At 51.7% G+C, this 121,896-nt stretch overlaps 1 protein-coding gene across 1 annotated transcript; it reads left to right on the top strand.

Annotated features, from left to right (window-relative positions):
* The first annotated feature begins 2,090 nt into the window (after nucleotides 1-2,090).
* PSMB9 (proteasome 20S subunit beta 9) lies at nucleotides 2,091-86,071 on the top strand. Its single transcript, XM_069241926.1, has 6 exons — nucleotides 2,091-2,238; nucleotides 12,554-12,621; nucleotides 38,535-38,666; nucleotides 40,244-40,373; nucleotides 72,786-72,927; nucleotides 85,877-86,071. Exons 1-6 carry the CDS (start codon nucleotides 2,188-2,190, stop codon nucleotides 86,002-86,004), a joined length of 651 nt encoding a protein of 216 aa, XP_069098027.1. The 5' UTR covers nucleotides 2,091-2,187; the 3' UTR covers nucleotides 86,005-86,071.
* Nucleotides 86,072-121,896: the final 35,825 nt, after the last annotated feature.

The following is a 121,896-nucleotide window of genomic DNA, read 5'->3' as shown; positions in this document are numbered from 1 at the left end:
CAGGATCCCAGTGAGACAGTGAAAACACCCTGACATACACTCACAAAAAGGCCTAAAGTGGGGGTAACAAGGCTAGAAAGATGCTGCTTTCTCACACCTTGTCTTACAGGTACTCAGGTCTGGAAATCCACCGTTGTTGCATTGCTGGTGTTTGTTCTTCCTGCAGAATCCCCCTATCACGACTTCTGTGCTCTCTGGGGGTAGTAGGTGCACTTTACACCTACCTTTCAGGGTATTGGGGTGGGCTATTTTTCTAACACTCACTGTTTTCTTACAGTCCCAACGACCCTCTACAAGCTCACATAGGTCTGGGGTCCATTCGTGGTTCGCATTCCACTTTTGGAGTATATGGTTTGTGTTGCCCGTATACCTATGAGCTCCTATTGGAATCTACAGTAATTTTACACTGCTTGCATTACTTACCTAATTTTGGTTTGTGTACATATATCTTGTATATATAACTTATCCTCATACTGAGGGTACTCACTGAGATACTTTGGCATATTGTCATAAAAATAAAGTACCTTTATTTTTAGTACATCTGTGTATTGTGTTTTTCTTATGGTATTGTGCAAGTGACACCAGTGGTATAGTAGGAACTTTGCATGTCTCCTAGTTCAGCCTAAGCTGCTCTGCTATAGCTACCTTCTATCAGCCTAAGCTGCTAGAAGCACCTCTTCTACACTAATAAGGGATAACTGGACCTGGTGCAGAGTGTAAGTACCCCTTGGTACCACCACAAGCCAGGCCAGCCTCCTACACCTGTTACTTACCTTGGGATGTCTCACGGCAGGGTAAGGTGGTCAGAGAGGGGAAGGGGCACAGGACACCACTCTCAGCCCGACCTGCTGGTCGGTGGAGCACACCTATAACCAGGGTAAGGAGCTCGGCCTACAATAAAGAGATGGTGGAATACCCCTCCCCCACCCAAACACAGGCTGTATTAGGACTCTTCATGCAGCATAAAACTGTCTACACGTTTGATCTTTGGCTTAACTAACCTGATGGAGTGAGGTGTGACGCAATTCTTGAGCAGGTTTCAGTACAGAATTTGATAGATGGCTACTTACCTGTTTTGAGTGGTTATGGCCTGGTTTACGACGGTTGGCATCTTGATTTACGTCAGCGTGAAGGGTTTGATTGGTGATTTATAGGAGGCAAGGCTTCCACACGTTTACTGTGGTTATGACTTGATTAAAGCTGGCCCCCATGTTCTTGGGTAGAATGGTGCTTTAGAGTGGGCGTGGCCGCCTGCGAGGTTCTTCTCGCGTCATCTGTTGCCAGGGAGATTTGCATCTCTGAACTCTCTACGTAGACAGGCAGAATCCTTAGAGGCAGCCAATGGCGTCAGCGGGCTTTCCGTGTCAACGGTTGGCAGGAAGAAGTGCCACCGTGGTGCACGGTTTGGAGCGCCTGGATGAAGGCACCAATGGAGTTTGAGACTGTCTGAAGCGTCACTAGTTGCCTGGCAGACATTCTAGCATATAGCACCTTTTGGAGCGCCTCGTACTGCGAAGTCATCCAATAGCGTGAGAGTGCGTCCGACGCGTCACTAGTTTCCTGGCAGTTATTTTAGCATACAGGACCGTTTGGAGCTCTTTGTATGTTAAAGTCAGCCAATGGAGTGTGAGTGCGTCCGAAGCGTCACTAGTTGTCAGGCAGATATTTCAGAGTTCAGCACCGTTTGGAGCTCAGAAGTCAGCCAATGGGGTGTGAGTGCGTCCGGAGCGTCACTACTTGTGAGGCAGACTTTCTAGCTTGGAGCCCGTTTGGAGCTCAGAAGTCAGCCATTGGAGTGTGAGTGCGTCCGGAGCGTCACTAGTTGTCAGGCAGACTTTCTAGCTTGGCGCCCGTTTGGAGCTCCTAGTTCGATGAAGTCAGCCAATGGAGTGTGAGTGCGTCCGACGCGTCACCAGTCTCTGGACAGAGCAGCGCGCGGGTGGTGCGGTTCAGAGAAGGGAGATTCAAGGGCTGACATGCGTAGAAGGGCGCAGCGAGCCGAGCGCAGCACGTGATAAGCACGCCTGCGGCGCCCTCTGCCGGGAGCCGCTAGTACTGCACCGTGAACTGTAATGGATCCGGCTGCAACAGTTTCACTTTCACTTTCGATGCTGCGCTCCTCCTGCAGGAGCTCACCAGGAAGCGCGAGGTACGTGCAGGAGCAGCGCAGGGAACGAGAGCACAGACATGGAGGGCACGGCCGACCCCTGGAGCAACTCTTGCGAGATCAAGACTGGGGTAAGAGGTCTGGGCTGGGGGCTGTTTTATAAAGTAACTCTTCTCCGGTGGCAGCACCGGGGGGGGGGTACTGCTGACAGTAATAAGAGGCATCAGGTGCATCACGTGCATCCATCACCCGCACTCTCTAAACATTAAAAAAAAACTCTAGACCTGCCGTTCTGTACGGAAACCCCCCACCTTCAAAATACACATCCAACCTCAGCTTTCCATGGACGTGCTTTGTTCTACATGATTTTTTAACCAAGTGGGCGTCAGATTCGGGTGACCACCTGGCATTGAGGTAAATTCTGGACAGGACTGTAAAAAATTCAGGCCAAACGGTCAAAATTCAGGACAAAAATTCAGGACAAAGCGTCAAAATTCAGGACAAATATTCAAGAACAAACGCCAGTTTTACAGACACACCCAACAGAGGCCATGCCTCACTATGTTGTCAGTGCATTTATTTCCTCTTTTTTAACATAGCACTATTTATTCACTGTGGGCCTTTTGTGATTGCCTCCTGGTGTGCTACATTCAGGTGTCACATTACGTCCTTTTTCAGTAGTAAATTAATGCCCTTCACGGCAAGGCCATCACCCCTACCCAAATCTACCCGATCTTTCCTGAAGAGAAAGTAACAGCAACATTTTGATTATGTTTCTGAACATTTCAAAACCCCTGGTAAACAGTTTGGGAAACATTAAGGTAATTAACCTTATGCTAGTTTAAACAAATTGAACAAAAACATCTGGCTTACCCCAACCGCCCATGGACTTTCAACCTAATTTTTTTAAAAGAGGCAAATGGTGTGGGTGACAGTCTCACACCTAATGACATGATGTGACGTACCCATAACTTGTCTGTAGTCTCACTGCACTAGAGTGTATGTCTGGGACTCTACATTTATCTCAGAAATGGGAACCTGGACTACCAATCAAAGATAATAAAAGAGTAGGATGAAATCGAGATCAAATGGGAGATCCACGGCAAGTAATTCAAAGGGTTGTTGCTAACAACTGGATAAATAAAGAAGAGAAGGACAAGGTGGGACAATTCCTAAAATCAGACAAGATGGGTCCACAAAGACTATTTGAAGGTATTGGGTACCTGGGGAGTTGTCTGCAAACAGGAGCGAAACAGAAGGGGCACTGTCAAGAGGTTGAACAATCAACACCCATCCAGCTTGCAAACTCTTCTGGTGCAATGGTTCGCTGTTAGTACTTGTGAAGGGTGAGCAGGGGCCAGACCCCTTGTAAGGTTGTGCAAGGCAATTGCCCGCTTAGTCCATGTCTTTATATGGTTTTGAAATTGAGCAAAAGCCAAACTAGAGATCTGGGTTATCCCTAAGTGTCAAGTACACATAGAATCTTCAAAATATTTGGGATGTAAATTGCACAAACAAAATTTACAAATTTAAAAATTTAATTAGTGTTTCTTTAACATATGGCACTGTTTTTGCCTTCATACACAATTAGATCTCAGATTGAACTGGGAACCAGTTACCTTTTGATACCTAGTGATTAATATCTACCATTCTTACACTGATTTCCAGGATGAAAATCTTGGCAGAGCGAACGGTCCCTCCAAGCCCAGTTTGCTTTTTGATCTTCTCTTCTGCTTTCTGTAGAGGCCACGTGGCACTAGCGAAGATGGTGTGCTACCCAATGATAGTATTATTTTGCAAACCTTCCCCTGCTCATCCTTCATTCCTTCTTCAGACAGGCCACACATCTGATTTGGTCGCTGCGGCGCCATCGGGAGCTCTTTCCACTCTAAAGCTACCTGTGACTGCCGGTGGATTAGGTCTTCTGGACTTAGAATGCTTTTATTCAGCTGCAGATGTCCAATGGGTGGCCCACTGGCTTTCTGCCCACCTCCCTGCATGAGATGGGGTTTACCAGTAAAGACTTTTAAGGAAGGCTTAATGCACTGCTCATCGTTTCCTACTGACCATTCTATGGATCACCATCCGGGGTTATCATGCATGGCTTTCTCTTGCCTTGCCAGAAGCTGTAAACTCACTGACACGAAGAAACCCTATGCTCCCGCACTAACTTTTGCTAAGCCTTCCCACTCACACAGGATGGCTGTGCTCAGAGGAACTCCATCAGTGGCATGTTGCAAGTGTCTTAAAATTGGGGACTTTGTTTCTGAACAGTGAGCTACTAAATTTCCAAACCCTTGTGGCAGACTACCATCTTCACCCCGGTCAACTCCTTACTTACAACCACCTTAAATAATCATTAAATGCCCTATTTCATGTCTGCTACCTAGCACTAACCCTAAAAGAGGTGTGCCAGAAGCTCTGTACCATAGGAAATGGTGGCAAACTGATAGAATGGGTGTACAGACCTATCCTGCAACATGGAAACCACTCCAGGTCTTCTTGTCATACTACCTGGGTAATTGATGTACCAAACCTCTGCAAGATATGGACTAAAATACTGGACTTTCCCCACAAAGTATCCCACAGCTGTCACTTTAAGTAAATTCATAGTGCTTCCTTGTGAATGCATTCTGCCCGTTGCTTGCCATTGGCCTTGTGGTTTGTAACTCACAATTTGTTGCTTTCAATTTGCTGGCTTTATTTGTTTTAGGCTATGCAGCTTGAATTCGTTCCTTCCCTTGCCAAAACCTTATTTACAGTATCCTGCCGAGTGCTCCCTTTCTGTAAACAGTCCTGTAAATCTTGTTCTTATCTTATCATATTTGCTGTGCATTCAAAGAACAAAGTCAAATGTCAGGCTCTGTCTTCGGTGGGAACTTAGTGTTTACTTTCCTTTCTCTGACTTCAAAGTGAGAGGATTTATGCAACAATCTTGCTGGACACTGGGGTTAGGAAAGAGTTTTTTCTATCACATGACAACATTTAAATAGACTTCAGAATATATCAGAATTGCACCCTACTCTGTATCACTCCACTTTACGCCTCTCCATGCCACTGTTCTCTTCTCCATTCGGAACCACTCCACATTATGCCACTGCTCTCTATGCTACTTCACACTATGCCTCTCTACTCTACTCTGTACTACTCTACTCTAAGCCACTGCACTTTGCGCCTCTCTACACCACTGCGTTCTGCTCGTCTGCACGCCATACCACTCCAGTCTAGGCAACACCAATCTAATCCGCACAACTCCACTCTCTGCCACTCTGCAACGCTGCACTGTACGCCACTGCACTCTAAGCTAATACACTCTATGCTAATGCACTTTACTCTGTAACACTCAACTCTATGCCCCTGCACTCTACATCAATACACTGTACATCATTCTAATCTACTCTGCACCTCTGCACTCTATGCCACGGCACTCTACACTACTTACTCTATGCCATCACACTCTATGCCACTTTATGCAACTCCACTCTAAGCCACCTCACTCTACTGTGAAATAATCTACTTTATGCCACTGCACTCTGTGCCACTGCAATCTATGCCACTGCACTCTACCCTGCACCTCTCCACTCTATGCAACTGCACTCTACTCTGAAACAATCTATTCTACGCCACTGTACTCTATACCACTCTGACCACTGCAGTCTAGTTCAATGCACTCTACACCACTGCAAGCTGACACTCTGCAACACTGCTCTGGCCGCCACTATACTCTACACCACTCTGCCCTGTACTACTGCATTTTGCACCAATATACTCTATTCCACTGCATTCTTTGCCACTCTACTCTGCCCAATGCCACTCTATGCAACTGCACTCTACACCAGTTGTAGGAGGCTGGACTGGCTTGTAGTGAGTACCAAGGGGTACTTGCACCTTGCACCAGGCCCAGTTATCCCTTATTAGTGTATAGGGTGTCTAGCAGCTTAGGCTGATAGATAATGGTAGCTTAGCAGAGCAGCTTAGGCTGAACTAGGAGACGTGTGAAGCTACTACAGTACCACTAGTGTCACTTGCACAATATCATAAGAAAACACAATACACAGTTATACTAAAAATAAAGGTACGTTATTTTTATGACAATATGCCAAAGTATCTTAGAGTGTACCCTCAGTGAGAGGATAGGAAATATACACAAGATATATGTACACAATACCAAAAATATGCAGTATAGTCTTAGAAAACAGTGCAAACAATGTATAGTTACAATAGGATGCAATGGGGACACATAGGGATAGGGGCAACACAAACCATATACTCCAAAAGTGGAATGCGAACCACGAATGGACCCCAAACCTATGTGACCTTGTAGAGGGTCGCTGGGACTATTAGAAAATACTGAGAGTTAGAAAAATAACCCTCCCCAAGACCCTGAAAAGTGAGTGCAAAGTGCACTAAAGTTCCCCCAAAGACAAAGAAGTCGTGATAGAGGAATAATGCAGGAAAGACACAAACCAACTATGCAACAACAGTGGATTTCCAATCTAGGGTACCTGTGGAACAAGGGGACCAAGTCCAAAAGTCACAAGCAAGTCGGAGATGGGCATATGCCCAGGAAATGCCAGCTGCGGGGGCAAAGAAGCTTCTACTGGACAGAAGAAGCTGAGGTCTCTGCAGGAACGAAAAGGGCTAGAGACTTCCCCTTTGGTGGACGGATCCCTCTCGCCGTGGAGAGTCGTGCAGAAGTGTTTTCCTGCCGAAAGAACGCCGACAAGCCTTGCTAGCTGCAAATCTTGCGGTTAGCGTTTTTGGATGCTGCTGTGGCCCAGGAGGGACCAGGAGGTCGCAAATTGGACCAGGAGGTAGAGGGGACGTCGAGCAAGACAAGGAGCCCTCTTAGCAGCAGGTAGCACCCGGAGAAGTGCCAGAAACAGGCACTACGAGGATGCGTGAAACGGTGCTCACCCGAAGTTACACAAAGGAGTCCCACGTCGCCGGAGACCAACTTAGAAAGTCGTGCAGTGCAGGTTAGAGTGCCGTGGACCCAGGCTTGGCTGTGCACGAAGGATTTCCGCCGGAAGTGCACAGGGGCCGGAGTAGCTGCAAAAGTCGCGGTTCCCAGCAATGCAGTCTAGCGAGGTGAGGCAAGGACTTACCTCCACCAAACTTGGACTGAAGAGTCACTGGACTGTGGGGGTCACTTGGACAGAGTTGGTGGATTCGAGGGACCTCGCTCGTCGTGCTGAGAGGAGACCCAAGGGACCGGTAATGCAGCTTTTTGGTGCCTGCGGTTGCAGGGGGAAGATTCCGTCGACCCACGGGAGATTTCTTCGGAGCTTCTAGTGCAGAGAGGAGGCAGACTACCCCCACAGCATGCACCACCAGAAAAACAGTCGAGAAGGCGGCAGGATCAGCGTTACAGAGTTGCAGTAGTCGTCTTAGCCACTTTATTGCAGTTTTGCAGGCTTCCAGCGCGGTCAGCAGTCGATTCCTTGGCAGAAGGTGAAGAGAGAGATGCAGAGGAACTCTGATGAGCTCTTGCATTCGTTATCTGAAGTTTTCCCAGAGACAGAGACCCTAAATAGCCAGAAAAGAGGGTTTGGCTACTTAGGAGAGAGGATAGGCTACTAACACCTGAAGGAGCCTATCAGAAGGAGTCTCTGACGTCACCTGCTGGCCCTGGCCACTCAGAGCAGTCCAGTGTGCCAGCAGCACCTCTGTTTCCAAGATGGCAGAGGTCTGGAGCACACTGGAGGAGCTCTGGACACCTCCCAGGGGAGGTGCAGGTCAGGGGAGTGGTCACTCCCCTTTCCTTCGTCCAGTTTCGCGCCAGAGCAGGGCTAAGGGGTCCCTGAACCGGTGTAGACTGGCTTATGCAGAACTGGGCACATCTGTGCCCAAGAAAGCATTTCCAGAGGCTGGGGGAGGCTACCCCTCCCCTGCCTTCACACCATTTTCCAAAGGGAGAGGGTGTAACACCCTCTCTCAGAGGAAGTCCTTTGTTCTGCCATCCTGGGACAAGCCTGGCTTGACCCCAGGGGGGCAGAAACCTGTCTGAGGGGTTGGCAGCAGCAGCAGCTGCAGTGAAACCCCTGAAAAGGCAGTTTGGCAGTACCAGGGTCTGTGCTACAGACCACTGGGATCATGGGATTGTGCCAACTATGCCAGGATGACATAGAGGGGGCAATTCCATGATCATAGACATGTTACATGGCCATATTCGGAGTTACACGCGTAACGCGTGTAATGGTGTTCTCCGCACTCACAAAGTCCGGGGAATTGGCCCTGAACAATGTGGGGGCACCTTGGCTAGTGCCAGGGTGCCCTCACACTAAGTAACTTTGCACCTAACCTTTACCAGGTAAAGGTTAGACATATAGGTGACTTATAAGTTACTTAAGTGCAGTGAAAAATGGCTGTGAAATAACGTGGACGTTATTTCACTCAGGCTGCAGTGGCAGGCCTGTGTAAGAATTGTCAGAGCTCCCTATTGGTGGCAAAAGAAATGCTGCAGCCCATAGGGATCTCCTGGAACCCCAATACCCTGGGTACCTTAGTACCATATACTAGGGAATTATAAGGGTGTTCCAGTAAGCCAATGTAAATTGGTGAAATTGGTCACTAGCCTGTTAGTGACAATTTGGAAAGAAATGAGAGAGCATAACCACTGAGGTTCTGGTTAGCAGAGCCTCAGTGAGACAGTTAGGCACCACACAGGGAACACATACATATAGGCCACAAACTTATGAGCACGTGTGTCCTGGCTAGCCGGGTCCCAGTGACACATAACAAACATACTGAAAACATAGGGTTTTCACTATGAGCACTGGGCCCTGGCTAGCAGGATCCCAGTGAGACAGTGAAAACACCCTGACATACACTCACAAACAGGCCCAAAGTGGGGGTAACAAGGCTAGAAAGAGGCTACTTTCTCACACCAGTGCACTCTAAACTGCACTGCCCTTTACTCTGCACCACTGTACTCTATGCCACTGTTCTCTGTACCACTCTACACCACTGCACTGACACTCTACGCCACTCTACTCTATGCCACTGCACTCTAGGCACTATATTCTACTCTACACCACTCTACAATACTCCACTCTACACCACTACACTCTATGCCACACCAGTCTACTCTGCACTCTATGACACTGCACCACTCTGCATTACTGCACTCTCTGCTACTCTATTGTATGCCACTCTAATCCACTGCACTCTAAGTAACTCTACTCCATGCCACTCTGTGCCACTGCACTCTGTGCCAATGCACTCTAAACAACTGCACTGTACGCCACTGCCCTCTACTCTGTACCACTGTACTCTACACCACTGCTCTGTGCCACTCTACTCCACTCTACATCACTGCACTGACACTCTACTCTGCAGCTTTTGCACTCTCCACCACCGTACTATACTCCAGTGTACTATGCCACTGCACTCTATGCCACTCTACTCTGCATCACTCCACTCTACAGCACGTTGCCCTACTCTGCACCACTCTACACTACACCACTGCACTCCCTGCAATGTGAGTCTACTCTGCAATCTATGCCACTGCACCACACTACACTACTGCTCTCTCTGCTACTCTATTGTATGCCACTCTACTCCACTGCTCTCTATGCCACTATACTCTGTCCCATGCCACTCCATGCCACTGCACTCTAAACCACTGCACTCTACGCTAACACACTCTAAACAACTGCACTGTATCCCTCTGCACTGTACTTTGCACCACTGGGCTCTACACCACTGCTCCTATGCTACTCTACTCCACTCCACACCACTATGCACTAGGTTTAAGCCATGCTGAACAGCAGCTACTCTGGTGATTAACATGGCTAATGGCTAAAACACATTAGCAAAGCCAATAACTCTTTTGTGGATGAGATCTATTGGCTTTGCCAATGTTTGTTAGTACTATGAGGTACTGAGGTACCTGAAAGAACTGTGAAAAATACAATTACATCATAATAAATGCTGCTACAAAATGCGCAAATACATTTTGGTTAAATAAAAAAAAAAGTGCTTCTCAAATACAGATTTGAATAATATACAGTTTATACCTAGTGATAAAAAAAATATAACACTCCATTAAAACCACACACTCCACAGCTCACCTTGGAACACCATTACAATACCTCTCTGAAAGAAATATCTTTGCCACCAGAAAACTTCAAGTGACTCCTTTTAGTAAAGTCAGTGCAGGTTTTCAAGCCCCTTTGTATTTGCAGATTTACCAGTTGTGCACATTTGCATGTCTTTAGGGAAGGAGACACCCTCACAAGCAGGCATTTTCTTATCTGTCTGCCCCTCCCTCAGAGCACAGGAGACCCCCTGCCTTCCAGCCCAGCTGGGGAAACTCCTCTGCCAGTAATTTCGCCCTGCCTCCGTTGCCCTTTACGTGAAAGGCTAAAATTACAGACAAATGCCGTCCGTTAAAGCTTTCATCATGGACAACGGACAGCAGGGCGAAATTACGGACAGTCCGTGAAATTTACGGACGGGTGGTCACCCTACGTCAGATGCATGTTAAATAATCTGTGCATTGCAGCATTTGTAACTTTGCATCTGTTTCTTCTCGTCCTGCTTTCATTTCCAATCTATATAATGTTATCAGTGAGGAGTTCGATCCTCCCTTCACCTGAAAGCTAATGGCCCTCAGAATGCCATCCCGTTTCATTGCGAACAGCAAGTGAGCTTTTGATGATTCCTGGGGGACTGGCTGGTGTCTCAGATTTGCTTGCGAGTCTGGGTCAAATACATCTGCTAGGACACATCGATGGATATAAAGACACCTGTAGCAAGTTCCTTTTCTAACTCAAGCAAGATTGCAGACATCCATGACAGCTTCAGCACTCAGACCCCCGTCAACCACCGACACCACAGACTCACCACCCACCAGCCTCCTGCTCTCCTGAGCAGGCGTTAAAAGTGCAGAAAAAAATGTCGCAAGGAAAACCAAGCACAGAGCTGCTGTCAAAGTAGCTCCGTGCTTGCTGAAGCAAAAGCGTTAAATACATAAATAGGGACCACAGGGGAGCCCTTGAGGGTTCCCTGATGGTCCCAGATAACACATAAAGGGCTGATTTATTATTATTTTTTAAAACTCATAGCTCAGTGGGCAGGTCACAGTCCTTCACACTGAGCATTGGGGGTTCCAGTCCAGCTGAACTCTTTGTTTTAAAAAAAAAACAAATTATTCTTTTTTTAAAATAAACATTTTAGATTTTTAATTGTACAGAAATATCACATTCTAAGTATTTCAGACATCAAACCCTAAAGAAACTCTATCTGTATCTCTCTCCCTCACTTTCTTTATCTCTTTCTGTCTGTCTTTCAATCAATTTCTCCCTCTCACACCCCCACTCAGACACTCATGAGCCCACTCACAGACCCACTCAGTCACACACCCACTCACAGACCCACTCAGACACTCGCACACCCACTCACAGACCCACTCAGACCCTCATGGACTCACTTACAGCTCCAGTCAGACCCTCACGCACTCATTAATAGACACACTTAGATAGTTATGCACTCTATCACAGACCCACTGACACCCTCATGCATCAACTCACATACCCATGCACACACAGACGCATCCACTAAAACACAGATGTACGCACTCTCACACCCAGACAGACAATCTGACAGCCACTCTTATCCCCAGATACACACTCTCATGCCTATTCTCACACCCAGAGAGGCCACGGACAACTCCTGCCACACACAGCCAAAGGTCAATGCGCAGCATGGGGCTGGGTGTTTAGGGAGGTTGGCTGCAGGGTTTGGCTGCACATGGTTGAAGGCCGTGCATGGTGTAAGGTTGGGTGCTTATAGGGGGTTGGCGGCCAGGCCCTGTGGCCAATCACCTTACTATAAGTTAAAAAACATAGAAATTCACTGAAAAAAGAAAAGATACATGGACATTAAGTTAGAAAATAGAATTACAAAAAAAAAAAATTCATTGAAAAAACAAAGGTTACAGGGATGTTATAGTTAGGAAATAGAATAAAAAATAGAAATTCACTGGAAAAAATGAACGGTTAAAGGGACGTTATAGTTAGGCTCACATTTTAAACTTACAAAAACTTAGAAATTTGCCAGTTTAGTTAGAGTTACCTCAAGTAACTATAACTCGTGCCGTGAGGTAACTATAACTCACACCCTCTCCATGCACTGCTAATTACCCACACATTTTGGCATTCATGACATCTTTGATAACAACACTGATAATAACAACGTAATATTTGAAGTAAAACTTTTGATGAAAAAACTGTGCCTGGCAGGGGCATGTTGACCATTTACTTCAATGGGGCAGATTCCATTGGGTCCTCATTCCCCAGTGGAAATCTCACTGTCTCACTCAATACAGTTCTGCTGCCACGTGGGATTACTACACTCTAAAGGTGAACTGTATTCCTTGCTTTACTGAGTTTTATGCTACTTTTCAGAGTTGCAATGTTTATTTGTGTCCTCTCTTTGCAGACGACCATCCTCGCCGTGGAATTTGATGGTGGTGTTGTGGTGGCCTCAGATTCCAGGGTGTCTGGAGGGTAAGTCATAGTTGCTACTCATATAGAAGTCATAGATTTACACAATAGCTGCTTAGAAGCTAAAACATGGTGTGAAATGTTATACAACAAACCTTCAGAAGCTGTTTGGAACAGATCTACCCCTTCTGCTAGTCAGCGAAAGCCAGCACCTGAAGGCTGGCAGCAGAAGACATGTCAAAATAAGGATGAGGTGAGATATTCTATTATACTATAATTGAACCCCATATGATACAGACCTCTAGGGAAACCTCCGGTGGTTCTACAAAGTTGGTGACATAACAGACATCAACCTCAACAGCCCCCTGGGGAATCTCCATGGATTAAGTGTCAATCTGAATTTTGCCAGAGATGTGCTTAACAGCCGTCTGTAAACTACACTGAGCCGTGACACTTTCCTCACTGATCATGTTCCACTGTGAGCTATGACAGACACCTCCCTTACCCCTCTGTAAGTTACAGCTGAAGAGCCACTGATTGAATCTTTGAGCTATGACAGACTTCACCAGCCCTGAGCCGGGGGAGGCACCCTCCTCACTGATAATGTCCCGCCCTGGGCGTTGACGGACAACCTACTGTAAAAAACACACTGACCTGTGACAGACACCCACCACACCAGCCCTCAGTAAGCCACGCTCAGGGCTTTATCAGACACCCTCGAAGATCAGCTGATTGAGGGCCTCATTACGGGCTTGGCGGTCCTCGGACCACCACACTCCTAGCAGTCCAACCACTAGATTACAATCCTGCTGGTCGGACTGCCAGGAAACCGCCACCACCGCCAGGATAACTGATCCTGACAGGTTGGCAGAGGTCACAACTTCACTTTACACCAGATTCATGATCACAACTTCACTTTCTGCCAGCCTTTTCATGGCGGTTAGTTAGCTAGTGCTGGGGGCCATGGGGGGGGGCGCGCTAGGTGGGCACTTCACTGCCCACGACCATGTTGTGGGCAGCACAGGGACCACGCTGCTGCCCGCACCCACGGAATGCATTCCAAGGGTGCTGGTGTGCAATGGATTGGCCTCGGCTTGGCTCCGGCTGCACGGTTTCCACCGGGCTGACTGGCACAAACGTCATAATACGATGTGTCTGCCAGTCAGCCTGGTGGAAACATTGTAATATGACAGGGGGTGAGGCCGCCGGCTTGACGTCGGCCTCCTCCCTGCGGCTTTGGTGGTTCAACGGTCGGACCACCAAAGTCGGAATCAGGCCCTAAGTGTCACTCTGAGCTGTGGCAGGCACCCTCCTCACCAGCTCTCTGTAAGCCTCAGCTGAAGATCCAGTGAACAAGTCTCCATCTGAGCTGCGACAGACACCCTCCTCACCAGCTCTCTGTAAACCACACTCTGGGCTGTGACAGACACCCTGCTAACCCGCCTTCTGAATCCACTCTCTGAGCTGTGACAGATACCGTGCTAACCCGCCTTCTGAATCCACTCTCTGAGCTGTGACAGACACCCTGCTAACCAGCCTTCTGAATCCACTCTCTGAGCTGTGACAGACACCCTGCTCACAAGCCCTCTGTAAACCACACTCTGGGCTGTGACAGACACCCTGCTAACCAGCCTTCTGAATCCACTCTCTGAGCTGTGACAGACACCCTCCTCACCAGCTCTCTGTAAACCACAATCTAGGCTGTGACAGACACCCTGCTAACATGCCCTCTGAATCCAGTCTCTGAGCTGTGACAGACACCCTGCTAACCTGCCCTCTGAATCTACTCTCTGAGCTGTGACAGACATCCTGCTCACAAGCCCTCTGAAGCCACTCTCAGAGCTGTGAGAGACACCCTGCTAACCCGCCCTCTGAATCAACTCTCTGAGCTGTGACAGACACCCTGCTAACCCGCCCTCTGAAGCCACTCTCTGAGCTGTGAGAGACACTCTGCTAATCCACTCTCTGATCTGCGATAGACACCCTGCTAACCAGCCTTCTGAATCCACTCTCTGAGCTGTGACAGACACCCTGCTAACCCGCCTTCTGAATTCACCCTCTGAGCTGTGAGAGACACCCTGCTAACCCACCCTCTGAATCCACTCTGTGGGCTGCAATAGGCACCCTGCTAACCCACCCTCTGAATCCACTCTCTCAGCTGTGACAGACAACCTGCTAACCCGCCCTCTGAAGCCACTCTCTGAGCTGTGAGAGACACCCTGCTAACCCGCCCTCCAAAGCCACTCTGAGCTGTGAGAGACACCCTGCTAATCCACTCTTTGATCTGCGATAGACACCCTGATAACCAGCCTTCTGAATCCACTCTCTGAGCTGTGACAGACACCCTGCTAACCCGCCTTCTGAATTCAACCTCTGAGCTGCGATAGACACCCTGCTAACCAGCCTTCTGAATCCACTCTCTGAGCTGTGACAGACACCCTGCTAACCTGCTTTCTGAATCCTCTCTCTGAGCTGTGACAGACACCCTGCTAACCCGCCTTCTGAATTCATTCTCGGAGCTGTGACAGACACCCTGCTAACCTGCCCTCTGAATCCACCCTCAGAGCTGCGATAGCCACCCTGCTCAGCAGCCCTTTAAATGCAGTCTCTGAGCTGTGACAGACACCCTGCTAACTCTCCCTCTGAATCCACTCTGTGAGCTGCGATAGACACCCTGCTAACCTGCCCTCTGAATCCACTCTCTGATCTGCGATAGACACCCTGCTAACCCGCCCTCTGAATCCAGTCTCTGAGCTGCGACAGACACCCTGCTAACCTGCCCACTGAACCTACTCTCTGAGCTGTGACAGACATCCTGCTCACAAGCCCTCTGAAGCCACTCTCTGAGCTGTGACAGACACCCTGCTCACCCGCCATCTGAATCCACTCTCGGAGCTGTGAGAAACACTCTGCTCACCCGCCCTCTGAAGCCACTCCCTGAGCTGTGACAGACACCCTGCTACCCTGCCCTCTGGATCCACTATCTGAGCTGTGACAGACACCCTGCTAACCCGCCCTCTGAATCAACTCTCTGAGCTGTGACAGACACCCTGTTAACCCGCCCTCTGAAGCTACTCTCTGAGCTGCGATAGACAACCTGCTAACCAGCCTTCTGAATCCACTCTCTGAGCTGTGACAGACACCCTGCTAACCCACCTTCTGAATCCACCCTCTGAGCTGCGACAGACACCCTGCTAACCCGCCTTCTGAATCCACTCTCTGAGCTATGACAGACACTCTGCTAACCCGCCTTCTGAATCCTCTCTCTGAGCTGTGACAGACACCCTGCTAACCCGCCTTCTGAATCCTCTCTCTGAGCTGTGACAGACACTCTGCTCACTAGCCTTCTGAATCCACTCTCTGAGGTGTGAGAGACAACCTGCTAACCCGCCCTTTAAATCCCCTCTCCGAGCTGTGAGAGACACCCTGCTCACCCGCCCTCTGAAGCCACTCCCTGAGCTGTGACAGACACCCTGCTAACCAGCCCTCTGAATCCACTCTCTGAGCTGTGACAGACAGTCTGCTCACTAGCCTTCTGAATCCACTCTCTGAGCTGTGAGAGACAACCTGCTAACCCACCCTCTGAATCCACTCTCTGAGCTGTGACAGACACCCTGCTAACCCACCCTCTGAATCCACTCTCTGAGCTGCGATAGACACCCTGCTCAACAGCCCTTTGAATCCACTCTCTGATCTGCGATAGACACCCTGCTAACCCGCCCTCTGAATCCAGTCTCTGAGCTGCGACAGACACCCTGCTAACCTGCCCTCTGAACCTACTCTCTGAGCTGTGACAGACATCCTGCTCACAAGCCCTCTGAAGCCACTCTCTGAGCTGTGACAGACACCCTGCTCACCCGCCATCTGAATCCACTCTCGGAGCTGTGAGAGACACTCTGCTCACCCGCCCTCTGAAGCCACTCCCTGAGCTGTGACAGACACCCTGCCCTCTGGATCCACTATCTGAGCTGTGCCAGACACCCTGCTACCCTGCCCTCTGGATCCACTATCTGAGCTGTGACAGACACCCTGCTAACCCGCCCTCTGAATCAACTCTCTGAGCTGTGACAGACACCCTGTTAACCCGCCCTCTGAAGCTACTCTCTGAGCTGTGAGAGACACCCTGCTAATCGACTCTCTGAGCTGTGACAGACACCCTGCTAACTTACCTTCTGAATCCAGTCTCTGAGCTGCGATAGACAACCTGCTAACCAGCCTTCTGAATCCACTCTCTGAGCTGTGACAGACACCCTGCTAACCCACCTTCTGAATCCACCCTCTGATCTGCGACAGACACCCTGCTAACCCGCCTTCTGAATCCACTCTCTGAGCTATGACAGACACTCTGCTAACCTGCCTTCTGAATCCTCTCTCTGAGCTGTGACAGACACCCTGCTAACCCGCCTTCTGAATCCTCTCTCTGAGCTGTGACAGACACCCTGCTAACCCGCCTTCTGAATCCTCTCTCTGAGCTGTGACAGATACCCTGCTAACCTGCCCTCTGAATCCACCCTCTGAGCTGCAATAGACTCCCTGCTCAGCAGCCCTTTGAATTCACTCTCTGAGCTGGGACAGACACCCTGCTAACTCGCCCTCTGAATCCATTCTCTGAGCTGCAATAGACACCCTGCTAACCCACGCTCTGAATCCACTCTCTAATCTGCGATAGACACCCTGCTAACCCGCCTTCTGAATCCACTCTCTGAGCTGTGCCAGACACCCTGCTAACTCGCCCTCTGAATCCACTCTCTGAGCTGCGATAGACACCCTGCTAACCCGCCCTCCGAATCCACTCTCTGAGCTGTGACAGGCACTCTGCTCACTAGCCTTCTGAATCCACTCTCTGAGCTGTGAGAGACAACCTGCTAACCCGCCCTTTGAATCCACTCTCCGAGCTGTGAGAGACACCCTGCTCACCCGCCCTCTGAAGCCACTCCCTGAGCTGTGACAGACACCCTGCTAACCCGCCCTCCGAATCCACTCTCTGAGCTGTGACAGACACCCTGCTAACCTGCCCTCTGAATCCACCCTCAGAGCTGCGATAGCCACCCTGCTCAGCAGCCCTTTAAATGCAGTCTCTGAGCTGTGACAGACACCCTGCTAACTCTCCCTCTGAATCCACTCTGTGAGCTGCGATAGACACCCTGCTAACCTGCCCTCTGAATCCACTCTCTGATCTGCGATAGACACCCTGCTAACCCGCCCTCTGAATCCAGTCTCTGAGCTGCGACAGACACCCTGCTAACCTGCCCACTGAACCTACTCTCTGAGCTGTGACAGACATCCTGCTCACAAGCCCTCTGAAGCCACTCTCTGAGCTGTGACAGACACCCTGCTCACCCGCCATCTGAATCCACTCTCGGAGCTGTGAGAGACACTCTGCTCACCCGCCCTCTGAAGCCACTCCCTGAGCTGTGACAGACACCCTGCTACCCTGCCCTCTGGATCCACTATCTGAGCTGTGACAGACACCCTGCTAACCCGCCCTCTGAATCAACTCTCTGAGCTGTGACAGACACCCTGTTAACCCGCCCTCTGAAGCTACTCTCTGAGCTGCGATAGACAACCTGCTAACCAGCCTTCTGAATCCACTCTCTGAGCTGTGACAGACACCCTGCTAACCCACCTTCTGAATCCACCCTCTGAGCTGCGACAGACACCCTGCTAACCCGCCTTCTGAATCCACTCTCTGAGCTATGACAGACACTCTGCTAACCCGCCTTCTGAATCCTCTCTCTGAGCTGTGACAGACACCCTGCTAACCCGCCTTCTGAATCCTCTCTCTGAGCTGTGACAGACACTCTGCTCACTAGCCTTCTGAATCCACTCTCTGAGGTGTGAGAGACAACCTGCTAACCCGCCCTTTAAATCCCCTCTCCGAGCTGTGAGAGACACCCTGCTCACCCGCCCTCTGAAGCCACTCCCTGAGCTGTGACAGACACCCTGCTAACCAGCCCTCTGAATCCACTCTCTGAGCTGTGACAGACAGTCTGCTCACTAGCCTTCTGAATCCACTCTCTGAGCTGTGAGAGACAACCTGCTAACCCACCCTCTGAATCCACTCTCTGAGCTGTGACAGACACCCTGCTAACCCACCCTCTGAATCCACTCTCTGAGCTGCGATAGACACCCTGCTCAGCAGCCCTTTGAATCCACTCTCTGATCTGCGATAGACACCCTGCTAACCCGCCCTCTGAATCCAGTCTCTGAGCTGCGACAGACACCCTGCTAACCTGCCCTCTGAACCTACTCTCTGAGCTGTGACAGACATCCTGCTCACAAGCCCTCTGAAGCCACTCTCTGAGCTGTGACAGACACCCTGCTCACCCGCCATCTGAATCCACTCTCGGAGCTGTGAGAGACACTCTGCTCACCCGCCCTCTGAAGCCACTCCCTGAGCTGTGACAGACACCCTGCCCTCTGGATCCACTATCTGAGCTGTGTCAGACACCCTGCTACCCTGCCCTCTGGATCCACTATCTGAGCTGTGACAGACACCCTGCTAACCCGCCCTCTGAATCAACTCTCTGAGCTGTGACAGACACCCTGTTAACCCGCCCTCTGAAGCTACTCTCTGAGCTGTGAGAGACACCCTGCTAATCGACTCTCTGAGCTGTGACAGACACCCTGCTAACTTACCTTCTGAATCCAGTCTCTGAGCTGCGATAGACAACCTGCTAACCAGCCTTCTGAATCCACTCTCTGAGCTGTGACAGACACCCTGCTAACCCACCTTCTGAATCCACCCTCTGATCTGCGACAGACACCCTGCTAACCCGCCTTCTGAATCCACTCTCTGAGCTATGACAGACACTCTGCTAACCTGCCTTCTGAATCCTCTCTCTGAGCTGTGACAGACACCCTGCTAACCCGCCTTCTGAATCCTCTCTCTGAGCTGTGACAGACACCCTGCTAACCCGCCTTCTGAATCCTCTCTCTGAGCTGTGACAGATACCCTGCTAACCTGCCCTCTGAATCCACCCTCTGAGCTGCAATAGACTCCCTGCTCAGCAGCCCTTTGAATTCACTCTCTGAGCTGGGACAGACACCCTGCTAACTCGCCCTCTGAATCCATTCTCTGAGCTGCAATAGACACCCTGCTAACCCACGCTCTGAATCCACTCTCTAATCTGCGATAGACACCCTGCTAACCCGCCTTCTGAATCCACTCTCTGAGCTGTGCCAGACACCCTGCTAACTCGCCCTCTGAATCCACTCTCTGAGCTGCGATAGACACCCTGCTAACCCGCCCTCCGAATCCACTCTCTGAGCTGTGACAGGCACTCTGCTCACTAGCCTTCTGAATCCACTCTCTGAGCTGTGAGAGACAACCTGCTAACCCGCCCTTTGAATCCACTCTCCGAGCTGTGAGAGACACCCTGCTCACCCGCCCTCTGAAGCCACTCCCTGAGCTGTGACAGACACCCTGCTAACCCGCCCTCCGAATCCACTCTCTGAGCTATAACAGACACTCTGCTCACTAGCCTTCTGAATCCACTCTCTGAGCTGTGAGAGACAACCTGCTAACCCACCCTCTGAATCCACTCTCTGAGCTGTGACAGACACCCTGCTAACCCATCCTCTGAATCCACTCTCTGAGCTGCGATAGACACCCTGCTCAGCAGCCCTTTGAATCCACTCTCTGAGCTGTGACAAACACCCTGCTCACTCGCCCTCTGAAGCCACTCTCTGAGCTGTGACAGACACCCTGCTCACACGCCCTCTGAATCCACTCTCTGAGCTGTGAGAGACACCCTGCTCACCCGTCCTCTGAAGCCACTCTCTGAGCTGTGACAGACACTCTGCTAACCCGCCCTCTGAATCCACCCTCTGAGCTGCGATAGACACCCTGCTAACCCACCCTCTAAAGCCACTCTCCAAGCTGTGAGAGAAACCCTGCTAACCAGCCCTCTGAATCCACTCTCTGAGCTCTGACAGACACCCTGCTAACCCGCCTTCTGAATCCACTCTCTGAGCTGTGAGAGATACCCTGCTCAACTGCTCTCTGAATCCACTCTCTGAGCTGCGATAGATACCCTGCTAACCCGCCTTCTGAATCCCCTCTCTGAGCTGTGACAGACACCCTGCTCACAAGCCCTCTGAATCCACTCTCTGAGCTGTGAGAGACAACCTGCTAACCCGCCCTCTGAATCCACTCTCCGAGCTGTGAGAGACACCCTGCTCACCCGACCCCTCTGAAGCCACTCCCTGAGCTGTGAGAGACACCCTGCTAACCCACCCTCTGAAGCCACTCTGAGCTGTGACAGACACCCTGCTAATCCACTCTTTGATCTGCGATAGACACCCTGATAACCAGCCTTCTGAATCCACTCTCTGAGCTGTGACAGACACCCTGCTAACCCACCTTCTGAATTCACCCTCTGAGCTGCGATAGACACCCTGCTAACCAGCCTTCTGAATTTATTCTCGGAGCTGTGTCAGACACCCTGCTAACCTGCCCTCTGAATCCACCCTCAGAGCTGCGATAGACACCCTGCTCAGCAGCCCTTTAAATTCAGTCTCTGAGCTGTGACAGACACCCTGCTAACTCGCCCTCTGAATCCATTCTGTGAGCTGCGATAGACACCCTGCTAACCTGCCCTCTGAATCCATTCTCTGATCTGCGATAGACACCCTGCTAACCCGCCCTCTGAATCCAGTCTCTGAGCTGCGACAGACACCCTGCTAACCTGCCCTCTGAACCTACTCTCTGAGCTGTGACAGACATCCTGCTCACAAGCCCTCTGAAGCCACTCTCTGAGCTGTGACAGACACCCTGCTCACCCGCCATCTGAATCCACTCTCGGAGCTGTGAGAGACACTCTGCTCACCCGCCCTCTGAAGCCACTCCCTGAGCTGTGACAGACACCCTGCTACCCTGCCCTCTGGATCCACTATCTGAGCTGTGACAGACACCCTGCTAACCCGCCCTCTGAATCAACTCTCTGAGCTGTGACAGACACCCTGTTAACCCGCCCTCTGAAGCTACTCTCTGAGCTGTGAGACACCCTGCTAATCCACTCTCTGAGCTGTGACAGACACCCTGCTAACTTGCCTTCTGAATCCACTCTCTGATCTGCGATAGACACCCTGCTAACCCGCCCTCTGAATCCAGTCTCTGAGCTGCGACAGACACCCTGCTAACCTGCCCTCTGAACCTACTCTCTGAGCTGTGACAGACATCCTGCTCACAAGCCCTCTGAAGCCACTCTCTGAGCTGTGACAGACACCCTGCTCACCCGCCATCTGAATCCACTCTCGGAGCTGTGAGAGACACTCTGCTCACCCGCCCTCTGAAGCCACTCCCTGAGCTGTGACAGACACCCTGCTACCCTGCCCTCTGGATCCACTATCTGAGCTGTGACAGACACCCTGCTAACCCGCCCTCTGAATCAACTCTCTAAACTGTGACAGACACCCTGTTAACCCGCCCTCTGAAGCTACTCTCTGAGCTGTGAGACACCCTGCTAATCCACTCTCTGAGCTGTGACAGACACCCTGCTAACTTGCCTTCTGAATCCAGTCTCTGAGCTGCGATAGACAACCTGCTAACCAGCCTTCTGAATCCACTCTCTGAGCTGTGACAGACACCCTGCTAACCCACCATCTGAATCCACCCTCTGAGCTGCGACAGACACCCTGCTAACCCGCCTTCTGAATCCACTCTCTGAGCTATGACAGACACTCTGCTAACCCGCCTTCTGAATCCTCTCTCTGAGCTGTGACAGACACCCTGCTAACCCGCCTTCTGAATCCTCTCTCTGAGCTGTGACAGACACCCTGCTAACCCGCCTTCTGAATCCTCTCTCTGAGCTGCGACAGATACCCTGCTAACCTGCCCTCTGAATCCACCCTCTGAGCTGCAATAGACACCCTGCTCAGCAGCCCTTTGAATTCACTCTCTGAGCTTTGACAGACACCCTGCTAACTCGCCCTCTGAATCCATTCTCTCAGCTGGGATAGACACCCTGCTAACCCACCCTCTGAATCCTCTCTCTGATCTGCGATAGACACCCTGCTAACCCGCCTTCTGAATCCACTCTCTGAGCTGTGCCAGACACCCTGCTAACTCGCCCTCTGAATCCACTCTCTGAGCTGCGATAGACACCCTGCTAACCCGCCCTCCGAATCCACTCTCTGAGCTGTGACAGACACTCTGCTCACTAGCCTTCTGAATCCACTCTCTGAGCTGTGAGAGACAACCTGCTAACCCGCCCTTTGAATCCACTCTCCGAGCTGTGAGAGACACCCTGCTCACCCGCCCTCTGAAGCCACTCCCTGAGCTGTGACAGACACCCTGCTAACCCGCCCTCCGAATCCACTCTCTGAGCTGTGACAGACACTCTGCTCACTAGCCTTCTGAATCCACTCTCTGAGCTGTGAGAGACAACCTGCTAACCCACCCTCTGAATCCACTCTCTGAGCTGTGACAGGCACCCTGCTAACCCACCCTCTGAATCCACTCTCTGAGCTGCGATAGACACCCTGCTCAGCAGCCCTTTGAATCCACTCTCTGAGCTGTGACAGACACCCTGCTAACCCACCCTCTGAATCCACTCTCTGATCTGCGATAGACACCCTTCTAACCCGCCCTCTGAATCCAGTCTCTGAGCTGCGACAGACACCCTGCTAACCTGCCCTCTGAACCTACTCTCTGAGCTGTGACAGACATCCTGCTCACAAGCCCTCTGAAGCCACTCTCTGAGCTGTGACAGACACCCTGCTCACCCGCCATCTGAATCCACTCTCCGAGCTGTGAGAGACACTCTGCTCACCCGCCCTCTGAAGCCACTCCCTGAGTTGTGACAGACACCCTGCCCTGTGGATCCACTATCTGAGCTGTGCCAGACACCCTGCTACCCTGCCCTCTGGATCCACTATCTGAGCTGTGACAGACACCCTGCTAACCCGCCCTCTGAATCAACTCTCTGATCTGTGACAGACACCCTGTTAACCCGCCTTCTGAATCCACTCTCTGAGCTATGACAGACACTCTGCTAACCCGCCTTCTGAATCCTCTCTCAGAGCTGTGAGAGACACCCTGCTATTCGACTCTCTGAGCTGTGACAGACACCCTGCTAACTTTCCTTCTGAATCCAGTCTCTGAGCTGCGATAGACAACCTGCTAACCAGCCTTCTGAATCCACTCTCTGAGCTGTGACAGACACCCTGCTAACCCACCTTCTGAATCCACCCTCTGAGCTGCGACAGACACCCTGATAATCCGCCTTCTGAATCCACTCTCTGAGCTATGACAGACACTCTGCTAACCCGCCTTCTGAATCCTCTCTCTGAGCTGTGACAGACACCCTGCTAACCCGCCTTCTGAATCCTCTCTCTGAGCTGTGACAGACATCTGCTAACCCGCCTTCTGAATTCTCTCTCTGAGCTGTGACAGATACCCTGCTAACCTGCCCTCTGAATCCACCCTCTGAGCTGCAATAGACACCCTGCTCAGCAGCCCTTTGAATTCACTCTCTGAGCTGTGCCAGACACCCTGCTAACCCGCCCTCCGAATCCACTCTCTGAGCTGTGACAGACACTCTGCTCACTAGCCTTCTGAATCCACTCTCTGAGCTGTGAGAGACAACCTGCTAACCCGCCCTTTGAATCCACTCTCCGAGCTGTGAGAGACACCCTGCTCACCCGCCCTCTGAAGCCACTCCCTGAGCTGTGACAGACACCCTGCTAACCCGCCCTCCGAATCCACTCTCTGAGCTGTGACAGACACTCTGCTCACTAGCCTTCTGAATCCACTCTCTGAGCTGTGAGAGACAACCTGCTAACCCACCCTCTGAATCCACTCTCTGAGCTGTGACAGACACCCTGCTAACCCACCCTCTGAATCCACTCTCTGAGCTGCGATAGACACCCTGCTCAGCAGCCCTTTGAATCCACACTCTGAGCTGTGACAGACACCCTGCTCACCCGCCCTCTGAAGCCACTCTCTGAGCTGTGACAGACACCCTGCTCACCCGCCCTCTGAATCCACTCTCTGAGCTGTGAGAGACACCCTGCTCACCCGTCCTCTGAAGCCACTCTCTGAGCTGTGACAGACACTCTGCTAACCCGCCCTCTGAATCCACCCTCTGAGCTGCAATAGACACCCTGCTAACCCACACTCTAAAGCCACTCTCCAAGCTGTGCGAGACACCCTGCTAACCAGCCCTCTGAATCCACTCTCTGAGCTGTGAGAGATACCTTGCTAACCCGCCTTCTGAATCCCCTCTCTGAGCTGTGACAGACACCCTGCTCACAAGCCCTCTGAATCCACCCTCTGAGCTGCAATAGACACCCTGCTAACCCACACTCTAAAGCCACTCTCCAATCTGTGCGAGACACCCTGCTAACCAGCCCTCTGAATCCACTCTCTGAGCTCTGACAGACACCCTGCTAACCCGCCTTCTGAATCCACTCTCTGAGCTGTGAGAGATACCTTGCTCAACTGCTCTCTGAATCCACTCTCTGAGCTGCGATAGACACCCTGCTAACCCGCCTTCTGAATCCCCTCTCTGAGCTGTGACAGACACCCTGCTCACAAGCCCTCTGAATCCACTCTCTGAGCTGTGAGAGCCAACCTGCTAACCCGCCCTCTGAATCCACTCTCCGAGCTGTGAGAGACACCCTGCTCACCCGACCCCTCTGAAGCCACTCCCTGAGCTGTGACAGACACCCTGCTAACCCACCCTCTGAAGCCACTCTCTGAGCTGTGACAGACACCCTGCTCACCCGCCCTCTGAATGCTCTCTCTGAGCTGTGACAGACACCATGTTCATCAGTACTCAGTATTATCCATCATCAACTTCCACTCAACGCTGTGACAGACATCCTCACAAATGAATTGTGTCCCACTCTGTGCTGTGACAGGCACTTTGCTCACGAGCCCACCATAAGCCCTACTCTCAGATGTGCAAGACACCTATTCACCAGCCGTCTGTAAGATCTATTCATCAAGTCTCTCTCCGAGCTGCGACAAACACCCTTATCAATGATCGCATAGCACTCATTGATACAAGCATGAAAGGTGGCGGGCACACATTATCTAGGCAGGGGTGACAATCATTTGGGACGACTCCTGGTGGCCCACCGCCCTAGGCCCCGCACCCACCCCCGCAAACCACGCACGCAACCTCAGCATCTGTGAGAAAGTAGCCTCTTTCTGGTCTTGTTACCCCCACTTTTGGCCTGTTTGTGAGTGTATGTCAGGGTGTTTTCACTGTCTCACTGGGATCCTGCCAGCCAGGGCCCAGTGCTCATAGTGAAAACCCTATGTTTTCAGTATGTTTGTTATGTGTCACTGGGATCCTGCTAGCCAGGACCCCAGTGCTCATAAGTTTGTGGCCTATATGTATGTGTTCCCTGTGTGGTGCCTAACTGTCTCACTGAGGCTCTGCTAACCAGAACCTCAGTGGTTATGCTCTCTCATTTTCTTTCCAAATTGTCACTAACAGGCTAGTGACCAATTTCACCAATTTACATTGGCATACTGGAACACCCTTATAATTCCCTAGTTTATGGTACTGAGGTACCCAGGGTATTGGGGTTCCAGGAGATCCCTATGGGCTGCAGCATTTCTTGTGCCACCCATAGGGAGATCTGACAATTCTTACACAGGCCTGCCAGTGCAGCCTGAGTGAAATAACGTCCACGTTATTTCACAGCCATTTACCACTGCACTTAAGTAACTTATAAGTCACCTATATGTCTAACCTTTACCTGGTAAAGGTTGGGTGCTAAGTTACTTAGTGTGTGGGCAACCTGGCACTAGCCAAGGTGCCCCCACATTGTTCAGGACAAATTCCCCGGACTTTGTGAGTGCGGGGACACCATTACACACGTGCACTATACATATGTCACGACATATGTATAGCGTCACAATGGTAACTCCGAACATGGCCATGTAACATGTCTAAGATCATGGAATTGTCACCCCAATGCCATTCTGGCATTGGGGAGACAATGCCATGATCCCCCAAGTCTCTAGCTCAGACCCGGGTACTGCCATACAGCCTTTCCCGGGGTTTCACTGCAGCTGCTGCTGCTGCCAACCCCTCAGACAGGTTTCTGCCCTCCTGGGGTCCAGCCAGGCTTGGCCCAGGAAGGCAGAACAAAGGACTTCCTCAGAGAGAGGGTGTTGCACTAGAAGCTCCGAAGAATTCTCCCGTGGGTCGACTGAATCGTCCCCCTGCAACCGCAGGCACCAAAGAACTGCATCACTGATCCTCTGGGTCTCCTCTCAGCACGACGAGCGAGGTCCCTTGAACTCAGCAACTCTGTCCAAGTGACTCCCACAGTCCAGTGACTCTTCAGTCCAAGTTTGGTGGAGGTAAGTCCTTGCCTCCCCACGCTAGACTGCATTGCTGGGAACCGCGTGTTTTGCAGCTACTCCGGCTCCTGTGCACTCTTCCAGGATTTCCTTTGTGCACAGCTAAGCCTGGGTCCCCGGCACTCTAACCTGCATTGCACGACCTCCTGAGTTGTGCTCCGGCTTCGTGGGACCCTCTTGTGCAACTTCAGGTGAGCTCCGGTTCACTCTACTTCGTAGTGCCTGTTCCGGCACTTCTGCGGGTGCTGCTTGCTTCTGAGTGGGCTCTTTGTCTTGCAGGACGCCCCCCTCTGTCTCCTCACGCAGTTGGCGACATCCTGGTCCCTCCTGGGCCACAGCAGCATCCAAAAACCCTAACCGCGACCCTTGCAGCTAGCAAGGCTTGTTTGCGGTCTTTCTGCACGGAAACACCTCTGCACGACTCTTCACGACGTGGGACATCCATCCTCCAAAGGGGAAGTTTCTAGCCCTTGTCGTTCTTGCAGAATCCACAGCTTCTGGTGGCAGCTTCTTTACACCCACAGCTGGCATTTCCTGGGCATCTGCCCACTCCCGACTTGATCGTGACTTTTGGACTTGGTCCCCTTGTTCCACAGGTACTCTCGTCTGGAAGTCCATTGTTGTTGCATTGCTGGTGTTGTTCTTTCCTGCAGAATTCCCCTATCACGACTTCTGTGCTCTTTGGGGAACTTAGGTGCACTTTGCACCCACTTTTCAGGGTCTTGGGGTGGGCTATTTTTCTAACCTTCACTGTTTTCTTACAGTCCCAGCGACCCTCTACAAGGTCACATAGGTTTGGGGTCCATTCGTGGTTCGCATTCCACTTTTAGAATATATGGTTTGTGTTGCCCCTATCCCTATGTGCCCCCATTGCATTCTATTGTGACCATACATTGTTTGCACTGTTTTCTATTGCTATTACTGCATATTTTGGTATTGTGTACATATATCTTGTGTATATTTGCTATCCTCATACTGAGGGTACTCACTGAGATACTTTGGCATATTGTCATAAAAATAAAGTACCTTTACGTTCGATGGCATCTGTCGCTGCAGATACACATGTTGTGCATAGCCCGCCATCTGGTGTTGGGTCGGAGTGTTACAAGTTGTTTTTCTTCGAAGAAGTCTTTCGAGTCACGGGACCGAGGGACTCCTCCTCCTTGTCTCCATTGCGCATGGGCGTCGACTCCATCTTCGATTGTTTTCTTTCCGACATCGGGTTCGGACGTGTTCCTTTCGCTCCGGGTTTCGGAACGGAAAGTTAGCTAAATATCGGAAAATTACATCGGTATTGTTGCGTTCGGGATCGGCTTAGATAGAATCGACACCGAATCGAAGAGTGAAGAGCTCCGGTGCCCTTCGGGGTAGTTTTCGATCCCCCGTCGGGGCCTGGTCGGCCCGACCGCGTGTAAAACAACGCTGATGGAACGGACCCCGTTCTGTTTCTGTCCTAAATGCCACAACAAATACCCGTATACAGACCAACATTTGGTCTGTAACCTGTGCCTGTCGCCTGAGCACAGTGAAGAGACTTGCGAGGCCTGTCGTGCGTTCCGGTCCCGAAAAACACTCCGTGACCGTCGAGCCAGAAGACTGCAGATGGCATCCACGCCGACAGCACACCAAGAGTTCGAGGAACAAGAGGAAGAAGAAACCTTCTCGATCCATGAATCGGACTCCGAGGAATTCGACGACCAAAAAACTGTGAGTAAGACGTCGAAGCCAGCACACAAGAAAAGTGACAAGGCCCAGGGGACGCCACTGCCACCAGGCCATGGCTCGACCCATAAATTCGGTGACCGACCATCGGCACCGAAAAAGGCCGAAATAATGGCGAGATCGTCCGACTCCGGTCGAGACACCGGCACGCAGCCTTCTCGGGACCGAGAAAGTGCTGCTGAAAAAGATCGACGCCGAGATAGCGGAGCTGAAACTGTTCGACGCAGAGACAGCGGCACCGAGGAAGATCGACGCCGAGAGGGTTCGACTCCGAAAAAGAAGAATGTCACCTCGGAGCCGAAAAAGAGTACAGAAAGGGTTTCGGTGCCGAAACGACCCGCAACCGACCCAACTACCGGTTCCTATTCAGAGGAGCAATCACTGTCCTCTCAGATGCGTAAGCATAGATTTGAGGAAGAGTTGCAATCCACCGAAGTGGACCACACTCAGAAACGTATTTTTATACAGGAAGGAACAGGGAAAATAAGCACCCTTCCCCCTATTAGGAGAAAAAGGAGACTAGAGTTTCAGTCAGACCAAGCACCACAAACAAAAATGGTGAAAAAGGTAACTCCGCCACCCTCTCCTCCACCTGTAACTGACGTTTCACTGGCACAAACTCCATCACATTCCCCGGCTCACACCACCGTGAGCCAAGGTGACCAGGACCAGGACGCTTGGGACTTATACGACGCCCCAGTGTCGGACAACAGTCCAGAGGCGTATCCTACAAAGCCCTCACCACCGGAAGACAGCACAGCATATTCACAAGTGGTGGCTAGAGCGGCAGAGTTCCCCAACGTGGCCCTACACTCGGAACCAGTTGAGGATGACTTCTTATTCAACACCCTCTCCTCCACCCATAGCTCCTACCAAAGCCTGCCTATGCTCCCAAGAATGCTTCGGCACGCAAAGGAAATCTTCAAGGAGCCGGTCAAGAGTAGAGCAATAACACCAAGGGTGGAAAAGAAATATAAAGCACCTCCCACAGACCCTGTTTTCATCACCTCACAGCTGCCACCAGATTCCGTCGTAGTAGGAGCAGCTCGCAAGAGAGCCAACTCCCACACATCTGGGGATGCACCACCCCCAGATAAAGAGAGCTGCAAGTTCGATGCAGCCGGAAAGAGAGTCGCAGTACAAGCTGCAAACCAGTGGCGCATCGCTAACTCTCAAGCACTACTTGCGCGCTATGACAGAGCCCACTGGGACGAGATGCAACACCTCATTGAGCATCTACCCAAAGAGCTACAAAAGAGGGCGAAGCAGGTGGTTGAGGAAGGACAGAACACATCTAATAATCAGATACGCTCCTCTATGGATGCAGCGGACACAGCTGCGAGAACAATTAACACATCTGTGACTATAAGAAGGCACGCATGGCTACGAACGTCTGGTTTTAAACCGGAGATACAGCAGGCAGTGCTCAATATGCCATTCAATGAGAAACAACTGTTCGGACCAGAAGTGGACACGGCGATTGAAAAACTCAAAAAGGACACTGACACTGCTAAAGCCATGGGCGCACTCTACTCCCCGCAGAGCAGAGGCACTTACAGCACCTTCCGCAAAACATCCTTTAGAGGGGGGTTTCGGGGTCAAGCCACACAAGCCAGCACCTCGCAGGCAACACCGTCCAGCTACCAGGGACAGTACCAGAGGGGAGGCTTTCGGGGCCAATACAGAGGAGGGCAATTCCCTAGGAATAGGGGAAAATTTCAAAGCCCCAAAACCCCTACAACCAAGCAGTGACTCAGATGTCACTCACCCCCTCCACACAACACCAGTGGGGGGAAGAATAGGTCATTATTACAAAGCATGGGAGGAAATCACTACAGACACTTGGGTCTTAGCAATTATCCAACATGGTTATTGCATAGAATTCCTACAATTCCCTCCAAACATACCACCAAAAGCACAGAATTTATCAAAACAACATTCCGAACTTCTGGAAATAGAAGTTCAAGCACTATTGCAAAATAATGCAATCGAATTAGTACCAATCACACAGACAAACACAGGAGTTTATTCACTCTACTTCCTAATACCAAAAAAGGACAAAACACTGAGACCAATCCTAGACCTCAGAATACTAAACACCTACATCAAATCAGACCACTTTCACATGGTCACGCTACAAGAGGTGTTACCATTGCTAAAGCAACAGGACTACATGACAACCTTAGATCTCAAAGACGCGTATTTCCATATACCAATACATCAGTCGCACAGGAAATACCTAAGGTTTGTATTCAAAGGAATACATTACCAATTCAAAGTATTGACGTTTGGTTTAACAACCGCACCAACAGTCTTTACAAAATGTCTAGCAGTAGTGGCTGCACACATCAGAAGGTAGCAAATACACGTATTCCCGTATCTAGACGACTGGCTAATCAAGACCAGTTCGCTCACACAATGCTCAAACCACACAAATCAGGTCATACAAAACCTCTACAAACTCGGTTTCACCATCAACTTTGCAAAATCACACATTCTGCCGTGCAAAGTACAACAATACCTAGGAGCCATAATAGACACAACAAAAGGATTAGCCACTCCAAGTCCACAAAGAATTCAAAATTTCAACAAAATCATACAACGTATGTATCCAACACAAAGAATACAGGCAAAAATGATATTACAACTACTAGGCATGATGTCCTCATGCATAGCCATTGTCCCGAACGCAAGACTGCACATGAGGCCCTTACAACAGTGCCTAGCATCACAATGGTCACAAGCACAGGGTCACCTTCTAGATCTGGTGTTGATAGACCGCCAAACATACCTCTCGCTTCTATGGTGGAACAGTATACATTTAAACAAAGGGCGGCCTTTCCAAGACCCAGTGCCACAATACGTAATAACAACAGATGCTTCCATGACAGGGTGGGGAGCACACCTCGATCAACACAGCATACAAGGACAATGGGACGTACATCAAACAAAACTGCACATAAATCACCTAGAACTGCTAGCAGTTTTTCAAGCACTAAAAGTATTCCAACCAATCATAACTCACAAATACATTCTTGTCAAAACAGACAACATGACAACAATGTATTATCTAAACAAACAGGGGGGGACACACTCAACGTAGCTGAGCCTTCTAGCACAAAAGATATGGCGATGTGCAATTCACAACCACATTCGCCTAATAGCACAGTTTATTCCAGGGATCCAGAATCAACTTGCAGACAATCTCTCTCGGGATCACCAACAAGTCCACGAATGGGAAATTCACCCCCAAATTCTAAACACTTACTTCAAACTCTGGGGAACACCTCAAATAGACTTATTTGCAACGAAAGAGAACGCAAAATGCCAAAACTTCGCATCCAGATACCCACACAGGCAGTCCCAAGGCAATGCCCTATGGATAAACTGGTCAGGGATATTTGCATACGCTTTTCCCCCTCTCCCTCTCCTTCCATATCTAGTAAACAAATTGAGTCAAAACAAACTCAAACTCATACTGATAGCACCAACATGGGCAAGGCAACCCTGGTACACAACACTGCTAGACCTATCAGTGGTACCCCACATCAAATTTCCCAACAGGCCAGATCTGTTAACACAACACAAACAACAGATCAGGCATCCAGATCCAGCATCGCTGAATCTAGCAATCTGGCTCCTGAAATCCTAGAATTCAGACACTTAGACCTTACACAAGAATGTATGGAAGTCATAAAGCAAGCTAGAAGACCATCCACTAGGCACTGCTATGCAAGCAAATGGAAAAGGTTTGTTTGCTACTGCCATCATAATCAAATCCAACCATTACACGCATCTCCAAAGGATGTAGTGGGTTACTTGCTACACTTACAAAAATCAAACCTAGCTTTCTCTTCCATTAAAATACACCTTGCGGCAATATCTGCATACCTGCAGATTACCTATTCAACTTCACTATTTAGGATACCAGTCATTAAAGCATTTATGGAAGGCCTTAAAAGAATTATACCACCAAGGACACCACCCGTTCCTTCATGGAACCTCAATGTTGTCTTAACAAGACTCATGGGTCCACCTTTTGAACCCATGCACTCTTGCAAAATACAGTTCCTAACCTGGAAAGTTGCATTTCTCATCGCCATCACATCTCTACGGAGAGTCCGCGAAATTCAAGCGTTTACAATACAAGAACCTTTTATCCAAATACACAAAAATAAGGTAGTCCTAAGGACCAATCCTAAATTTTTACCAAAGGTTATTTCACCGTTCCACCTAAATCAAACTGTAGAACTTCCAGTGTTCTTCCCACAGCCAGATTCCGTAGCTGAGAGGGCACTACATACATTAGATGTCAAAAGAGCACTAATGTACTACATTGACAGAACAAAAAACATCAGAAAGACTAAACAACTATTTATTGCATTCCAAAAACCTCATGCAGGAAACCCAATATCAAAACAAGGTATAGCCAGATGGATAGTTAAGTGCATCCAAATCTGCTACCTTAAAGCAAGAAGACAGCTGCCCATTACACCAAGGGCACACTCGACCAGAAAGAAAGGCGCTACCATGGCCTTTCTAGGAAATATTCCAATGCACGAAATATGTAAGGCAGCCACATGGTCTACGCCTCACACATTTACTAAGCACTACTGTGTAGACGTGCTATCCGCACAACAAGCCACAGTAGGTCAAGCTGTGTTAAGAACCTTATTTCAAAATACTTCCACTCCTACAGGCTGAGCCACCGCTTTTGGGGAAATAACTGCTTACTAGTCTATGCAGAACATGCGTATCTACAGCGACAGATGCCATCGAACTGAAAATGTCACTTACCCAGTGTACATCTGTTCGTGGCATCAGTCGCTGAAGATTCACATGTGCCCACCCGCCTCCCCGGGAGCCTGTAGCCGTTCGGAAGTTAGCTTCAGCTTTGTACATTTGTAAATATATTATTTAAACCTTAAATAGGTACATACTTATTCACTCCATTGCATGGGCACTATTACTACAACACAACTCCTACCTCACCCTCTGCGGGGAAAACAATCGAAGATGGAGTCGACGCCCATGCGCAATGGAGACAAGGAGGAGGAGTCCCTCGGTCCCGTGACTCGAAAGACTTCTTCGAAGAAAAACAACTTGTAACACTCCGACCCAACACCAGATGGCGGGCTATGCACAACATGTGAATCTTCAGCGACTGATGCCACGAACAGATGTACACTTGGTAAGTGACATTTTCATTTTAGTATATCTGTGTATTGTGTTTTCTTATGATATTGTGCAAGTGACACTAGTGGTACTGTAGGAGCTTCACTCATCTCCTAGTTCAGCCTAAGCTGCTCTGCTAAGCTACCTTTTCTATCAGCCTAAGCTGCTAGACTCCCCTCTACACTAGTAAGGGATACCTGGGCCTGGTGCAAGGTGTAAGTACCTCTTGGTACCCACTACAAGCCAGTCCAGCCTCCTACAGCATCATCCTAGACCCCTCCCTCTCCATGACCCAGCAAATCAACGCAGTCACTTCCTCCTTTTTCCACACACTCCGCACGCTGAAAAAACCTTCAAATGGATTCCCACAGAAACCAGGAAGACCGTCACCCACACACTCATCAGCAGCAGACTAGACTACGGTAACGCCCTCTGCGCCGGCACCACACTCAAACTCAAACGCAAACTCCAGAGAATCCAGAACACAGCCGCACGCCTCATCCTGGACCTCCGCCGCCACAAACACATCTCACCACACCTCAAATCCCTTCACTGGCTCCCCATAGACAAGAGGATCACCTTCAAGATCCTCATCCACACACACAAATCCCTCCACAACACCGGCCCAACCACACTCCCACCCGCCACCTCCGATTTGCCGACCTCGCCCTCGCCACAATCCCCCGCATCCAACGCGCCCCCACAGGAGGCAGGTCCTTCTCCTACCTCGCCCCCAAGACCTGGAACTCCCTCCCCACCAACCTCTGCAAAACCCAAGACCTCCTGCTTTTCAGAAAAAAACTCAAGACATGGCTTTTCGAACAGTGACCCTCATTGCCCCCTCCGAAACCCTCCCCAGCGCCTTGAGACCCTCACGGCTGAGTAGCGCGCTCTATACATTTTTTTGATTGATTAATTGATTGATTGACTCATTGATCCAAGTATGAAAGGTGGCGGGCACACATTATCTAGGCACGGGTGGCACTCACTGATACAAGCATGAAAGGTGGCGGGCGCACATTATCTAGGCACGGGTGACACTCACTGATACAAGCATGAAAGTTGGCGGAGGCACATTTTCTAGGCATGGGTGACACTCATTGATAGCATGAAAGGTGGCGGGCACACATTATCTAGGCAGGGGTGACACTCATTGATCCAAGCATTAAAGGTGGTGGGCACACATTATCTAGGCATGGGTGACACTCCTTGATAGAAGCATGAAAGGTGGTGGGTGCACATTATCTAGGCATGGGTGACACTCATTGATAGAAGCATGAAAGGTGGTGGGTGCACATTATCTAGGCAGGGTTACACTCATTGATAGAAGCATGAAAGGTGGTGGGTGCACATTATCTAGGCAGGGTTACACTCATTGATAGAAGCATGAAAGGTGGCGGCACACATTATCTGGGCTCCATCGTCATAAGCTAAGGTTCTCACGCTCTCCATGACCATTTTCTCTTCCTTCTGCCATCTCACTTGCCAACTACCTGTGACCATCCCTACTATCAACAACTTGTCACTGTCTCAGATCAAGTCTGTTTTCCGTTTCTGTGTATGTGAGATAATGTCTCCAGTAAATTCCAAAACACACTCACAAAATCGCTGAAAGATCACCAGAGTTTAAGGTAGGAAGTCGAGAAAGAAAAACAAGCAAGAAAATAAATACATGTGCATTGATGTTGGCTGACCTCCACTATGAGCAATGTCATCTGATCTGTTCTGTTATGTTATTTCTAAGAGGTGCTAGTGGGAATGTCCCCTTCATGCTAAGCGGGCATGTACCACTGCCTGAGGGACATGCCTGTGTGTGAAAGTGAATCTGATATCCTGAGTATTTTTGACCCAGCAACGTGCTATTCAGGGTTGTGCTCCGAGGTCTAGGCCTGTTCATGGTAATTTCAAGGTCCCAAACTTCTACTGTGACCTGGATGGATGAACCAAGCGATTTGTGGACGTGGGACTACTGTCCGCGCCCTGGTTTGTTGCAGTAAGCGGTGCTGCTATCTCACCAGTTTTTGTGAACTGATGTTACTGAGTAGACATTTTTCTCTGTTTCAGTGAGAGTGCAGCCTTCCGACCTCACTGCTTTAATGTGACACCTTTGCACTGACTGTGTATGTGTGTTGATGTTTGTGTGTGTCCATGTGTGTGTGTGTGTGTCTTGGTGGGTGCACATGTGTGTGTGTTGATGTTTGTGTGTGTGCATGTGTGTGTGTGTCTTGGTGAGTGCGTGTGTGTGTGTTGATGTTTGTGTGTGTGCATGTGTGTGTGTGTGCGTGTGTGTGTGTGTCCATGTGTGTTTGTGTGTCTGTGTGGGTGCACGTGTGTTTGTGTGTTGATGTTTGTGTGTGTACATGTCTGTGTGTTGATGTTTGTGTGTGTGCATGTGTGTGTGTGTGTCTTGGTGGGTGCGCTTGTGTGTGTGTGTTGATGTTTGTGTGTGTACATGTCTGTGTGTTGATGTTTGTGTGTGTGCATGTGTGTGTGTGTCTTGGTGGGTGCGCATGTGTGTGTTGATGTTTGTGTGTGTGCATGTGTGTGCATGTGTGTGTGTGTCTTGGTGGGTGTGCGTGTGTGTTGATGTTTGTGTGTGTGCATGTGTGTGTCCGTGTGTGTTTGTGTGTCTGTGTGGGTGCACGTGTGTGTGTTGATGTTTGTGTGTGTGCATGTGTGTCCGTGTTTGTTTGTGTGTTTGTGTGTGTGCATGTGTGTGTGTGTCTTGGTGGGTGCACGTGTGTGTGTGTGTTGATGTTTGTGTGTGTACATGTCTGTGTGTTGATGTTTGTGTGTGTTCGTGTGTGTGCATGTGTGTCTTGGTGGGTGTGCGTGTGTGTGTGTGTTGATGTTTGTGTGTGTGCATGTGTGTGTCCGTGTTAGTTTGTGTGTCTGTGTGGGTGCATGTGTGTGTGCATGCTGTGGTTGGTATTCGGATTCCATTGGGTGATGAGTGATTGATGGGGAAAGTTAGATCTGTTTTGGATAGCCCTGGTTAGCACTGGGTAGCAGAGGGATACAGCTTTGCAGACAGTGGGAGCCCATTGCCTGTATTCCTGTGCCCCAGGGAGGAGGCCCAGACTCTGATGCACAGGAGCATGGAGCCATGGCTACCCTTAGAAGTCGTTTGAGGGCCTTTAACTGCGGATTGTTGATTAATCCTTCCTACGCAGACATCTGGTGGATGGCAGTGAAGTAGTGATGTGTCGTTTTCTAGGCAGGACCGGGAAGGGAAGCACCTTGAAACAGCTGCAGAATTCTAGACCATGGATTAACATTTCCTGTCTGGAAAATTAGAATAAAGGTGGGGCCAAAGCCAGTGCTTTGTGTTCCAAGTTCTTCTTGAGCAAGGAAGAGTTTGTGCCTCAGAATCCTGTAAGAGCTGCTGTAATCCAGGACCACTGCCAATCTGAAAGCCAGACCTGGTATTGTTTTTACGATTTTAGTGTGTGTAATTTCCAAAGATTTCCTGTCATTGTTCAGAGGCAAGTATAGATTTCTGAATGGAATCTGTCTAGTTTCCCATGCCCTGGGCAGTGGAGAGCACAGACTGTTTTCATTCTCTGCCCCACACATCAGTGCTGGGATACTTCATGATTTAGGACTTGGAGAGTCAGTCTCTCGTTTCCCCATCTATCGAGTGTGTCCTTTACCTCCCCTTTGGCCTCTGGTTGGGCGGCAGTATCTTGTTGTTGTCTCTAAGATGCAAACAATATTAGCAAAGACCAAGCCAGAGCTTTCTGTGGGTCACCGAGATGTGTGGAGAGTGAGGGACTGAGAGTGGGTTCTTCAGAGGAAGATCTTACTGAGGTTCTGTCCTTTGTCCATGATGTACTCTGATGCTGGGAAGTAGTAAGTGATAATCCCTACCTAGAGGTCACTTCTTACTGACTGTGTATCTCGGATAGATGAAGTACCCGTGGCTGTGCACAGTTCCTTGGGGTGATGCGGGACCCTGGTAGCAGGGCAGAGATGGGGGCGCCATGGAGGTCAGATCTCAGTTTGTATCTTGGGGTGATGGTTACCAGAAGGCAGATCTCACTGTATGTATGTTGGGGTGATGCAGCAGTCGGGGGGCTGGAGGGGTGATAGGTGCCACAGAGGTTGGATCTCAGTTTGTATTTTGGGGTGATGGGTGCCAGAAGTCAGATCTCACTGTATGTATCTTGGGGTGATGCAGCAGTCGGGGGGCTGGAGCGGGGATAGGTGCCTCAGAGGTTGGATCTCAGTTTGTATTTTGGGGTGATGGGTGTCAGAAGTCACATCTCACTGTATGTATCTTGGTGTGATGCAGCAGTTGGGGTCTGGAGCAGGGATAGGTGCCACAGAGGTTGGATCTCAGTTTGTATCTTGGGGTGATGGGTGCCAGAAGTCACATCTCACTGTATGTATCTTGGGGTGATGCATCAGTCGGAGAGCCGGAGCAGGGATAGGTGCCACAGAGGTTGGATCTCAGTTTGTATTTTGGGGTGATGGGGGCCAGAGGTCAGATCTCACTGTATGTATGTTGGGGTGATGCAGCAGTCGGGGGGCTGGAGGGGGGATAGGTGCCACAGAGGTTGGATCTATTTAGGTACCCTGGGGTGATGGGCGCCCTGAGGTCAGATCTGAGTTTGTACTCTGGAGTGATGTAATGCTCTACGTTCCAGGGTGGAGGCCCCCTTGTAGTGCACAATGCTGTCTGTGGGAGGGGGGGGACACCATTAGCCCCTTGAGTTTGCCCCTCACTCCTTCTCCCTTCTCACCATTCCAGAGACTCAGTGGTGAACCGAGTGTTTGACAAGCTGGCCCCCCTACATGAGCGAATTTACTGCGCCCTCTCGGGGTCTGCGGCCGACGCACAGGCAGTGGCGGACATGGTGAACTACAGCCTGGAGCTGCACAGGTAAGGAGTTAGGGGGATTAGGGGTGCTGGGAGGCTGATATGGGGTTTCTCTGTCCACTTCTCTTGTCCAGTCCCTTCCACTCTGCCTGCCCTGCTGTTTAGCTGCTAGATGAGTGAGTAAGAGAGCTGCTGGTTCTACCTCAGATCCAAGCACCTTTGGGCAGCTTGTCAAGTCCTTGATTGTTCATTTGGGCACCGTGGGGGGAGGGCAGAGCCTGGCAGAGGGTAGATGATGTAGTCTGACACTGGTGATGAGCACATAGATGAGAAATGGTGCTAACATGTCCATGGGAAGCTTTAGCTGTAAGATGGAAGCAGGGGAAGAGGATGAAAGACTTTCCTTTGATGTTTTCGTGCCAAACAGCAGGCCCAGGGGTTGATTTAAAGCCTAAGCTTCTGAATGCAGCAGCTTTCCTCTGACCCCCTGTTATTCAGAAGAACTTTGCACTTAATCTGCTCAATAATATATGAAAGCTATGATTAAGCCATGACAGAAGTTCCCCTCAGCAGCAAACAGCAGTCTCTCGTGAATCTTATATACTCTTGTCTCCTGATGTCCCAGAAAACCCTTCTGAGCCCATCTGATTACCAGCAGCATGCTCTTGCCACAGCCCATAGGACTGCTAGCACCAGGCCGCTTTCCACAGGCCGTAGGGATGCTGGCAGGATACTGCCCAACACAACCAGCAGAGCTGCTAGCATCAGGCCGCCTTCCACAGGCCAAAGGTATCCTAGCAGCATACTGCCTACCACGCCCAGCAGAGCTGCTAGCAGCACACCACCTTCCACAGGCCATGGGTATCCTAGCTGCATACTACCTACCACAACCAGCAGAGCTGCTAGCATCAGGCCGCCTTCCACAGGCCGTGGGGATGCTAGCAGCATACTGCCTACCACAACCAGCAGAGCTGCTAGCATCAGGCCGCCTTCCACAGGCCGTGGGTATCTTAGCAGCATACTGCCTACCACAACCAGCAGAGTTGCTAGCATCAGGCCGCCTTCCACAGACCGTGGGGATGCTAGCAGCATACTGCCTACCACAACCAGCAGAGCTGCTAGCAGCACACCACCTTCCACAGGCCATGGGGATGCTAGCAGCATACTGCCTACCACAACCAGCAGAGCTGCTAGCACCAGGCCACCTTCCACAGGCCGTGGGTATCCTAGCAGCATACTGCCTACCACAACCAGCAGAGCTGTTAGCACCAGGCCGCCTTCCACAGGCCGTGGGGATGCTAGCAGCATACTGCCTACCACAACCAGCAGAGCTGCTAGCACCAGGCCGCCTTCCATAGCCCCAAGGACTGACTGCCACTGACTGCCTTCACATCCCATAGTTTCTCGAGCTCTGTGCTGTCTTCCACAGCTCACAAGGGCCGTAGGGACCTACAGTTGCAGGCCTGCTATCTGTCTGCAGACCACTGGAGGAGCACTGCATCCTGCCCTCCCAGTGTCTCCAGCAGAAGACCACCTTTACCAATACACAGGGTCTTGTTCTCACAGTAGGAGTCTGACTGGCCTGTGATTTGTTTCTTGAAGTTCTTCTCTGATCCACTGACTCCATCTCTCTTTCTTAGCCTAGACATGGAAGAAGCCCCCTTGGTGGTGGCTGCTGCCAGCCTTGTGAAGGGTGTCTGCTACAAGTACAAGGAGGAGCTGCTGGCACATCTGATAGTCGCGGGCTGGGACCGGCGGCTCGGAGGGCAGGTGAGTGATGCTCAGTCCACACTCTGTTGTTTGATGCAATGGTTATCAATTTCTGTTTGTAGATCTTTCTATCTATCTATCTATCTATCTATCTATCTATCTATCTATCTATCTATCTATCTATCTATCTATCTATCTATCTATCTATCTATCTATCTATCTATCTATCTATCTATCTATCTATCTATCTATCCATCTGTCCGTCTATCTATCTATCTATCTATCTATCTATCTATCTATCTATCTATCTATCTATCTATCTATCTAGCTATCTATCTACTTATTTCTCACTTTTGCTTCCCAACTGCAGCTATTGTTTGGATGCACAGGATTTGTAAATGGATTCAGGTCTATTTTCAGACTTGCATTGTGGTTTAGCTGCCAAGATGTCACCCTCCTACAGCCTTGTGAGGCTGGATGTTTTAATAATGTCCAACAAACAAAATCAGGACTCAGTATGCAGTGAAGTTATGTGTAAATGTAGTACATAATTCATTATACCAAGAATATAAAACAATGAATTAATTTGAAAAGCCTAGTTTATGGTGGAAGCCTTGTCCTTGTTAATGTTTAATGAAGGGAGGAATATTTTTGGAAGATAGTACTAAGGTCTAGTCTCGAGTTTTCTTATTTTCCAGTTGGTGAACTGAGCATCAATTTTGCTGTTATTAATTTTGAGACATATTTTGGTATGATGCCATTTCCAAATGAAGATGACTTAATACTGCTCTATAAAAAACATAAGCATAGAAAACAGGTCAGAGGTCAGGCTTGGGTATTGCATCTCCAAGAATGTACCTGGGCCACTGTTTGCGCCGAAGAGCCTGGCTAACAGGTGGTCATGAGTTACTTGAATCTTTGGAAACAGGAGCCTTGCATCATGGAAACGACCATCTGCGCGATGATAGAATTGTGCATCTTGAAGCATGAATCCTAGCTGGGCATCTATTCACAACAGGTTCTTATTTGTAAAAGTGCATCTACGAGGCTAGACGGTATAAATAAAATACTGGTGCTGTCGTAGTTTGGACTCTTGCTCTGAGCAAGACTGCGGGTCTCAGGATGACAGTACTTTAGTTTGTAGGTGACTAAGGCGGTCAAAAGACCGCGGAGGCCATTCTGACTTTCCCGCTGGGCCGGCGGGCGCCCGCCAAGGGAGCACCCGCCGGCCCAGCGGGAAAGGCCCTGCAACCCAGAAGCCGGCTCCGAATGGAGCCGGCGGTGTTGCAGGGGTGCGACGGGTGCAGTTGCACCCGTCGCGATTTTCACTGTCTGCTAGGCAGACAGTGAAAATCATGCTGGGGCCCTGTTAGGGGCCCCTGCACTGCCCATGCCAGTGGCATGGGCAGTGCAGGGGCCCCAATGGGCCCCACGACACCCGTTCCCGCCATCCTGTTCCTGGAGGTAAAAACCGCCAGGAACAGGCTGGCGGGAAGGGGGTCGGAATCAGCGCCACCATGGAGATTCAGCCCAGCCAGGGGAAATCCGTCGGGAAACCGCCGGATCCCCTTTTCTGACCACGGCTTTACCGCCGCGGTCAGAATGGGCAGGAAAGCACCGCCAGCCTGTTGGCGGTGCTTTCCGTTGTTCACGGCCCTGGCGGGTTTTACCGCCAGGGTCGGAATGACCCCCTAAGTTTCTTCCTACAACTACTTGTAACTATTGTCCAAACCTTACCGGCTTACTAGCAGTACCTCACCAGAAACACAATAGTAAAAGGTGATTTGTAGCAGTCGCTTACGCATGGACTCAAAGTAAGATCTCTCAGGGTTGTCGTGGTTAAACGGAAATTACCCTTTTCTCACAGATGTATTATGTCTCATACAAACAAAGGCAATAACACAGATGCAGTGAAGTTATAATAGTTTTTATTCAACATAACTGCAACTTGTGATAAGTTGCATGAACTGCAATGATTAGGATAATGAATATACCAAGCAACAGTATTGTGAAGAAGAGAGTCATCGTTATAAAGACCCCCACCATTGTGCAATATATGAAAGAAATATATGTATATGTATAAGATGGAATAAGCCCTAATACCCTAAGGAGAATAGGTCTAACCTCCTACCTAAAAAAGAGAGCTGGGTTCGTTAAACCTAATCTGCCAGAGCCTTGTCCATGAGAGGAGCCCCCATCCCTCGATACCTTGGAATGAGGTCTCTATTCCAGACTCCGCAGGGACACGAAGACTGGGTCAGCGTCAAGACGACTGCAGCATCGGTATCAGCGATGGTGGTGATGCCCTCTGGTCGGAATCCCTCTGATTATCTGTCTAAAAGTGTGTTGTATTTATACAGATACACAAGGACCCCTGACATAAGTGTTATTCATAACAATAGATAACAGGCATGCTTGGGACGGCAATTAATATCAACAATCCCTCGAAAGTATAGAGAGGGAAAATCCCTAAGTGTGAATGCCTACTGTATGTTTGTCTTTCGTGCTTGATCTTGACGCCTTGGCGCAGTGACACTGATAATAGAACCCATAACAAGTGGCCTAACTATAAACAAGGCCGCCATCTTAACGGAAATAAATAATTAAATGGACTAAGACAGAGCAAGCTAAGTAGGCTAAAAGTCACTGGGTGACGGGGGCACAAGTTTACAAGCCTACGGCTAAGCTAACTCCTGTTATCCCGTTAAAACAAACTAGGATTCACTACAGTGCCACAGAATGAGGTTTGGAGGAGCCTCTAGGCTACAGTTAAGACCTGCTAGAAAAAGCAAGGTCCCTCGAGTCACATGCTGAATTGCTGTGACAGAGCAAGAGCTGCGAATGCCCAGCATGATGTCTATTTGAGGGTGAGGCAGATTTGTGTTTAGCATCCTTTGCATATAAAAGGATGTTTCCGTCAAGTGCTCTAAGTGGCGAAGAAGTTAATTGGGAGCTATTGTTTCAGGACCAATCACAGTACAGAGACTATTCGAATTACCTTAATTAGCAGCTTAGGTACAATTAGAGAAATGATTATAACACTTTGGCCCATATTTATACTTTTTGACACAAACCTGCGCTAGCGCAGGTTTGTGTCAACAAGTTTAACGCCGGCTACTGCCATTCCTAGAAGCCAAGACAGGAGTCATGCCCCCCCTGCCCAATGGCCATGCCCGGGGACAGAATGGGCACAGTGCCATATAGGGGGGGCCCAAGTTAGGCCCCCCTATGGCACTTTAAAATAAAATTAATAAAAACTTATCTGGACTTGCCTTGGATGGGTCCCCCATCCGTGGGTGTCCTCCAGGGGTGGGTGAGGGTGGCAGGGGGTGTCATCGTTTGTTGAGGTGTTCGCATTTAATTAAATTAACCTGTGTGAAGTAAACATAGAAGCATTGTAGACTTACTAACACTAGTAATGGTATTGAAGTCATGGTGAGATGGTTAGGGTGTGGCACTGTAAGTAGCGTTAGTAACACACTGTGTTCATCATATAGTAGTAATATTATGAGTACCTACAACACTACAAGTGTTAATACACTTTATAGATGAGAAGGGAGGAGATGTAATGGGACGCCAAGTGTTAATGCACTTTATAGATAAGAGGATGTAGGGAAGTACCATCTTGCCTGGCATGTTACCCCCATATTTCACTGTATATATGTTGTTTTAGTCTATGTGTCAGTGGGACCCTGCCAGGCAGGGCCCCAGTGCTCATAAGTGTGAGAAAGTAGCCTCTTTCTAGCCTTGTTACCCCCACTTTTGGCCTGTTTGTGAGTGTATGTCAGGGTGTTTTTACTGTCTCACTGGGATCCTGCCAGCCTTGGCCCAGTGTTCATAGTGAAAACCCTATGTTTTCAGTATGTTTGTTATGTGTCACTGGGACCCTGCTAGCCAGGACCCCAGTGCTCATAAGTTTGTGGCCTATATGTATGTGTTCCCTGTGTGATGCCTAACTGTCTCACTGAGGCTCTGCTATCCAGAACCTCAGTGGTTATGCTCTCTCATTTCTTTCAAATTGTCACTAACAGGCTAGTGACCAATTTTACCAATTTACATTGGCTTTCTGGAACACCCTTATAATTCCCTAGTATATGGTACTGAGGTACCCAGGGTATTGGGGTTCCAGGAGATCCCTATGGGCTGCAGCATTTCTTTTGCCACCCATAGGGAGCTCTGACAATTCTTACACAGGCCTGCCACTGCAGCCTGAGTGAAATAACGTCCACGTTATTTCACAGCCATTTTACACTGCACTTAAGTAACTTATAAGTCACCTATATGTCTAACCTTTACCTGGTAAAGGTTAGGTGCAAAGTTACTTAGTGTGAGGGCACCCTGGCACTAGCCAAGGTGCCCCCACATTGTTCAGGGCCAATTCCCCGGACTTTGTGAGTGCAGGGACACCATTACACGTGTGCACTACATATAGGTCACTACCTATATGTAGCTTCACAATGGTAACTCCGAATATGGCCATGTAACATGTCTATGATCATGGAATTGCCCCCTCTATGCCATCCTGGCATAGTTGGCACAATCCCATGACCCCAGTGGTCTGTAGCACAGACCCTGGTACTGCCAAACTGCCTTTCCTGGGGTTTCACTGCAGCTGCTGCTGCTGCCAACCCCTCAGACAGGTTTCTGCCCCCCTGGGGTCAAGCCAGGCTTCTCCCAGGATGGCAGAACAAAGGACTTCCTCTGAGAGAGGGTGTTACACCCTCTCCCTTTGGAAAATGGTGTGAAGGCAGGGGAGGAGTAGCCTCCCCCAGCCTCTGGAAATGCTTTCTTGGGCACAGATGTGCCCAATTCTGCATAAGCCAGTCTACACCGGTTCAGGGACCCCTTAGCCCTGCTCTGGCGCGAAACTGGACAAAGGAAAGGGGAGTGACCACTCCCCTGACCTGCACCTCCCCTGGGAGGTGTCCAGAGCTCCTCCAGTGTGCTCCAGACCTCTGCCATCTTGGAAACAGAGGTGCTGCTGGCACACTGGACTGCTCTGAGTGGCCAGTGCCACCAGGTGACGTCAGAGACTCCTTCTGATAGGCTCCTTCAGGTGTTGCTAGCCTATCCTCTCTCCTAGGTAGCCAAACCCTCTTTTCTGGCTATTTAGGGTCTCTGTCTCTGGGGAAACTTTAGATAACGAATGCAAGAGCTCATCAGAGTTCCTCTGCATCTCTCTCTTCACCTTCTGCCAAGGAATCGGCTGCTGACCGCGCTGGAAGCCTGCAAAACTGCAACATAGTAGCAAAGACGACTACTGCAACTCTGTAACGCTGATCCTGCCGCCTTCTCGACTGTTTTCCTGGTGGTGCATGCTGTGGGGGTAGTCTGCCTCCTCTCTGCACTAGAAGCTCCGAAGAAATCTCCCGTGGGTCGACGGAATCTTCCCCCTGCAACCGCAGGCACCAAAAAGCTGCATTACCGGTCCCTTGGGTCTCCTCTCAGCACGACGAGCGAGGTCCCTTGAATCCAGCAACTCTGTCCAAGTGACTCCCACAGTCCAGTGACTCTTCAGTCCAAGTTTGGTGGAGGTAAGTCCTTGCCTCCCCACGCCAGACTGCATTGTTGGTAACCGCGACTTTTGCAACTTCTCCGGCCCCTGTGCACTTCCGGCGGAAATCCTTTGTGCACAGCCAAGCCTGGGTCCACGGCACTCTAACCTGCATTGCACGACTTTCTAAGTTGGTCTCCGGCGACGTGGGACTCCTTTGTGTAACTTCGGGTGAGCACCGTTTCACGCATCCTCGTAGTGCCTGTTTCTGGCACTTCTCCGGGTGCTACCTGCTGCTGAGAGGGCTCCTTGTCTTGCTCGACGTCCCCTCTACCTCCTGGTCCAATTTGCGACCTCCTGGTCCCTCCTGGGTTACAGCAGCGTCCAAAAACGCTAACCGCACGATTTGCAGCTAGCAAGGCTTGTTGGCGTTCTTTCGGCGGGAAAACACTTCTGCACGACTCTCCACGGCGAGAGGGATCCGTCCACCAAAGGGGAAGTCTCTAGCCCTTTTCGTTCCTGCAGAAACCTCAGCTTCTTCTGTCCAGTAGAAGCTTCTTTGCACCCACAGCTGGCATTTCCTTGGCATCTGCCCATCTCTGACTTGCTTGTGACTTTTGGACTTGGTCCCCTTGTTCCACAGGTACCCTAGATTGGAAATCCATCATTGTTGCATTGTTGGTTTGTGTCTTTCCTGCATTATTCCTCTATCACAACTTCTTTGTCTTTTGGGGAACTTCAGTGCACTTTGCACTCACTTTTCAGGGTCTTGGGGAGGGCTATTTTTCTAACTCTCACTATTTTCTAATAGTCCCAGCGACCCTCTACAAGGTCACATAGGTTTGGGGTCCATTCGTGGTTCGCATTCCACTTTTGGAGTATATGGTTTGTGTTGCCCCTATCCCTATGTGTCCCCATTGCATCCTATTGTAACTATACATTGTTTGCACTGTTTTCTAAGACTATACTGCATATTTTTAGTACTGTGTACATATAACTTGTGTATATTTGTTATCCTCACTCTGAGGGTACACTCTGAGATACTTTGGCATATTGTCATAAAAATAAAGTACCTTTATTTTTAGTATAACTGTGTATTGTGTTTTCTTATGGTATTGTGCAAGTGACACTTGTGGTACTGTAGTAGCTTCACACGTCTCCTAGTTCAGCCTAAGCTGCTCTGCTAAGCTACCATTATCTATCAGCCTAAGCTGCTAGACACCCTATACACTAATAAGGGATACCTGGGCCTGGTGCAAGGTGTAAGTACCCCTTGGTACTCACTACAAGCCAGTCCAGCCTCCTACAATAAGTATGTGCCCTGTATGTGTTCCTTGTGTGATGCCTAACTGTCTCACTGAGGCTCTGCTAACCAGAACCTCAGTGGTTATGCTCTCTCTGCTTTCCAAATTTGTCACTAACAGGCTAGCGACCAATTTCACCAATTTACATTGGCATACCTGAACACCCTTATAATTCTCTAGTATATGGTACTGAGGTACCCAGGGTATTGGGGTTCCAGGAGGTCCCTATGGGCTGCAGCATTTCTTTTGCCACCCATAGGGAGCTCTGACAATTCTTACACAGGCCTGCCAGTGCAGCCTGAGTGAAATAACGTCCACGTTATTTCACAGCCATTTACCACTGCACTTAAGTAACTTATAAGTCACCTATATGTCTAACCTTCACCTGGTAAAGGTTGGTTGCAAAGTTACTTAGAGTGTTGGCACTCTGGCACTAGCCAAGGTGCCCCCACATCGTTCAGGGCAAATTCCCCAGACTTTGTGAGTGCGGGGACACCATTAAACATGTGCACTGTACATAGGTCACTACCTATGTACAGCGTCACAATGGTAACTCCGAACATGGCCATGTAACATGTCTAAGATCATGGAATTGTTACACCATTGGGGGGACAATTCCATGATCCCCCAGGTCTCTAGAACAGAACCCGGGTACTGCCAAACTGCCTTTCCGGGGTCTCCACTGCGGCTGCTGCTGCTGCCAACCCCTCAGACAGGTTTCTGCCCTCCTGGGGTCCTGGCACCCCTTGCCCAGGAAGGCAGAACAAAGGATTTCCTCTGAAAGAGGGTGTAACACCCTCTCCCTTTGGAAATAGGTGTGAAGGCTGGGGAGGAGTAGCCTCCCCCAGCCTATGGAAATGCTTTGATTTACACAGATGGTGCCCTTCTCTGCATAAGCCAGTCTACACCGGTTTAGGCATCCCTCAGCCCTGCTCTGGCGCGAAACTGGACAAAGGAAAGGGGAGTGACCACTCCCCTGACCTGCACCTCTCAGGGGAGGTGCTCGGAGCTCCTCCAGTGTGTCCCAGACCTCTGCCATCTTGGAAACAGAGGTGTCTGTGGCACACTGGACTGCTCTGAGTGGCCAGTGCCAGCAGGTGACGTCAGAGGCTCCTGCTGATAGGCTCTTAACTCTCTTGGTAGCCAATCCTCCTTCCTAGGTAGCCAAACCTCCTTTTCTGGCTATTTAGGGTCTCTGCTTTGGGGAATTCTTCAGATACCGAATGCAAGAGCTCACCAGAGTTCCTCTGCATCTCCCTCTTCACCTTCTGCCAAAGGATCGCCCGCTGACTGCTCAGGACGCCTGCAAAACCGCAACAAAGTAGCAAAGACGACTACTGAGACCTTGTATCGCTACATCCTGCTAGCTTTCTCGACTGTTTCCTGGTGGTGAATGCTCTGGGGGTAGCCTGCCTCCTTCTTGCACCAGGAGCTCTGAAGAAATCTCCTGTGGGTCAACGGAATCTTCCCCCTGCAACCGCAGGCTACAAAAGACTGCATGGTCCCTGGAACTCAGCAACTCTGTCCAAGTAACTCTCTCAATCCAGTGACTCTTCAGTCCAAGTTTTGTGGAGGTAAGTCCTTGCCTCCCCACACTAGACTGCATTGCTGGGTACCGTGTGATTTGTAGCTGCTCCGGCTCCTGTGCACTCTTCCAGGATTACCTTCGTGCACAGCGAAGCCCGGGTCCCCAACACTCTAACCTGCAGTGCACAACCTTCTGAGTTGTCCTCCGGCGTTGTGGGACTCCCTTTTGTGACTTCGGGTGGACTCCGATTCACTTTTGTTCTAAGTGCCTGTTGCGGTACTTCTGTGGGTGCTGCCTGCTTCTGTGAGCACTCCCTGACTTACTGGGTGCCCCCTCTGTCTCCTCATCCAAGTGGCGACATCCTGGTCCCTCCTGGGCCACAGCAGCATCCAAAAACCCTAACCGCGACCCTTGCAGCTAGCAAGGCTTGTTTGTGGTCTTTCTGCGTGGGAACACCTCTGCAAGCTTCTTCACGACGTGGGACATCCATCCTCCAAAGGGGAAGTTCCTAGTCCTCTTCGTTCTTGCAAAACACCAAGCTTCTTCCATCCGGTGGCAGCTTCCTTACACCCTCAGCTCGCATTTCCTGGGCTCCTGCCCACTCTCGACACTGTCGCGACTCGTGGACTTGGTCCCTTTGTCTTACAGGTACTCAAGTCCAGAAATGTACTGTTGTTGCAATGCTGGTGTTGGTTTTCCTTGCAGAATCCCCCTATCATGACTTCTGTGCTCTCTGGGGGTTGTAGGTGCACTTTACACCTACCTTACAGGGTCTTGGGGTGGGCTATTTTCTAACCCAGGCTTTCTGGCTTCCAGAAAGGCTGCAGCACTGAATCAGCCATGCTTAACATTGTAGATGACCTCCTCATCTCTCTTGACTCTGACAGACCCTGCCTACTCATTCTCCTTGATCTTACAGCAGCCTTTGACACTGTTGACCACAAACTCCTTCTCGACTCCCTCCAGAACAGAGTAGGCATTGAAGGTACTGTCCTCCGCTGGTTTTCCTCCTTCTTACAAAACCGAACACAACTAGTAAAACTTCTTAACTCGACCTCACCCACCTCCCCTATCACCAGAGGGGTCCCCCAGGGTTCTGTCCTCTCTCCAACCCTCTTCAACATCTACATGGACCCTCTTACCACTATCCTCACTCGAGCTAATATCCCCTTCCACGTCTATGCTGATGACACACAACTGTATATTGAACTATCTACCTTAAATGACATCCACCGTCTGAACAATACCCTTAAAGAAGCCCTATGCTGGCTCTCACATAACCATCTCAGACTCAATCACGACAAGACGGAAATACTCCTCCTCTCGAAATCTAACCAGCTTCCTCAACTGCAAGAATGGCTAAAATCTATTGACGCCCTCAAATGCACTCTCTCCCCGTCTACCACGGTCAAATCCCTGGGAATCTCTCTGGACTCCAACCTGACCATGCAGGACCACATTAAGTCAAACGCTAATAATGCCTTCCTCAGCCTTAAACTTCTTCACAAAATCAAATCCTTCATTCCCCAAGATGACCTCAAACAGGCCACTCAAGCACTGGCACTCTCAAGACTAGACTATGGTATCTCTATCCTCACTGGCACAGCCAAATCCCGACTCGCCCCTATGAGGTCCACTCTTCATGCAGCACCTAGACTAGTGACGGGAACTAAAACATTTGACCACATCTCCCCAGCCTTGAAGAGTCTGAAATGGCTCTCGATTGAGGCCCGTTGCCTGTTCCGCACTGCCTGCCTGACACACAAAGCCCTTTACACTGGGAAACCTGAATACCTCGCTAACAAGCTAGTGAAAGCTGGTCAAACCAGATCTTTGAGAAGCACAAACTCTCTCCTCCTCCTCCTACCGAAACCTAACAAGCAAAAAACTCGATCATGCTCCTTCTTAAACAACGCTCTGAGAATATGGAACTCCTTACCCATCCACATCAGATCTAACCCCTCCCACATGACCTTTAAGAAACTACTGAAATAATTCCTCCTAAACCAACCCTCACATCAATAAGGGTCTCTCTCTCACCACCCCTCCTTCCTCGAATTGCCACCCTTCTATTCATGAGAACCCCTATGTATCCTCATTCTACAAAGTGACTCTTGACTCGTGTGTTTCTTATGTTTATTTCCTGTTCTGTTGTAAAGCGCTCTGTTACCCTCTTGGTCTTGCTAGCGCTATATAAAACTCTTAAAAATAAAAAAATAAAAATAAAATAAAAATAACCCTCACTGTTTTCTTACAGTCCCAGCGACCCTCTACAAGCTCACATAGGTTTGGGGTCCATTCGTGGTTTGCATTCCACTTTTGGAGTATATGGTTTGTGTTGCCCCTATACCTATGTGCTCCTATTGCAATTTATGGTGCCCATCTCTGCATAAGCCAGTCTACACCGGTTTAGGGATCCCCCAGCCCTGCTCTGGTGCGAAACTGGACAAAGGAAAGGGGAGTGACCACTCCCCTGACATGCACCTCCCAAGGGAGGTGCCCAGAGCTCCTCCAGAGTGTACCAGACCTCTGCCATCTTCGAAACAGAGGTGTTTGTGGCACACTAGGCTTTTCTGAGTGGCCAGTGCCAGCAGGTGACGTCAGAGGCTCCTTCTGATAGGCTCTTACCTCTCTTGGTAGCCAATCCTCCTAACTTGAGAGCCAAACCTCCTTTTCTGGCTATTTAGGGTCTCTGCTTTGGGGAATTCTTTAGATAACGAATGCAAGAGCTCACCAGAGTTCCTCTGCATCTCCCTCTTCACCTTCTGCTCAGGACGCCTGCAAAACCGCAATAAAGTAGCAAGACGACTACTAGCAACCTTGTATCACTTAATCCTGCCGGCTTTCTCGACTGTTTCCAGGTGGTGCATGCTCTGGGGGTAGCCTGCCTCCTCTCTGCACCAGGAGCTCTGAAGAAATCTCCCGTGGGTCGACGGAATCTTCCCCCTGCAACCGCAGGCACCAAAAGACTGCATCACTGGTCCTCTGGGTCCCCTCTCAGCACGACGAGCGTGGTCCCTGGAACTCAGCAACTCTGTCCAAGTGACTCCCACAGTCCAGTGACTCTTCAGTCCAAGTTTGGTGAAGGTAAGTCCTTGCCTCCCCACGTTAGACTGCATTGCTGGGTACCGCGTGATTTGCAGCTGCTCCGGCTCCTGTGCACTCTTCCAGGATTTCCTTCGTGCACAGCCAAGCCTGGGTCCCCAACACTCCTTCCTGCAATGCACAACCTTCTGAGTTGTCCTCCGGCGTCGTTGGACTCCCTTTTGTGACTTCGGGTATACTCCGGTTCACTTTTCTTCTAAGTGCCTGTTCAGGTCCTTCTGCGGGTGCTGCCTGCTTCTGTGAGGGCTCCCTACGTTGCTGGGCGCCCCCTCTGTCTCCTCTTCCAAGTGGCAACATCCTGGTCCCTCCTGGGCCACAGCAGCACCCAAAAACCCTAACTGCGGCCATGCAGCTAGCAAGGCTTGTTTGCGGTCTTTCTGCGTGGGAACACCTCTGCAAGCTTCATCGCAACGTGGGACATCCATCCTCCAAAGGGGAAGTTCCTAGTCCTCTTCTTTCTTGCAGAACTCTAAGCTTCTTTAACAGATGGCAGCGTCCTTGCACCCTCAGCTGGCATTTCCTGGGCTCCTGCCCACTCTCGACACTGTCGCGACTATTGGACTTGGTCCTCTTGTCTTACAGGTACTCAGGTCCGGAAATCCACTGTTGTTGCATTGCTGGTGTTTGTTCTTCCTGCAGAATCCCCCTATCACGACTTCTTTGCTCTCTGGGGATAGTAGGTGCACTTTACACCTACCTTTTAGGGTCTTGGGGTGGGCTATTTTTCTAACCCTCACCGTTTTCTTACAGTCCCAGCGGCCCTCTACAAGCTCCCATAGGTTTGGAGTCCATTTGTGGTTCTCATTCCACTTTTGGAGTATATGGTGTGTGTTGCCCCTATACCTATGTGCTCCTATTGCAATCTATTGTATCTTTACACTGCTTGCATTACTTTTCTTGCTATTACCATCATAATTTTGGTTTGTGTACATATATCTTGTGTATATATCGTATCCTAATACTGAGGATACTCACTGAGATTCTTTTGGCATATTGTCATAAAAATGAAGTACCTTTATTTTTAGTACTTCTGTGTATTGTGTTTTCTTATGATATTGTGCATATGACACCAGTGGTATAGTAGGAGCTTCACATGTCTCCTAGTTCAGCCTAAGCTGCTTTGCCATAGCTACCTTCTATCAGCCTAAGCTGCTAGAAACACCTCTTCTACACTAATAAGGGATAACTGGACCTGGCACAAGGTGGAAGTACCTCTGGTACCCACTACAAGCCAGGCCAGCCTCCTACGCCAGTGATGTAGTCTTTTGGTGCCTGCATTAGCAGGGGTAAGATTCTGTTGACCCACTGGCGATTTCTTCGGATCTTCTGGTGCAGGGTGAAGGCAGGCTTCCCCCAGACCATGCACCACCAGGAAATAGTCGAGAAAGCTGGCAGGATTAGGCGCTACAATGTTGCTGGTTTTGCAGGCGTCCTGGAGCACTCAGCTGTCGATCCTTGGTAGAAGGTGAAGAGGGAGATGCAGAGGAACTCTGGTGTGCTCTTGCATTCATTATCTGAAGAATTCCCCAAAGCAGAGTCCCTAAATAGCCAGAAAAGGAGGTTTGGCTACCAAGTTAGGAATACCAATAGAGGTAAGAGCCTATCAGAAGGAGCCTCTGATGTCACCTGCTGGCACTGGCCACTCAGAGCAGTCCAGTGTGCCCCCAACACTTCTGTTTCCAAGATGGCAGAGGTCTGGGACACACTGGAGGAGTTCTGGGCACCTCCCCTGGGAGGTACTGGTTAGGGGAGTGGTCCAGTCTCGCGCCAGAGCAGGGCTGGGGGATCCCTGAACTGGTGTAGACTAGCTTATGCAGAGATGGGCACCATCTGTGCCCATCAAAGCATTTTCAGAGGCTGGGGAGGCTACTCCTCCCCAGCGCTTCACACCTATTTCCAAAGGGAGAGGGTATAACACCCTCTCTCAGAGGAAATCCTTAGTTCTGCCTTCCTGGGCCAGGGCTGCCTGGACCCCAGGAGGGCAGAAACCTGTCTGAGGGTTTGGCAGCAGCAGCAGCAGTGGAAACCCCGGAAAGGCAGTTTGGCAGTACCCGGGTTCTGTGCTAGAGACCCGGGGGATCATGGAATTGTCCCCCCAATACCAGAATGGTCCGGGGAATTTGCCCAGAACGATGTGGGGGCACCTTGGCTAATGCCAGGGTGCCCACACACTAAGTATCTTTGCACCCAACCTTCACCAGGTGAAGGTTAGACATATAGGTGACTTATAAGTTACTTAAGTGCAGTGGTAAATGGCTGTGAAATAACGTGGACGTTATTTCACTCAGGTTGCACTGGCAGGCCTGTGTAAGAATTATCAGAGCTCCCTATGGGTGGCAAAAGAAATGCAGCATCCCATAGGGATCTCCTGGAACCCCAATACCCTGGTGTAGGAGGATGGACTGGCTTGTAGTGAGTACCAAGGGGTACTTACACCTTGCACCAGACCCAGGTATCCCTTATTAGTGTATAGGGTGTCTAGCAGCTTAGGCTGATAGATAATGGTAGCTTAGCAGAGCAGCTTAGGCTGAACTAGGAGACGTGTGAAGCTACTACAGTACCACAAGTGTCACTTGCACAATAGCATAAGAAAATACAATACACAGTTATACTAAAAATAAAGGTACTTTATTTTTATGACAATATGCCAAAGTATCTCAGAGTGTACCCTCAGAGTGAGGATAGCAAATATACACAAGTTATAGGTACACAGTACTAAAAATATGCAGTATAGTCTTAGAAAACAGTGCAAACAATATATAGTTACAATAGGATGCAATGGAGACACATAGGGATAGGGGCAACACAAACCATATACTCCAAAAGTGGAATGCGAACCACGAATGGACCCCAAACCTATGTGACCTTGTAGAGGGTCGCTGGGACTATTAGAAAATAGTGAGGGTTAGAAAAATAGCCCACCCCAAGACCCTGAAAAGTGAGTGCAAAGTGCACTAAAGTTCCCCAGAAGACAAAGAAGTCGTGATAGAGGAATAATGCAGGAAAGACACAAACCAACAATGCAACAATGATGGATTTCCAATCTAGGGTACCTGTGGAACAAGGGGACCAAGTCCAAAAGTCACAAGCAAGTCGGAGATGGGCAAATGCCCAGGAAATGCCAGCTGTGGGTGCAAAGAAGCTTCTACTGGACAGAAGAAGCAGAGGTTTCTGCAGGAACGAAAAGGGCTAGAGACTTCCCCTTTGGTGGACGGATCCCTCTCGCAGTGGAGAGTCGTGCAGAAGTGTTTTCCCGCCGAAAGAACGCCAACAAGCCTTGCTAGCTGCGAATCGTGCGGTTAGCGTTTTTGGACGCTGCTGTGGCCCAGGAGGGACCAGGAGGTCGCAAATTGGACCAGGAGGTAGAGGGGACGTCGAGCAAGATAAGGAGCCCTCTTAGCAGCAAGTAGCACCCGGAGAAGTGCCAGAAACAGGCACTATGAGGATGCGTGAAATGGTGCTCACGCGAAGTTACACAAAGGAGTCCCACGTCGCCGGAGACCAACTTAGAAAGTCGTGCAATGCAGGTTAGAGTGCTGTGGACCCAGGCTTGGCTGTGCACAAAGGATTTCCGCCTGAAGTGCAGAGGGGCCGGAGAAGTTGCAAAAGTCGCAGTTACCAACAATGTAGACTGGCGTGGGGAGGCAAGGACTTACCTCCACCAAACTTGGACTGAAGAGTCACTGGACTGTGGGAGTCACTTGGACAGAGTTGCTGGATTCAAGGGACCTCGCTCGTCGTGCTGAGAGGAGACCCAAGGGACCGGTAATGCAGCTTTTTGGTGCCTGCGGTCGCAGGGGGAAGATTCCGTCAACCCACGGGAGATTTCTTCAGAGCTTCTAGTGCAGAGAGGAGGCAGACTACCCCCACAGCATGCACCACCTGGAAAACAGTCGAGAAGGCGGCAGGATCAGCGTTACAGAGTTGCAGTAGTCGTCTTTGCTACTATGTTGCAGTTTTGCAGGCTTCCAGCGCGGTCAGCAGTCGATTCCTTGGCAGAAGGTGAAGAGAGAGATGCAGAGGAACTCTGATGAGCTCTTGCATTCGTTATCTAAAGTTTCCCCAGAGACAGAGACCCTAAATAGCCAGAAAAGAGGGTTTGGCTACCTAGGAGAGAGGATAGGCTACTAACACCTGAAGGAGCCTATCAGAAGGAGTCTCTGACGTCACCTGGTGGCACTGGCCACTCAGAGCAGTCCAGTGTGCCAGCAGCACCTCTGTTTCCAAGATGGCAGAGGTCTGGAGCACACTGGAGGAGCTCTGGACACCTCCCAGGGGAGGTGCAGGTCAGGGGAGTGGTCACTCCCCTTTCCTTTGTCCAGTTTCACACCAGAGCAGGGCTAAGGGGTCCCTGAACCGGTGTAGACTGGCTTATGCAGAGTTGGGCACATCTGTGCCCAAGAAAGCATTTCCAGAGGCTGGGGGGAGGCTACTCCTCCTCTGCCTTCACTCAATTTTCCAAAGGGAGAGGGTGTAACACCCTCTCTCAGAGGAAGTCCTTTGTTCTGCCATCCTGGGACAAGCCTGGCTTGACCCCAGGGGGGCAGAAACCTGTCTGAGGGGTTGGCAGCAGCAGCAGCTGCAGTGAAACCCCAGGAAAGGCAGTTTGGTAGTACCAGGGTCTGTGCTACAGGCCACTGGGATCATGGAATTGTGCCAACAATGCCAGGATGGCATAGAGGGGGCAATTCCATGATCTTAGACATGTTACATGGCCATATTCGGAGTTACCATTGTGAAGCTACATATAGGTAGTGACCTATATGTAGTGCACGCGTGTAATGGTGTCCCCGCACTCAAAAAGTTCAGGGAATTGGCCCTGAACAATGTGGGGGCACCTTGGCTAGTGCCAGGGTGCCCTCACACTAAGTAACTTTGCACCTAACCTTTACCAGGTAAAGGTTAGACATATAGGTGACTTATAAGTTACTTAAGTGCAGTGTAAAATGGCTGTGAAATAACGTGGACGTTATTTCACTCAGGCTGCAGTGGCAGGCCTGTGTAAGAATTGTCAGAGCTCCCTATGGGTGACAAAAGAAATGCTGCAGCCCATAGGGATCTCCTGGAACCCCAATACCCTGGGTACCTCAGTACCATATACTAGGGAATTATAAGGGTGTTCCAGTAGCCAATGTAAATTGGTAAAATTGGTCACTAGCCTGTCAGTGACAATTTGAAAGAAATGAGAGAGCATAACCACTGAGGTTCTGATTAGCAGAGCCTCAGTGAGACAGTTAGTCACTACACAGGTAACACATTCAGGCACACTTATGAGCACTGGGGCCCTGGAGAACAGGGTCCCAGTGACACATACAACTAAAACAACATATATACAGTGAAAAATGGGGTAACATGCCAGGCAAGATGGTACTTTCCTACACCCCCCCCCCCCCCCCCAAACGAAGGACAATAAGACTAGCCATGCCCTGATGAGTCTTCATTGTCTAAGTGGAAATATCTGGAGAGTCCATCTGCATGGAGTGGCTACTCCCAGGTCTATGTTCCACTGTATAGTCCATTCCCTGTAGGGATATGGACCACCTCAACAATTTAGGGTTTTCACCTTTCATTTGTTTTAGCCAAAGTAGAGGTTTGTGGTCTGTCTGAACAATGAAGTGAGTGCCAAACAGGTATGGCCTCAACTTCTTCAGTGCCCAGACCACAGCAAAGGCCTCCCTCTCTATGGCAGACCAACGCTTTTCTCTAGGGGTCAACCTCCTACTAATAAAAGCAACAGGTTGATCCTGGCCCTCAGAATTAAGTTGTGATAGGACTGCCCCTACTCCTAATTCAGATGCATCAGTTTGGACATATACTTTTTTAGAGTAACAAGGGCTTTTCAGGACAGGTGCAGAGCACATGGCCTGCTTCAGCTCCTCAAAAGCTTTCTGACAGTTTGCTGTCCATAATACCTTTTTAGGCATCTTCTTGGAAGTGAGGTCATTAAGAGGGGCTGCAATGGAGCCATAGTTCTTAATGAACCTCCTGTAATACCCAGTGAGGCCTAAGAAGGCTCTCACCTGAGTCTGTGTAGTAGGGGGAACCCAATCAATAATTGTTTGGATTTTCCCCTGTAGTGGTGCAATCTGTTCCCCACCAACAAGGTGTCCCAGATAAACCACCTTACCCTGCCCTATCTGGCACTTTGAAGCCTTGATAGTGAGGCCTGCCTTTTGCAGGGCCTCCAAAACTTTCCATAGGTGGACCAGGTGATCATCCCAGCTGGAGCTAAAGACAGCTATATCGTCCAAATATGCTGCACTGAAAGCTTCCAGCCCTTGCAGGACTGTGTTCACCAACCTCTGAAAAGTGGCAGGTGCATTTTTCAAGCCAAAAGGCATTACAGTGAACTGGTAATGTCCTCCAATGGTTGAAAATGCTGTTTTAGGTTTAGCATCTTCTGATAATTTGATCTGCCAATACCCTGCAGTCAAATCAAAAGTGCTTAGATACTTGGCAGATGCCAGTGTATCTATGAGCTCATCTGCCCTGGGTATAGGGTGAGCATCAGTTTTGGTTACCAAGTTGAGACCTCTATAGTCTACACAAAACCGCATTTCCTTCTTTCCATCTTTGGAATGGGGTTTTGGTACAAGTACCACAGGAGAAGCCCATGGACTTTCAGATTGCTCAACCACTCCTAGTTCTAACATTTTCTGCACCTCTTGCTTTATGCAGTCTCTGACATGGTCAGGCTGCCTATAGATCTTACTTTTGACAGGCAAGCTGTCTCCAGTATCTATAGTGTGCTCACACCAAGAAGTGGTACCTGGCACAGTAGAGAAGAGTTCAGAGCATTGATCTAGGAGATTTATGCAATGGTCTTTCTGCTCAGCAGTAAGACAATCAGCCAAAACTACTCCTTCCACAAGAGCATCTTGTTCTGTGGAAGAGAAGAGATCAGGTAGAGGATCACTGTCTTCTTCCTGTCCCTCATCAGTTGCCATGAGCAGGGTGAGATCAGCCCTGTCATAGTAGGGTTTCAGGCGGTTTACATGGAGTACCCTAAGGGGACTCCTTGCAGTGCCTAAGTCAACTAAATAGGTGACTTCACCCTTTTTCTCAACAATTGTGTGGGGTCCACTCCATTTATCTTGGAGTGCTCTTGGGGCCACAGGCTCCAAGACCCACACTTTCTGCCCTGGTTGGTACTGAACCAAAACAGCCTTCTGATCATGCCACTGCTTCTGGAGCTCTTGGCTGGCCTGAAGGTTTTTACTGGCCTTTTTCATATACTCAGCCATCCTTGATCTGAGGCCAAGTACATAGTCCACAATATCCTGCTTAGGAGCTTTTAAAGGTTGTTCCCAACCCTCCTTAACAAGTGTGAGTGGACCCCTAACAGGGTGTCCAAAAAGAAGTTCAAAGGGGCTAAAGCCCACTCCTTTCTGGGGTACCTCCCTGTAGGCAAAAAGGAGGCATGGTAACAGGATATCCCATCTCCTGCGGAGTTTTTCAGGGAGACCCATAATCATGCCTTTGAGAGTTTTGTTAAATCTCTCCACCAGTCCATTTGTTTGTGGATGATAGGGTGTGGTGAACTTGTAAGTTACCCCACACTCCTTCCACATGGCCTTTAAGTATGCAGACATGAAATTGCTTCCTCTGTCTGATACTACTTCCTTTGGGAAGCCCACCCTGGAAAATATTCCCAGGAGGGCCTTTGCCACTGCAGGAGCTGTAGTGGTCCTTAAAGGAATAGCTTCAGGGTATCTTGTGGCATGGTCCACTACCACCAAGATGAATCTATTGCCTGAAGCAGTAGGAGGGTCAAGGGGGCCAACTATGTCAACCCCTACCCTTTCAAAGGGAACCCCAACCACAGGCAGTGGAATAAGGGGTGCCTTTGGTGTGCCACCTGTCTTGCCACTGGCTTGACAGGTTTCACAGGACTTACAAAACTCTTTTGTGTCCTCAGAAATCCTAGGCCAATGAAACAAGGGAACAAGCCTGTCCCAAGTTTTCATTTGTCCCAGATGTCCTGCTAGGGGAATGTCGTGAGCAAGAGTTAGGAGGAACTTTCTGTACTCCTGAGGGATCACTAATCTCCTGGCAGCTCCAGGTTTAGTATCCCTTGCCTCAGTATACAAGAGATTGTCCTCCCAGTAAACTCTGTGAGAGTCACTGACATCCCCATTAGCCTGTTTGACAGCTTGCTGTCCCAGACCCTCTAATGTGGGACAGGTTTGCTGTGCCACACTCAGCTCCTCTCTGGCAGGCCCCCCTTCACCCAAAAGCTCAGCAGTGTCTGCTTCAAGCTCCTCTGGTGTAGGTTCTGCACAGGGGGGGAATTCTTCTTACTCAGAAGTAGAATCCACTGTAGAGGGAGGGATAGTAGGAAGTGGTTTGCTTCTACTAGCCCTAGCTTTAGGGAGCACTTGGTCCATTGTTCCAGGATCCAAGCTTCCCTGTCCTTTTTGCTTTTTGGCCTGAGCCCTTGTCAAAGCAAAAATATGCCCTGGGATGCCCAGCATTGCTGCATGGGCCTCCAACTCCACATCTGACCAAGCTGATGTCTCCAAATCATTTCCTAGTAGACAGTCTACAGGTAAATCTGTGGCTACCACAACTTTCTTTGGACCAGTAACCCCACCCAGTTGAGATTTACAACAGCCATGGGGTGGCTAAGTGTGTTGTTGTGAGCATCGGTTACTTGGTACTGGTGACCAAGTAGGTGTTGTTCAGGGTGGACCCGTTTCTCTATGACCATAGTCACACTGGCACCAGTGTCCCTGTAGGCCTGAACCTCAACGCCATTTATTAGGGGTAGCTGCTTATACTTATCCATATTAAGGGGACAAGCAACTAAGGTGGCTAAATCAATAGCCCCCTCAGAGACTAACACAGCCTCTGTGGTCTCCCTAACAAGACCAACCCCAACTAAGTTACCAATAGTGAGCCCAGCTACTCCCTTGGATTGGCTATTAGTAGGTTTGCTCCCACCACCCCTGCTATTAGTAGGGACACTAGGGGTAGCAGTAGGGGTTGTAGTGGTAGGAGCGTTGGTGCTTTTCTTTGGACAACTGGGATCTGTTGTCCAATGGCCTTTTATCTTACATAAATAGCACCATGGTTTCTTTTCCTTGTTCTGATTTGAAGAGGATTTGGGCCCACCACCCCCACCAGAGTGTTTTTGTGGGCCTGATGAAGACTCATTTTCAGATTTGTTCCCACCCTTGTCAGAAGACTTACCATCCTTCTTCTTGCCATCTTTGTTGTCACCCCCTGTATGAACTTTTCTGTTCACCCTTGTTCTGACCCATTTGTCTGCCTTCTTTCCCAATTCTTGGGGAGAGGTCAGATCAGAGTCCACCAAGTACTGGTGCAACAAATCAGACACACAATTATTAAGAATATGCTCTCAGGATTAAGTTATACAGGCTGTCATAATCAGTAACTTTACTGCCATGTAACCACCCCTCCAAGGCCTTCACTGAATGGTCAATGAAATCAACCCAGTCTTGTGAAGACTCCTTTTTGGTCTCTCTGAACTTTATCCTGTATTGTTCAGTGGTTAAGCCATAACCATCCAGGAGTGCATTCTTAAGAACTTGGAAATTATTGGCATCACTTTCTTTCACAGTAAGGAGCCTATCCCTACCTTTTCCACTAAATGATAGCCATAGGATAGCAGCCCACTGCCTTTGAGGGACATCCTGTACAACACAGGCCCTCTCAAGTGCAGCAAACCACTTGTTAATGTCATCCCCCTCCTTATAAGGGGGAACTATCTTGTGCAGATTCCTGGAATCATGCTCTTTTACAGGATGACTATGGGGAATACTGCTGCTGCCACCATGGGTATCTAAACCCAACTTCTGTCTGTCCTTCTCTAGTTCAAAATACTGTCTATCCAAATCCAGCTGTTGCTTTTTAAGCTTCAGTCTGGTTTGTTCCACCCTCAACTTATTGAGTTCCCTCTCTAACATTCTGTCATCAGGGTTGGTGGGAGGGACATTCCTAGATACAGAGGTATGATGGGAATGAACAGAAGGAGACCTGTCCCTTACAGAAGCCACCCTAACAGCTTGGCTAACAGAAACATCACTACCAGTATGGTGAGAATAAATGCTTTTGCTATGATGTGAGACAACACTATTTGTATGGTGTGACTCTTCATCATTACCAAGTATGCTAGACTGTCTAGTAATGGGCAGGCTGGGAACTTTCTTTCCTGAATCTTTTCCTGGGGGAGTCCCTGGATCAGATTGGGAACCATTTGCTACTTTTTCAACAGATGTGGCCCCTTTGGCATTATCTTGTTCTCTAAGCATATTAAGCAACAATTCCAAGGAAGGATTCTTCCCTACACTCAAACCTCTCTCTACACAGAGACTCCTTGCTCCTTTCCAGCTAAGGTGGTCATATGCAAGTTTGGACAGATCAACATTTTGGCCTGTGCCAGACATTTTTAGAGAGAGTTAAAGTGATAGAAAAAGAGAAAAAAGTTTTCAGAACTTTTTAGAAAGACAGAAAAAAAACGTTTTAAACTTTTAAGAACTTTTTGAAAGTTTAGAAGTACTTTTCAGCACTTTTGAAAACAGTGAAAAGAGGAAATGCAAAACTTTTTAGCTATGCTATGTGTACACACACTGAACTTGTTTTGTATATTTTTCTCTTATGAAAAGTACAATGGCAAGAGTGGTAAGTAGTCTCAAAGCACTTATCCCACCGCTGCACAACCAATGTAGGAGGCTGGACTGGCTTGTAGTGAGTACCAAGGGGTACTTACACCTTGCACCAGGCCCAGGTATCCCTTATTAGTGTATAGGGTGTCTAGCAGCTTAGGCTGATAGATAATGGTAGCTTAGCAGAGCAGCTTAGGCTGAACTAGGAGACGTGTGAAGCTACTACAGTACCACAAGTGTCACTTGCACAATATCATAAGAATACACAATACACAGTTATACTAAAAATAAAGGTACTTTATTTTTATGACAATATGCCAAAGTATCTCAGAGTGTACCCTCAGAGTGAGGATAGCAAATATACACAAGTTATAGGTACACAGTACTAAAAATATGCAGTATAGTCTTAGAAAACAGTGCAAACAAGGTATAGTTACAATAGGATGCAATGGAGACACATAGGGATAGGGGCAACGCAAACCATATACTCCAAAAGTGGAATGCGAACCACGAATGGACCCCAAACCTATGTGACCTTGTAGAGGGTCGCTGGGACTATTAGAAAATAGTGAGGGTTAGAAAAATAGCCCACCCCAAGACCCTGAAAAGTGAGTGCAAAGTGCACTAAAGTTCCCCAGAAGACAAAGAAGTCGTGATAGAGGAATAATGCAGGAAAGACACAAACCAACAATGCAACAACGATGGATTTCCAATCTAGGGTACCTGTGGAACAAGGGGACCAAGTCCAAAAGTCACAAGCAAGTCGGACCCAGCTGTGGGTGCAAAGAAGCTTCTACTGGACAGAAGAAGCAGAGGTTTCTGCAGGAACGAAAAGGGCTAGAGACTTCCCCTTTGGTGGACGGATCCCGCTCGCCGTGGAGAGTCGTGCAGAAGTGTTTTCCCGCCGAAAGAACGCCAACAAGCCTTGCTAGCTGCAAATCGTGCGTTTAGTGTTTTTGGACGCTGCTGTGGCCCAGGGGGGACCAGGAGGTCGCAAATTGGACCAGGAGGTAGAGGGGACGTCGAGCAAGACAAGGAGCCCTCTTAGCAGCAAGTAGCACCCGGAGAAGTGCCAGAAACAGGCACTACGAGGATGCGTGAAACGGTGCTCACCTGAAGTTACACAAAGGAGTCCCACGTCGCCGGAGACCAACTTAGAAAGTCGTGCAATGCAGGTTAGAGTGCCGTCGACCCAGGCTTGGCTGTGCACAAAGGATTTCCGCCAGAAGTGCACAGGGGCCGTAGAAGTTGCAAAAGTCGCAGTTACCAACAATGCAGTCTGGCGTGGGGAGGCAAGGACTTACCTCCACCAAACTTGGACTGAAGAGTCACTGGACTGTGGGAGTCACTTGGACAGAGTTGCTAGATTCAAGGGACCTCGCTCGTCGTGCTGAGAGGAGACCCAAGGGACCGGTAATGCAGCTTTTTGGTGCCTGCGGTTGCAGGGGGAAGATTCCGTCGACCCACGGGAGATTTCTTCGGAGCTTCTAGTGCAGAGAGGAGGCAGACTACCCCCACAGCATGCACCACCAGGAAAACAGTCGAGAAGGCGGCAGGATCAGCGTTACAGAGTTGCAGTAGTCGTCTTTGCTACTATGTTGCAGTTTTGCAGGCTTCCAGCGCGGTCAGCAGTCGATTCCTTGGCAGACGGTGAAGAGAGAGATGCAGAGGAACTCTGATGAGCTCTTGCATTCGTTATCTAAAGTTTCCCCAGAGACAGAGACCCTAAATAGCCAGAAAAGAGGGTTTGGCTACCTAGGAGAGAGGATAGGCTACTAACACCTGAAGGAGCCTATCAGAAGGAGTCTCTGACGTCACCTGGTGGCACTGGCCACTCAGAGCAGTCCAGTGTGCCAGCAGCACCTCTGTTTCCAAGATGGCAGAGGTCTGGAGCACACTGGAGGAGCTCTGGACACCTCCCAGGGGAGGTGCAGGTCAGGGGAGTGGTCACTCCCCTTTCCTTTGTCCAGTTTCACGCCAGAGCAGGGCTAAGGGGTCCCTGAACCGGTGTAGACTGGCTTATGCAGAGTTGGGCACATCTGTGCCCAAGAAAGCATTTCCAGAGGCTGGGGGGGGGCTACTCCTCCTCTGCCTTCACACCATTTTCCAAAGGGAGAGGGTGTAACACCCTCTCTCAGAGGAAGTCCTTTGTTCTGCCATCCTGGGACAAGCCTGGCTTGACCCCAGGGGGGCAGAAACCTGTCTGAGGGGTTGGCAGCAGCTGCAGTGAAACCCCAGGAAAGGCAGTTTGGCAGTACCAGGGTCTGTGCTACAGGCCACTGGGATCATGGAATTGTGCCAACAATGCCAGGATGGCATAGAGGGGGCAATTCCATGATCTTAGACATGTTACATGGCCATATTCGGAGTTACCATTGTGAAGCTACATATAGGTAGTGACCTATATGTAGTGCACGCGTGTAATGGTGTCCCCGCACTCAAAAAGTTCAGGGAATTGGCCCTGAACAATGTGGGGGCACCTTGGCTAGTGCCAGGGTGCCCTCACACTAAGTAACTTTGCACCTAACCTTTACCAGGTAAAGGTTAGACATATAGGTGACTTATAAGTTACTTAAGTGCAGTGTAAAATGGCTGTGAAATAACGTGGACGTTATTTCACTCAGGCTGCAGTGGCAGGCCTGTGTAAGAATTGTCAGAGCTCCCTATGGGTGGCAAAAGAAATGCTGCAGCCCATAGGGATCTCCTGGAACCCCAATACCCTGGGTACCTCAGTACCATATACTAGGGAATTATAAGGGTGTTCCAGTAGCCAATGTAAATTGGTGAAATTGGTCACTAGCCTGTCAGTGACAATTTGAAAGAAATGAGAGAGCATAACCACTGAGGTTCTGATTAGCAGAGCCTCAGTGAGACAGTTAGTCACTACAAAGGTAACACATTCAGGCACACTTATGAGCACTGGGGCCCTGGAGAACAGGGTCCCAGTGACACATACAACTAAAACAACATATATACAGTGAAAAATGGGGGTAACATGCCAGGCAAGATGGTACTTTCCTACACCTGGATACCTCAGTACTATATACAAGGGAATTATATGGGTGTACCAGTATGCCAATGTGAATTGGTAAATTTAGTCACTAGCCTGTTAGTGACAAATTTTAAAAGCAGAGAGAGCATAACCACTGAGGTTCTGGTTAGCAGAGCCTCAGCGAGACAGTTAGGTATCACGCAGGGAACACATACAGGGCACATACTTATGAGCACTGGGGCCCTGCCTGGCAGGTCCCAGTGACACATAGACTAAAAAAACATATATACAGTGAATTATGGGGGTAACATCTCAGGCAAGATGGTACTTTCCTACACGCAGGCACCAAACTTCTGCATCACCGGTCCTCTGGGTCCCCTCTCATTCTGACGAGCGTGATCCCTGGAACACAGGAGCTGGGTCCAAGTATTTCCCACAGTCCAGTGGCCCTTCTGTCCAAATTTGGTGGAGGTAAGTCCTTGCCTCCCCATGCCAGACAGCAAACCTGTGTACTGCGTGATTTGCAGCTGCTCCGGCTTCTGTGCACTTTTCCAGGACTTCCTTTGTGGACAGCCTAGCCTGGGTCCCCAGCACTCCGTCCTGCATTGCCCAACTCGCTGAGTTGGACTCCGATGTCATGGGACCCTCCTTTGTGACTCTGAGTCGACCGCTGTCCTCAGGTCTTCTAAGTGCCTGCTTCGGTACTTCTGCGTGTCCTGCCTGCTTCTGTGGGGGCTCTCTGAGTTGCTGAGTGCCCCCTCTGTCTTCTCTTCCAAGGGGCGACATCCTGGTCCTTCCTGGTCCCCAGCAGCACCCAAAATCCTCAACCGCGACTCTTGCAGCTAGCAATGCTTGTTTGCGGTATTTCTGCGTGGAAACACTTCTGCATTCTCCAACGTGCTGTGTGACATCTTCTGACCAAAGGAGAAGTTCCTGGCTCCTTCCGTTGTTGCAGAACCTTCGGCTTCTTCCACCCGGAGGCAGCCCTTTTGCACCTTCATCTGGGGTTTAGTGGGCTCCTGCCCCCCCCGGACTCTTGGACTTGGTCCCCTTCTTTCACAGGTCCTCAGGTCGAGGAATCCATCTTCAGTGCTTTGGTAGCAGTTGTGGTTCTTGCAGAAGCCCCTATCTCGACTATACTGTCTTTCTGGGATAGTAGGGTAACTTTACTCCTACTTTTCAGGGTCTTGGGGTGGGGTATTTTGGACACCCTTACTGTTTTCTCACAGTCCCGGTGACCCTCTACAATGTCCCATAGGCCTGGGGTCCATTCGTGATTCGCATTCCACTTTAGGAGTATATGGTTTGTGTTGCCCCTAGGCCTATGTTTACCTATTGCATCCTATTGTGATTCTACATTGTTTGCACTACTTTTCTTACTGTTACTTACCTGTTTTGGGCTTGTATACATATAATTTGTGTATATTACTTTCCTCCTAAGTGAGGGTATCCTCTAAGATACTTTTGGCATATTGTCACTAAAACAAACCACCTTTATGTTTAGTAACTCTGAGTATTGTGTTTTCTTGTTATATTGTGCTATATGACACCAGTGGTATAGTAGGAGCTTTGCATGTCTCCTAGTTCAGCCTAAGCTGCTTTGCCATAGCTACCTTCTATCAGCCAAAGTTGCTAGAAACACCTTTTCAACACTAATAAGGGATAACTGGACCTGGCACAAGGTGTAAGTACCACAAGGTACCCACTATAAGCTAGGCCAGCCTCCTACATGGTCCTCCTTCTGCGGGTTGGGTTCCACAGGTTACACAATTGGGCCCTGATTTTTTCTCAAAGTGGCACAGTTCGGTACAGCGGCAATATTAGTTGCATGGCGCAGCGCCACTTTTGAAACGCAGGGATGCGTCATGTTAACTGAAATACGGCACACCCCTGCGTTTCCCCCACTGCAACTTACCTTACATTTGTGGTGGTTCTTGGTAGTCTGCGCTGTCCTGCGATTCCAGTGACCAGCACCTCCGGGATGTCCACGGCCACCATCTCCTCCAGCACATCCAGGTCCACATGGGGTGCAGGACCTCCACCTCAAGTTTGAAATGCTGCCTTCCGGTTCCTGCCCAGTTTCTCCTTAGTTCTGCACTTGCAATCGTGCCAGCGCTTGTTGCAATCGGTGACAGTCCTCCGCACTTCTGCCATGCTGCTGACTTTATCTACTATTGCCTGCCATATGCCCTCTTTCCTAGCTATTGCCAATTTGGAGGTGATGAAGAGCTGGTGTTGGGGCTCTGTCACCTCTCTGACCAGGATGTCATTCTCCTCCTCTCTAAAGCGGCACTTCCATTTCCTCTTCTCATGGACTTTTCTGGACCCTCCTGGCTGGTACTTGGCTGATTGGGGTCTCCCTGGAGTCTCTCCTGGCCCGCATTCTCCATCTTGTCTTCTCAAATGTTTTTTATTTGCTTGCACTTTTTTTTAACGCGAATGCGGTTAAATATGGTGCTAACCCGTTTTGCGTCAAAGAACGTGCCGCAAAACGTTCTAATGCCACTTTTGCAGCATCAGCATAATTTTTTCTTACAGCATGTCGCAGTGGTTAGCATCACTTGTTTTACGCTAACCATTTCTTAGCGCATTTTATAAATATGGCTCACAGATGGTGCGAGGGAATGGCGTTAGCTTGTGGTTATTTTTTTTTGTGTGCTTCATTTTTGTTAAATAATGGACTGTGTTTGTTCTTTTTTGTAAAGGGTCTCATATCTAGTAGGTGCTCTCGGGGATCCAGGGGAAGGCAGTCATTAGTCAGTTCCCTCACATATCTCAGTTTACTTTCCCAAAACTCTATAATATCACCAGACACTGCCACACCATGTGGTAAAATTCTGCCCCTGATTCACTGCAGCAAGGGTATGTTGTAGAAGCTCCCAGGTACATTTGTCCCAAAGGCTTCTGGGTTGGGTTCGTGAGGTGAACCAGATTGAATCGTAGCCTGCCATGCATGGAGACCCCCTTTACTGAGCTCAGACATCTTACTTATATTGGGAGAGGGTGTTAGATCTTGCCCAATTCTGTTCTCCAACCATTCTTCAAGTGCCTAGTTGTACACTCCTTTTGCTCCAGAAGTGCCTTATACAAACACAGAATAGCTTTCCTTTATTGCCCATGTGTGTTCAGCACCATCAGCACTGGCACAGGGTAAGGCATGTCTTGTACCGTGGTCCCACATCCGCCTCATTATCTGGGTCAGTGCCTCATATACAAGGAAGTGCCCTGAGCCTAAACCATAGGAATCTCTCAGGTTGTCAAAGAACCTCATGCGCCCATTCCCAACCTGATCGCCCCACACGTTGCACCCACCTTTGTCCAGCTGATAATCTGATACAAGGTGCTTAAGACCATAGATTTGGGTAGTAACCATATAGGTAGGTCTGGGGAGTGTGATGCCACCCTGGGATGTAAGTAAATGTATTTCTTCCAGCACCACCCAGCCACGTCTATTATTGTCTGACATTGTGCCTGGCACAGCACCCATGAGGTCATCCATCACTCTATGCCCTTCGGATCCCATCATCTCGCTCCGGATCACCTCCTCTGCCAGCCAGCACAACGACCACTGCAGGTGAACTGCTGCATAGTACAATATGTAGATGGAGGCCCATAAGCCCCCTTCCTCAAGAGAAGCATATAACTTCACTAATGCTACTCTGGCTTAACTGTACCCCAGTGGTGTAACGAAGGCCCCTGCGGTGTGGTGGGGCACCGAGCTCCAGGGGTCCCAACAGCACAGTACCTGGCCTGGGAGCTCCTGAGTGAGTGCAGAGGGGGTGGACTCCATGCACTATGCAGGTGGACCCCATCAAGTTGCATCCCTGCTGTACCCTATATTAAGGTTAAAAGTATGCCATGTATTTCCTTAAAAATGATTTCTTTAGTAACACTGGTATGGCATCAGAGAAGTACAATAAACTGGGGAGAATCAACACTCTGTTCTGTCAGCAGTAGGAAATTTTTACTCTCGGCATGAAAGTATATTGAGGCATTGTCCACACACAATAAGATGATATGATTTTGACATTCAGTTGTTATTCCCTAATAGGGCCCTTGTATTGGAATAGGCAGGTCAACGGTTCTATGGCCCACGCAAATATTATAGAGAGAGCATTGGCAGAGCATCTATAATATTTTTGATGGTGTCACTCATTTGTATAGGATCAGAAATCATTGCATCCTTGTGAACCTGTAGCATTAGTTAATCCCTAATTTGTCAAGGACAGCAAAAAAAAATGGCCAGCTCTGTGTATCGAATACTTTTTGATACCAAGGACCCCAATGCTGAACATTGCAGCTACAGGTTCAATCCGTTATCCTGAAAAAAATTAAGAATTAACCAGATTTAATTCTTATCTGTTATAATTTGCGCTATGAGCGTTAGTCAGTTTGCCATTATCTTCCCAAGAACCTTGTAATTTAAGGGTATCCAGGCACCTGACAACCACAAAGGTACCCAGGCGGTGACAGTAGCGAGGGTATCCAGGCCCTGACAGCCACAACACTTTCAGGTGCTGACAGTTGCGAGGGTATCCAGGCACCTGACAGCCACTAAGGTATCCAGGCGGTGACAGTAGCGAGGGTATCCAGGCCCTGACAGCCATAAAGGTATCAGATGCTGACAGTCACAAGGGTATCCAAGTACCTGACAGCCACAAAGGTGTTCAGGCTCTGACAGTCACAAGGGTATCTAGGCACCTGACACCCATAAATGTATCCAGGCATTGTCAGTGGCGAGAGTATCAAGGCACCTGACAGCCACAACACTTTCAGGTGCTGACAGTTGTGAGGGTATCCAGGCACCTGACAGCCACAAAGGTATCCAGGCGGTGACAGTAGCAAGGGTATCCAGGCCCTGACAGCCACAAAGGTATCAGATGCTGACAGTCACAAGGGTATCCAGCCACCTGACAGCCACAAAGGTATCAGGCGCTGACAGTCGCGAGGGTATCCAGGCACCTGACACCCACAAAGGTATCCAGGCATTGACAGTGGCGAGAGTATCAAGGCACCTGACAGCCACAACGCTTTCAGGTGCTGACAGTTGCAAGGGTATCCAGGCACCTGAGAGCCACAAAGGTATCAGGCGCTGACAGTCGCGAGGGTATCCAGGCACCTGACACTCACAAAGGTATCCAGTCGCTCACAGTAGCGAGAGTATCCAGACACCTGACAGCCACAATGGTATCAGGTGCTGACAGGTGCGAGGGCATCCAGGCCCTGACAGCCACAAAGGTATCAGATGCTGACAGTTGCGAGGGTATCCAGGCAACTGACACCCACAAAGGTATCTAGGCACTGACAGTGGCGAGAGTATCAAGGCACCTGACAGCCACAACGCTTTCAGGTGCTGACAGTTGCGAGGATATCCAGGCAAGTGACACCCACAAAGGTATCCAGGCGTTGACAGTGGCGAGAGTATCCAGGCACCTGACAGCCACAAAGGTATCAGGCGCTGACAGTCGCGAGGGTATCCAGGCACCTGACAACCACAAAGGTATCCAGGCGCTCACAGTAGCGAGAGTATCCAGGCACCTGACAGCCACAATGGTATCAGGTGCTGACAGGTGCGAGGGCATCCAGGCCCTGACAGCCACAAAGGTATCAGATGCTGACAGTTGCGAGGGTATCCAGGCAACTGACAGCCACAAAGGTGTCAGGCGCTGACAGTCTTGAGGGTATCCAGGCACCTGACACACACAAAGGTATCCAGGCGCTGACAGTCGCGAGAGTATCCAGGCACCTGACAGCCACAATGATATCAGGTGCTGACAGTTGCGAGGGTATCCAGGCACCTGACAGCCACAAAATGGTATCAGGTGCTGACAGTCGCTAGAGTATCCAGGCACCTGACAGCCACAACGGTATCAGGTGCTGACAGTTGCGAGGGTATCCAGGCCCTGACAGCCACAACGGTATCAGGTGCTGACAGTCACGAGAGTATCCAGGCCCTGACAGCCACAACGGTATCAGGTGCTGACAGTCGCGAGGGTATCCAGGTACCTGACAGCCACAAAGGTATCCAGGCGCTGACAGTCGCGAGGGTATCCAGGCCCTGACAGCCACAAAGGTATCAGGAGCTGACAGTCGTAAGAGTATCCAGGCACCTGACAGCCACAAAGGTATCAGGTGCTGACAGTTGCGAGGGTATTCAGGCCCTGACAGCCACAGAGGTATCAGGTGCTGACAGTTGCGAGAGTATCCAGGCCTGACAGCCACAGAGGTATCAGGTGTTGACAGTTGTGAGAGTATCCAGGCCCTGACAGCCACAAAAGTATCAGGTGCTGACAGTTGCAAGGGTATCCAGGCACCTGACAGCCACAAAGGTATCAGGTGCTGACAGTTGCAAGGGTATCCAGGCACCTGACAGCCACAAAGGTGTCAGGTGCTGACAGTCGGGTATCCAGGCACCTAACAGCCACAAAGGTATCAGATGCTGACAGACGCGAGGGTATCCAGTCCCTGACGGCCACAAATGTATCAGGTGCTGACAGTCGTAAGAGTATCCAGGCCCTGACCAGCCACAGAGGTATCAGGTGCTGACAGTTGTGAGAGTATCCAGGCCCTGACCAGCCACAGAGGTATCAGGTGCTGACAGTTGTGAGAGTATCCAGGCCCTGACAGCCACAAAGGTGTGAGGTGCTGACAGTCGTGAGGGTATCCAGGCACCTGACAGCCACAAAGGTATCAGATGCTGACAGTCTCAAGGGTATCCAGGCAAGTGACAGTCTCAGCCAGTCCTAACTGTACAGCCAGTCACTGTTCACATGCGGGTTCTTTCACTCATACTTCTAATGGGAAGAACAAACCCCTCCCAGGAAGTGAGGTGCTGCTGCATCAAATACCAGTAGTGGCTGAAGTTATCGCACATGGCACAGAGAGTCCTGGGAGGACATCACAGAGAACAAGAGTAAAACTTGAGTTCTCAAGATGTTACTGAAAGCCAGACTTTCCAGCCTCTCTGTCGTTTTGTCTCTTGGGAGTTCCTAAAGTTTGGTGTTTGGTTTGGCGTCCTCAGGTTTCTTCTGATATCACTGTGGAAGTTTCACAGAGGCACTTACCAAGAGGATAAGACCTTGTCGCAAAAACTGCTGTGGTGATGCTCACTGGGTGGTTCTGGGGAGTGCAATTTAAAAAGAGAAATGTATAATATTGTATAATATTTACTGTCTTGTTGTTATAAAATATGATTTTATTTGCTCAAGTTAGGAAACCCCTCTCAGTGCGCATGTGCAGTGTGATGGAAATAATGTCCTGTAAGACTTGGCTGTAAAGAGCAGATGCACGTGTCATCTCGGCGAGGTAAAGGGGACAAGTGCAGAATGTGAACGGGCAGGTGGACGTGTGCCTAGAGAGGCTCTGTGGTGCATTTCCGTAGCTTGCTTTACCAGCACTGACCTATCTGTTTCCTTCCCCAGGTGTACGGGACGCTGGGGGGAATGCTCATCCGCCAGCCCTTCTCCATTGGAGGATCTGGGAGCACGTACATTTATGGCTACGTAGACTCCGCCTTCAAGCCGGGGATGTCCAGAGACGAGTGTGTTCAGTTTGCAACCAATGGTAAATTTGATGCATTGCTGTGGTTTGTGTGTATCAAAAGGTTACCCCAGGGCCTCAGCTGTATCAGCCCCATCTCCTTCCTGAGAGGTGCCCAGGTGCCCTCTTTGTGACCTCTACTGTATCAAAGAGCAGAAGCCTGGCTCTCTCCTCTCCAGTGTGTGTCCCACTCAGCTCACAGGAACACAGCAATACACAGATCTGCCGGGGATTCCTCTGCCACCTCTCCTCACGTTCCTTCAGTCAGCCCTGGGTCTGCCAAAATGGAACCCAGAGCCTTCCATCTATAGTACCAATCGCAAGTACCCAGCACATGCATATAGCATAGACGCACTGCACAGCACTTCAGGCCAGATGTATCATCACAGCCCTTTGCGATTCGGAAATAGCGATTGTTAAGAAATCGCTATTTCCGACTCGCAAAGTGCCATGTATCACATTTGCGAATCGGTAATAGCGATTTATTAAAAATCGCAAATGCTATTACCGAATCGCAAATTGCGATACCGGCCCCATTCGCAGCTATGGGCCTGTTGGCCCATATCTGTGAATTTTTTGCATTTCCGAAATTGCAATTTCTGAACCAGAAATCCCAATTTTGGAAATGCAAAACCCCAGGGTGCTGGGGGGCTAAGGCCCCCTCTGCTGCACCCCAATTTTTTTTTGGGGGGGACATGTAAGGTGCACACATGCCAAAAGGGCATGTGTGCTTTACATGTACAATTAAAAAATGCATTGTAAATGCATTTTTACATTTTGCACATGGTTACCACCAAGTTCAACTCAGTGGCAATTAGCGATTCCTAAATGGCAAAATCGCATTTAGGAATTGCTTCATACATGTGCTAAGGAATCGCAAATAAGGATTCCTTATTTGCGATTTCTAATTGAGAGAGTCACAATTTGCGACTCTCTAAACAGGGCAGAAATATTAAGGAATCGCTAATTTAGCGATTCCTTAAAATTGAGTTCAGAATGTCTTTCATAGATTCTGAAATGGCATTTTGCATTCGCAAACGGGCATTCGCACCGTTTGCGAATGCAAAATGCTTTCATACATCTGGCCCTTCATCCTTCATGTGTTGTACAATCCCTAGGCACACATACACCCATAACATGTTGGTACCATTCAAAGGCACACATACATCCAATACGTGTACTCCATACATGCACTGAGTAAAGCTACTCACCAAACTGATATAGGCGAAGGCATAGTTAAGCACACAGCAGCGGAGCTTTAAGTGAGCGAGCCTGCCGGCTTCATTCCACTGACAGACAAAAAGGTCCTGTTTACTCCGACTGATCACTACAAGGGCTGCTGCCACCGTGCGTTTGTGGTGCTCACCTCCTGGTCAGGGTAGTGCCCTTTCAGCGCTATGCAGGTAGCGCTTTAGGCACCATTCCGGGTACAAAGACCACAAACCATAGGACAGCCTATGTCAAGGTGCACACAGATGATCCGTGTCCGTCCATGATAACAGAAATCAGCATCTTAACATCAGAGATTTAGACATCAGTTCGCTTGTGGCGCTCAGGGCAGGGATGCACGGCCATCACCATGGACATGACTTTTGTGTCCCAACAACATGTGAGTGGAGGCGTGAGAAGGAGACAGGAAATAAATGGTTAATCCCGCTGTATAAAATACGTTTTCCTCTTTCAGAATTTTCGGTCCCTTGTTCCACCTCTGCCTGAACGGGCCTCGGTAAATGATGCTTCTGTTCCGGGGGTTCGGGGTTGTATCAGTAGTCATCTCCCTGAACCCTGCGGGTGTGCTCGGAAGGCAGCGGACTTCTTGCTCATTTCAGGGTCGAAGGGTAGATGTTTGTGTCTTTTCTTTGGGCAGGTGATGCTTCTCTACCTGTAGGCTGTTGAGGTCGGAACAGTTTCGGATTTCTGGGCAGAACCCTGGGCACGGGGTCTGTCCCTTATGAACCCCCATCTTTTAAGCCACAGATGTTGGGGTAACCAACAGAACAGAGGCACCTCCACATGCTATGTTCTTGGATTCTGGAGGTACAAGAAGCGCACGTTCCTTGTAAGTGAACACCTGCCTGCTCCCAAAGCGAGGCGGAGTGAGGGCAGCATGTGATGTCCGCTTCCGGTCCAGGATGGAGCCCCCCCCCCCCCCCCCCCCCCGCTGTCGGAGAAGCAAGCCGTTGCTGCAGACCTGAGCACCCTGGCACCAGCCACAGAGGTGGTAGTAGCAGGGCCGGGAGCACCTGAGGCTCACTCAGTCAGCATCACCGCCCAGGTGGAGGTAACTAGAAGCAGAGCCCCCCGTGTTCAGCGAAGCAAACTCCGTGGGGGACACTGCAGCCGGAGGGACCGGCGGGGGCGACCAGGGGCCTCTGTCAGCTCCTGCGACTGTGCCCTGCGGAGTTTGATGGGCGCCAAGATGACGGCCGGACGGGCCCCTGCACACTCCCACCTCATGCAGCAATGCTGGGGATCCCGACCCCATATGGCCATCGGGCCCTTGGTACGCGCCCGTGCACTGCCTGCATAGGGGAGCCTCTAGACCCCCCTAAACTCTGGCGGCGTGAACAGCGCCGGGCCTGGGCCGGTCCATGCACCAGCTTCTATGCTGAAGGAGCGCCTGCTTCCCTCCGCTATAGCGCCACACACATTAAGACACCTTCCTGGGATCTCGTGGTCCCCGCCGAGCCCGGGACTCGCCGCAGGACCCTATTGTGGTGCTTTGGTGCTGATGAGGGGGCGGCCGCTGGCCGGGGGTCCGGCAGCCGCGTCTCTCCTGAGCGCACCCGGGCCGCAGATGAGAAGTGAGGATGGAGGAGAAGAGGGCAGCGCTGGCTGGATGCCACGGCCTTGTGACTAGGGGCCTTCATTGGCCCCGGGAGGTCCCCTGTGGGTCCGGTGCGGCTCCCTCGCGGGACCCCTGCTGCTGGTGACCCGGTCCCGAGGGAGTGCGCTCAGTGATCCGGGCCTGCATCGTGCAGTCCCGGCGGAGGCCGGACGCCGGGCTGCATCCCTCGATCACTCCATCCCTGCACCCCTGCATCCCTCCATCCCTGCATCCCTCCATCCCTGCATCCCTGCATCCCTCCATCCCTCTATCCCTGCATCCCTCCATCCCTGCATCCTACTGGTCCTGGAGGTGCTCTGGCCCGGCCTGGGCGTGACTGCTATAGGTATGAGAGGGGGCCCCTTTGGCCGGGATAGAGTGGTGTGGAGCTCTGTGGTGAACTCGCGGTGCTGGCTCTGTTGTGACTCGCGATAGCCGGCACCTGCCTGGGACATGTCGCGTGGTCCAGCATGTGGGCTTGCATCCCAGCCAGCGTTAAACTCTCTGCACACCACGCCTCTGATTTATTGTTGTGAGCGGCTGGTGGGAGGAGAGCCCCTCCGGCTTCCATACTTACCTGCAGGGGGACCGCATCTGGAGGATGGGACACTGAGAATAGACTACTGACCCCCATAGATAATCTCAACTTGGCGGCTGTCCCTGGGGCGGGGCCCTGGGGCGTCTGGAGGTTGGATTGAGGGGGGAAGACCCCTTTGGAAACCATCAGACCCCGGGCACAGTCTGTAACCATAACACCATCTATCTGCTCTGAATGGATCCCAGGCTTTCTTCGGGTGGGCCCTCTGCAGGAACCATCACTTGGTCACCGCCGCATACCTGGAATTAGGAAGAGGGGCCGTCCTCAGGGCGACGTGACTGCGGCGACGAGACCTCACCCCACGGGTCCGGGGTGCCAGCCTGGCTGAATCCTACACAACATGGTGGAAGAAAAGAATGCCAAGATATCGCAGTCTAATAAAATAAGTAATTATCCCCTCCCAGTGCCACCCGCAAACCATTCCGAGGAGGAAGGTGTTGCGTTGGCCTTCAGAAATCACCGCACATATTTACAAACTGCACGCATTGCACCACTTTGTAACCCTTGACCCACATCATGTCTACTGCCTCCTACCCTGCGCCACGGTGCGCCGTATTGTAAATACAGCGCTCACATGGTGGCATTAGGGGGCGCTAAGGGGGGGCAAGGAAAGTGACGCTGCACTGGGTGCACTCGGTCCATCATCGCTCTCCTTAAATCTGCCCCCGTGCCGTGAGGAAGATAGTGTCGGCTTCTTTTATTCCGTAACAGGAGGTGAACGTGATGTTTATACGGAAGCCATCTGCACCGAGGCGGGATAGCTTCAGTGCTAGGTTGGTCTGTTTGGAGTATCTGAAGCAGATGCATAACTGCGCAATTCAGTACAGTTTCCACTGATTATAACTGCAAAAGAAAATACATCACAGTGGAACATTGTCCATGAAAAGAGGACATAGTGGTGACGATTCTGTCTGGGCACGGCCTTGTGGCAGAGGCCCGGCTTCAGTTCCAGGGACCAACGTAGAGTCAGCAGTCCGCCGGCTCCTGAGGATACAGACGCCGTTCATGTATGTGCCTCAGCACGGGCTGCTGGCATCCAGAGTCATCCCAAGTACCGGTTCTGTGCCACCTTCCTTAGCTCTTGCTCTCCTGGTCCTGATAGAGCGTGGGAAGTCTTTTGCCAGAACTGAAGGCCAGAGTAGTGCACAGGAGCCACAGAAATGGCTTGTATAGAGGTGGAAAGAGGCCAATGTACCTGGTCACTCTCTTCAACAGGAGACAGGGAGTGTCCCCATTATCTGCCTGCAGGACCGACGGCAACTACCTCTTGGTCGAAATGATCTTCTAATGCCCAAGATTAAGGCTGCAAGAAAGTGCTTAAGGTAAGAACCAAAAATATATCTGACCTAGATTGGAGAGCTGGTGGAACGTTGATGTTCACCAGGAGAGCAGAGGTTAATGTTAAGTTGCTAAGCCAGCACAAATGAACCTGTTGCATGAGGAGGATGTCATCCAGATAAATGATGAGGTGAAAGCCTGTGGTCCTGCGGTGCACCAGTAGGACGCAAAGAACCTTGGTGAAGCATCAAGGGTCCACAGCAGGCCAAATATGAGGCTGGAACTTTTAGTGGTCTTAGATGGTGAACTTTGAAAAATAGAGCACCTTGGGGTCGAGCTGCACCAGTACGACAACCAAATCACGGGAATCCTTTCCATTTTGCAGTGAGGATAAACCACCATGAAAGAAGTCTCCCAACGTCAACACACCAGCCTGTGTCCAAGCCCCCATCTGGTTTCCAGCCAAAATGCGGCCAGTACTTCTAGTGGTATACCAGTCAATGGTAGCTTAGGGGAGTAGGGTACCGCTACCCCGGTGCACCTCAAGCAGTTCCTCCAGCAAGAGAGGGCACCCTTAGTAATCCAGACCTCCCAGACAGAAGGTTCCCGGTCCCAACCAATCCTGCTATGAGACGATCTGGCGTTATTTCGTCACCATCTACACTCAATCCCGTTGGGTGCCTCCCCGATACCCAGTGAGCCACCCACTGGAGTTGGCATGACAGGTAGTACAACTCAAAATCTGGGGCCGCCAGCCCCCTCCAGAGTAGGTCGGCACAGGGTGGAGAGAGATGTCCGCTGACGTCCCCCATCCCAGAGCAGTCCCCTAAGGAGCACATTCAGTTTCCAGCTCTTCAAGATAGTCACAGGCATATTGGTGAAGTAGTATAGGAGCCGTAGTAACATGACCATTTTAGACACGGCCACCTGGGCCATCATTGGGAGTTTCAGCGAGCGCCAAAACATCACAGAGGATCGTAGAGAGCGGAGAGCTGCTCCAAGATTCCCGTCGTGTCAGTCACTTACCCGTGGTAAATCTGAATGTCCACATACTTGAAGGCGTGAGGTGCCTGTAAGAGATCATCCGGGCACGTGGGTGGGCATCCAGCGTCCTCGACCAGCGGGAAAGTGTACGTTTTTCTCCTGTTAACCCTAAGACCCGATCGGACACCGAACCCCTCAAGGAGCGCCAGCACCCAGGGAATCCCAGTCACGCCACTTCGCAGATAGATCAGGTCATCGGCATAGAGAGAGATACTGTGTTCCTCCCGACCCAATAACACCCCCCTACCCAGCCCTTCCAGCCAGAACTGTGCTGCCAGGGTTTCAATAGCAATCGCAAACAATAAGGGCGAGAGCGGGCAGCCCTGTCTAGTGCCATGGCATATGGGGTAGGAGTCCAACACCACTCCCCCCGCACGTACCCGAGCCACTGGGTGATGGTACAGCAGATCAACCCATCGTACCCAATTCTCTCCCAATCCCATTCTGGTCATCACTACACTGAGATAGTCCCACCGCACTGAGTCCAATGCCTTTTCTAGGTCTATAGATAGGAGCAAAGCCTCCGGGCTCTGCTCCCTGCGCGGTCGATGCAATAATGTGAACAGCCGACTTAGGTTCAAGGAGGTGCTGCATTCGGGTACAAAACCATTCTGGTCCTCATGAATGAGGTGAGGGACATGTTGTAACAACCTATTAGCCAGTGCTTTACTTAGGATTTTTAAATCGCTTTTCAGCATAGATAGGGGGTGAAAGTCAGTCACAGATGGAATCTCCTGCGTTGTTGATTAGCCCATCACTGCTTTCCCCATCACTGTTGGCCCTCACACCCCCTTCTATGTTGTGTTGCTTTCCCAGTTCCTCGCACCCTCTCCTGCTTTGTGTTGCTTCTCTCTCTCGCATTGTGCTACTTGCCCCATTCCTCCTAGCCTCCTTCTGTGTTGTGTTGCCTGCCTGTAGGAGGCTGGACTGGCTTGTAGTGAGTACCAAGGGGTACTTACACCTTGGCCCAGGTATCCCTTATTAGTGTATAGGGTGTCTAGCAGCTTAGGCTGATAGATAATGGTAGTTTAGCAGAGCAGCTTAGGCTGAACTAGGAGACGAGTGAAGCTCCTACAGTACCACTAGTGTCATATGCACAATATCATAAGAAAACACAATACACAGATATACTAAAAATAAAGGTACTTTATTTTTATGACAATATGCCAAAGTATCTCAGTGAGTACCGTCAGTATGAGGATAGCAAATATACACAAGATATATGTACACAATACCAAAAATATGCAGTAATAGCAATAGAAAACAGTGCAAACAATGTATAGTCACAATAGAATGCAGTGGGGGCACATAGGGATAGGGACAACACAAACCATATACTCTAGAAGTGGAATGCGAACCACGAATGGACCCCAAACCTATGTGACCTTGTAGAGGGTCGCTGGGACTGTAAGAAAACAGTGAGGGTTAGAAAAATAGCCCACCCCAAGACCCTGAAAAGTGAGTGCAAAGTGCACTAAAGTTCCCCAAAGGACATAGAAGTCGTGATAGGGGAATTCTGCAGGAAAGACACAAACCAGCAATGCAACAACGATGGATTTCCAGTCGAGGGTACCTGTGGAACAAGGGGACCAAGTCCAAAAGTCACAAGCAAGTCGGAGATGGGCAGATGCCTAGGAAATGCCAGCTGTGGGTGCAAAGAAGCTGCTACTGGACAGTAGAAGCTGAGGATTCTGCAGGAACGTCAAGGGCCAGAGACTTCCCCTTTGGAGGATTGATCCCCCACGCCGTGGAGAGTCGTGCAGAAGTGTTTTCCTGAAGAAAGACCGCCAACAAGCCTTGCTAGCTGCAAATCATGCGGTTAGGGTTTTTGGATGCTGCTGTGGCCCAGGAGGGACCAGGATGTCGCCAATTGCGTCTGGGGACAGAGGGGGCGTCGAGCAAGACAAGGAGCCCTCTGAGAAGCAGGCAGCACCCGCAGAAGTGCCGCAAAAGGCACTACGAAGAGGAGTGAAACGGTGCTCACCCGAAGTTGCACAAAGGAGTCCCACGCCGCCGGAGGACAACTTAGAAAGTCGTGCAATGCAGGTTAGAGTGCCGTGGACCCAGGCTTGGTTGTGCACAAAGGATTTCCGCCGGAAGTGCACAGAGGCCGGAGTAGCTGCAAAAGACGTGGTTCCCAGCAATGCAGTCTGGCGTGGGGAGGCAAGGACTTACCTCCACCAAACTTGGACTGAAGAGTCACTGGACTGTGGGAGTCACTTGGACAGAGTTGCTGGATTCAAGGGACCTCACTCGTCGTGCTGAGAGGAGACCCAGGGTACCGGTGATGCAGTTCTTTGATGCCTGCGGTAGCAGGGGGAAGATTCCGTCAACCCACGGGAGATTTCTTTGGAGCTTCTAGTGCAGAGAGGAGGCAGACTACCCCCACAGCATGCACCACCAGGAAAACAGTCGAGAAGGCGGCAGGATCAGCGTTACAGAGTTGCAGTAGTCGTCTTAGCTACTTTGTTGCAGTTTTGCAGGCTTCCAGCGCGGTCAGCAGTCGATTCCTTGGCAGAAGGTGAAGAGAGAGATGCAAAGGAACTCTGATGAGCTCTTGCATTCGTTATCTAAGGAATTCCCCAAAGCAGAGACCCTAAATAGCCAGAAAAGAGGGTTTGGCTACTTAGGAGAGAGGATAGGCTAGCAACACGTGAAGGAGCCTATCAGAAGGAGTCTCTGACGTCACCTGCTGGCCCTGGCCACTCAGAGCAGTCCAGTGTGCCAGCAGCACCTCTGTTTCCAAGATGGCAGAGGTCTGGAGCACACTGGTGGAGCTCTGGGCACCTCCCAGGGGAGGTGCAGGTCAGGGGAGTGGTCACTCCCCTTTCCTTTGTCCAGTTTCGCGCCTAAGCAGGGCTGAGGGGTCCCTGAACTGGTGTAAACTGGCTTATGCAGAATTGGGCACATCTGTGCCCAAGAAAGCATTTCCAGAGGCCGGGGGAGGCTACTCCTCCCCTGCCTTCACACCATTTTCCAAAGGGAGAGGGTGTAACACCCTCTCTCTGAGGAAGTCCTTTGTTCTGCCATCCTGGGCCAGGCCTGGCTGGACCCCAGGAGGGCAGAAGCCTGTCTGTGGGGTTGGCAGCAGCAGCTGCAGTGAAACCCCTGAAAAGGCAGTTTGGCAGTACCAGGGTCTGTGCTACAGACCACTGGGAGCATGGGATTGTGCCAACTATGCCAGGATGGCATAGAGGGGGCAATTCCATGATCTTAGACATGTTACATGGCCATATTCGGAGTTACCATTGTGAAGCTACACATAGGTAGTGACCTATGTGTAGTGCACGCATATAATGGTGTCTCCAGCACTCACAAAGTCGGGGAATTTGCCCTGAACAATGTGGGGGCACCTTGGCTAGTGCCAGGGTGCCCACACACTAAGTAACTTTGCACCTAACCTTTACCAGGTAAAGGTTAGACATATAGGTGACTTATAAGTTACTTAAGTGCAGTGGTAAATGGCTGTGAAATAACGTGGACGTTATTTCACTCAGGCTGCAGTAGCAGGCCTGTGTAAGAATTGTCTGAGCTCCCTATGGGTGGCAAAAGAAATGCTGCAGCCCATAGGGATCTCCTGGAACCCCAATACCCTGGGTACCTCAGTACCATATACTAGGGAATTATAAGGGTGTTCCAGTAAGCCAATGTGAATTGGTACGTTTAGTCACTAGCCTGCTAGTGACAATTTGGAAAGCAAAGAGAGAGCATAACCACTGAGGTTCTGGTTAGCAGAGCCTCAGTGAGACAGTTAGTCACTACACAGGTAACACATACAGGGCAGCACTGGGGCCCTGGCTGGCAGGGTCCCAGTGACACATACACTAAAACAACATATATACAGTGAAATATGGGGGTAACATGCCAGGCAAGATGGTACTTTCCTACACTGCCCCCTTCCCGCATTGGTTGCTTGCCCCATCCATCCCACATTACGTTGCTTGCCCCGCTCCTCCTGCCAAAATGCAAAACAAACAAAAAAGCGCTATGGCGGTAGCTGTGCTGCACCGCAGCCGGGCTGATGTACACCGTGGCTAAAGGACATTAAAAAGCCAATAGCTCTCGCATAGGCCTGTTAGCTTAATCAGTGCTTGTTATGTCTGTTCCTTTTTCCCATCTCCTACTTACCCCCTGACTTCTCGTTGCTTTCATTCTCTTCTGTCTTGCTCAGTCTCTGTTGTTGTCTCGCTTGCAAACTCATCTTTTTCTCTTTATTTGTTTCTATCACATTCTCTGTTGTTTGCCTCTCTCTGCCTCTATCTCCCTTTACTTCCGTGGTGGATAAATCAGTTTTCTCTGGCCTGCAGGGGGCACTGAAGAGCCTAGTGAACCCCCACAGCTGATGGACACATCCTCAGGTCACTAGTGGAGGCAGAGCCTAGTGAACCCCACAGCTGATGGACACATCCTCAGGTCACTAGTGGAGGCAGAGCCTAGTGAACCCCCACAGCTGATGTACACATCCTCAGGTCACTAGTGGAGGCAGAGCCTAGTGAACCCCCACAGCTGATGTACACATCCTCAGGTCACCAGCGGGGGCACTGTAGAGCCTAGTGAACTCCCACAGCTGATGTACACATCCACAGCTGATGTACACATCCTCAGGTCACCAGTGGGGGCACTGCAGAGCCTAGTGAACTCCGACAGCTGATGTAGACATCCACAGCTGATGTACACATCCTCAGGTCACCAGTGGGGGCACTGCAGAGCCTAGTGAACTCCCACAGCTGATGTACACATCCTCAGGTCACCAGTGGGGGCACTGCAGAGCCTAGTGAACTCCCACAGCTGATGTACACATCCACAGCTGATGGACACATCGTCAGGTCACCAGCGGGGGCACTGCAGAGCCTAGTGAACTCCGACAGCTGATGTAGACATCCTAAGGTCACCAGTGGGGGCACTGCAGAGCCTAGTGAACTCCCACAGCTGATGTACACATCCTCAGGTCACCAGTGGGGGCACTGCAGAGCCTAGTGAACTCCCACAGCTGATGTACACATCCACAGCTGAGGGACACATCGTCAGGTCACCAGCGGGGGCACTGCAGAGCCTAGTGAACTCCCACAGCTGATGTACACATCCACAGCTGATGTACACATCCTCAGGTCACCAGTGGGGGCACTGCAGAGCCTAGTGAACTCCGACAGCTGATGTAGACATCCTAAGGTCACCCGTGGGGGCACCGCAGAGCCTAGTGAACTCCCACAGCTGATGTACACACCCTCAGGTCACCAGTGGAGGCAGAGCCTAGTGAACTCCCACAGCTGATGGACACATCCTCAGGTCACCAGTGGGGGCACTGCAGAGCCTAGTGAACTCCCACAGCTGATGTACACATCCACAGCTGAGGGACACATCGTCAGGTCACCAGCGGGGGCACTGCAGAGCCTAGTGAACTCCCACAGCTGATGTACACATCCACAGCTGATGTACACATCCTCAGGTCACCAGTGGGGGCACTGCAGAGCCTAGTGAACTCCGACAGCTGATGTAGACATCCTAAGGTCACCCGTGGGGGCACCGCAGAGCCTAGTGAACTCCCACAGCTGATGTACACACCCTCAGGTCACCAGTGGAGGCAGAGCCTAGTGAACTCCCACAGCTGATGGACACATCCTCAGGTCACCAGTGGGGGCACTGCAGAGCCTAGTGAACTCCCACAGGTGATGTACACATCCTCAGGTCACCAGTGGGGGCACTGCAGAGCCTAGTGAACCCCCACAGCTGATGTACACATACTCAGGTCACCAGTGGGGGCACTGCAGAGCCTAGTGAACCCCCACAGCTGATGTACACACCCTCAGGTCACCAGTGGAGGCACTGCAGAGCCTAGTGAACCCCACAGCTGATGTACACACCCTCAGTTCACCAGTGGAGGCACTGCAGAGCCTAGTGAACCCCCACAGCTGATGTACACACCCTCAGGTCACCAGTGGGGGCACTGCAGAGCCTAGTGAACCCCCACAGCTGATGTACACATCCTCAGGTCACCAGTGGGGGCACTGCAGAGCCTAGTGAACCCCCACAGCTGATGTACACACCCTCAGTTCACCAGTGGAGGCAGAGCCTAGTGAACCCCCACAGCTGATGTACACATCCTCAGGTCACTAGTGGGGGCACTGCAGAGCCTAGTGAACCCCCACAGCTGATGTATACACCCTCAGGTCACCAGTGGAGGCAGAGCCTAGTGAACCCCCACAGCTGATGTACACACCCTCAGGTCACCAGTGGAGGCACTGCAGAGCCTAGTGAACCCCCACAGCTGATGTAGACATCCTAAGGTCACCAGTGGGGGCACCGCAGAGCCTAGTGAACCCCCACAGCTGATGTATACACCCTCAGGTCACCAGTGGAGGCAGAGCCTAGTGAACCCCCACAGCTGATGTACACACCCTCAGGTCACCAGTGGAGGCACTGCAGAGCCTAGTGAACTCCGACAGCTGATGTAGACATCCTAAGGTCACCAGTGGGGGCACCGCAGAGCCTAGTGAACTCCCACAGCTGATGTACACATCCACAGCTGATGGACACATCGTCAGGTCACCAGTGGGGGCACCGCAGAGCCTAGTGAACCCCCACAGCTGATGTATACACCCTCAGGTCACCAGTGGAGGCAGAGCCTAGTGAACCCCCACAGCTGATGTACACATCCTGAGGTCACCAGTGGAGGCACTGCAGAGCCTAGTGAACCCCCACAGCTGATGTACACACCCTCATGTCACCAGTGGAGGCAGAGCCTAGTGAACTCCCACAGCTGATGTACACACCCTCAGGTCACCAGTGGGGGCAGTGCAGAGCCTAGTGAACCCCCACAGCTGATGTAGACATCCTAAGGTCACCAGTGGGGGCACCGCAGAGCCTAGTGAACCCCCACAGCTGATGTAGACATCCTCAGGTCACCAGTGGGGGCACCGCAGAGCCTAGTGAACCCCCACAGCTGATGTACACATCCTCAGCTGATGTACACATCCTCAGCTGGTGTACACATCCTCAGGTCACCAATCACTTCATGAATGTCTCTTCCTATACATTATTTACGAGTGGTATTTGCTCTGTTGCAGTGTAAGCTTGGAACACATCTTTTGCTGTCAGAGTTGCTGTCACGCCAGCAGACATGTCTTAAATCCCACCCATCGACCTGTTTAAGTAGCACTCACTAGACTCTGGATGGCTGAAGTTCCTCTCTGCCTGGTACTAACATGTCCTCTCTGGTTTGTCCGCAGCTCTAGCGTTGGCGATGTCTCGCGATGGCTCCAGTGGAGGCGTGATATACATGGTTACTATCACCAAGGCAGGAAGTGAACACAAGGTCATTTCTGGTGCTGACTTGCCACAATTCTATGATGAGTGATATTCAACCCGGAAGAAGATGCAGTTCACCCAGAAGCATTTTATAAAAACATCCATTGAATAGAGCACATGAGTTGTCTTTGTATTAGTTTTTGTTTCAGTTTCATAAATGTTATTGTATTAAGAAGTAACAGTGCAGCAAATAAAACATAACTCTAATGGCGACCCAATAGAAGACAAGCATCAAGGTAACAAGAAAAATGAGAGAATTTAACCCGTCCTGTCTCTTTAGGTAATTTACATTTATAGAAAGAAATTCTAGGGTTTCTGTTGTGCCATAAAATAGAAATAATAAAAAAATATCAACCTTCTTAAGGAAACACTTTGGTAAATTGACAGGTAACATTGAAAGAGAATGCGAAATTATTGGTGAGATCATCATTTTAATAGAGTCCACTCTACCCCACCAAGAGAGGTGTAAAGGAGGCCGGTCGTTAACTAAAGACTCGGGGCCGGATTTAATAAAAGGGGCGCGGCGCCCGGCGCACCCAGCGCCACTTTCCTTGCGCCCCTTAGCACCCGCCTATTGACACCATGTGTGCGCCGTATTTAAAATACGGCGCACCATGGCGCAGGGTCGGGGGCAATAGAGGCAACATTTTTGATGCTTTGATGTAGTGTTTAGGGTCAGCTCAAAGTTTTGACACCAACCCTGAACAGTGCATTGAGGCCCATTGAAAACATTGGCATGCCCACTTTTAACGCCTGTTCTGAGCGGGCATTAAAAATGCTGAAAAAAAATGGCGCAAAGAAATCTAGATTTCTTTGTGCCATTTTTTGGGCTCCCTGATGGGTACACGCCCCCCTTTGCATACATTTTGCCTGGCACAGGTACAATGTGACGCGAGGGGTTAAGAAGTGTCGCAATGCATGCATTGTGCCACTTTGTAATTCTGGGGCGGAGATTTTGGCCTCATTGGGCCCACATTAGCGTAAAAACAATGCCACTAATGTGGTGCAAGGAGGTGCTAGGGGTCTTAAATCTGGGCCTTAATTTTTTCCAAGACATTTTGTAAATTATATTTTAAAGTCTGATTAATTGACCTAGGCATCCAGACACCTAAAAATTAAACATTTTCTTTGCACCAAATGAATCATAGATTGTAATCATCTTTGAAACAAAATGTGTTTAATTCGTTTGAATTAAGTTTATAACTAGAAGCATAAGACAGGTTTTCAGCTTGCTCACACAAAGCTATTCAAGAGTGCTCAGTTTTGTTCCTGTGAGTAGGACATCGCCACGTAAGAGGAGTATTTAACCTCCAGGGAGACAGAGCAAAACCCTTCAGTATTTGAATTTTGAGGGATTATTGCTGGAAGAGGACCCGGAGATAAAATATATTGAAGGAGAATCAAAGGGCAGCCTTACCGGGTGCCCTTTTCAATGGGGAAAATAGATGAAATAATAATATGAACACAAATAGAGCAAGAGAGAGCTTTATATAATAAAGAAACCACATTTACAGCCTAAACCATAGCAAATCCAGGCATTTAATGTAAACTCCCGGCTCAAAGCTTTTTTGCATCCAAAGTCAGTGCTGCAAAGGGAGACTTCAGCCGATCTGCTTTGCAGATGATACTTAGGAAAGTGGATTGTAGGTGATACCTGAGGATCTCTAGCATTGTCTGAAGCAGTCCTTCCATGAACGAGCTCCACGGTGAGTGAATCCATAGTAGATCTCTCTTATCTTTTACACATGTAGTCAACGATTCATCCATCGTGTTCATAGCTCTGTAACACCTGGCTTTGGATCTGAATTGGTTACCTCGTGCTTGTTCCAAAGTGACCCTGTTAAACTCTATGCTGGCTTCAGTCAGGCCTTCTCGTGAGTAGTAGAAATCTTCCTAATGTTTCATGTTTCTTAAGAGGCCGTTTGTCTTGCTCTCTGCTGACCTCTTTCTATAGATAAATGATTCTGTATCACAAGCATCGCTCATCTGGGGCCCCACATTGTGAGCGACGCTGCAGCTAGTGCCCCCCACACCCCCCCCCCAGAGCCCCCAGGAAGGCAGCAGTCATTTAGCCGGTCATTGGGAGGGGGGCACCGGGGCAGTGCCCAGGAGGATGGGGGTCTGCCGGTGCTTTATAGATGGGAGGGGGGAGGTAGTGGCGTTCTCTGTGTCCTTGGGGGGGGGGGGGCACACACATTGAAATATCGCCCAAAGGCCCCAGGAGCACGGGTAGCCCCCACAGCAGGGGGAGGCCAGCACCAGTGCACCTCTGATCCTGACTCTGTTTGAGGGGGTTCTGCGCTGCAAGTGATGCTAGGACCCCCCCCCAGGCACCAGGCATCAGCAGCCAGGGGGACATCTCCAGGGCACGGGCTCCGGGGCATGCCCGCACCATGGGTCAACACGAAGGCGCCACTGACCCCAGGCTGCCCCCCTGCAGCCACAGGGAGGCTGCGTAGATGTCAGGAGGGCCGCGGCAGCAAGCGGGGAGACAGCGGCCCGGTGGTCCCACCAGGCAGTCACCGCCCCAGAGGATGGCGGCCATCAGGTGAAGCCAGCGCTGGGCATCAGATAAAGCCGGACTGGTCATACTGGACATTACGCCGGGAGGCTGGAAGAGTGTCGGGGAGGACACTTTTGTTACTGGGGGCCGCTCTTGTGACTGGGGGGTCAGTTTTGTAGCAGTGCAACAATTTTAAAAGAACCTTCAGAGTACCTTATCTTGCCACTTTTATTGTTGCCTGAAAACTATATCCAGCAGATTTCAGGCAACAATAAAAGTCTCAAGATAACTCTGGTGATTAATGCACCTGCTGGAGCAAGATCGGGGTTTTGTCTAGTGCCGTTTTTACACATGTAAGGTAGCACAGTGGGTTAATGTGCCTGCTGCAAAGATCATGTACCATGCAGATCTCAGAACAGTATTGTATGTACATAGCTCAGTGGGATACTGCTTGTGTCACAGAGATCCTTTTGTCGTAATCCAGCACAGCGAGCCATGAACCGCCATCACACAGCTGCTTGCAAACTGCATGCTACGGGTTAGAAAGTTATGTTTTTTCCCCAGTCTTGATTATCCTAATTTTGATTATCTGATTTTTTGATCTATGATTATCTATATTTTGTTAAAAAGGGTTTGTTTGAGTAGAAATAAATTGTTATTAGTACAGTCAACCCTAACCACTGTGTTATTTTCTGAATCCTGAGTTTAAACACCCCCAGACCTTGCTCTCTTAAAAAATGCCTCCCAGTATGGGTGACGTAAATCCTACACCTTGTAGTCCCTTTTGTCAACATTTTCTATACACTGATTTACACACGTATGATTCATTGTCTCTGAATGTGTGTGTGATGTAAAGTGCTAGAGCACCCTACGCTGGTAAGAGAAGCGCTATAAGGCAAATGAAATACATGTCACATGGAGCTATGGAAAGATGGAAGGCGCTGTTAGAGGGGGAGAGACAAGCTGTGGAGAGATGAGAGGCACTGTTAGAGGGTGAAAGAGGAGCTGTCAAGAGATGAGAGGAGCTGTTAGAGGGTGAGAGAGGGGCTATGGAGAGATGAGAGGCCCTGTTAGAGGGTGAGAGAGGAGCTATGGAGAGACGGTAGGCGCTGTTAGAGGGTGAGAGAGGAGCTATGGACAGATGAGAGGCGCTGTCAGAGGGTGAGAGAGGGCAATGGAGAGATGAGAGGCACTGTTAGAGGGTGAGTGAGGCGCTATGGAGAGATGAGAGGCGCTGTTAGAGGGTGAGAGAGGGCAATGGAGAGATGAGAGGCACTGTTAGAGGGTGAGTGAGGCGCTATGGAGAGATGAGAGGCGCTGTTAGAGGGTGAGAGAGCAGCTACGGAGAGATGAGAGGCACTGTCAGAGAGTGAGAGGGGGCTATGGAGAGACGCGAGGCGCTGTTAGAGAGTGAGAGAGGGGCAATGGAGAGATGAGAGGCTCTGTTAGAGGGTGAGAGAGGGGCTGTGGAGAGATGAGAGGTGCTGTTAGAGGGTGAGAGAGGCGCTATGGAGAGATGGGAGTCGCTGTTAGAGGGTGAGAGAGGCGCTATGGAGAGATGGGAGGCGCTGTTAGAGGGTGAGAGAGGGGCTGTGGAGAGATGAGAGGTGCTGTTAGAGGGTGAGAGAGGGGCTATGGACAGGTGAGACGCTCTGCTAGAGGGTGAGAGAGAGGAGCTATGGAGAGACGGGAGGCGCTGTTAAAGGGTGAGAGAGAGGCGCTATGGAGAGATGGGAGGCGCTGTTAGAGGGTGAGAGAGGCGCTATGGAGAGATGGGAGTCGCTGTTAGAGGGTGAGAGAGGCGCTATGGAGAGATGGGAGGCGCTGTTAGAGGGTGAGAGAGGGGCTGTGGAGAGATGAGAGGTGCTGTTAGAGGGTGAGAGAGGGGCTATGGAGAGATGGGAGGCGCTGTTAGAGGGTGAGAGAGGCGCTATGGAGAGATGGGAGGCGCTGTTAGAGGTGAGAGAGGGACTATGGACAGGTGAGAGGCTCTGCTAGAGGGTGAGAGAGAGGAGCTATGGAGAGACGGGAGGCGCTGTTAAAAGGTGAGAGAGGAGCTATGGAGAGATGGGAGGCGCTGTTAGAGGGTGAGAGAGGTGCTATGGAGAGATGGGAGGCCCTATTAGAGGGTGAGAGAGGGGCTACAGAGAGATGAGAGGCCCTGTTAGAGGGTGAGAGAGGGGCTATGGAGAGACGGGAGGCGCTGTTAGAGGGTGAGAGGGGCTATGGGGAGACGGGAGGTGCTGTTAGAGGGTGCGAGAGGGGCTATGGAGAGATGGGAGGTCCTGTTAGAGGGTGAGAGAGGGGCTATGGAGAGACGAGAGGCGCTGTTGGGTGAGAGAGGGGCTACGGAGAGACGGGAGACGCTGTTAGAGGGTGAGAGAGGGGCTATGGAGAGACGAGAGGCGCTGTTAGAGGGTGAGAAAGGGGCTGTGGAGAGATGAGAGGCTGTTAGATGGTGAGAGAGGCACAATGGAGAGGTGGGAGGCGCTGTTAGAGGGTGAGAGAGGGGCTATGGAGAGACGAGAGGCGCTGTTAGAGGGTGAGAGGGGCTATGGAGAGATAGGAGGTCATGTTAGAGGGTGAGAGAGGAGCTATGGAGAGATGAGAGGCGCTGTTAGAGGGTGAGAGACGGGCTATGGAGAGATGAGAGGCCCTGTTAAAGTGTGAGTGAGGCGCTATGGAGAGATGAGAGGCACTGTTAGAGGGTGAGAGAGGGGCTATGGAGAGACGGGAGGCACTGTTAGAGGGTGAGAGAGGGGCTATGGAGAGACGGGAGGCACTGTTTGAGGGTGAGATAGGGGCTTTGGGGAGACGAGAGGCACTGTTAGAGGGTGTCAGAGGGGCTGTGGAGAGATGAGAGGCACTGTTACAGGGTGAGAGAGGCGCTGTGGAGGGATGCGAGGCGCTGTTAGAGGGTGAGAGAGAGGCTGTGGAGAGATGAGAGGCGCTGTTACAGGGTGTGGGAGGGGCTGTGGAGGGATGAGAGGTGCTGTTAGAGGGTGAGAGAGGGGCTATGGAGAGATTGGAGGCACTCTTAGAGGGTGAGAGAGGAGCTATGGAGAGACTGTAGGCGCTCTTAGAGGGTGAGAGAGGGGCTATGGAGAGACGCAAGGCGCTGTTAGAGGGTGAGAGAGGGGCTATGGAGAGATGAGAAACTGTTAAAGGGTGAGAGAGGGGCTATGGAGAGAGGAGAGGCACTGTTAGAGGGTGAGAGAGGGGCTATGGAGAGAGCAAGGCGCTGTTAGAGGGTGAGAGAGGGGCTATGGAGAGATGGGAGGCGCTGTTAGAGGGTGATAGAGGAGCTATGGAGAGACTGTAGGCGCTCTTAGAGGGTGAGAGAGGGGCTATGGAGAGACGCAAGGCGCTGTTAGAGGGTGAGAGAGGGGTTATGGAGAGATGAGAAACTGTTAAAGTGTGAGAGAGGGGCTATGGAGAGAGGAGAGGCACTGTTAGAGGGTGAGAGAGGGGCTATGGAGAGAGGAGAGGCACTGTTAGAGGGTGAGAGAGGGGCTATGGGGAGACGAGAGGCCCTTTTAGAGGGTGAGAGACGGGGTATGGAGAGATGGGAGGCACTGTTAGAGGGTGAGAGGATATGGAGAGATGAGAGGCGCTGTTAGAGGGTGAGAGAGGGGCTATGGAGAGACGAGAGGCCCTGTTAGAGGGTGAGAGAGGGACTGTGGAGAGATGGGAGGCGCTGTTAGAGGGTGAGAGAGGGGTTATGGAGAGACTGGCGGCGCTGTTAGAGGGTGAGAGAGGGGTTATGGAGAGACTGGAGGCGCTGTTAGAGGGTGTGAGAGGGGCTATGGAGAGATGAGAGGCTCTGTTAGAGGGTGAGAGAGGAGCTATGGAGAGATGAGATGCTCTGTTAGAGGGTGGGAGAAGGGTTATGGAGAGATGGGAGGCGCTGTTAGAGGGTGAGAGAGGGACTTTGGAGAGATGGGATGCGCTGTTAGAGGGTGAGAGAGGGGTTATGGAGAGACTGGAGGCGCTGTTAGAGGGTGAGAGAGGGGCTATAGAGAGACGCGAGGCGTTGTTAGAGGGTGAGAGAGGAGCTATGGAGAGACGAGAGGCGCTGTTAGAGGGTGAGAGAGGAGCTGTGAAGAGACGGGAGGCGCTGTGAGAGGGTGAGAGAGGGGCTATGAAGAGACGCGAGGCCCTGTTAGAGGGTGAGAGAGGGGCTATGGAGAGACGGGAGGCGCTGTTAGAGGGTGAGAGAGGGGCAGTGGAGAGATGAGAGGCGCTGTTAGAGGGTGAGAGAGGAGCTATGGAGAGATGAGAGGCGCTGTTAGAGGATGAGAGAGGGGTTATGGAGAGACGAGGCGCTGTTAGAGGGTGAGAGAGTGACTATGGAGAGATGGGAGGTGCTGTTAGAGGGTGAGAGAGGGGCTATGGAGAGACGGGAGGCGCTGTTAGAGGGTGAGAGAGGGGCTGTGGAGAGACGAGAGGTGCTGTTAGAGGGTGAGAGGGGCTATGGAGAGACGGGAGGCACTGTTAGAGGGTGAGAGAGGCGCTATGGAGAGATGGGAGGTGCTGTTAGAGGGTGAGAGAGGCGCTATGGAGAGATGGGAGGCGCTGTTAGAGGGTGAGAGAGGGGCTATGGACAGGTGAGAGGCTCTGCTAGAGGGTGAGAGAGAGGAGCTATGGAGAGACGGGAGGCGCTGTTAAAGTGTGAGAGAGAGGAGCTATGAAGAGATGGGAGGCGCTGTTAGAGGGTGAGAGAGGCGCTATGGAGAGCTGGGAGGCCCTATTAGAGGGTGAGAGAGGGGCTACAGAGAGATGGGAGGCCCTGTTAGAGGGTGAGAGAGGGGCTATGGAGAGAGCAAGGCGCTGTTAGAGGGTGAGAGAGGGGCTATGGAGAGATGGGAGGCGCTGTTAGAGGGTGAGAGAGGAGCTATGGAGAGACTGTAGGCGCTCTTAGCGGGTGAGAGAGGGGCTATGGAGAGACGCAAGGCGCTGTTAGAGGGTGAGAGAGGGGCTATGGAGAGATGAGAAACTGTTAAAGGGTGAGAGAGGGGCTATGGAGAGAGGAGAGGCACTGTTAGAGGGTGAGAGAGGGGCTATGGGGAGACGAGAGGCCCTTTTAGAGGGTGAGAGACGGGTATGGAGAGATGGGAGGCACTGTTAGAGGGTGAGAGAGGGGCTATGGAGAGATGGGAAGCGCTGTTAGAGGGTGAGAGAGGGGCTATGGAGAGACGAGAGGCCCTGTTAGAGGGTGAGAGAGGGACTGTGGAGAGATGGGAGGCGCTGTTAGAGGGTGAGAGAAGGGTTATGGAGAGATGGGAGGCGCTGTTAGAGGGTGAGAGAGGGACTGTGGAGAGACTGGAGGCGCTGTTAGAGGGTGAGAGAGGGGCTATGGAGAGATGGGAGGCGCTGTTAGAGGGTGAGAGAGGGACTTTGGAGAGATGGGATGCGCTGTTAGAGGGTGAGAGAGGGGTTATGGAGAGACTGGAGGCGCTGTTAGAGGGTGAGAGAGGGACTTTGGAGAGATGGGATGCGCTGTTAGAGGGTGAGAGAGGGGCTATAGAGAGACGCGAGGCGCTGTTAGAGGGTGAGAGAGGAGCTATGGAGAGACGAGAGGCGCTGTTAGAGGGTGAGAGAGGAGCTGTGAAGAGACGGGAGGCGCTGTTAGAGGGTGAGAGAGGGGCTATGAAGAGACGCGAGGCCCTGTTAGAGGGTGAGAGAGGGGCTATGGAGAGACGAGAGGCGCTGTTAGAGGGTGAGAGAGGGGCTATGGGGAGACGAGAGGCCCTTTTAGAGGGTGAGAGACGGGTATGGAGAGATGGGAGGCACTGTTAGAGGGTGAGAGAGGGGCTATGGAGAGATGGGAAGCGCTGTTAGAGGGTGAGAGAGGCGCTATGGAGAGATGGGAGGTGCTGTTAGAGGGTGAGAGAGGCGCTATGGAGAGATGGGAGGCGCTGTTAGAGGGTGAGAGAGGGGCTATGGACAGGTGAGAGGCTCTGCTAGAGGGTGGGAGAGAGGAGCTATGGAGAGACGGGAGGCGCTGTTAAAGTGTGAGAGAGAGGAGCTATGGAGAGATGGGAGGCGCTGTTAGAGGGTGAGAGAGGGGCTATGGGGAGACGGGAGGCGCTGTTAGAGGGTGAGAGAGGCGCTATGGAGAGATGGGAGGCGCTGTTAGAGGGTGAGAGAGGCGCTATGGAGAGCTGGGAGGCCCTATTAGAGGGTGAGAGAGGGGCTACAGAGAGATGGGAGGCCCTGTTTGAGGGTGAGAGAGGGGCTATGGAGAGACGGGAGGCGCTGTTAGAGGGTGAGAGAGGGGCTATGGGGAGACGGGAGGCGCTGTTAGAGGGTGAGAGAGGGGCTATGGAGAGATGGGAGGTCCTGTTAGAGGGTGAGAGAGGGGCTATGGAGAGACGAGAGGCGCTGTTGGGTGAGAGAGGGGCTACGGAGAGACGGGAGGCGCTGTTAGAGGGTGAGAAAGGGGCTATGGAGAGACGAGAGGCGCTGTTAGAGGGTGAGAAAGGGGCGGTGGAGAGATGAGAGGCTCTGTTAGATGGTGAGAGAGGCGCTATGGAGAGGTGGGAGGCGCTGTTAGAGGGTGAAGGAGACGCTATGGAGAGATGGGAGGCACTGTTAGAGGGTGAGAGAGGGGCTATGGAGAGATAGGAGGTCATGTTAGAGGGTGAGAGAGGAGCCATGGAGAGATGAGAGGCACTGGTAGAGGGTGAGAGAGGGGCTGTGGAGAGACGAGAAGTGCTGTTAGAGGGTGAGAGGGGCGCTATGGAGAGATGGGAGGCCCTATTAGAGGGTGAGAGAGGGGCTACAGAGAGATGGGAGGCCCTGTTTGAGGGTGAGAGAGGGGTTATGGAGAGACGAGAGGCGCTGTTGGGTGAGAGAGGGGCTATGGAGAGATGGGAGGCGCTGTTAGAGGGTGAGAGAGGGGCTATGGAGAGATGGGTGGCGCTGTTAGAGGGTGAGAGAGGGGCTATGGACAGGTGAGAGGCTCTGCTAGAGGGTGAGAGAGAGGAGCTATGGAGAGACGGGAGGCGCTGTTAAAGTGTGAGAGAGAGGAGCTATGGAGAGATGGGAGGCGCTGTTAGAGGGTGAGAGAGGCGCTATGGAGAGATGGGAGGCCCTGTTAGAGGGTGAGAGAGGGGCTATGGAGAGACGGGAGGCGCTGTTAGAGGGTGAGAGAGGGGCTATGGAGAGATGGGAGGTCCTGTTAGAGGGTGAGGGAGGGGTTATGGAGAGACGAGAGGCGCTGTTGGATGAGAGAGGGGCTACGGAGAGACGGGAGGCGCTGTTAGAGGTTGAGAGAGGGGCTATGGAGAGACGAGAGGCGCTGTTAGAGGGTGAGAAAGGGGCTGTGGAGAGATGAGAGGCTCTGTTAGTTGGTGAGAGAGGCGCTATGGAGAGGTGGGAGGCGCTGTTAGAGGGTGAGAGAGAAGCTATGGAGAGATGGGAGGCACTGTTAGAGGGTGAGGGAGGGGCTATGGACAGATAGGAGGTCATGTTAGAGGGTGAGAGAGGAGCCATGGAGAGATGAGAGGCACTGTTAGAGGGTGAGAGAGGTGCTATAGAGAGATAGGTCATGTTAGAGGGTGAGAGAGGAGCTATGGAGAGATGAGAGGCGCTGTTAGAGGGTGAGAGAGGGGCTGTGGAGAGATGAGAGGCGCTGTTAGAGGGTGAGAGAGGAGCTATGGAGAGATGAGAGGCGCTGTTAGAGGGTGAGAGAGGAGCTATGGAGAGATGAGAGGCGCTGTTAGAGGGTGAGAGAGGAGCTATGGAGAGATGGGAGGCGCTGTTTGAGGGTGAGAGAGGGGCTATGGAGAGATGGGAGGCGCTGTTAGAGGGTGAGAGAAGAGCTATGGAGAGACTAGGCGCTGTTAGAGGGTGAGAGAGGGGCTATGGAGAGAGGAGAGGCTCTGTTAGAGGGTGAGAGAGGGGCTAAGGGGAGACGAGAGGCCCTTTTAGAGGGTGAGAGACGGGGTATGGAGAGATGGGAGGCACTGTTAGAGGGTGAGAGACGGGCTATGGGGAGACGAGAGGCCCTGTTAGAGGGTGAGAGAGGGACTGTGGAGAGATGGGAGGCGCTGTTAGAGGGTGAGAGAGGGGTTATGGAGAGATGGGAGGCGCTGTTAGAGGGTGAGAGAGGGGCTATGGAGAGACGGGAGGCGCTGTTAGAGGGTGAGAGAGGGGCTGTGGAGAGACGAGAGGTGCTGTTAGAGGGTGAGAGGGGCTATGGAGAGACGGGAGGCGCTGTTAGAGGGTGAGAGAGGCGCTATGGAGAGATGGGAGGTGCTGTTAGAGGGTGAGAGAGGCGCTATGGAGAGATGGGAGGCGCTGTTAGAGGGTGAGAGAGGGGCTATGGACAGGTGAGAGGCTCTGCTAGAGGGTGGGAGAGAGGAGCTATGGAGAGACGGGAGGCGCTGTTAAAGTGTGAGAGAGAGGAGCTATGGAGAGATGGGAGGCGCTGTTAGAGGGTGAGAGAGGGGCTATGGGGAGACGGGAGGCGCTGTTAGAGGGTGAGAGAGGCGCTATGGAGAGATGGGAGGCGCTGTTAGAGGGTGAGAGAGGCGCTATGGAGAGCTGGGAGGCCCTATTAGAGGGTGAGAGAGGGGCTACAGAGAGATGGGAGGCCCTGTTTGAGGGTGAGAGAGGGGCTATGGAGAGACGGGAGGCGCTGTTAGAGGGTGAGAGAGGGGCTATGGGGAGACGGGAGGCGCTGTTAGAGGGTGAGAGAGGGGCTATGGAGAGATGGGAGGTCCTGTTAGAGGGTGAGAGAGGGGCTATGGAGAGACGAGAGGCGCTGTTGGGTGAGAGAGGGGCTACGGAGAGACGGGAGGCGCTGTTAGAGGGTGAGAGAGGGGCTATGGAGAGACGAGAGGCGCTGTTAGAGGGTGAGAAAGGGGCGGTGGAGAGATGAGAGGCTCTGTTAGATGGTGAGAGAGGCGCTATGGAGAGGTGGGAGGCGCTGTTAGAGGGTGAGAGAGACGCTATGGAGAGATGGGAGGCACTGTTAGAGGGTGGGAGAGGGGCTATGGAGAGATAGGAGGTCATGTTAGAGGGTGAGAGAGACGCTATGGAGAGATGGGAGGCACTGTTAGAGGGTGGGAGAGGGGCTATGGAGAGATAGGAGGTCATGTTAGAGGGTGAGAGAGGAGCCACGGAGAGATGAGAGGCACTGGTAGAGGGTGAGAGAGGGGCTGTGGAGAGACGAGAGGTGCTGTTAGAGGGTGAGAGGGGCGCTATGGAGAGATGGGAGGTGCTGTTAGAGGGTGAGAGAGGCGCTATGGAGAGATGGGAGGCGCTGTTAGAGGGTGAGAGAGGGGCTATGGACAGGTGAGAGGCTCTGCTAGAGGGTGAGAGAGAGGAGCTATGGAGAGACGGGAGGCGCTGTTAAAGTGTGAGAGAGAGGAGCTATGGAGAGATGGGAGGCGCTGTTAGAGGGTGAGAGAGGCGCTATGGAGAGATGGGAGGCCCTGTTAGAGGGTGAGAGAGGGGCTATGGAGAGACGGGAGGCGCTGTTAGAGGGTGAGAGAGGGGCTATGGAGAGATGGGAGGTCCTGTTAGAGGGTGAGAGAGGGGTTATGGAGAGACGAGAGGCGCTGTTGGGTGAGAGAGGGGCTATGGAGAGATGGGAGGCGCTGTTAGAGGGTGAGAGAGGGGCTATGGAGAGATGGGTGGCGCTGTTAGAGGGTGAGAGAGGGGCTATGGACAGGTGAGAGGCTCTGCTAGAGGGTGAGAGAGAGGAGCTATGGAGAGACGGGAGGCGCTGTTAAAGTGTGAGAGAGAGGAGCTATGGAGAGATGGGAGGCGCTGTTAGAGGGTGAGAGAGGCGCTATGGAGAGATGGGAGGCCCTGTTAGATGGTGAGAGAGGGGCTATGGAGAGACGGGAGGCGCTGTTAGAGGGTGAGAGAGGGGCTATGGAGAGATGGGAGGTCCTGTTAGAGGGTGAGAGAGGTGTTATGGAGAGACGAGAGGCGCTGTTGGATGAGAGAGGGGCTACGGAGAGACGGGAGGCGCTGTTAGAGGTTGAGAGAGGGGCTATGGAGAGACGAGAGGCGCTGTTAGAGGGTGAGAAAGGGGCTGTGGAGAGATGAGAGGCTCTGTTAGTTGGTGAGAGAGGCGCTATGGAGAGGTGGGAGGCGCTGTTAGAGGGTGAGAGAGAAGCTATGGAGAGATGGGAGGCACTGTTAGAGGGTGAGGGAGGGGCTATGGACAGATAGGAGGTCATGTTAGAGGGTGAGAGAGGAGCCATGGAGAGATGAGAGGCACTGTTAGAGGGTGAGAGAGGTGCTATAGAGAGATAGGTCATGTTAGAGGGTGAGAGAGGAGCTATGGAGAGATGAGAGGCGCTGTTAGAGGGTGAGAGAGGGTCTGTGGAGAGATGAGAGGCGCTGTTAGAGGGTGAGAGAGGAGCTATGGAGAGATGAGAGGCGCTGTTAGAGGGTGAGAGAGGGGCTATGGAGAGATGAGAGGCCCCGTTAAAGGGTGAGTGAGGCGCTATGGAGAAATGAGAGGCACTGTTAGAGGGTGAGAGAGGAGCTTTGGGGAGACGAGAGGCACTGTTAGAGAGTGTGAGAGGGGCTGTGGAGAGATGAGAGGTGCTGTTACAGGGTGAGAGGGGCATTGTGGAGAGATGCGAGGCGCTGTTAGAGGGTGAGAGAGAGGCTGTGGAGAGATGAGAGGCGCTGTTACAGGGTGTGAGAGGGGCTGTGGAGGGATGAGAGGCGCTGTTAGAGGGTGAGAGAGGGGCTATGGAGAGATGGGAGGCACTGTTAAAGGGTGAGAGAGGAGCTATGGAGAGACGTAGGTGCTGTTTGAGGGTGAGAGAGGGGCTATGGAGACATGGGAGGCGCTGTTAGAGGGTGAGAGAAGAGCAATGGAGAGACTGTAGGCGCTGTTAGAGGGTGAGAGAGGGGCTATGGAGAGAGGAGAGGCTCTGTTAGAGGGTGAGAGAGGGGCTATGGGGAGACGAGAGGCCCTTTTAGAGGGTGAGAGACGGGGTATGGAGCGATGGGAGGCACTGTTAGAGGGTGAGAGACGGGGTATGGAGAGATGGGAGGCGCTGTTAGAGGGTGAGCGGGGCTATGGAGAGACGAGAGGCCCTGTTAGAGGGTGAGAGAGGGACTGTGGAGAGATGGGAGGCGCTGTTAGAGGGTGAGAGAGGGGTTATGGAGAGATGGGAGGCGCTGTTAGAGGGTGAGAGAGGGGCTATGGAGAGACGGGAGGCGCTGTTAGAGGGTGAGAGAGGGGCTGTGGAGAGACGAGAGGTGCTGTTAGAGGGTGAGAGGGGCTATGGAGAGACGGGAGGCGCTGTTAGAGGGTGAGAGAGGCGCTATGGAGAGATGGGAGGTGCTGTTAGAGGGTGAGAGAGGCGCTATGGAGAGATGGGAGGCGCTGTTAGAGGGTGAGAGAGGGGCTATGGACTGGTGAGAGGCTCTGCTAGAGGGTGAGAGAGAGGAGCTATGGAGAGACGGGAGGCGCTGTTAAAGTGTGAGAGAGAGGAGCTATGGAGAGATGGGAGGCGCTGTTAGAGGGTGAGAGAGGCGCTATGGAGAGCTGGGAGGCCCTATTAGAGGGTGAGAGAGGGGCTACAGAGAGATGGGAGGCCCTGTTAGAGGGTGAGAGAGGGGCTATGGAGAGAAGGGAGGCGCTGTTAGAGGGTGAGAGAGGGGCTATGGGGAGACGGGAGGCGCTGTTAGAGGGTGAGAGAGGGGCTATGGAGAGATGGGAGGTCCTGTTAGAGGGTGAGAGAGGGGCTATGGAGAGACGAGAGGCGCTGTTGGGTGAGAGAGGGGCTACGGAGAGACGGGAGGCGCTGTTAGAGGGTGAGAGAGGGGCTATGGAGAGACGAGAGGCGCTGTTAGAGTGTGAGAAAGGGGCGGTGGAGAGATGAGAGGCTCTGTTAGATGGTGAGAGAGGCGCTATGGAGAGGTGGGAGGCGCTGTTAGAGGGTGAGAGAGACGCTATGGAGAGATGGGAGGCACTGTTAGAGGGTGAGAGAGGGGCTATGGAGAGATAGGAGGTCATGTTAGAGGGTGAGAGAGGAGCCATGGAGAGATGAGAGGCACTGGTAGAGGGTGAGAGAGGGGCTGTGGAGAGACGAGAGGTGCTGTTAGAGGGTGAGAGAGGCGCTATGGAGAGATGGGAGGTGCTGTTAGAGGGTGAGAGAGGCGCTATGGGGAGATGGGAGGCGCTGTTAGAGGGTGAGAGAGGGGCTATGGACAGGTGAGAGGCTCTGCTAGAGGGTGAGAGAGAGGAGCTATGGAGAGACGGGAGGCGCTGTTAAAGTGTGAGAGAGAGGAGCTATGGAGAGATGGGAGGCGCTGTTAGAGGGTGAGAGAGGCGCTATGGAGAGATGGGAGGCCCTGTTAGAGGGTGAGAGAGGGGCTATGGAGAGACGGGAGGCGCTGTTAGAGGGTGAGAGAGGGGCTATGGAGAGATGGGAGGTCCTGTTAGAGGGTGAGAGAGGTGTTATGGAGAGACGAGAGGCGCTGTTGGGTGAGAGAGGGGCTACGGAGAGACGGGAGGCGCTGTTAGAGGTTGAGAGAGGGGCTATGGAGAGACGAGAGGCGCTGTTAGAGGGTGAGAAAGGGGCTGTGGAGAGACGAGAGGCTCTGTTAGTTGGTGAGAGAGGCGCTATGGAGAGGTGGGAGGCGCTGTTAGAGGGTGAGAGAGAAGTTATGGAGAGATGGGAGGCACTGTTAGAGGGTGAGAGAGGGGCTATGGACAGATAGGAGGTCATGTTAGAGGGTGAGAGAGGAGCCATGGAGAGATGAGAGGCACTGTTAGAGGGTGAGAGAGGTGCTATAGAGAGATAGGTCATGTTAGAGGGTGAGAGAGGAGCTATGGAGAGATGAGAGGCGCTGTTAGAGGGTGAGAGAGGGGCTGTGGAGAGATGAGAGGCGCTGTTAGAGGGTGAGAGAGGAGCTATGGAGAGATGAGAGGCGCTGTTAGAGGGTGAGAGAGGGGCTATGGAGAGATGAGAGGCCCTGTTAAAGGGTGAGTGAGGCGCTATGGAGAGATGAGAGGCACTGTTAGAGGGTGAGAGAGGGGCTATGGAGAGATGAGAGGCACTGTTAGAGGGTGAGAGAGGGCTATGGAGAGACGAGAGGCGCTGTTAGAGGGTGAGAGAGGAGCTTTGGGGAGACGAGAGGCACTGTTAGAGAGTGTGAGAGGGGCTGTGGAGAGATGAGAGGTGCTGGTACAGGGTGAGAGAGGCATTGTGGAGAGATGCGAGGTGCTGTTAGAGGGTGAGAGAGGTGCTATGGAGAGATAGGTCATGTTAGAGGGTGAGAGAGGAGCTATGGAGAGATGGGAGGCGCTGTTAGAGGGTGAGAGAGAGGCTGTGGAGAGATGAGAGGCGCTGTTACAGGGTGTGAGAGGGGCTGTGGAGGGATGAGAGGCGCTGTTAGAGGGTGAGAAAGGAGCTATGGAGAGACGTAGGCACTGTTTGAGGGTGAGAGAGGGGCTATGGAGGGACGCAAGGCGCTGTTAGAGGGTGAGAGAGGGGCTATGGAGAGATGGGAGGCGCTGTTAGAGGGTGAGAGAGGGGCTATGGAGAGATGAGAAGCTCTGTTTGAGGGTGAGAGAGGGGCTATGGATAGAGGAGAGGCTCTGTTAGAGGGTGAGAGAGGGGCTATGGGGAGACGAGAGGCCCTTTTAGAGGGTGAGAGACGGGGTATGGTGAGATGGGAGGCACTGTTAGAGGGTGAGAGACGGGGTATGGAGAGATGGGAGGCACTGTTAGAGGGTGAGAGAGGGGCTATGGAGAGATGGGAGGCGCTGTTAGAGGGTGAGAGGGGCTATGGAGAGACGAGAGGCCCTGTTAGAGGGTGAGAGAGGGACTGTGGAGAGATGGGAGGCGCTGTTAGAGGGTGAGAGAGGGGTTATGGAGAGATTGGAGGAGCTGTTAGAGGGTGAGAGAGGGACTGTGGAGAGATGGGAGGCGCTGTTAGAGGGTGAGAGAGGGGTTATGGAGAGACTGGAGGCGCTGTTAGAGGGTGAGAGAGGGGCTATGGAGAGATGGGAGGCGCTGTTAGAGGGTGAGAGAGGAGCTTTAGAGGGTGAGAGAGGAGCTTTGGAGAGATGGGAGGCGCTGTTAGAGGGTGAGAGAGGGGCTATGGAGAGACTGGAGGCGCTGTTAGAGGGTGAGAGAGGGACTGTGGAGAGATGGGAGGCGCTGTTAGAGGGTGAGAGAGGGGTTATGGAGAGACTGGAGGCGCTGTTAGAGGGTGGGAGAGGGGCTATGGAGAGACGCGAGGCACTGTTAGAGGATGAGAGAGGAGCTATGGAGAGACGAGAGGCGCTGTTAGAGGGTGAGAGAGGAGCTGTGAAGAGACGGGAGGCGCTGTTAGAGGGTGAGAGAGGGGCTATGGAGAGACGCGAGGCGCTGTTAGAGGGTGAGAGAGGGGCTATGGAGAGATGGGAGGCGCTGTTAGAGGGTGATAGAGGAGCTATGGAAAGACGAGAGGCGCTGTTAGAGGGTGAGAGAGGGGCTATGGAGGGATGGGAGGCGCTGTTAGAGGGTGAGAGAGGGGCTATGGAGAGATGAGAGGCACTGTTAGAGGGTGAGAGAGGGGTTATGGAGAGACTGGAGGCGCTGTTAGAGGTTGAGAGAAGGGCTATGGAGAGATGGGAGGCTCTGTTGGAGGGTGAGAGAGGGGTTATGGAGAGATGAGAGGCACTGTTAGAGGGTGAGAGAGGGGCTATGGAGAGATGAGAGGCGCTGTTAGAGGGTGAGAGAGGGGTTATGGAGAGATGATAGGCTCTGTTAGAGGGTGAGAGAGGGGCTATGGGGAGACGAGAGGCGCTGTTAGAGGGTGAGAGAGGAGCTGTGAAGAGATGAGAGGCGCTGTTAGAGGGCGAGAGAGGGGTTATGGAGAGACTGGAGGCGCTGTTAGAGGGTGAGAGAGGGGCTATGGAGAGATGGGAGGCGCTGTTAGAGGGTAAGAGAGGAGCTATGGAGAGATGAGAGGCGCTGTTAGAGGGTGAGAGAGGGGTTATGGAGAGACTGGAGGCACTGTTAGAGGGTGAGAGAGGGGCTATGGAGAGACGAGAGGCGCTGTTAGAGGGTGAGAGAGGAGCTTTGGGGAGACGAGAGGCACTGTCAGAGAGTGTGAGAGGGGCTGTGGAGAGATGAGAGGTGCTGTTACAGGGTGAGAGAGGCGTTGTGGAGAGATGCGAGGTGCTGTTAGAGGGTGAGGGAGAGGCTGTGGAGAGATGAGAGGCGCTGTTACAGGGTGTGAGAGGGGCTGTGGAGGGATGAGAGGCGCTGTTAGAGGGTGAGAGAGGAGCTATGGAGGGATGGGAGGTGCTGTTAGAGTGTGAGAGAGGGGTTATGGAGAGACTGGAGGAGCTGTTAGAGGGTGAGAGAGGAGCTATGGAGAGATGATAGTCTCTGTTAGAGGGTGAGAGAGGGGCTATGGAGAGATGATAGGCTCTGTTAGAGGGTGAGAGAGGGGCTGTGGAGAGATGAGAGGCGCTGTTAGAGGGTGAGAGAGGAGCTATGGAGAGATGAGAGCCACTGTTAGAGGGTGAGAGAGGGGTTATGGAGAGACTGGAGGCGCTGTTAGAGGGTGAGAGAGGAGCTATGGAGGGATGGGAGGTGCTGTTAGAGGGTGAGAGAGGGGCTATGGAGAGATGAGAGGCACTGTTAGAGGGTGAGAGAGGGGTTATGGAGAGATGAGAGGCCCTGTTAGAGGGTGAGAGAGGAGCTATGGAGGGATGGGAGGCGCTGTTAGAGGGTGAGAGAGGGGCTATGGAGAGATGGGAGGCGCTGTTAGAGGGTGAGATAAGGGCTATGGAGAGATAGGAGGTCATGTTAGAGGGTGAGAGAGGCGTTATGGAGAGATGAGAGGCCCTGTTAGAGGGTGAGAGCGGGGCTGTGGAGAGATGAGAGGCGCTGTTAGAGGGTGAGTGAGGCGCTATGGAGAGATGAGAGGCGCTGTTAGAGGGTGAGAGAGGGGCTATGGAGAGATGAGAGGCCCTGTTAAAGGGTGAGTGAGGCGCTACGGAGAGATGAGAGGCGCTGTTAGAGGGTGAGAGAGGGGCTATGGAGAGATGAGAGGCCCTGTTAGAGGGTGAGTGAGGCGCTATGGAGAGATGAGAGGCGCTGTTAGAGGGTGAGAGAGGGGCTATGGAGAGATGAGAGGCCCTGTTAGAGGGTGCGAGAGGGGCTATGGAGAGATGGGAGGCGCTGTTAGAGGGTGAGAGAGGGGCTATGGAGAGATGAGAGGCTCTGTCAGAGGGTGAGAGAGGGGCTATGGAAAGATGAGAGGCCCTGTCAGAGGGTGAGAGAGGGGCTTTGGAGAGATGAGAGGCGCTGTTAGAGGGTGAGAGAGGAGCTATGGAGAGATGAGAGGCGCTGTTAGAGGGTGAGAGAGGGGCTATGGAGAGATGAGAGGCCCTGTTAAAGGGTGAGTGAGGCGCTATGGAGAGATGAGAGGCACTGTTAGAGGGTGAGAGAGGGGCTATGGAGAGATGATAGGCTCTGTTAGAGGGTGAGAGAGGGGCTATGGAGAGATGGGAGGCGCTGTTAGAGGGTGAGAGAGGAGCTATGGAGAGATGAGAGCCACTGTTAGAGGGTGAGAGAGGGGTTATGGAGAGACTGGAGGCGCTGTTAGAGGGTGAGAGAGGGGCTATGGAGAGATGGGAGGCGCTGTCAGAGGGTGAGAGAGGGGCTATGGAGAGATGGGAGGCGCTGTTAGAGGGTGAGAGAGGAGCTATGGAGAGATGAGAGCCGCTGTTAGAGGGTGAGAGAGGGGTTATGGAGAGACTGGAGGCGCTGTTAGAGGGTGAGAGAGGGGCTATGGAGAGATGGGAGGCGCTGTCAGAGGGTGAGAGAGGGGCTATGGAGAGATGGGAGGCGCTGTTAGAGGGTGAGAGATGGGGTATGGAGAGATGAGAGGCGCTGTTAGAGGGTGAGAGAGGATCTGTCAAGAGATGAGAGGCACTGTTAGAGGGTGAGAGAGGAGCTATGGAGAGATGGGAGGCGCTGTTAGAGGGTGAGAGAGAGGCTTTGGAGAGATGAGAGGCGCTGTTACAGGGTGTGAGAGGGGCTGTGGAGGGATGAGAGGCGCTGTTAGAGGGTGAGAAAGGAGCTATGGAGAGACGTAGGCACTGTTTGAGGGTGAGAGAGGGGCTATGGAGAGACGCAAGGCGCTGTTAGAGGGTGAGAGAGGGGCTATGGAGAGATGGGAGGCGCTGTTAGAGGGTGAGAGAGGAGCTATGGAGAGACTGTAGGCGCTGTTAGAGGGTGAGAGAGGGGCTATGGAGAGATGAGAAGCTCTGTTTGAGGGTGAGAGAGGGGCTATGGATAGAGGAGAGGCTCTGTTAGAGGGTGAGAGAGGGGCTATGGGGAGATGAGAGGCCCTTTTAGAGGGTGAGAGACGGGGTATGGAGAGATGGGAGGCACTGTTAGAGGGTGAGAGACGGGGTATGGAGAGATGAGAGGCACTGTTAGAGGGTGAGAGAGGGGCTATGGAGAGATGGGAGGCGCTGTTAGAGGGTGAGAGGGGGCTATGGAGAGACGAGAGGCCCTGTTAGAGGGTGAGAGAGGGACTGTGGAGTGATGGGAGGCGCTGTTAGAGGGTGAGAGAGGGGTTATGGAGAGATTGGAGGAGCTGTTAGAGGGTGAGAGAGGGACTGTGGAGAGATGGGAGGCGCTGTTAGAGGGTGAGAGAGGGGTTATGGAGAGACTGGAGGCGCTGTTAGAGGGTGAGAGAGGGGCTATGGAGAGATGGGAGGTGCTGTTAGAGTGTGAGAGAGGAGCTTTAGAGGGTGAGAGAGGAGCTTTGGAGAGATGGGAGGCGCTGTTAGAGGGTGAGAGAGGGGCTATGGAGAGACTGGAGGCGCTGTTAGAGTGTGAGAGAGGGGCTATGGAGAGATGGGAGGCGCTGTTAGAGGGTGAGAGAGGGGTTATGGAGAGACTGGAGGCGCTGTTAGAGGGTGGGAGAGGGGCTATGGAGAGACGCGAGGCACTGTTAGAGGATGAGAGAGGAGCTATGGAGAGACGAGAGGCGCTGTTAGAGGGTGAGAGAGGGGCTATGGAGAGACGCGAGGCGCTGTTAGAGGGTGAGAGAGGGGCTATGGAGAGATGGGAGGCGCTGTTAGTGGGTGAGAGGGGCTATGGAGAGATGAGAGGCACTGTTAGAGGGTGAGAGAGGGGTTATGGAGAGACTGGAGGCGCTGTTAGAGGTTGAGAGAAGGGCTATGGAGAGATGGGAGGCTCTGTTAGAGGGTGAGAGAGGGGCTATGGAGAGATGGGAGGCGCTGTTAGAGGGTGAGAGAAGAGCTATGGAGAGATGAGAGGCGCTGTTAGAGGGCGAGAGAGGGGCTATGGAGAGATGGGAGGCGCTGTTAGAGGGTAAGAGAGGAGCTATGGAGAGATGAGAGGCGCTGTTAGAGGGTGAGAGAGGGGTTATGGAGAGACTGGAGGCACTGTTAGAGGGTGAGAGAGGGGCTATGGAGAGACGAGAGGCGCTGTTAGAGGGTGAGAGAGGAGCTTTGGGGAGACGAGAGGCACTGTCAGAGAGTGTGAGAGGGGCTGTGAAGAGATGAGAGGTGCTGTTACAGGGTGAGAGAGGCGTTGTGGAGAGATGCGAGGTGCTGTTAGAGGGTGAGGGAGAGGCTGTGGAGAGATGAGAGGCGCTGTTACAGGGTGTGAGAGGGGCTGTGGAGGGATGAGAGGCGCTGTTAGAGGGTGAGAGAGGAGCTATGGAGGGATGGGAGGTGCTGTTAGAGGGTGAGAGAGGGGTTATGGAGAGACTGGAGGAGCTGTTAGAGGGTGAGAGAGGAGCTATGGAGAGATGATAGTCTCTGTTAGAGGGTGAGAGAGGAGCTATGGAGGGATGGGAGGTGCTGTTAGAGGGTGAGAGAGGGGCTATGGAGAGATGAGAGGCACTGTTAGAGGGTGAGAGAGGGGTTATGGAGAGATGAGAGGCCCTGTTAGAGGGTGAGAGAGGAGCTATGGAGGGATGGGAGGCGCTGTTAGAGGGTGAGAGAGGGGCTATGGAGAGATGGGAGGCGCTGTTAGAGGGTGAGATAAGGGCTATGGAGAGATAGGAGGTCATGTTAGAGGGTGAGAGAGGGGTTATGGAGAGATGAGAGGCCCTGTTAGAGGGTGAGAGAGGGGCTGTGGAGAGATGAGAGGCGCTGTTAGAGGGTGAGTGAGGCGCTATGGAGAGATGAGAGGCGCTGTTAGAGGGTGAGAGAGGGGCTATGGAGAGATGAGAGGCCCTGTTAAAGGGTGAGTGAGGCGCTATGGAGAGATGAGAGGCGCTGTTAGAGGGTGTGAGAGGGGCTATGGAGAGATGATAGGCTCTGTTAGAGGGTGAGAGAGGGGCTGTGGAGAGATGAGAGGCGCTGTTAGAGGGTGAGAGAGGAGCTATGGAGAGATGAGAGCCACTGTTAGAGGGTGAGAGAGGGGTTATGGAGAGACTGGAGGCGCTGTTAGAGGGTGAGAGAGGAGCTATGGAGGGATGGGAGGCGCTGTTAGAGGGTGAGAGAGGGGCTATGGAGAGATGGGAGGCGCTGTTAGAGGGTGAGATAAGGGCTATGGAGAGATAGGAGGTCATGTTAGAGGGTGAGAGAGGGGTTATGGAGAGATGAGAGGCCCTGTTAGAGGGTGAGAGAGGGGCTGTGGAGAGATGAGAGGCGCTGTTAGAGGGTGAGTGAGGCGCTATGGAGAGATGAGAGGCGCTGTTAGAGGGTGAGAGAGGGGCTATGGAGAGATAAGAGGCCCTGTTAAAGGGTGAGTGAGGCGCTATGGAGAGATGAGAGGCGCTGTTAGAGGGTGAGAGAGGGGCTATGGAGAGATGAGAGGCCCTGTTAGAGGGTGAGTGAGGCGCTATGGAGAGATGAGAGGCGCTGTTAGAGGGTGAGAGAGGGGCTATGGAGAGATGAGAGGCCCTGTTAGAGGGTGAGTGAGGCGCTATGGAGAGATGAGAGGCGCTGTTAGAGGGTGAGAGAGGGACTATGGAGAGATGAGAGGCTCTGTTAGAGGGTGAGAGAGGGGCTATGGAGAGATGGGAGGCGCTGTTAGAGGGTGAGAGAGGGGCTATGGAGAGATGAGAGGCTCTGTTAGAGGGTGAGAGAGGGGCTATGGAAAGATGAGAGGCCCAGTCAGAGGGTGAGAGAGGGGCTTTGGAGAGATGAGAGGCGCTGTTAGAGGGTGAGAGAGGAGCTATGGAGAGATGAGAGGCGCTGTTAGAGGGTGAGAGAGGGGCTATGGAGAGATGAGAGGCCCTGTTAAAGGGTGAGTGAGGCGCTATGGAGAGATGAGAGGCGCTGTTAGAGGGTGAGAGAGGGGCTATGGAGAGATGATAGGCTCTGTTAGAGGGTGAGAGAGGGGCTATGGAGAGATGGGAGGCGCTGTTAGAGGGTGAGAGAGGAGCTATGGAGAGATGAGAGCCACTGTTAGAGGGTGAGAGAGGGGTTATGGAGAGACTGGAGGCGCTGTTAGAGGGTAAGAGAGGGGCTATGGAGAGATGGGAGGCGCTGTCAGAGGGTGAGAGAGGGGCTATGGAGAGATGGGAGGCGCTGTTAGAGGGTGAGAGAGGAGCTATGGAGAGATGAGAGCCACTGTTAGAGGGTGAGAGAGGGGTTATGGAGAGACTGGAGGCGCTGTTAGAGGGTGAGAGAGGGGCTATGGAGAGATGGGAGGCGCTGTCAGAGGGTGAGAGAGGGGCTATGGAGAGATGGGAGGCGCTGTTAGAGGGTGAGAGATGGGGTATGGAGAGATGAGAGGCGCTGTTAGAGGGTGAGAGAGGATCTGTCAAGAGATGAGAGGCACTGTTAGAGGGTGAGAGAGGAGCTATGGAGAGATGGGAGGCGCTGTTAGAGGGTGAGAGAGAGGCTTTGGAGAGATGAGAGGCGCTGTTACAGGGTGTGAGAGGGGCTGTGGAGGGATGAGAGGCGCTGTTAGAGGGTGAGAAAGGAGCTATGGAGAGACGTAGGCACTGTTTGAGGGTGAGAGAGGGGCTATGGAGAGACGCAAGGCGCTGTTAGAGGGTGAGAGAGGGGCTATGGAGAGATGGGAGGCGCTGTTAGAGGGTGAGAGAGGAGCTATGGAGAGACTGTAGGCGCTGTTAGAGGGTGAGAGAGGGGCTATGGAGAGATGAGAAGCTCTGTTTGAGGGTGAGAGAGGGGCTATGGATAGAGGAGAGGCTCTGTTAGAGGGTGAGAGAGGGGCTATGGGGAGATGAGAGGCGCTGTTAGAGGGTGAGAGAGGGGCTATGGAGAGACTGGAGGCGCTGTTAGAGGGTGAGAGAGGGACTGTGGAGAGATGGGAGGCGCTGTTAGAGGGTGAGAGAGGGGCTATGGAGAGACGCGAGGCACTGTTAGAGGATGAGAGAGGAGCTATGGAGAGACAAGAGGCGCTGTTAGAGGGTGAGAGAGGAGCTGTGAAGGGACGGGAGGCGCTGTTAGAGGGTGAGAGAGGGGCTATGGAGAGACGCGAGGCACTGTTAGAGGGTGAGAGAGGGGCTATGGAGAGATGGGAGGCGCTGTTAGAGGGTGATATTGGAGCTATGGAAAGACGAGAGGCGCTGTTAGAGGGTGAGAGAGGGGCTATGGAGAGATGGGAGGCGCTGTTAGAGGGTGAGAGAGGGGCTATGGAGAGATGAGAGGCGCTGTTAGAGGGTGAGAGAGGGACTGTGGAGAGATGGGAGGCGCTGTTAGAGGGTGAGAGAGGGGTTATGGAGAGACTGGAGGCGCTGTTAGAGGTTGAGAGAAGGGCTATGGAGAGATGGGAGGCTCTGTTGGAGGGTGAGAGAGGGGCTATGGAGAGATGGGAGGCGCTGTTAGAGGGTGAGAGAGGGGTTATGGAGAGATGATAGGCTCTGTTAGAGGGTGAGAGAGGGGCTATGGGGAGACGAGAGGCGCTGTTAGAGGGTGAGAGAGGAGCTGTGAAGAGATGAGAGGCGCTGTTAGAGGGCGAGAGAGGGGTTATGGAGAGACTGGAGGCGCTGTTAGAGGGTGAGAGAGGGGCTATGGAGAGATGGGAGGCGCTGTTAGAGGGTAAGAGAGGAGCTATGGAGAGATGAGAGGCGCTGTTAGAGGGTGAGAGAGGGGTTATGGAGAGACTGGAGGCACTGTTAGAGGGTGAGAGAGGGGCTATGGAGAGACGAGAGGCGCTGTTAGAGGGTGAGAGAGGAGCTTTGGGGAGACGAGAGGCACTGTCAGGGAGTGTGAGAGGGGCTGTGGAGAGATGAGAGGTGCTGTTACAGGGTGAGAGAGGCGTTGTGAAGAGATGCGAGGTGCTGTTAGAGGGTGAGAGAGAGGCTGTGGAGAGATAAGAGGCGCTGTTACAGGGTGTGAGAGGGGCTGTGGAGGGATGAGAGGCGCTGTTAGAGGGTGAGAGAGGAGCTATGGAGGGATGGGAGGTGCTGTTAGAGGGTGAGAGAGGAGCTATGGAGAGATGAGAGGCGCTGTTAGAGGGTGAGAGAGGGGCTATGGAGAGATGAGAGGCCCTGTTAAAGGGTGAGAGAGGGGCTATGGAGAGATGGGAGGCGCTGTCAGAGGGTGACAGAGGCGCTATGGAGAGATGAGAGGCGCTGTTAGAGGGTGAGAGAGGGGCTATGGAGAGATGAGAGGCTCTGTTAGAGGGTGAGAGAGGGGCTATGGAGAGATGGGAGGCGCTGTTAGAGGGTGAGAGAGGGGCTATGGAGAGATGAGAGCCACTGTTTGAGGGTGAGAGAGGGGTTATGGAGAGACTGGAGGCGCTGTTAGAGGGTGAGAGAGGGGCTATGGAGAGATGGGAGGCGCTGTCAGAGGGTGAGAGAGGGGCTATGGAGAGATGGGAGGCGCTGTTAGAGGGTGAGAGAGGAGCTATGGAGAGATGAGAGCCACTGTTAGAGGGTGAGAGAGGGGTTATGGAGAGACTGGAGGCGCTGTTAGAGGGTGAGAGATGGGGTATGGAGAGATGAGAGGTGCTGTTAGAGGGTGAGAGAGGATCTGTCAAGAGATGAGAGGCGCTGTTAGAGGGTGAGAGAGGGGCTATGGAGAGATGGGAGGCGCTGTTAGAGGGTGAGAGGGGGCTATGGAGAGACGAGAGGCCCTGTTAGAGGGTGAGAGAGGGACTGTGGAGTGATGGGAGGCGCTGTTAGAGGGTGAGAGAGGGGTTATGGAGAGATTGGAGGAGCTGTTAGAGGGTGAGAGAGGGACTGTGGAGAGATGGGAGGCGCTGTTAGAGGGTGAGAGAGGGGCTATGGAGAGATGGGAGGTGCTGTTAGAGGGTGAGAGAGCAGCTTTAGAGGGTGAGAGAGGAGCTTTGGAGAGATGGGAGGCGCTGTTAGAGGGTGAGAGAGGGGCTATGGAGAGACTGGAGGCGCTGTTAGAGGGTGAGAGAGGGACTGTGGAGAGATGGGAGGCGCTGTTAGAGGGTGAGAGAGGGGCTATGGAGAGACACGAGGCACTGTTAGAGGATGAGAGAGGAGCTATGGAGAGACGAGAGGCGCTGTTAGAGGGTGAGAGAGGAGCTGTGAAGGGACGGGAGGCGCTGTTAGAGGGTGAGAGAGGGGCTATGGAGAGACGCGAGGCACTGTTAGAGGGTGAGAGAGGGGCTATGGAGAGATGGGAGGCGCTGTTAGAGGGTGATAGAGGAGCTATGGAAAGACGAGAGGCGCTGTTAGAGGGTGAGAGAGGGGCTATGGAGAGATGGGAGGCACTGTTAGAGGGTGAGAGAGGAGCTATGGAGAGATGAGAGGCGCTGTTAGAGGGTGAGAGAGGGGTTATGGAGAGATGATAGGCTCTGTTAGAGGGTGAGAGAGGGGCTATGGGGAGACGAGAGGCGCTGTTAGAGGGTGAGAGAGGAGCTGTGAAGAGATGAGAGGCGCTGTTAGAGGGCGAGAGAGGGGTTATGGAGAGACTGGAGGCGCTGTTAGAGGGTGAGAGAGGGGCTATGGAGAGATGGGAGGCGCTGTTAGAGGGTAAGAGAGGAGCTATGGAGAGATGAGAGGCGCTGTTAGAGGGTGAGAGAGGGGTTATGGAGAGACTGGAGGCACTGTTAGAGGGTAAGAGAGGAGCTATGGAGAGATGAGAGGCGCTGTTAGAGGGTGAGAGAGGGGCTATGGAGAGACGAGAGGCGCTGTTAGAGGGTGAGAGAGGAGCTTTGGGGAGACGAGAGGCACTGTCAGGGAGTGTGAGAGAGGGGCTATGGAGAGATGGGGGGCACTGTTAGAGGGTGAGAGAGGCTGCGGAGAGATGAGAGGCGCTGTTAGAGGGTGAGAGAGGGGTTATGGAGAGATGAGAGGCGCTGTTAGAGGGTGAGAGAAGAGCTATGGAGAGATGAGAGGCGCTGTTAGAGGGTGAGAGAGGGGCTATGGGGAGACGAGAGGCGCTGTTAGAGGGTGAGAGAGGAGCTGTGAAGAGATGAGAGGCGCTGTTAGAGGGCGAGAGAGGGGCTATGGAGAGATGGGAGGCGCTGTTAGAGGGTAAGAGAGGAGCTATGGAGAGATGAGAGGCACTGTTAGAGGGCGAGAGAGGGGTTATGGAGAGACTGGAGGCGCTGTTAGAGGGTGAGAGAGGGGCTATGGAGAGATGGGAGGCGCTGTTAGAGGGTAAGAGAGGAGCTATGGAGAGATGGGAGGCGCTGTTAGAGGGTGAGAGAGGGGCTATGGGGAGACGAGAGGCGCTGTTAGAGGGTGAGAGAGGAGCTGTGAAGAGATGAGAGGCGCTGTTAGAGGGTGAGAGAGGGGTTATGGAGAGACTGGAGGCACTGTTAGAGGGTGAGAAAGGGGCTATGGAGAGATGGGAGGCGCTGTTAGAGGGTGAGAGAGGAGCTTTGGGGAGACGAGAGGCACTGTCAGGGAGTGTGAGAGGGGCTGTGGGGAGATGAGAGGTGCTGTTACAGGGTGAGAGAGGCGTTGTGGAGAGATGCGAGGTGCTGTTAGAGGGTGAGAGAGAGGCTGTGGAGAGATAAGAGGCGCTGTTACAGGGTGTGAGAGGGGCTGTGGAGGGATGAGAGGCGCTGTTAGAGGGTGAGAGAGGAGCTATGGAGGGATGGGAGGTGCTGTTAGAGGGTGAGAGAGGAGCTATGGAGAGATGAGAGGCGCTGTTAGAGGGTGAGAGAGGGGCTATGGAGAGATGAGAGGCCCTGTTAAAGGGTGAGAGAGGGGCTATGGAGAGATGGGAGGCGCTGTCAGAGGGTGATAGAGGAGCTATGGAAAGACGAGAGGCGCTGTTAGAGGGTGAGAGAGGGGCTATGGAGAGATGGGAGGCGCTGTTAGAGGGTGAGAGAGGGGCTATGGAGAGATGGGAGGCGCTGTTAGAGGGTGAGAGAGGGGCTATGGAGAGATGAGAGGCGCTGTTAGAGGGTGAGAGAGGGGCTATGGAGAGATGAGAGGCTCTGTTAGAGGGTGAGAGAGGGGCTATGGAGAGATGGGAGGCGCTGTTAGAGGGTGAGGGAAGAGCTATGGAGAGATGAGAGGCGCTGTTAGAGGGTGAGAGAGGGGTTATGGAGAGATGATAGGCTCTGTTAGAGGGTGAGAGAGGGGTTATGGAGAGACTGGAGGCACTGTTAGAGGGTGAGAGAGGGGCTATGGAGAGACGAGAGGCGCTGTTAGAGGGTGAGAGAGGAGCTTTGGGGAGACGAGAGGCACTGTCAGGGAGTGTGAGAGGGGCTGTGGAGAGATGAGAGGTGCTGTTACAGGGTGAGAGAGGCGTTGTGGAGAGATGCAAGGTGCTGTTAGAGGGTGAGAGAGAGGCTGTGGAGAGATAAGAGGCGCTGTTACAGGGTGTGAGAGGGGCTGTGGAGGGATGAGAGGCGCTGTTAGAGGGTGAGAGAGGAGCTATGGAGGGATGGGAGGTGCTGTTAGAGGGTGAGAGAGGAGCTATGGAGAGACGAGAGGCGCTGTTAGAGGGTGAGAGAGGGGCTATGGAGAGATGAGAGGCCCTGTTAAAGGGTGAGAGAGGGGCTATGGAGAGATGGGAGGCGCTGTCAGAGGGTGACAGAGGCGCTATGGAGAGATGAGAGGCGCTGTTAGAGGGTGAGAGAGGGGCTATGGAGAGATGAGAGGCTCTGTCAGAGGGTGAGAGAGGGGTTATGGAGAGACTGGAGGCGCTGTTAGAGGTTGAGAGAAGGGCTATGGAGAGATGGGAGGCTCTGTTGGAGGGTGAGAGAGGAGCTATGGAGAGATGGGAGGCGCTGTTAGAGGGTGAGAGAAGAGCTATGGAGAGATGATAGGCTCTGTTAGAGGGTGAGAGAGGGGCTATGGGGAGACGAGAGGCGCTGTTAGAGGGTGAGAGAGGAGCTGTGAAGAGATGAGAGGCGCTGTTAGAGGGCGAGAGAGGGGTTATGGAGAGACTGGAGGCGCTGTTAGAGGGTGAGAGAGGGGCTATGGAGAGATGGGAGGCGCTGTTAGAGGGTAAGAGAGGAGCTATGGAGAGATGAGAGGCGCTGTTAGAGGGTGAGAGAGGGGTTATGGAGAGACTGGAGGCGCTGTTAGAGGGTGAGAGAGGGGCTATGGAGAGATGGGAGGCGCTGTTAGAGGGTAAGAGAGGAGCTATGGAGAGATGAGAGGCGCTGTTAGAGGGTGAGAGAGGGGCTATGGAGAGACGAGAGGCGCTGTTAGAGGGTGAGAGAGGAGCTTTGGGGAGACGAGAGGCACTGTCAGGGAGTGTGAGAGGGGCTGTGGAGAGATGAGAGGTGCTGTTACAGGGTGAGAGAGGCGTTGTGGAGAGATGCGAGGTGCTGTTAGAGGGTGAGAGAGAGGCTGTGGAGAGATAAGAGGCGCTGTTACAGGGTGTGAGAGGGGCTGTGGAGGGATGAGAGGCGCTGTTAGAGGGTGAGAGAGGAGCTATGGAGGGATGGGAGGTGCTGTTAGAGGGTGAGAGAGGAGCTATGGAGAGATGAGAGGCGCTGTTAGAGGGTGAGAGAGGGGCTATGGAGAGATGAGAGGCCCTGTTAAAGGGTGAGAGAGGGGCTATGGAGAGATGGGAGGCGCTGTCAGAGGGTGACAGAGGCGCTATGGAGAGATGAGAGGCGCTGTTAGAGGGTGAGAGAGGGGCTATGGAGAGATGAGAGGCTCTGTTAGAGGGTGAGAGAGGGGCTATGGAGAGATGAGAGCCACTGTTTGAGGGTGAGAGAGGGGTTATGGAGAGACTGGAGGCGCTGTTAGAGGGTGAGAGAAGGGCTATGGAGAGATGGGAGGCTCTGTTGGAGGGTGAGAGAGGGGCTATGGAGAGATGGGAGGCGCTGTTAGAGGGTGAGAGAGGGGCTATGGAGAGATGAGAGCCACTGTTTGAGGGTGAGAGAGGGGTTATGGAGAGACTGGAGGCGCTGTTAGAGGGTGAGAGAGGGGCTATGGAGAGATGGGAGGCGCTGTCAGAGGGTGAGAGAGGGGCTATGGAGAGATGGGAGGCGCTGTTAGAGGGTGAGAGAGGAGCTATGGAGAGATGAGAGCCACTGTTAGAGGGTGAGAGAGGGGTTATGGAGAGACTGGAGGCGCTGTTAGAGGGTGAGAGATGGGGTATGGAGAGATGAGAGGCGCTGTTAGAGGGTGAGAGAGGATCTGTCAAGAGATGAGAGGCACTGTTAGAGGGTGAGAGAGGGACTGTGGAGAGATGGGAGGCGCTGTTAGAGGATGAGAGAGGGACTGTGGAGAGATGGGAGGCGCTGTTAGAGGGTGAGAGAGTGGCTATGGAGAGACGAGAGGCCCTGTTAGAGGGTGATGGTGAGGGAATCATTGAAGAACCCTGATAAAGATTGCTGCGTCCTGATGCACTGTAAGGTCAACACATACTATACTAACTAACACAATTGAATATGCACTTAAAAATGTGTTGTAGAATGCATTGCATTTGCCATTTTTTCCCCAAATTTTCATTGGGGAGGGGAAGAACACCCCCAAGCCCCATTGTAGGGGTCAGGCTCCCTCGCTATGCGCCTGGTCTGACATCTCCTAGGACTTCTCTGGGTTAGCAGTCCAGCCCTGGTTGTAGACGAGCAGCAGAGGGACGGGCCTCCAGGTCCCTCCAGGCCGCGGCGTACAAGGAATGTCAGGCGCACAAGCAAGGGGAAGCAAGCGCCGGCAGCCGGCGAGGGCCAGGGAAGGTCCAGGACACGGCCAGCATCGGCCATTTTTCTAAGAGTAGTGGATGTTTCCATTTATGTGGTTTCTATCTACTTGCAGTTTGTGGTGGAAACATGTGTGAGACCCATGAGCAATGCTAGAAAGCTATACATTCCTAAAACGTAGACACAATTCAGAAGTCAGCAAGGGATCATCTTTAGTGCCCTCATGGTTTTTCAAAATAAACTCATTGTTGAAATCACAAAAGAATTGAAGTAAGTAGGAAAAAACTGAAATCTCTATATTTTTTGCCCCAGTGATCCTTTCCAAAAGTAATACTGAATTACATCCATCAGGTCCTCGGGTCAAAGGGACATATGCCCATATTTAGGGAAAAGTGGTGCATCATACATGATGCGTCACTCTTCTTGTGCCTGTAGGAAAGTACCATCTTGCCTGGCATGTTACCCCCATATTTCACTGTATATATGTTGTTTTAGTGTATGTGTCACTCGGACCCTGCCAGCCAGGGCCCCAGTGCTCATAAGTAAGCCCTGTATGTGTTACCTGTGTGATGACTAACTGTCTCACTGAGGCTCTGCTATCCAGAACCTCAGTGGTTATGCTCTCTCTTTGCTTTCCAAATTGTCACTAACAGGCTAGTGACCAATTTCACCAATTCACATTGGCATACTGGAACACCCTTATAATTCCCTAGTATATGATACTGAGGTACCCAGGGTATTGGGGTTCCAGGAGATCCCTATGGGCTGCAGCATTTCTTTTGCCACCCATAGGGAGCTCTGACAATTCTTACACAGGCCTGCTACTGCAGCCTGAGTGAAATAACGTCCACGTTATTTCACAGCCATTTACCACTGCACTTAAGTAACTTATAAGTCACCTATATGTCTAACCTTTATCTGGTAAAGGTTGGGTGCTAAGTTACTTAGAGTGTGGGCACTCTGGCACTAGCCAAGGTGCCCCCACATTGTTCAGGGCTAATTCCCCGGACTTTGTGAGTGCGGGGACACCATTACACGTGTGCACTGTACATAGGTCACTACCTATGTACAGCGTCACAATGGTAACTCCGAACATGGCCATGTAATATGTCTAAGATCATGGAATTGTCACCCCAATGCCATTCTGGCATTGGGGAGACAATTCCATGATCCCCCGAGTCTCTAGCACAGACCCGGGTACTGCCAAACTACCTTTCCCGGGGTTTCACTGCAGCTGCTGCTGCTGCCAACCCCTCAGACAGGTTTCTGCCCTCCTGGGGTCCAGCCAGGCTTGGCCCAGGAAGGCAGAACAAAGGCCTTCCTCAGAGAGAGGGTGTTACACCCTCTCCCTTTGGAAAAAGGTGTCAGGGCAGGGGAGGAGTAGCCTCCCCCAGCCTCTGGAAATGCTTTGATGGGCACGGATGGTGCCCATCTCTGCATAAGCCAGTCTACACCGGTTCAGGGATCCCCCAGCCCTGCTCTGGCGCGAAACTGGACAAAGGAAAGGGGAGTGACCACTCCCCTGACCTGCACCTCCCCTGGGAGGTGCCCAGAGCTCCTCCAGTGTGCTCCAGACCTCTGCCTTCTTGGAAACAGAGGTGCTGCTGGCACACTGGACAGCTCTGAGTGGCCAGTGCCAGCAGGTGACGTCAGAGACTCCTTCTGATAGGCTCTTACCTGTGTTGCTAGCCTATTCTCCTTCCTAGGTAGCCAAACATCCTTTTCTGGCTATTTAGGGTCTCTGCTTTGGGGAACTCTTTAGATAACGAATGCAAGAGCTCATCAGAGTTCCTCTGCATCTCTCTCTTCACCTTCTGCCAAGGAATCGCCCGCTGACTGCTCTGGACGCCTGCAAAACCGCAACAAAGTAGCAAAGACGACTACTGCAACCTTGTATCGCTGATCCTGCTGCCGTCTCGACTGTTTTCCTGGTGGTGCATGCTGTGGGGGTAGTCTGCTTCCTCTCTGCACTAGAAGCTCCGAAGAAATCTCCTGTGGGTTGTGAGAAAGTAGCCTCTTTCTAGCCTTGTTACCCCCACTTTTGGCCTGTTTGTGAGTGTATGTCAGGGTGTTTGTCACTGTTTTCACTGTCTCACTGGGATCCTGATGGCCAGGCCCCAGTGCTCATAGTGAAAACACTATGTTTTCAGTATGTTTGTTATGTGTCACTGGGACCCTGCTAGTCAGGACCCCAGTGCTCATAAGTTTGTGGCCTATATGTATGTGTCACTGGGACCCTGTCACACAGGTCCCCAGTGCTCATAGGTGTGCATGTATGTGTTCCCTGTGTGGTGCCTAACTGTCTCACTGAGGCTCTGCTAACCAGAATCTCAGTGGTTATGCTCTCTCATTACTTTTAAATTGTCACTAACAGGCTAGTGACCAATTTTACCAATTCACATTGGCTTACTGGAACACCCTTATAATTCCCTAGTACATGGTATTGAGGTACCCAGGGTATTGGGGTTCCAGGAGATCCCTATGGGCTGCAGCATTTCTTTTGCCACCCATAGGGAGCTCTGACAATTCTTACACAGGCCTGCCACTGCAGCCTGAGTGAAATAATGCACACATTATTTCACAGCCATTTTCACTGCACATAAGTAACTTATAAGTCACCTATATGTCTATCCTTTACCTGGTAAAGGTTAGGTGCAAAGTTACTTAGTGTGTGGGCACCCTGGCACTAGCCAAGGTGCCCCCACATTGTTCAGGGCAAATTCCCCGACTTTGTGAGTGTGGGGACACCATTACATGCGTGTACTACACATAGGTCACTACCTATGTGTAGCTTCACAATGGGAACTCCGAATATGGCCATGTAACATGTCTAAGATCATGGAATTGCCCCCTCTATACCATCCTGGCATAGTTGGCACAATTCCATGCTCCCAGTGGTCTGTAGCACAGACCCTGGTACTGCCAAACTGCCTTTTCAGGGGTTACACTGCAGCTGCTGCTGCTGCCAACCCCACAGACAGGCTTCTGCCCTCCTGGGGTCCAGCCAGGCCTGGCCCAGGATGGCAGAACAAAGGACTTCCTCAGAGAGGGGGTGTTACACCCTCTCCCTTTGGAAAATGGTGTGAAGGCAGGGGAGGAGTAGCCTCCCCCAGCCTCTGGAAATGCTTTGTTGGGCACAGATGTGCCCAATTCTGCATAAGCAAGTCTACACCGGTTCAGGGATCCCCCAGCCCTGCTCTGGCGCGAAACTGGACAAAGGAAAGGGGAGTGACCACTCCCCTGACCTGCACCTCCCCTGGGAGGTGCCCAGAGCTCTTCCAGTGTGCTCCAGACCTCTGCCATCTTGGAAACAGAGGTGCTGCTGGCACACTGGACAGCTCTGAGTGGCCAGTGCCAGCAGGTGACGTCAGAGACTCCTTCTGATAGGCTCTTACCTGTGTTGCTAGCCTATTCTCCTTCCTAGGTAGCCAAACATCCTTTTCTGGCTATTTAGGGTCTCTGCTTTGGGGAACTCTTTAGATAACGAATGCAAGAGCTCATCAGAGTTCCTCTGCATCTCTCTCTTCACCTTCTACCAAGGAATCGCCCGCTGACTGCTCTGGACGCCTGCAAAACCGCAACAAAGTAGCAAAGATGACTACTGCAACCTTGTATCGCTGATCCTGCTGCCGTCTCGACTGTTTTCCTGGTGGTGCATGCTGTGGGGGTAGTCTGCTTCCTCTCTGCACTAGAAGCTCCGAAGAAATCTCCCGTGGGTTGTGAGAAAGTAGCCTCTTTCTAGCCTTGTTACCCCCACTTTTGGCCTGTTTGTGAGTGTATGTCAGGGTGTTTGTCACTGTTTTCACTGTCTCACTGGGATCCTGATGGCCAGGCCCCAGTGCTCATAGTGAAAACTCTATGTTTTCAGTATGTTTGTTATGTGTCACTTGGACCCTGCTAGTCAGGACCCCAGTGCTCATAAGTTTGTGGCCTATATGTATGTGTCACTGGGACCCTGTCACACAGGGCCCCAGTGCTCATAAGTGTGCATGTATGTGTTCCCTGTGTGGTGCCTAACTGTCTCACTGAGGCTCTGCTAACCAGAATCTCAGTGGTTATGCTCTCTCATTACTTTTAAATTGTCACTAACAGGCTAGTGACCAATTTTACCAATTCACATTGGCTTACTGGAACACCCTTATAATTCCCTAGTATATGGTATTGAGGTACCCAGGGTATTGGGGTTCCAGGAGATCCCTATGGGCTGCAGCATTTCTTTTGCCACCCATAGGGAGCTCTGACAATTCTTACACAGGCCTGCCACTGCAGCCTGAGTGAAATAATGCACACATTATTTCACAGCCATTTTCACTGCACTTAAGTAACTTATAAGTCACCTATATGTCTATCCTTTACCTGGTAAAGGTTAGGTGCAAAGTTACTTAGTGTGTGGGCACCCTGGCACTAGCCAAGGTGCCCCCACATTGTTCAGGGCAAATTCCCCGACTTTGTGAGTGCGGGGACACCATTACATGTGTGTACTACACATAGGTCACTACCTATGTGTAGCTTCACAATGGGAACTCCGAATATGGCCATGTAACATGTCTAAGATCATGGAATTGCCCCCTCTATACCATCCTGGCATAGTTGGCACAATTCCATGCTCCCAGTGGTCTGTAGCACAGACCCTGGTACTGACAAACTGCCTTTTCAGGGGTTACACTGCAGCTGCTGCTGCTGCCAACCCCACAGACAGGCTTCTGCCCTCCTGGGGTCCAGCCAGGCCTGGCCCAGGATGGAAGAACAAAGGACTTCCTCAGAGAGGGGGTGTTACACCCTCTCCCTTTGGAAAATGGTGTGAAGGCAGGGGAGGAGTAGCCTCCCCCAGCCTCTGGAAATGCTTTGTTGGGCACAGATGTGCCCAATTCTGCATAAGCAAGTCTACACCGGTTCAGGGATCCCCCAGCCCTGCTCTGGCGCGAAACTGGACAAAGGAAAGGGGAGTGACCACTCCCCTGACCTGCACCTCCCCTGGGAGGTGCCCAGAGCTCCTCCAGTGTGCTCCAGACCTCTGCCATCTTGGAAACAGAGGTGCTGCTGGCACACTGGACAACTCTGAGTGGCCAGTGCCAGCAGGTGACGTCAGAGACTCCTTCTGATAGGCTCTTACCTGTGTTGCTAGCCTATTCTCCTTCCTAGGTAGCCAAACATCCTTTTCTGGCTAGTTAGGGTCTCTGCTTTGGGGAACTCTTTAGATAACGAATGCAAGAGCTCATCAGAGTTCCTCTGCATCTCCCTCTTCACCTTCTGCCAAGGAATCGCCCGCTGACTGCTCTGGACGCCTGCAAAACCGCAACAAAGTAGCAAAGACGACTACTGCAACCTTGTATCGCTGATCCTGCTGCCGTCTCGACTGTTTTCCCGGTGGTGCATGCTGTGGGGGTAGTCTGCTTCCTCTCTGCACTAGAAGCTCCGAAGAAATCTCCAGTGGGTTGTGAGAAAGTAGCCT

This window comes from Pleurodeles waltl, chromosome 6, assembly GCF_031143425.1.
Source record: "Pleurodeles waltl isolate 20211129_DDA chromosome 6, aPleWal1.hap1.20221129, whole genome shotgun sequence".
NCBI classification, from domain to species: Eukaryota; Metazoa; Chordata; class Amphibia; order Caudata; family Salamandridae; genus Pleurodeles; species Pleurodeles waltl.
This window is presented reverse-complemented; position numbering and strand designations above follow the sequence as displayed.

Coding starts and splice junctions, on each gene's coding strand:
- PSMB9 (XM_069241926.1), top strand. CDS start 2,188: ATGGAGGGCACGGCCGACCCCTGGAGCAACTCTTGCGAGATCAAGACT. Junction 2,239..12,553: donor CTTGCGAGATCAAGACTGGG/GTAAGAGGTCTG, acceptor CTCTCTTTGCAG/ACGACCATCCTCGCCGTGGA. Junction 12,622..38,534: donor GATTCCAGGGTGTCTGGAGG/GTAAGTCATAGT, acceptor TCACCATTCCAG/AGACTCAGTGGTGAACCGAG.